A 144179-nucleotide genomic window follows, 5' to 3' on the forward strand; every position below is an offset into this window, starting at 1 on the left:
TTCAGCGCCCCAGGTGTAACAGGTGAGATTTGCCGCCCAACAGTTCTGCCTCCACTCAAATAGTTTTAGTTGGCTCCACCCACAAGCGGAGATCAGTGTCACCTACTTCGATGTAACGGGGTGAAGCAATCTACATGTCCCAGCATGCAGTGGTTCTTGCCAGGATTGTCGCCAATATGCGTGTAGGGCAGAGTCTGCATACAGCTTTCACCCGATGTCTCGCACTGCCTTTCCACAATGTTGAAGCTCCTTGCGTCCCCACCTGCACAACCGCCACAAACAGGTAAACTTCCATGGGGGAAAAAAATGCGGCAGTGCGCTTCTCCCAATGCAAAGTTGCACCACTTCTGTTCCTCCTGAATGTAGTGGTGAGCCTGGTCCTTCCGATACCTCGGACTAAAGAAAGTTCTGCCAAGACAGAACAGCGCCAGTGATGACCAGGTCAGTTTGCGTGCAGGGGCTTCTGTTGCACGTCGCTGGCTAGCCGTGCAGTTTTATGCCATGAATACCTTCTCCAAAGAAAGTCAGAAGCCACAGTAGGGGAATACAACGGAGTCTCTTTATTGAGGTTGAAACAGATGAGTATGGGCGTATGCATTTCGGCCGTGTGGCCTCTTCAGCGCCTCAGGTGTAACAGGTGAGATTTGCCGCCCAACAGTTCTGCCTCCACTCAAATAGTTTTAGTTGACTCCACCCACAATCGGAGATCAGTGTCACCTACTTCGATGTAACGGGGTGAAGCAAACTACATGTCCCAGCATGCAGTGGTTCTTGCCAGGATTGTCGCCAATATGCGTGTAGGGCAGAGTCTGCAAACAGCTTTCACCCGATGTCTCGCACTGCCTTTCCACAATGTTGAAGCTCCTTGCGTCCCCACCTGCACAACCGCCACAAACAGGTAAACTTCCATGGGGGAAAAAAATGCGGCAGTGCGCTTCTCCCAATACAAAGTTGCACCACTTCTGTTCCGCCTGAATGTAGTGGTGAGCCTGGTCCTTCCGATACCTCGGACTAAAGAAAGTTCTGCCAAGACAGAACAGCGCCAGTGATGACCAGGTCAGTTTGCGTGCAGGGGCTTCTGTTGCACGTCGCTGGCTAGCCGTGCAGTTTTATGCCACGAATACCTTCTCCACAGAAAGTCAGAAGCCACAGTAGGGGAATACAACGGAGTCTCTTTATTGAGGTTGAAACAGATGAGCATGGGCGTATGCTTTTCGGCCGTGTGGCTTCTTCAGCGCCCCAGGTGTAACAGGTGAGATTTGCCGCCCAACAGTTCTGCCTCCACTCAAATAGTTTTAGTTGGCTCCACCCACAAGCGGAGATCAGTGTCACCTACTTCGATGTAACGGGGTGAAGCAAACTACATGTCTCAGCATGCAGTGGTTCTTGCCAGGATTGTCGCCAATATGCGTGTAGGGCAGAGTCTGCAAACAGCTTTCACCCGATGTCTCGCACTGCCTTTCCACAATGTTGAAGCTCCTTGCGTCCCCACCTGCACAACCGCCACAAACAGGTAAACTTCCATGGGGGAAAAAAATGCGGCAGTGCGCTTCTCCCAATGCAAAGTTGCACCACTTCTGTTCCTCCTGAATGTAGTGGTGAGCCTGGTCCTTCCGATAACTCGGACTAAAGAAAGTTCTGCCAAGACAGAACAGCGCCAGTGATGACCAGGTCAGTTTGCGTGCAGGGGCTTCTGTTGCACGTCGCTGGCTAGCCGTGCAGTTTTATGCCACGAATACCTTCTCCACAGAAAGTCAGTAGCCACAGTAGGGGAATACAACGGAGTCTCTTTATTGAGGTTGAAACAGATGAGCATGGGCGTATGCATTTCGGCCGTGTGGCCTCTTCAGCGCCCCAGGTGTAACAGGTGAGATTTGCCGCCCAACAGTTCTGCCTCCACTCAAATAGTTTTAGTTGGCTCCACCCACAAGCGCAGATCAGTGTCACCTACTTCGATGTAACGGGGTGAAGCAAACTACATGTCCCAGCATGCAGTGGTTCTCGCCAGGATTGTCGCCAATATGCGTGTAGGGCAGAGTCTGCAAACAGCTTTCACCCGATGTCTCGCACTGCCTTTCCACAATGTTGAAGCTCCTTGCGTCCCCACCTGCACAACCTCCACAAACAGGTAAACTTCCATGGGGGAAAAAAATGCGGCAGTGCGCTTCTCCCAATGCAAAGTTGCACCACTTCTGTTCCTCCTGAATGTAGTGGTGAGCCTGGTCCTTCCAATACCTCGGACTAAAGAAAGTTCTGCCAAGACAGAACAGCGCCAGTGATGACCAGGTCAGTTTGCGTGTAGGGGCTTCTGTTGCACGTCGCTGGCTAGCCGTGCAGTTTTATGCCACGAATACCTTCTCCACAGAAAGTCAGAAGCCACAGTAGGGGAATACAACGGAGTCTCTTTATTGAGGTTGAAACAGATGAGCATGGGCGTATGCTTTTCGGCCGTGTGGCTTCTTCAGCGCCCCAGGTGTAACAGGTGAGATTTGCCGCCCAACAGTTCTGCCTCCACTCAAATAGTTTTAGTTGGCTCCACCCACAAGCGGAGATCAGTGTCACCTACTTCGATGTAACGGGGTGAAGCAAACTACATGTCCCAGCATGCAGTGGTTCTTGCCAGGATTGTCGCCAATATGCGTGTAGGGCAGAGTCTGCAAACAGCTTTCACCCGATGTCTCGCACTGCCTTTCCACAATGTTGAAGCTCCTTGCGTCCCCACCTGCACAACCGCCACAAACAGGTAAACGTCCATGGGGGAAAAAAATGCGGCAGTGCACTTCTCCCAATGCAAAGTTGCACCACTTCTGTTCCTCCTGAATGTAGTGGTGAGCCTGGTCCTTCCGATACCTCGGACTAAAGAAAGTTCTGCCAAGACAGAACAGCGCCAGTGATAACCAGGTCAGTTTGCGTGCAGGGGCTTCTGTTGCACGTCGCTGGCTAGCCGTGCAGTTTTATGCCACGAATACCTTCTCCACAGAAAGTCAGAAGCCACAGTAGGGGAATACAACGGAGTCTCTTTATTGAGGTTGAAACAGATGAGCATGGGCGTATGCATTTCGGCCGTGTGGCCTCTTCAGCGCCCCAGGTGTAACAGGTGAGATTTGCCGCCCAACAGTTCTGCCTCCACTCAAATAGTTTTAGTTGGCTCCACCCACAAGCGGAGATCAGTGTCACCTACTTCGATGTAACAGGGTGAAGCAAACTACATGTCCCAGCATGCAGTGGTTCTTGCCAGGATTGTCGCCAATATGCGTGTAGGGCAGAGTCTGCAAACAGCTTTCACCCAATGTCTCGCACTGCCTTTCCACAATGTTGAAGCTCCTTGCGTCCCCACCTGCACAAACGCCACAAACAGGTAAACTTCCATGGGGGAAAAAAATGCGGCAGTGCGCTTCTCCCAATGCAAAGTTGCACCACTTCTGTTCCTCCTGAATGTAGTGGTGAGCCTGGTCCTTCCGATACCTCGGACTAAAGAAAGTTCTGCCAAGACAGAACAGCGCCAGTGATGACCAGGTCAGTTTGCGTGTAGGGGCTTCTGTTGCACGTCACTGGCTAGCCGTGCAGTTTTATGCCACGAATACCTTCTCCACAGAAAGTCAGAAGCCACAGTAGGGGAATACAACGGAGTCTCTTTATTGAGGTTGAAACAGATGAGCATGGGCGTATGCATTTCGGCCGTGTGGCTCCTTCAGCGCCCCAGGTGTAACAGGTGAGATTTGCCGCCCAACAGTTCTGCCTCCACTCAAATAGTTTTAGTTGGCTCCACCCACAAGCGGAGATCAGTGTCACCTACTTCGATGTAACGGGGTGAAGCAAACTACATGTCCCAGCATGCAGTGGTTCTTGCCAGGATTGTCGCCAATATGCGTGTAGGGCAGAGTCTGCAAACAGCTTTCACCCGATGTCTCGCACTGCCTTTCCACAATGTTGAAGCTCCTTGCGTCCCCACCTGCACAACCGCCACAAACAGGTAAACTTCCATGGGGGAAAAAAATGCGGCAGTGCGCTTCTCCCAATGCAAAGTTGCACCACTTCTGTTCCTCCTGAATGTAGTGGTGAGCCTGGTCCTTCCGATACCTCGGACTAAAGAAAGTTCTGCCAAGACAGAACAGCGCCAGTGATGACCAGGTCAGTTTGCGTGCAGGGGCTTCTGTTGCACGTCTCTGGCTAGCCGTGCAGTTTTATGCCACGAATACCTTCTCCACAGAAAGTCAGAAGCCACAGTAGGGGAATACAACGGAGTCTCTTTATTGAGGTTGAAACAGATGAGCATGGGCGTATGCATTTCGGCCGTGTGGCCTCTTCAGCGCCCCAGGTGTAACAGGTGAGATTTGCCGCCCAACAGTTCTGCCTCCACTCAAATAGTTTTAGTTGGCTCCACCCACAAGCGCAGATCAGTGTCACCTACTTCGATGTAACGGGGTGAAGCAAACTACATGTCCCAGCATGCAGTGGTTCTCGCCAGGATTGTCGCCAATAAGCGTGTAGGGCAGAGTCTGCAAACAGCTTTCACCCGATGTCTCGCACTGCCTTTCCACAATGTTGAAGCTCCTTGCGTCCCCACCTGCACAACCTCCACAAACAGGTAAACTTCCATGGGGGAAAAAAATGCGGCAGTGCGCTTCTCCCAATGCAAAGTTGCACCACTTCTGTTCCTCCTGAATGTAGTGGTGAGCCTGGTCCTTCCAATACCTCGGACTAAAGAAAGTTCTGCCAAGACAGAACAGCGCCAGTGATGACCAGGTCAGTTTGGGTGTAGGGGCTTCTGTTGCACGTCGCTGGCTAGCCGTGCAGTTTTATGCCACGAATACCTTCTCCACAGAAAGTCAGAAGCCACAGTAGGGGAATACAACGGAGTCTCTTTATTGAGGTTGAAACAGATGAGCATGGGCGTATGCTTTTCGGCCGTGTGGCTTCTTCAGCGCCCCAGGTGTAACAGGTGAGATTTGCCGCCCAACAGTTCTGCCTCCACTCAAATAGTTTTAGTTGGCTCCACCCACAAGCGGAGATCAGTGTCACCTACTTCGATGTAACGGGGTGAAGCAAACTACATGTCTCAGCATGCAGTGGTTCTTGCCAGGATTGTCGCCAATATGCGTGTAGGGCAGAGTCTGCAAACAGCTTTCACCCGATGTCTCGCACTGCCTTTCCACAATGTTGAAGCTCCTTGCGTCCCCACCTGCACAACCGCCACAAACAGGTAAACTTCCATGGGGGAAAAAAATGCGGCAGTGCGCTTCTCCCAATGCAAAGTTGCACCACTTCTGTTCCTCCTGAATGTAGTGGTGAGCCTGGTCCTTCCGATAACTCGGACTAAAGAAAGTTCTGCCAAGACAGAACAGCGCCAGTGATGACCAGGTCAGTTTGCGTGCAGGGGCTTCTGTTGCACGTCGCTGGCTAGCCGTGCAGTTTTATGCCACGAATACCTTCTCCACAGAAAGTCAGTAGCCACAGTAGGGGAATACAACGGAGTCTCTTTATTGAGGTTGAAACAGATGAGCATGGGCGTATGCATTTCGGCCGTGTGGCCTCTTCAGCGCCCCAGGTGTAACAGGTGAGATTTGCCGCCCAACAGTTCTGCCTCCACTCAAATAGTTTTAGTTGGCTCCACCCACAAGCGCAGATCAGTGTCACCTACTTCGATGTAACGGGGTGAAGCAAACTACATGTCCCAGCATGCAGTGGTTCTCGCCAGGATTGTCGCCAATATGCGTGTAGGGCAGAGTCTGCAAACAGCTTTCACCCGATGTCTCGCACTGCCTTTCCACAATGTTGAAGCTCCTTGCGTCCCCACCTGCACAACCTCCACAAACAGGTAAACTTCCATGGGGGAAAAAAATGCGGCAGTGCGCTTCTCCCAATGCAAAGTTGCACCACTTCTGTTCCTCCTGAATGTAGTGGTGAGCCTGGTCCTTCCAATACCTCGGACTAAAGAAAGTTCTGCCAAGACAGAACAGCGCCAGTGATGACCAGGTCAGTTTGCGTGTAGGGGCTTCTGTTGCACGTCGCTGGCTAGCCGTGCAGTTTTATGCCACGAATACCTTCTCCACAGAAAGTCAGAAGCCACAGTAGGGGAATACAACGGAGTCTCTTTATTGAGGTTGAAACAGATGAGCATGGGCGTATGCTTTTCGGCCGTGTGGCTTCTTCAGCGCCCCAGGTGTAACAGGTGAGATTTGCCGCCCAACAGTTCTGCCTCCACTCAAATAGTTTTAGTTGGCTCCACCCACAAGCGGAGATCAGTGTCACCTACTTCGATGTAACGGGGTGAAGCAAACTACATGTCCCAGCATGCAGTGGTTCTTGCCAGGATTGTCGCCAATATGCGTGTAGGGCAGAGTCTGCAAACAGCTTTCACCCGATGTCTCGCACTGCCTTTCCACAATGTTGAAGCTCCTTGCGTCCCCACCTGCACAACCGCCACAAACAGGTAAACTTCCATGGGGGAAAAAAATGCGGCAGTGCGCTTCTCCCAATGCAAAGTTGCACCACTTCTGTTCCTCCTGAATGTAGTGGTGAGCCTGGTCCTTCCGATAACTCGGACTAAAGAAAGTTCTGCCAAGACAGAACAGCGCCAGTGATGACCAGGTCAGTTTGCGTGCAGGGGCTTCTGTTGCACGTCGCTGGCTAGCCGTGCAGTTTTATGCCACGAATACCTTCTCCACAGAAAGTCAGTAGCCACAGTAGGGGAATACAACGGAGTCTCTTTATTGAGGTTGAAACAGATGAGCATGGGCGTATGCATTTCGGCCGTGTGGCCTCTTCAGCGCCCCAGGTGTAACAGGTGAGATTTGCCGCCCAACAGTTCTGCCTCCACTCAAATAGTTTTAGTTGGCTCCACCCACAAGCGCAGATCAGTGTCACCTACTTCGATGTAACGGGGTGAAGCAAACTACATGTCCCAGCATGCAGTTGTTCTTGCCAGGATTGTCGCCAATATGCGTGTAGGGCAGTCTGCAAACAGCTTTCACCCGATGTCTCGCACTGCCTTTCCACAATGTTGAAGCTCCTTGCGTCCCCACCTGCACAACCGCCACAAACAGGTAAACTTCCATGGGGGAAAAAAATGCGGCAGTGTGCTTCTCCCAATGCAAAGTTGCACCACTTCTGTTCCTCCTGAATGTAGTGGTGAGCCTGGTCCTTCCGATACCTCGGACTAAAGAAAGTTCTGCCAAGACAGAACAGCGCCAGTGATGACCAGGTCAGTTTGCGTGCAGGGGCTTCTGTTGCACGTCGCTGGCTAGCCGTGCAGTTTTATGCCACGAATACCTTCTCCACAGAAAGTCAGAAGCCACAGTAGGGGAATTCAACGGAGTCTCTTTATTGAGGTTGAAACTGATGAGCATGGGCGTATGCCTTTCAGCCTTGTGGCCTCTCCAGCGCCCCAGGTGTAACAGGTGAGATTTGCCGCCCAACAGTTCTGCCTCCACTCAAATAGTTTTAGTTGGCTCCACCCACAAGGGGAGATCAGTGTCACCTACTTCGATGTAACGGGGTGAAGCAAACTACATGTCCCAGCATGCAGTGGGTCTTGCCAGGATTGTCGCTAACTATAACTTGTGTGAAACCTATGTTTTTTTCAGTGAATATATATATATATATATATGTATATATATATATATATATATATATATATATATATATATATTACCTACTGGCTATCGCCAGTAGGTATATATAGTTAGAATTTTTTCTCTATGGGACTTTTGAAAATTCTATGTCTAATAACTTTGGCGTTTGTGGACGGAATCGGCTGAAATTTTCAGGAAAATGGCACATTTCGTTTCTGAGCAGCCCCTGAAAATTTGGTGGGGTTTCGTCAAGGGGGGGCTGAGAAAAAAGGGGGGTCCCAAAACGCGTTTTTTGCATTGAGTTTTCCATAGGGCGGTTGGACTCACTTTTAGCTCGAACGGCTGAATGGATTTGCACGAAACTTGGCAAAATTGTAGGGACTGTTAGCCCGATGTGCCTTTGCTAGGTCTCAATATATGTGCTCCAGTAGTTTTTGAGAAATTAACGTTCAAACCAAGATATATATCTGTAACAGCGCTCTGGGCAGCGATCCGGTCCGCTTACTTTTCGCTTATCGGAACTTTGCGCGCAGAAAGCTGATTGGCTCTCCGGTGTCTGTCAACATTCTAAACAGTCCGGAGCGGACGCCATCTTGTCTCTCGGTAGGATCGAGAGAGAAGAAGAGGTGGAAAACGAAAGGGGAATTTAATGAAAGGGGGCAAGGTATCCCCCTCTTGACCCCCTAGGAATGTTGTTGGGGTTATTAAAGGGTCCCGTGGGGAAAATAAAAAAAAAATGATTTTTCACGGTAGAAGCGCGGCCGCGAACTGGTAGCGAAACGGGAATTCGCCATTTTGTGCTTCGTTAATTAAATTACTAGTTATAAGTGGGTGCGGGAGACGTATCCTAATCCCCTATGTTTCCTGAGGGTGGCTGAGGAGGCTGATATATGTTGATACATCTCTTCCAGCGGCTGTGCGTGAGCTTTTTTTTTTTTTTTGCTGCGTGACAGTCCGGAGCGGCCGCCATCTTGTCTCTCGGTAGGATCGAGAGAGAAGAAAAGGTGAAAAACTAAGGGGGAATTTAATGAAAGGGGGCAAGGTATCCCCCTCTTGACCCCCTAGGAATGTTGTTGGGGTTATTAAAGGGTCCCGTGGGGAAAATAAAAAAAAAATGATTTTTCACGGTAGAAGCGCTTCACGGGCCGCGAACTGGGCCGCAAACTGGTAGCGAAACGGGAATTCGCCATTTTGTGCTTCGTTAATGAAAGTACTAGGTATAAGGGGGTGCGGGAGACGTATCCTAATCCCCTATGTTTCCTGAGGGTGGCTGAGGAGGCTGATATATGTTGATACATCTCTTCCAGCGGCTGCGCCATCTTGCCTTTTTTCGAATGCCACAATTTTGTCGTGCACGGCAGCCATTTTAGATGCCAGGCTGGTCCCAGGCTATCACCTAACCCTGCGGATGTAGTTTATGGCCCCAGCTGTAGAGAATTCAGACATGCCAATCCTCCTGATTCAGGCGTGTGAGTACTGATTTCAGTGCTAGTCTCCCGCCTCCCGATTTCTGCAAGCAAAAACCCGGGGGCATATTACGAACAACTAGCGATAATTTTTGTGTCTAACTTCTTTAGAGACAAAAATTATCGCCGCACATCGGCGATTTTTATCGCAGATAAACCTTGCTATTATCGCTGAAAAGTCAGCGATATTCATGTATTATCGACCTAATGCTCTTAGCCATATTATCCACCTCCCATTGGATAACATGGCTAAGAACTGCTCAGGGCAGGTGTTAGATTTTGGAGATATTCGCGCTTAGCGCGAATATCTCCAAAAGTTGGTAATAGAAGGTAGCGATGTTAGGGACTGTTTCCAGTCGCTAACATCTTGGCACGCCACTTTGCATGTCATTAGTGATAAGTATCACTGACATGCAAAGCGGGGCCCAAGATGGTCGCTATCTCCTTTTAGCTGTCACTAACTGGTGTTAGCGACAGCTTGGTAATAGGGAAATAATTTTATCTCCGCTTTCATGGCTTTTAAAGCCAAAAAAGCGGAGATAAACCCCCTTGATAATATGCCCCACGATTCCTTGGGGTTTCAGCTGACAGGGCTTGGTATTGTGTTACATGGTAATTTTTCCATGAAACGTCAGAGGGTCGATGCAGGGGTTCTAGAAGAGGTGATAAACCATTTAAGCCTCATGAACAAGCGCATGGTCTTTTAAAGATTTGTGAAGTACTCGGGGCGGCGGTGTGTGTGTGCCCTCTTTCAGGAGCGGGCGGGGGGGCACTGCCAGCAACTTGCCAGGTCAGGTACTGTTCAACACGTGCATCACCCTTTCTCTGCCTGCTATTGCGCTCCATGCTTCGGAAAGGTAAGAAAAAGAACATGCATTTGAGTTTGAAATGTCCGATCCTGCAGCAGCACACTTCCAAAGCCCACACATGACAATAACCCGATTCAAGGCCCCATTCACCCGTTTTAAAAAAAATAGATAACACTCCAACAAAGTAAGGTTATAAAACTTTATTAACTACTAACTTTAATGAACGGAACAAAAACTAAAAACATTTAAACATTTCTCAACACAAAAAGCAACAATGGTTAGAAGCTGTCTTTTGTGCGAATAGTCCCAAGGCAGCACAACGTGCAGAGTTCTGGACGGCACCCAGGTGATGTCGCCTGGGTGCCGCACTGGTTTACGGATCCTACAATGCTGCTCCGAAAATTGGCGTGGGGCGTCCCGGGTGGGGCGGGGGGAGGCCTCGTCAGTAGCGGTCTGTTGTGCGAATAGTCCCAAGGCAGCACAACGTGCAGAGTTCTGGACGGCACCCAGGTGATGTCGCCTGGGTGCCGCACTGGTTTAGGGATCCTACAATGCAGCACAGAAAAACAGCGTGGGGCGTCCCGGGTGGTGCGGGGGGAGGCCTCGTCAGTAGCGGTCTGTGTCCAGTGTCACATGGCTGACACAACATGTACGACAGGCACCCAGGTGATGTCCAGTAAACTGCTGCACTGGTTTTGGTATCCTACAATGCTGCTCCGAAAATTGGCGTGCGGCGGCCCGGGGGGGGGGGGGGCGTGGGGGAGCCGGCGTGAACGGGCCTCCCCAGGTGGCGGCCATCTAGCTGAGTTGCGCTCGCTCTTGCGGCCACAGCGTCTCGCTCACCATGTTGTTGAGTTGCTCCCACTCTTGCAGTGCAGCGATAGGCGGCTGCCACATGGCTCTTAAAATGGCGGACAGCTCCTCGGTTTTAGGCCTGGTCCACTGAAATAGCCCTGGGACACTTTGGAACTCGGACGCTTGCCTGCTAGGGCTTGGGCTCCATTCTCGAAAAGCGTCCCCTCAGCCGTGAAGATTGTATAAAAGTCTTGGGGGCCCCCGACTCCCGCAGGCTTCCGGTGGGGAGCGGCTGCCATGATTGCTCGCGGAATGACCACGACGGAGCCACGAGATGGTGGTGCTCTCATGCTGACGCCAGCTTCAGTCTGAATGATCCAGAAACAAGGTGGGGCTTTCATCGTTTGGGAAAAAAAAATGTTCTAAACCAATGAAAAGTGTTATTTTTAGGTCATATGACCAAGCCTTCCATCTTTAGGAAACCAAAAGTAAAATGAACCAATGAAAAGTTTTATAAACAAGTCACATGACCTGTTATGCGGCATAGGGCTACAAAAAGCGTAGAAAATCCGTTGGCACGTGAGGCGGCGTCAGTAGCGGACCGATGTGCGAATAGGCCGAAGGCAGCACAACGGGCCGAGATCCGGATGGTACCGAGGTGGTGTCCAGCAAATTGCCGCACTGGTGTGGCCATCCTACAATGCTGCGCCGAAAGACGGCGTGTCCAGCTGAATTGCGGTCACTGTTGCGGTACAGTGACTCGAACGCGCCGAGATCCGGATGGCACCGAGGTGGTGTCCAGCAAATTGCCGCACTGGTGTGGCCATCCTACAATGCTGCGCCGAAAGACGGCGTGTCCAGCTGAATTGCGGTCACTGTTGCGGTACAGTGACTCGAACGCGCCGAGATCCGGATGGCGCCGAGGTGGTGTCCAGCAAATTGCCGTACTGGTGTGGCCATCCTACAATGCTGCGCCGAAAGACGGCGTGTTCAGCTGAGTTCCGGTCACTCTTCCGGCACAGTGACTCGAACGCGCCGAGATCCGGATGGCACCGAGGTGGTGTCCAGCAAGTGGCTGCACTGGTGTGGCCATCCTACAATGCTGCGCCGAAAGTCGGCGTGGGGTGCCCCGTTGGCTTATGAGGTGATGTCAGTAGTGGACTGATGTGTGAATAGGTCGGAACCAGCACAAGGCGCCAAGATCCGAATGGCAAGTCCTGGATGTTGAGTGCCTCAGTTGAGATTTCTGAGCAGTGCTTGTAGGACTGTCTGAAGCTTATTTGCACCTGCTGCAGCTTCACTATTGCCCTGGTGTGGCCAAAGGTGGCACATGACATAGGCGGCCGGCTCCCGAGGTCCGGCGGAACTTTTTTCCTTTTCCTTTCTGCTTCTTTTCCTACAATGCGTTTCATCTGAAGACACGACCAGGTCCCTGAATGTGTGCAGGGGGACGCTATTGATTGAATGAAAATGGCGGCTTGACACAAAGCTGACTCAAGCGTTACTGTTGGTGCTATATAGACAAAAATTGGTTTTCAGTTTGTACATTCTTCAGGTTTTTTTTTTCCATCCAAGTCTGATTGAGAGTTTGTAGAAAAATGGCTTCAGATTTTTCACATACTACTCTTCAACATTCTTCCTAAATGTAACAATGTGAAACTCACTAGGAGAATGGCTGTTTCTGTTTCTTTTCAAAATGCTGCCACCAATATTTTCTGAATGGAAGACACCATCTCGTAGCATAAAGGGCTGAAAGGGGTTCTGGTCTGGCCGATGGTTGGTGGAGACATTTTGACTATATCTTGGACCTGCCCGGCCTCGCCCAAAATGGCGCCGGTATAAATGGGACTCGTAACTCCTTGCCCGCAAATGTATATCTAGAAAATGTTATTGTAAGTGGCCCTGTCGTATTTTAATTACAAAATGTACGTCCACCGATTCCGCAACTGTTAGACACCTTTGTTCTTGCAACCTAATGGCCCGCTCGTTACGTTCTTCTACAGTGTAAATGTCTCCTCATCATATACGATTTCAGTTTGCTCCGTGGCCGGCCCACGTGGTTATAGGCCCGTATTTGTATACTGACATTTTCACAATAAAGGTTTTTAAAACAAAACACGGTAGTAGTATTTACATTTGTAAAGTTTTTACTTTTAGTGACTGTTTTCGAATCAGTAAAAGGCAAGTGAAATAAAGCAGTCCAATTACATGACGGATAAAAGGTATAATATGTAGGAACGCAGTAAAGATAAATGGTCAAGGGCAGTTGTGTTTTTCATGTCTGCAACATAAAGTGATCGATAAGAATCTGATAATCAGGCGTATCGGCGACTAAGACAGCAGGCCGAATCTCTTTTACTCAACGGCTCCGTCATGGAAGGAAGAAACGCCCTTTTTCTCGAAAAAGGAATATATTTTACTTGCAAGACAGTTGTAAATTTTCCGGGAAAGTACATTAGCCTGGAATATTATAACATATGTTTGAAAAAAAAATATTGTTCGAAAATAATAAAAAGCGTAATTTTTAGGTCATATGACCAAGCTTTTCATCATTAAATTAACAAAAGTAAAATGAACCAATGAAAAGTTTTATTAACAAGTCACATGACCTGTTATGCTTACGTTACGCGCTGCGCGCCGCGCCTCGGATCACTTCCGGGTGCGCTAACGCGGCGTGTCATAAAACGCATTACGCGACAACGTAGGTCAAGAATATAGTCTAAATGTCTCCACCAACCAGCGTTCAGAACACAACCCCTTTCAGCAGTCCAAAAAGTTCTGTTAAATGACAACAGAGGGGACAGGCAACAAGAACCATCAGTCAAAGAGGGGAGGGCAAGTTCTTCTCTTCCGGTTCATGTTGGGGCGCTACCGGAACTGATCGAATTGGTAGTCTATAGTGTTTCTGGATGTTTCAGACTAAAGCTGGCGTCAGCATGAGACCACTGCCATCTCTTAGCTCCGTCGTGGCCATTCCACGAGCAATCATGGCAGCCGCTCCCCACCAGAAGCCTGCGGGAGTCGGAGGCCCCCAAGACTTTTGTAGAATCTTCACGGCTGAGGGGACGCTTTTCGAGAATGGGACCCAAGCCCTAGCAGACAAGCGTCCGAGTTCCAAGGTGTCCCAGGGCCATTTTAGTGGACCAGGCCCAAAACCGAAGAGCCGGCCGCCATTTTGAGAGTCCTGTGGCAGCCGCCTATCGCTGCACCGCAAGAGCGGGAGCAACTCAACTACATGGTGAGCGAGACGCTGTAGTCGCAAGAGCGGGCGGTAAACAGCTGAATGGCGGAAGAGGCACAGTGTAGCAAAAGCGGGCGGAATGGCAACTAAAACGATAAAGGGGCGCCCCACTACAGCTTGTCTTCAGGTCAAACGGATTGTGGGACCAGGTCCCGAAATGGAGGGTCATCAAAAGGCAAAAAGTTCCGCCGGACCCCGGGAGCCGGCCGCCTATGTCGGGGGCGATCTCAGGCTACACCAGTGCTATAAGACTTGGGGAGGGTGTCGGAGCCAAGCGTCTTCTCCGAGTCCATGGCCATCACACCGCCCCTCAGGGGCCTCCGTCAAGCTGTTTAGGAAGGTAACATATCACATTGTTTTCTAATGCAGTCAGGTCCACAAACGACACTCACTTACTTTGAGAATAGTGAAGCTGCAGTAGGTGGAAATAAGCTTCAGACAGTGTTACAAGCACTGCTCAGAACTCTTAACTATGGCACCCAACATCCAGAACTTATGCTATTTGAGAATGGTAGTGACATCGAAGCATCTCAGGGACCTAAACCATTAACGTACTTTCACGTATGAAAATCTTACTTGGGGAGGGGGCAGGAGCGAAGCGCCCCCTCCCAGTCAGCGCCACCACACCGTATGTTGAAAATCTGAAGCCATCGTTCTACAAAGTCAACCAAACTTGGATTGAAAAATCTAGAAAAATGTACAAACTGAAAACCAGTTTTGGTCTGCATAGCATCAGTAGCAACGCTTGAGTCAGCTTTGTGTCAAGCCGCCATTTTGATTCAACAAAGCACAGGCATTGAAAAAGGCTGAAATTCAGAACTCTAAACTATGGCACCCAACATCCAGGAGCTTGCCATCCGGATCTTGGAGCCTTGTGCTGTTTTCGTTCTATTCACACATCGGTCCACTACTGACATCATCTTATAAACCAACGTTATGTAAATAGTTTTTTAATAAAATGTTTTACCCTGTTTCTTTGCTGGTGTGTTGTCTACATTTTTAATATTTGCATAGGGTTTGTCGTTATTTTGTGCGGGATGGGTGATGGAGCCGAGCTGTCTTGCAGCCCTCATGGTGTGGAGCTCAGTTCATCTCACTATTTTCGTATTTCTCATGAAGGGTTGTTCCTAATATTTCTATTTTAGCGAGGTCAAAAAGAGATCCAATTAGTGGCCTACTGATTTTGCTCGATTACTTTCATTTTTTTACACGATTTTTCACTATCTGCAAAGACTAAACAGAGTATTGCGCCTTTGTGCTTGTTTGTAAATAGAGAATGATCCAAAGAGAACCAATTCTAAAACAGTAAATGCTTGGACAACAATCAATCAAATGGAGAGACAAGGAGGCACGACGGATTACAACGGGGGTAAAGGCCTGCGTTAACTACCCTTCAGTATCTGCAAAGAGAGAGTACTACTAAGGCAAAAGAGGGGAGGGGGGGGGGGTGCAGCGTTCAAAGCACATCAGCGTGCATAAATACGAAAATGTTTTTATCTATCACGTACTTGACATTTTAAAGCTTTTCATATTTGCTATTAAAAAACCAATGAAATTCACAGAAAAAACCATAGGTTATAGTGGATATATAGTTAGGAATTTGCATTTACAAAACCTTGAAAATTCAATGAAAAAACCATAGGTTATAGGCCATATATAGTTAGGAATTCGCATTTACAAAACCTTATTTTACTCGCATAAAACCATTGAAATTCCATATATAGTTAGAAGCGCTAACTATATATCGCGCACCCGCAATCCACTGCTGATGATGTCACATATTACATCATTCATGACATGGTCAGTGACATCACTGATGACATCTCAAATGACATCACTGATGACAACTCAAATGACATCACTGATGACATCTCAAATGACATCACTGATGACATCACTGATGACAACTCAAATGACATCACTGATGACATCTCATTTGTCATCACTGATCACATCACTCATGTGATAATACAATGAACCTCTTCAGACTCTAATATAACCTTACATACACTCAGTATAAACAGACACTCACAGACTGTCACTCATCCATGGAGTTACTCACACACCTAGTCAGTCATGCAAAGAATCAATCACACCTCCATTTCCTCAACTATAAAGTTATACACATCTTACTTATTCAAACATATAATAACACATATTTATTCTCTTATATAATCCCTGATACAAGCTCACAGTGACCGATACAGCCACTCACACATTCACTGGCTCTTATGTTCAGTTATTTATATATCTCAACTCTCACATGTATTGTGTTTTACATACGTACTTACTTGCACATGTAGCAATGAGAAATCCATTCACTCACCAACACACCCATGCACAGTCAACCGCCCATATAGCTGTTTCCACATGCACTCTTGAACTCATACTCCTAGTGAATCAACTGCTTACACATCTATGCAAAGAGTCACGCACCTCCCAGCCACCCACACACACACTCAGCCTCCCATTCAAATACTTGGACAACTAATGAATAACCCATACAGTTACTCATATAGCTACTGATCAACACATGCAGCAGCTTACACAACAACAAACATACTGATGCACAAATTAAGACAGTTTAGTCACTAACCCATGCACTCAGTGAGACACATTTAATCACTCACTCATACAGTCAGTCATGCACCTACTAAATTCTTCATCCAGACACTTATACATCCACTCATTCTTCAATATGTGAAACATATTTAAACTTTACAGACACATACAATCACTGGATGTTGTGATCAGTGATGTCATCAGTGATGTCATTTGAGATGTCATCAGTGATGTCATAAGTGATGTCACTGACCATGTCATGAATGATGTAATATGTGACATCATCAGCAGTGGATTGCGGGTGCGCGATATATAGTTAGCGCTTCTAACTATATATGGAATTTCAATGGTTTTATGCGAGTAAAATAAGGTTTTGTAAATGCGAATTCCTAACTATATATGGCCTATAACCTATGGTTTTTTCATTGAATATATATATATATATATATCCCGCTCCTGGGTTTGCCACAAAGTGAGAGTGCACGCAGGCAGTTGCAAAGGTTTAACCCATAACCTTTAATCTTTGGTATGAACGGCGTGCAAACATGGATAAAATGCCAACAGTTCCCTCACAACGCCTTACGCGTTTCGAAATCCTTTCTTCATCAGAGGCTTTAAGGTGAAGGTTTCGCGCTAGCTCCCAAACGCTGCCTTAATAAGCCATGACACGCCCCTGGATGGGCTGTCCTTCTGGAACAGTGTCTTGCAGCATTATGGGAGTTGTGGTATCAATCCATAGATGGAAGCACTCTTAGTGGCATTCAAGGCTCTGGATGAGCCCCCCCATTTTGCCTCCGTCCTCATCCAACACAAATGCCCCACGTGAGGTAGGTGCATAACGTTCCTTGTGGCCCCCAAAGTTCGTGGGGTGGTGCTCATCTCGCGGCTTGGCTGCCGCTAAACATCCTGCTCCAGGGTTTGCCACAAAGTGAGAGAGCATGCAGGCAGTTGCGAAGGTTTAACCCATAACCTTTAATCTTTGGTATGAACGGCGTGCAAACATGGATAAAATGCCCACACCTACCTCACGTGGGGCATGATGAAGATTTAAGTGCACTGTTGCGCGCCACTCCCTGCTGAAAACAACGCCACTGATGAAGGGATTGGAAACCTGAAACGCGTCCAGCGTTTTATTTGTGATTTGTCTTCTGAGCTGGGCTCTGCTAGCAAGGTGCCTGACGTTAAATAAATAAAGCAGATGTATATACTTCCTGTGGTCTCCTTCAATGTTGGCTCCTGTTCTGTTGGATGTTAACGGCCTGCCATGGTCGTGAACGGAGACCCACTGCTGCTGCGGACCCGCTTTGAAAGCACTTTGGCTGTTCGAAATTGGGGAGGAAGTCGAGCTGGCGCTGTACAGGGAAGTGCCAGCTGGAGCTTCGTTATGGCATCTAAAAAGCGGGGCAGGTGCCCACCATGACTGCAGATCAGCCCACATGGATAAACAATTTTAAAAACTGTACGGAATGAATGCGCGCCCACTGTGGCAACATTGACTTGCACTACACATCCCAGAAGGCTACAGTTTGTGCCACGCCTTACAGGGGAGGGATGATGAAGATTTAAGTGCACTGTTGCGCGCCACTCCCTGCTGAAAACAACGCCGCTGATGAAGGGATTGGGAACCTGAAACGCGTCCGGCGTTTTATTTGTGATTTGTCTTCTGAGCTGGGCTCTGCTAGCAAGGTGCCTGACGTTAAATAAATGAAGCAGATGTATATACTTCCTGTGGTCTCCTTCAATGTTGGCTCCTGTTCTGTTGGATGGTAACGGCCTGCCATGGTCGTGAACGGAGACCCACTGCTGCTGCGGACCCACTTTGAAAGCACTTTGGCTGTTCGAAATTGGGGAGGAAGTCGAGCTGGCGCTGTACAGGGAAGTGCCAGCTGGAGCTTCGTTATGGCATCTAAAAAGCGGGGCAGGTGCCCACCATGACTGCAGATCAGCCCACATGGGTAAACAATTTTAAAAACTGCACGGAATGAATGCGCGCCCACTGTGGCAACATTGACTTGCACTACACATCCCAGAAGGCTACAGTTTGTGCCACGCCTTACAGGGGAGAAATGATGAAGATTTAAGTGCACTGTTGCGCGCCACTCCCTGCTGAAAACAACGCCGCTGATGAAGGGATTGGAAACCTGAAACGCGTCCGGCGTTTTATTTGTGATTTGTCTTCTGAGCTGGGCTCTGCTAGCAAGGTGCCTGACGTTAAACAAATGAAGCAGATGTATATACTTCCTGTGGTCTCCTTCAATGTTGGCTCCTGTTCTGTTGGATGTTAACGGCCTGCCATCGTCGTGAACGGAGACCCACTGCTGCTGCGGACCCGCTTTGAAAGCACTTTGGCTGTTCGAAATTGGGGAGGAAGTCGAGCTGGCGCTGTACAGGGAAGTGCCAGCTGGAGCTTCGTTATGGCATCTAAAAAGCAGGGCAGGTGCCCACCATGACTGCAGATCAGCCCACATGGGTAAACAATTTTAAAAACTGCACGGAATGAATGCGCGCCCACTGTGGCAACATTGACTTGCACTACACATCCCAGAAGGCTACAGTTTGTGCCATGCCTTACAGGGGAGGGATGATGAAGATTTAAGTGCAATGTTGCGCGCCACTCCCTGCTGAAAACAACGGCGCTGATGAAGGGATTGGAAACCTGAAACGTGTCCGGCGTTTTATTTGTGATTTGTCTTCTGAGCAGGGCTCTGCTAGCAAGGTGCCTGACGTTAAATAAATGAAGCAGATGTATATACTTCCTGTGGTCTCCTTCAATGTTGGCTCCTGTTCTGTTGGATGTTAACGGCCTGCCATGGTCGTGAACGAAGACCCACTGCTGCTGCGGACCCGCTTTGAAAGCACTTTGGCTGTTCGAAATTGGGGAGGAAGTCGAGCTGGCACTGTACAGGGAAGTGCCAGCTGGAGCTTCGTTATGGCATCTAAAAAGCGGGGCAGGTGCCCACCATGACTGCAGATCAGCCCACATGGGTACACAATTTTAAAAACTGCACGGAATGAATGCGCGCCCACTGTGGCAACATTGACTTGCACTACACATCCCAGAAGGCTACAGTTTGTGCCACGCCTTACAGGGGAGGGATGATGAAGATTTAAGTGCACTGTTGCGCGCCACTCCCTGCTGAAAACAACGCCGCTGATGAAGGGATTGGAAACCTGAAACGCGCCCGGCGTTTTATTTGTGATTTGTCTTCTGAGCTGGGCTCTGCTAGCAAGGTGCCTGACATTAAATAAATGAAGCAGATGTATATACTTCCTGTGGTCTCCTTCAATGTTGGCTCCTGTTCTGTTGGATGCTAACGGCCTGCCATGGTCGTGAACGGAGACCCACTGCTGCTGCGGACCCGCTTTGAAAGCACTTTGGCTGTTCGAAATTGGGGAGGAAGTCGAGCTGGCGCTGTACAGGGAAGTGCCAGCTGGAGCTTCGTTATGGCATCTAAAAAGTGGGGCAGGTGCCCACCATGACTGCAGATCAGCCCACATGGGTAAACAATTTTAAAAACTGCACGGAATGAATGCGCGCCCACTGTGGCAACATTGACTTGCACTACACATCCCAGAAGGCTACAGTTTGTGCCACGCCTTACAGGGGAGGGATGATGAAGATTTAAGTGCACTGTTGCGCGCCACTCCCTGCTGAAAACAACGCCGCTGATGAAGGGATTGGAAACCTGAAACGCGTCCGGCGTTTTATTTGTGATTTGTCTTCTGAGCTGGGCTCTGCTAGCAAGGTGCCTGACGTTAAATAAATGAAGCAGATGTATATACTTCCTTTGGTCTCCTTCAATGTTGGCTCCTGTTCTGTTGGATGTTAACGGCCTGCCATGGTCGTGAACGGAGACCCACTGCTGCTGCGGACCTGCTTTGAAAGCACTTTGGCTGTTCGAAATTGGGGAGGAAGTCGAGCTGGCGCTGTACAGGGAAGTGCCAGCTGGAGCTTCGTTATGGCATCTAAAAAGAGGGGCAGGTGCCCACCATGACTGCAGATCAGCCCACATGGGTAAACAATTTTAAAAACTGCACGGAATGAATGCGCGCCCACTGTGGCAACATTGACTTGCACTACACATCCCAGAAGGCTACAGTTTGTGCCACGCCTTACAGGGGAGGGATGATGAAGATTTAAGTGCACTGTTGCGCGCCACTCCCTGCTGAGAACAACGCCGCTGATGAAGGGTTTGGAAACCTGAAACGCATCCTGCGTTTTATTTGTGATTTATCTTCTGAGCTGGGCTCTGCTAGCAAGGTGCCTGACGTTAAATAAATGAAGCAGATGTATATACTTCCTGTGGTCTCCTTCAATGTTGGCTCCTGTTCTGTTGGATGTTAACGGCATGCCATGGTCGTGAACGGAGACCCACTGCTGCTGCGGACCCGCTTTGAAAGCACTTTGGCTGTTCGAAATTGGGGAGGAAGTCGAGCTGGAGCTGTACAGGAAAGTGCCAGCTGGAGCTTCGTTATGGCATCTAAAAAGCGGGGCAGGTGCCCACCATGACTGCAGATCAGCCCACATGGGTAAACAATTTAAAAAACTGCACGGAATGAATGCGCGCCCACTGTGGCAACATTGACTTGCACTACACATCCCAGAAGGCTACAGTTTGTGCCACGCCTTACAGGGGAGGGATGATGAAGATTTAAGTGCACTGTTGCGCGCCACTCCCTGCTGAAAACAACGCAGCTGATGAAGGGATTGGAAACCCTGAAACGTGTCCAGCGTTTTATTTGTGATTTGTCTTCTGAGCTGGGCTCTGCTAGCAAGGTGCCTGACGTTAAATAAATGAAGCAGATGTATATACTTCCTGTGGTCTCCTTCAATGTTGGCTCCTGTTCTGTTGGATGTTAACGGCCTGCCATGGTTGTGAACGGAGACCCACTGCTGCTGCGGACCCGCTTTGAAAGCACTTCGGCTGTTCGAAATTGGGGAGGAAGTCGAGCTGGCGCTGTACAGGGAAGTGCCAGCTGGAGCTTCGTTATGGCATCTAAAAAGCGGGGCAGGTGCCCACCATGACTGCAGATCAGCCCACATGGGTAAACAATTTTAAAAACTGCACGGAATGAATGCGCGCCCACTGTGGCAACATTGGCTTGCACTACACATCCCAGAAGGCTACAGTTTGTGCCACCCCTTACAGGGGAGGGATGATGAAGATTTAAATGCACTGTTGCGCGCCACTCCCTGCTGAAAACAACGCAGCTGATGAAGGGATTGGAAACCTGAAACGCGTCCGGCGTTTTATTTTTGATTTGTCTTCTGAGCTGGGCTCTGCTAGCAAGGTGCCTGACGTTAAATAAATGAAGCAGATGTATATACTTCCTGTGGTCTCCTTCAATGTTGGCTCCTGTTCTGTTGGATGTTAACGGCCTGCCATGGTCGTGAACGAAGACCCACTGCTGCTGCGGACCCGCTTTGAAAGCACTTTGGCTGTTCGAAATTGGGGAGGAAGTCGAGCTGGCACTGTACAGGGAAGTGCCAGCTGGAGCTTCGTTATGGCATCTAAAAAGCGGGGCAGGTGCCCACCATGACTGCAGATCAGCCCACATGGGTACACAATTTTAAAAACTGCACGGAATGAATGCGCGCCCACTGTGGCAACATTGACTTGCACTACACATCCCAGAAGGCTACAGTTTGTGCCACGCCTTACAGGGGAGGGATGATGAAGATTTAAGTGCACTGTTGCGCGCCACTCCCTGCTGAAAACAACGCCGCTGATGAAGGGATTGGAAACCTGAAACGCGCCCGGCGTTTTATTTGTGATTTGTCTTCTGAGCTGGGCTCTGCTAGCAAGGTGCCTGACGTTAAATAAATGAAGCAGATGTATATACTTCCTGTGGTCTCCTTCAATGTTGGCTCCTGTTCTGTTGGATGCTAACGGCCTGCCATGGTCGTGAACGGAGACCCACTGCTGCTGCGGACCCGCTTTGAAAGCACTTTGGCTGTTCGAAATTGGGGAGGAAGTCGAGCTGGCGCTGTACAGGGAAGTGCCAGCTGGAGCTTCGTTATGGCATCTAAAAAGTGGGGCAGGTGCCCACCATGACTGCAGATCAGCCCACATGGGTAAACAATTTTAAAAACTGCACGGAATGAATGCGCGCCCACTGTGGCAACATTGACTTGCACTACACATCCCAGAAGGCTACAGTTTGTGCCACGCCTTACAGGGGAGGGATGATGAAGATTTAAGTGCACTGTTGCGCGCCACTCCCTGCTGAAAACAACGCCGCTGATGAAGGGATTGGAAACCTGAAACGCGTCCGGCGTTTTATTTGTGATTTGTCTTCTGAGCTGGGCTCTGCTAGCAAGGTGCCTGACGTTAAATAAATGAAGCAGATGTATATACTTCCTTTGGTCTCCTTCAATGTTGGCTCCTGTTCTGTTGGATGTTAACGGCCTGCCATGGTCGTGAACGGAGACCCACTGCTGCTGCGGACCTGCTTTGAAAGCACTTTGGCTGTTCGAAATTGGGGAGGAAGTCGAGCTGGCGCTGTACAGGGAAGTGCCAGCTGGAGCTTCGTTATGGCATCTAAAAAGAGGGGCAGGTGCCCACCATGACTGCAGATCAGCCCACATGGGTAAACAATTTTAAAAACTGCACGGAATGAATGCGCGCCCACTGTGGCAACATTGACTTGCACTACACATCCCAGAAGGCTACAGTTTGTGCCACGCCTTACAGGGGAGGGATGATGAAGATTTAAGTGCACTGTTGCGCGCCACTCCCTGCTGAGAACAACGCCGCTGATGAAGGGTTTGGAAACCTGAAACGCATCCTGCGTTTTATTTGTGATTTATCTTCTGAGCTGGGCTCTGCTAGCAAGGTGCCTGACGTTAAATAAATGAAGCAGATGTATATACTTCCTGTGGTCTCCTTCAATGTTGGCTCCTGTTCTGTTGGATGTTAACGGCATGCCATGGTCGTGAACGGAGACCCACTGCTGCTGCGGACCCGCTTTGAAAGCACTTTGGCTGTTCGAAATTGGGGAGGAAGTCGAGCTGGAGCTGTACAGGAAAGTGCCAGCTGGAGCTTCGTTATGGCATCTAAAAAGCGGGGCAGGTGCCCACCATGACTGCAGATCAGCCCACATGGGTAAACAATTTAAAAAACTGCACGGAATGAATGCGCGCCCACTGTGGCAACATTGACTTGCACTACACATCCCAGAAGGCTACAGTTTGTGCCACGCCTTACAGGGGAGGGATGATGAAGATTTAAGTGCACTGTTGCGCGCCACTCCCTGCTGAAAACAACGCAGCTGATGAAGGGATTGGAAACCCTGAAACGTGTCCAGCGTTTTATTTGTGATTTGTCTTCTGAGCTGGGCTCTGCTAGCAAGGTGCCTGACGTTAAATAAATGAAGCAGATGTATATACTTCCTGTGGTCTCCTTCAATGTTGGCTCCTGTTCTGTTGGATGTTAACGGCCTGCCATGGTTGTGAACGGAGACCCACTGCTGCTGCGGACCCGCTTTGAAAGCACTTCGGCTGTTCGAAATTGGGGAGGAAGTCGAGCTGGCGCTGTACAGGGAAGTGCCAGCTGGAGCTTCGTTATGGCATCTAAAAAGCGGGGCAGGTGCCCACCATGACTGCAGATCAGCCCACATGGGTAAACAATTTTAAAAACTGCACGGAATGAATGCGCGCCCACTGTGGCAACATTGGCTTGCACTACACATCCCAGAAGGCTACAGTTTGTGCCACCCCTTACAGGGGAGGGATGATGAAGATTTAAATGCACTGTTGCGCGCCACTCCCTGCTGAAAACAACGCAGCTGATGAAGGGATTGGAAACCTGAAACGCGTCCGGCGTTTTATTTTTGATTTGTCTTCTGAGCTGGGCTCTGCTAGCAAGGTGCCTGACGTTAAATAAATGAAGCAGATGTATATACTTCCTGTGGTCTCCTTCAATGTTGGCTCCTGTTCTGTTGGATGTTAACGGCCTGCCATGGTCGTGAACGGAGACCCACTGCTGCTGCGGACCCGCTTTGAAAGCACTTTGGCTGTTCGAAATTGGGGAGGAAGTCGAGCTGGCGCTGTACAGGGAAGTGCCAGCTGGAGCTTCGTTATGGCATCTAAAAAGCGGGGCAGGTGCCCACCATGACTGCAGATCAGCCCACATGGGTAAACAATTTTAAAAACTGCATGTAATGAATGCGCGCCTACTGTGGCAACATTGACTTGCACTACACATCCCAGAAGGCTACAGTTTGTGCCACGCCTTACAGGGGAGGGACGATGAAGATTTAAGTGCACTGTTGCGCGCCACTCCCTGCTGAAAACAACGCCGCTGATGAAGGGATTGGAAACCTGAAACGCGTCCGGCGTTTTATTTGTGATTTGTCTTCTGAGCTGGGCTCTGCTAGCAAGGTGCCTGACGTTAAATAAATGAAGCAGATGTATATACTTCCTGTGGTCTCCTTCAATGTTGGCTCCTGTTCTGTTGGATGTTAACGGCCTGCCATGGTCGTGAACGGAGACCCACTGCTGCTGCGGACCCGCTTTGAAAGCACTTTGGCTGTTCGAAATTGGGGAGGAAGTCGAGCTGGCGCAGTACAGGGAAGTGCCAGCTGGAGCTTCGTTATGGCATCTAAAAAGCGGGGCAGGTGCCCACCATGACTGCAGATCAGCCCACATGGGTAAACAATTTTAAAAACTGCACGGAATGAATGAGCGCCCACTGTGGCAACATTGACTTGCACTACACATCCCAGAAGGCTACAGTTTTTGCCACGCAACTAACTATATATGCGAATTTCAATGGTTTTGTGCGAGTAAATTAAGGTTTTGTAAATGCTAATTCCTAACTATATATGGTCTATAACCTATGGTTTTTTCAGTGAATTTCAATGGTTTTTTAATAGCAAATATGAAAAGCTGTAAAATGTCAAGTACGTGGTAGGTAAAAACATTTTCGTATTTATGCACGCTGATGTGCTTTGAACGCTGCCCCCCGCCTCCTCTTTTCTTTTAAAAATTGGAAGAAACAAAAAGTATTCCCTTCCATAAATAACCCAAGACTTTTATTTTGTTATGGCAAGGGAACGAAATAGAGAATAAACTATAGTTGGTCACCATGGGGTTTAAAGAAGGGATGGTTCTTCACCAGATTAGATATTTATCCAGACCCTCATTCTCCAATGTGATGAACTAGGCTAAAATTCTTCTGGTGCCTGCACCCTGTCACAGAATATCACCCTAAAACATGGAATCTCCCAAACACCAGAATGAGTTGAACCCCACAGTAAGCCTTATTTCTTCAGGGCCTCGAAATTTCTTTTGCTTTGCTCATGGAAATTGTGGGATATAGGAGAGATAAGGTGTCACCGTTAAGAAAGGGTAGTATTTAAATTTGCATATCAATTATGTTAAACCTTTTAGACATATGATATGCTAGCTTGAACTTATGCTTTACATTTGAAGCCGAATTCAACAGCTTAAGTAAGTAGGTTTTTGTAGTTGTAACTTTAAAGGGTGATCTAGAAAGCTGTAAAGATTTTGTAAAACAGTGGAGCGTATTTAGTTTTTTAATGTACATGTTTATGAAACGATTACACAAATGAAACATTTGTGAGTTTTAAATTTCCGGAGAAGTATAATTCACCAATAGCTTTCTCTGTAGATGTTTTTCCATTAACAATCCCAGTTCCATCACCCGCCCAGGATATCACTACTGTTAGTTGTCATTGTTGCTTCTGTTTTAATAAAAAATGTTTTAAGGTGTTTACTGTTTTTGTTGCGATGTATATATTTATAAGTTATTAAAGTGTTATAATCCTACTAATTTTTTATCGATTATTGCTCTTTGAGATATTCCCTGTCTACAAGCAGAGAAGAATAGGAATATTCTGTCTCCCTTTGCAGATAGTGAAGGATAGGTAATGCGGACTTTTGTCCCCCGTTGGAATCCGTCATGCCTGTTTTTCTCCCCACTGATTGATTGATTGGCTGGACATTTATTGTTCAAGGAATAGTTCTTTTGAGGTATTCTCTGTTTGCAAATAACGTGGAATAGAAATATTCTGTCTAGTCTTTGCAAGTAGTGAAGGGTGGGTAATGCGGACCTTTGTCCCCCGTTGTAATCTGTCATGCCCATCTACTCCCCACTGATTGATAAACTAGTTCCACCCGGACCATTTATTAGAGGTACATCATCTGGCTCAACCGGAGGGTACCCCTAATAAAGAAGACATATGTAAAATACGAAGTAATCACTGTATCCTGTTAAACAGAAACTTTATCATGAAACACACTTGAAAAGGAATGGAAAGAAATCGAACAAAATCAGTAGGCCACTGATGAGTTTTTGACTTCGCTAGAAATAAGAAACATGAAAGTGGTGAGAGAAGCCAAGCTTGACGTTACGGCAGCCACGAGGTAGCTAGGCTCCGCCACCCCCCCACTGCTCCAAGCATGTCTGTCCCACCGCCCGCCACGCCCAATAACGGTAACATGAAATAGATACAAATCAGCGGATACCTACCCCCATTCCGGAAACTCCCGAAGTGCAACAGGTCCACGGTTACGGCCATCCGGAAGATGAGGCCTCGACACGTGCAGGGCGGGGCCCGACTAGCCGCCATCAGCCGGAGAAGTCGTGGGATGGTCGGCCCGGAATGTACTGGTCCTCCCATCCTCTTCTGGTGCCCTGCAGGCCACAGGGGGGGGATGTCTTGCACATGCCCCTGACCCCCCCCTCCCCTCGTATCTCCTGGTCTGGCCCCGGCTTGGTATGAGCTCCCCATTCGGTCTTAAAGCGGCGCCCTGCAGGCCACGGGGGGGAGGTCTTGCCTCTGCCTTCGACCCCCCCCTCTTCTTTCTTCAATAATGGCTGCGACAACGGGGGGGATGTCTTGCACATGCCACCGACCCCCCCCTCCCCTCGTATCTCCTGGTCTGGCCCCGGCTTGGTATGAGCTCCCCATTCGGCCCTGAAGCGGCGCCCTGCAGGCCACGGGGGGGATGTCTTGCCTCTGCCTCCGACCCCCCCCTCTTCTTTCTTCAATAATGGCTGCGACAACGGGGGGGATGTCTTGCACATGCCACCGAACCCCCCCCTCCCCTCGTATCTCCTGGTCTGGCCCCGGCTTGGTATGAGCTCCCCGTTCGCCCCTGAAGCGGCCCCCTGCAGGCCACGGGGGGGATATCTTGCCTCTGCCTCCGACCCCCCCCCTCTTATCGCCTGGTCCGGACATCACGGATATCAACGCCAGGTGTCGGCGTGGGGTGCGCTGGGAGGGAGAGGCGGCGCGAACGAGGTGGGGGCCCCTCAGCTGCACCCCCAACGCCCCACTCACCCAACAAAAGGTCTCGTCCACTATTGCGAGGCAATGATGCTCCGCTCACCCAGCGGGGGTCTCGTCCACTGTTGCGGTGCAACGGCGCTTCTAAGTTCAGCTAGAAAATGAGTCCTGCGTCCAAAAACGTTCTCCTCGACTTTGAAGATTCTATAAGAGCCACGGGGGCCCCCGACCCCCGCAGACACCCCCGATGGGGAATGACTGCCATGATCACCCACGGAATGACCACGACGTAGCCGCGGGACGTCGGCGCACTCATGCCGGCGCCGGCCTCAGTCTTGAAATGACCAAAATCCTGCAAGACTACCAACTTTATCAGTTCCGGTGGGACACCAGTATGACCCGGTAGGAGAGATTGTTGCCTCCCACCCCACTTTCACTGATGGTTCATGTCGCCAGTCCCCTCTGCTACCCTTCAACGAAAACTTTTGGACTGCCGAAAGAGGTCCCGGTCCAACCACGAGTTGGTGGAGACATTTTGACTATACTTGGACCTTCCTGACCTCACCCAAAATGGCGCCGGTACAAATGAAACTCTCAACTCCTTGTTGTGCCCCGATTGCTCAGCCTTGATATCATGAGATATGTATACAGTTTTTAGCACATGAATTGATATGGGATAAGACTGATTATATGTTCGGACAATGAATTGATCTGGGATGGGTATTGATTATACGTTCGAACAATGAATTGACATGGGACGGGTACTGATTACACGTTCGGAAAATGAATTAATATTAAGTTCTAATGCATCATTGATTACTGTATTTATTGAAGGTTCGAATTGTCGACACTTTTGGTACTTGCTCACAATGAATTATCGATATGATTTTGTTGCACTTGTCGCACTTTTTATTATGAAATCAACGACCACTTACTCTGTTATGTTTTCCACAAATAAATACCCCCCCCCATTTACAGTTCCAGCCTGCTCCGTGGCCGGCCCCCGGGGTTGTAGGCCCGTATTTGTGCACCAACATTTTTATTAAAGGTTTTTGAAAAAGCAAACGTAGTTGTAACGCGTAGATTGGTAAGTTTCGAATAAATGGCCACTGTTTCCGATATAAAAAAAATAAATTTATTTATTTATTTATTTATTTTTGACACTTATAAAGCGCTACTTATACCCTTGGGCGTCAAGGCGCTGAAAACCATTATTGAAGAAAGTGAGGAATGAGAGAATAGACAGAATTGACGGTTGAGAATAGGTTACTGAGAGAAAAGCCAGGTTTTCAGGAGTTTACGGAACTGGAACAGCGTAGCACTTCGTCTGATGTTAAGAGGCAAGGTGTTCCAGAGTCTGGGGGCCGCCACCAAAAAGCGACGGTCACCCCAGGACACTGTTTTGGTGCGTGGGACAGGCAGTTGGTTAAGGGTGGCTGAACGTAAAGCTCTTGTAGGTTTGTAGAGTTGAAGTTTGTCTCTTAAAAAATGTGGTCCTTGATTATTGACTGATTTGAAAACTATACAGAGGGCCTTGAAGTGGATCCTTTTTTGTACAGTCAGCCAGTGAAGGTCTTTTATGTTTTTGGCAATAGGTTCGAACTTTGTTTTGCCGGTAATGAAACGGGCTGCTGCATTTTTTATAGTTTGAAGTTTTGTAGTAACTCGAGATTGCGCATTGAGAAATAAACCATTACAATAATCCAAGGATGAGAGGACAAGAGAAATATAAAAAACAAGATAAATAAAAAAAAAAAGCAGGTGAAATGAAGCAGCTCGATTAGTTAAGGGTTAAAAAGTATAGTACGCAGAAACATTGCAAATATGAATGGTCCAGGTTTGTTGTATGTGTTTTTCATTTTTGTACAGCATAAAGCAATCGATAAAGATCCTGGTATTTAGCCTCTACTTCATATGCTACCTGTATCAGGGAAGTTGTTTTAAATGCCCCTAAGCCACCCCAAAGGAATGTCACCTGGCCCCCTAGTACGAACGAAAACGACCCCGTACCACTGTAGGTTATCTCTCTTCCTCAAAGGAGAGCACGAGCTCGCCCCACTTTACACCGACTGCCCTTTGTTTTGACCTTCCCCTGCACACGATCCGTAATGCCACACTTGGGCGACCTATGCTATCCACAGGCCTCCGATAATTATCTCTCCCACATTACCGGTCCCCCCTGGGCTTAAACGCCGAGATGGTAGGGACTACATCCCGTGGAGATAGGCCGAGTATGTAGTAAGTGAAAGCCTTTTCGGGTTTATGCGCACTGATGTGTTTTAAACGCTGCCCCCGCCCCTTCTTTTTCCCTCTTTTCTGCAGGTCACTTTCGGAACGTCGATTAAAGTACGGAAAAATGGTGACTTAACGCCCGATGGGATGGGAAAAAGGGTTTGAATATGGTGCCTATACACAACGAGCAAACAATGACTATGTCTCTCTCTGAACCCAGCGCTTGGGAGGGCAGCCTGAAGCAGAAACTTGACGGGTTATTACAGGATGACAACATATGACTTCGCTTGGCACCCCGAATAATACAACCAAGAATGACGTGCACCAATGAATAAATTCCTACGTTTAACTAAATAGGGAAAGTTTAAGGAATATTCCGAGGTGAGGTTTACCCAAGTACCCTCCGTCTGGAGGACTAGGAATGTTGCCAATGTTTAAGATTTACCACCTCCTTCTCGCACCCTCATAGACATGAAACTCAAAGCTGCCCCATTGTTCTCCGGACTGACACCTACCGTTGCCTCAGCCTGGAAACCCATTCGCTAAAAATGATTCGAAGATCCCCCCTGAGTATTAGCCCGACCAGGTTAGTTCCCGACCAATTGACAAAGGTGTAAGTATTTGCAACCAAAGCCACCAGCAAAGGCAGCCGACGATAAGAGAGAAGAAAAAGGTAAAAAGAGCTCAGCCCCCAGATGAATTAAGTAGGATGCTAAGGATGCGCAGCATGCAGGAAGAGATCTTTTTGGCCAGCAACTGTTCTATGTTTTGTCTTGGATTTTTGTATATAATACATGTACTGTCTCCCCCCGCCCGAGTTTGTGTGTACGTAATGTATGGATCTACGTCGTCCCTCTGCCTGTGTTTCCATATTACTTGACCCCTGCTGCTCTGTGTTGTGTGCGCACTAAATGGCCTATTATTGTACACGTCTCTCTCTCTCTCTCTCTCTCTCTCTCCCTCTCTCTCTCTCTCTCTCTCTCCATGTCGTACGTGTACCGAATGGTTCGTTTAGAGTGCGGACGACTCTCTCTCCGAGGGTCCCCCTCTTCCCTTGTGTGGTAACGTTGTGCCCCACCGGCACAAACCTAATTGGGTCTCTTCGAACACAAAGGTGTTCGTCAAAATTGACTGGAACTAAAACGATTGTAACTTGCCATATTACTACCTCTCCTTTCTGTTTATCAATACGAATTAATTTATAACAATTATTTTTAACAATATATTTACTCGCAGTGTCAAAATGGCGGTCAACACTTCCTGATTTCCTTCGAATCGAATGTTAACAGACGTCACGCAGCAAAAAAAAAAAACGCTCATGCGCAGCCGCTGGAAGACAAGTATCAACATATATGAGCCTCCTCAACCACCCTCAGAAAACATAGGGAGTCAGGATATGTCTCCCGTACCCCCTTATACCCATTTCTCACATTATTTTTCCTCCATCTTGTAATTTAATTAAATCGAAACACAAAATGGCGAATTCCCGTTTCGCTACCAGATCGCGACCCGGTTTGCGAACCGGGAAGCGCTTCTACCGCGAAAAATCAATTTTTTTTTATTTGCCCCACGGGACCCTTTAATTACCCCAACATCATTCCTAGGGGGTCAAGAGGGTTCTACCTTGCCCCCTTTCATTAAATTCCCCCTTCGTTTTTCTCCTCCTCTTGTCTCTCGATCCTACCGAGAGACAAGATGGCGGCTGCACCGGACTGTTTAGAATGTTGACAGACACCGGAGAGCCAATCAGCTTCGCTTCGCAAAGCTCCGTTACGCGAAAAGTACGCGATCTGGAGCGCTATCCGGGACGCTGTCACAGATATATCTGTTTTTTTAAACGTTAATTTCTCAAAATACACTGGAGCACATATATTGAGACCCAGCAAAGGCACATCGGGCTAACAGTCCCTACACTTTTGCCAAGTTTCGTGTAAATCCATTCAGCCGTTCGAGCTAAAAGTGAGGCCAAACGCCCTATGGAAAAATTAATGGGAAAAACGCGTTTTGGGACCCCCCTTTTTTCTCGGCCCCCCCTTGACGAAACCCCCCCAAATTTTCAGGGGATGATCAGAAACAAAATGTGCCATTTTCCTGAAAACTTCAGCCGATTCCGTCCACAAACGCCAAAGTTATTAGACATAGAATTTTCAAAAGTCCCATAGAGAAAAAATCCTAACTATATATACCTACTGGCGACCGCCAGTAGGTAATATATATATATATATAGATATAGCACAAGTTGCTCGAAACGCGTAACCTGTGAGGTTTTAATAAATCTCCTTCACTGCAGCCTATGGGTCCGTGTCTTCATTTCCACAGCGGGAGTGTGCTGTTTGAAGATTTTTGCTTATATATATATATATTCAATGAAAAAACCATTGGTTTTAGGCCATATATAGTTAGGGATTTGCATTTACAAAACCTTATTTTACTCGCATAAAACCATTGAAATTCCATATATAGTTATAAGCGCTAACTATATATCGCGCACCCGCAATCCACTGCTGATGATGTCACATATTACATCATTCATGACATGGTTAGTGACATCACTGATGACATCACTGATGACATCTCAAATGACATCACTGATGACGTCACTGATTACAACATCCAGTGACTGTATGTTTCTGTAAAGTTAAAATATGTTTTACATATTGAAGAATGAGTGGATATATAAGTGTCTGGTTGAAGGATTTACTAGGTGCATGACTGACTGACTGATTGAGTGAGTGATTAAATGTGTCTCACTGAGTGCATGGGTTAGTGACTAAACTGTTTTAATTTGTGCATCATTATATCTGTTGTTCTACAAACTGCTGCATATGTTGATCAGTAGCTATATGAGTAACTGTATGGGTTACTGATTGGTTGTCCAAGTATTTGTATGGGAAACTGAGTGTGTGTGTATGGGTGGCTGGAAGGTGTGTGACTCTGTACATAGATGTGTGAATAGTTGATTCACTATATGTATAGATTCAAAAGTGCATGTGCAAACAGCTGTATGGGCGGTTGACTGTGCATGAGTGTATTAGTGAGTGAATGGATATCTCAGTGCTACATGTCAAATTAAGTACATATGTAAAACACAGTACATGTGAGAGTTGACATCTATAAATAACTGTGCATAAGAGCCAGTGAATGTGTGAGTGGCTGTATGGATCATTGTGAACATGTATCAGAGATTGTATAAGAGAGTAAAGTAAATATGTGTTAGTATATGTTTGAATAAGTAAGGTGTGTATAACTGTATAGTTGAGAAAATGGAGGTGTGATTGATTTTTGGCATAACTGACTAGGTGTGTGAGTAACTCCATGGATGAGTGACAGTCTGTGACTGTCTGTTTACACTGATTGTATCTAAGATTATATTAGAGTCTGAAGAGGTTCATGGTATTATCACATGAATGATATCATCAGTGATGTTATCAGTCATGTCAAATGAGATGTTTTCAGTGATTTTATCAGTGATGTCATTTGAGATGTCATCAGTGATGTCACTAACCATGTCATGAATGATGTAATATGTGACATCATCAGCAGTGGATTGCGGGTGCGCGATATATAGTTAGCGCTTATAACTATATATGGAATTTCAATGGTTTTATGCGAGTAAAATAAGGTTTTGTAAATGCAAATCCCTAACTATATATGGCCTAAAACCAATGGTTTTTTCATTGAATTTTCAAGGTTTTGTAAATGCAAATTCCTAACTATATATGGCCTAAAACCAATGGTTTTTTCATTGAATTTTCAAGGTTTTGTAAATGCAAATTCCTAACTATATATCCACTATAACCTATGGTTTTTTCTGTGAATTTCATTGGTTTTTTAATAGCAAATATGAAAAGCTTTAAAATGTCAAGTACGTGATAGATAAAAACATTTTCGTATTTATGCACGCTGATGTGCTTTGAACGCTGCCCCCCTCCCCTCTTTTCTCTTAGTAGTACTCTCTCTTTGCAGATAGTGAAGAGTAGTTAACGCAGGCCTTTACCCCCGTTGTAATCCGTCCTGCCTGCTTGTCTCTCCATTTGATTGATTTCATGAGGGCTGCAAGACAGCTCGGCTCCGTCACCCATCCCGCCCAAAATAACGACAAACCCTATGCAAATATTAAAAATATAGACAACACACCAGCAAAGAAACAGGGTAAAACATTTTATTAAATAACTATTTACATAACGTTGGTTTATAAGATGATGTCAGTAGTGGACCGATGTGTGAATAGGTCGGAAGCAGCACAAGGCGCCAAGATCCGGATGGAAAGTCCTGGATATTGGGTGCCATAGTTCAGAGTTCTGAGTTTGAGCCTTTTTCAATGCCTGTGCTTTGTTGTTTCCCCTCCATCAAAAACAAAAAAAAAATATAAAACTGTGCAAAAATACAAAAAAAACAAAAAATGTTTACAAAAGCAGTGCTTGTAAGACTGTCTGAAGCTTATTTCCACCTACTGCAGCTTCACTATTCTCAAAGTAAGTGAGGGTCCTTTGTGGACCTGACTGCATTTGAAAACAATGTTATATGGTACCTCCCTAAACCGCTTGACGGAGGCCCCCGAGGGGCGGTGTGATGACACGGACTCGGAGAAGACGCTTGGCTCCGACCCCCTCCCCAAGTCTTATAGCACTGGTGTAGCCTGAGATCGCCCCCGACATAGGCGGCCGGCTCCCGGGGTCCGGCGGAACTTTTTGCCTTTTGATGACTCTTTTATTCTGGACTTTGTCCCACAATCCGTTTGACCTGAAGACACGCTGTAGTGGGGCGCCCCTTTACCGTTTTAGTTGCCATTCCGCCCGCTTTTGCTATTCTGTGCCTCTTCCGCCATTCAGCTGTTTACCGCCCGCTCTTGCGACTACAGCGTCTCGCTCACCATGTAGTTAAGTTGCTCCCGCTCTTGCGGTGCAGCAATAGGCGGCTGCCACAGGACTCTCAAAATGGCGGCCGGCTCTTCGGTTTTGGGCCTGGTCCACTAAAATGGCCCTGGGACACCTTGGAACTCGGACGCTTCCCTGATAGGGCTTGGGTCCCATTCTCGAAAGCGTCCCCTCAGCCGTGAAGATTCTACAAAAGTCTTGGGGGCCCCCGACTCCCGCAGGCTTCTGGTGGGGAGCGGCTGCCATGATTGCTCGTGGAATGGCCACGACGGAGCTACGAGATGGTAGTGCTCTCATGCTGACCCCAGCTTTAGTCTGAAACATCCAGAAACACTGTAGACTACCAATTCGATCAGTTCCGGTAGCGCCCCAACATGACCCGGAAGAGAAGAACTTGCCCTCCCCTCTTTGACTGATGGTTCTTGTTGCCTGTCCACTCTGTTGTCATTTAACAGAACTTTTTGGACTGCTGAAAGGGGTTGTGTTCCGAACGCTGGTTGGTGGAGACATTTTGACTATATTCTTGACCTACGTTGTCGCGTAATGCGTTATATGACACGCCGCGTTAGCGCACCCGGAAGTGATCCGGGGCGCGGCGCGCAGCGCGTAACGTAAGCATAACAGGTCATGTGACTTGTTAATAAAACTTTTCATTGGTTCATTTTACTTTTGTTATTTTAATGATGAAAAGCTTGGTCATATGACCTAAAAATTACGCTTTTTATTTTTTTCGAACATTATTTTTTTTAAAACATATATGTTATAATATTCCAGGCTAATGTACTTTCCCGGAAAATTTACAACTGTCCTGCAAGTAAAATATATTCCTTTTTCGAGAAAAAGGGCGTTTCTTCGTTCCATGACGGAGCCGTTGAGTAAAAGAGACTGGGCCTGCTGTCTTAGTCGCCGATACGCCTGATTATCAGATTCTTATCGATCACTTTATGTTGCAGGAGTGGAAAACACAACTGCCCTTGACCATTTATCTTTACTACGTTCCTACATATTATACCTTTTATCCGTCATGTAATTGGACTGCTTTATTTCACTTGCCTTTTACTGATTCGAAAACAGTGACTAAAAGTAAAAACTTTACCAATGTAAATACTACTACCGTGTTTGATTTAAAAACCTTTATTGTGAAAATGTCAGTATACAAATACGGGCCTATAACCACCTGGGCCGGCCACGGAGCAAACTGAAATCGTATATGATGAGGAGACATTTACACTGTAGAGGAACGTAACGAGCGGGCCATTAGGTTGCAAGAACTAAGGTGTCTAACAGTTGCGGAATCGGTGGACGTACATTTTGTAATTAAAATAAGACAGGGCCACTTACAATAAAATTTTCTAGATATACATTTGCGGGCAAGGAGTTACGAGTCCCATTTATACCGGCGCCATTTTGGGCGAGGCCGAGCAGGTCCAAGATATAGTCAAAATGTCTCCACCAACAATCGGCCAGACCAGAACCCCTTTCGGCCCTTTATGCTACAAGATGGTGTCTTCCATTCAGAAAATATTGTTGGCAGCATTTTGAAAGGAAAGATAAACAGCCGTTCTCCTAGTGAGTCTCACATTGTTACATTTAGGAAGAATGTTGAAGAGTAATATGTGGAAAATCTGAAGCCATTTTTCTACAAACTCTCAATCAGCCTAAGTCATGGGCGATCTTTGTCCACACCAGGGCAATAGTGAAGCTGCAGCAGGTGCAAAAGAGCTTCAGACAGTCTTACAAGCACTGCTTTTCGAAACATTTTTTTGTATTTTTGCACACTTTTATATTTTTTTTTTGTTTTTGATGGAGGGGAAACAACAAAAAACAGGCATTGAAAAAAGCTCAACAGTGCAGGGCGCCTTGTGCTGCTTCCGACCTATTCACACATCGGTCCACTACTGACATCACCTCATAAGCCAACGGGGCACCCCACACTGACTTTCGGCGCAGCATTGTAGGATGGCCACACCAGTGCGGCAACTTGCTGGACACCACCTCGGTGCCATCCGGATCTCGGAGCGTTCGAGTCACTGTACCGCAAGAGTGACCGGAACTCAGCTGGTCACGCCGTCTTTCGGCGCAGCATTATAGGATGGCCACACCAGTGCGGCAACTTGCTGGACACAACCTCGGTGCCATCCGGATCTCGGCGCGTTCGACTCACTGTACCGCAAGAGTGACCGGAACTCAGCTGGACACGCCGTCTTTCGGCGCAGCATTGTAGGATGGCCACACCACTGCAGCAATTTGCTGGACACCACCTTGGGCAACAGTGAAGCTGCAGCAGGTGCAAATAAGCTTCAGATAGTCTTACAAGCACTGCTCAGAACTCTCAACTATGGCACTCAATATCCAGGACTTGCCATTCGGATCTTGGCGCCTTGTGCTGGTTCCGACCTATTCACACATCGGTCCACTACTGACATCACCTCATAAGCCAACGGGGCACCCCACGCCGACTTTCGGCACAGCATTGTAGGCTGGCCACACCAGTGCGGCAACTTGCTGGACACAACCTCGGTGCCATCCGGATCTCGGCACGTTCGACTCACTGTACCGCAAGAGTGACCGGAACTCAGCTGGACACGCCGTCTTTCGGCGCAGCATTGTAGGATGGCCACACCAGTGCGGCAATTTGCTTGACACCACCTCGGTGCCATCCGCATCTCAGCGCGTTGTGCTGCCTTCGGCCTATTCGCACATCGGTCCGCTACTGACGCCGCCTCACGTGCCAACGGATTTTCTACGCTTTTTGTAGCCCTATGCCGCATAACAGGTCATGTGACTTGTTTATAAAACTTTTCATTGGATCATTTTACTTTTGGTTTCCTAAAGATGGAAGGCTTGGTCATATGACCTAAAAATAACACTTTTCATTGGTTTAGAACATTTTTTTTTCCCAAACGATGAAAGCCCCACCTTGTTTCTGGATCATTCAGACTGAAGCTGGCGTCAGCATGAGAGCACCACCATCTCGTGGCTCCGTCGTGGTCATTCCGCGAGCAATCATGGCAGCCGCTCCCCACCGGAAGCCTGCGGGAGTCGGGGGCCCCCAAGACTTTTGTAGAATCTTCACGGCTGAGGGGACGCTTTTCGAGAATGGAGCCCAAGCCCTAGCAGGCAAGCGTCCAAGTTCCAAGGTGTCCCAGGGCCATTTCAGTGGACCAGGCCCAAAACCGAAGAGCCGCCCGCCATTTTAAGAGTCATGTGGCAGGCGCCTATCGCTGCACTGCAAGAGTGGGAGCAACTGAACAACATGGTGAGCGAGACGCTGTAGCCGCAAGAGCGGGCGCAACTCAGCTGGATGGCCGCCACCTGGGGAGGCCCGTTCACGCCGCCTCCCCCACGCGCCCCCCCCCCCCCCGGGCCGCCACACGCAAATTTTCGGAGCAGCATTGTAGGATACCAAAACCAGTGCGGCAGTTTACTGGACATCACCTGGGTGCCATCAACATCTCAGCGCGTTCTGCTGCCTTGGGACTATTCGCACAACAGACCGCTACTGACGACGCCTCCCCCCGCACCACCCGGGACGCCCCACGCCAATTTTCGGAGCAGCATTGTAGGATACCAAAACCAGTGCGGCACCCAGGCGACATCACCTGGGTGCCGTCCAGAACTCTGCACGTTGTGCTGCCTTGGGACTATTCGCACAAAAGACAGCTTCTGACCATTGTTGCTCTTTTGGGTGAAAAATGTTTAAATGTTTTTACAGTTTTTGTTCCGTTCATTATAGTTAAATGTTAATAAAGTTTTAAAATCTAACTTTGTTGGAGTGCTATATATGTTTAAAAAATCGGGTGAAGGGGGCCTTGAATCGGATTATTGTCATGTGTGGGCTTTGCAAGTGTACTGCTACAAGATCGGACATTTCAAACTCAAATGCACGTTCTTTTTTTTACCTTTCCGAAGCATGGAGCGCAATAGCAGGCAGAGAAAGGGTGATGCACGTGTTGAACACTGCCTGGCCTGGCAAGTTGCTGGCAGTGCCCCCCCCGCCCGCTCCTGAAAGAGGGCACACACACACCGCCGCCCCGAGTACTTCATAAATCTTTAAAAGACCATGCGCTTCTTCATGAGGCTTAAATGGTTTATCACCCCTTCTAGAACCCCTGCATCGACCCTCTGACGTTTCCTGGAAGAATTAGCACGTAACACAATACCAAGCCCTGTCAGCTGAAACCCCCGAGAAATCATGGGCATATTATCAAGGGGGGTTATTTCTGCTTTTTTGGCTTTAAAAGCCAAAAAAAAAAGAGATAAAATGATCTCCCTATTACCAAGCTGTCGCTAACACCAGTTAGTGACAGCTAAAAGGAGATAGCGACCATCTTGGGCCCCGCTTTGCATATCAGTGATATTTATCACTAATGACATGCAAAATGGGCATGCCAAGATTTTAGCGACTGGAAACAGTCCCTAACCATCGCTATCTCCTATTACCAACTTTTGGAGATATTCGCGCTAAGCGCGAATATCTCCAAAACCTAACATCTGCCCTGAGCAGTTTTAGCCATGTTATCCAACGGGAAGTGGATAACATGGCTAAGAGCATTTGCTGGATAATGCATGAATATCGCTGACTTTTCAACGATATTCATGCATTGCGGCCGTTTTTTATCGCATTTGCGATAAACCTTGCTAATAGCGAGGTTTATGTGCGATAAAATTCGCCGATGTGCGGCGATAATTTTTGTCTCTAAACAAGTTAGAGACAAAAATTATCGCTAGTTGTTGGTAATATGCCCCCGGGTTTTTGCTTGCAGGAATCGGGAGGCGGGAGACTAGCACTGAAATCAGTAGTCTCACGCCTGAATCGGGAAGGTTGGCATGTCTGGATACTCTACAGCTGGGGCCATAAACTACATCCGCAGGGCTAGGTGATAGCCTAGGTCCGGCCTGGACAATCGGACACAGAGGAAGAGGAGTGTCAGAGGGTGCGATAGTGAATAGGGTGAAAGGGAGGTGTCGGGCGGGCACAGGGTGTGATTCTCAGAGAAGAGCAGCGCAGATGGGGGGAAGTATATGGCCCATGCATGAGAGAAAGAGCGGGGGTGACCAGTGCGTGGGGGAGATGCTTGCGAGGGTGGGGAGCCATGCTGAGGATCGGCGGCGTGCAGAGAGTGGCCCTGGTCAAGGCATCTAAAATGGCTGCCGTGCACGACAAAATTGTGGCATTGGACAAAAACGCAAGATGGCGCAGACAATGTTTATCAATAAGGATTCATTTATAACAAAATATTTACTCGCAGTGACAAAATGGTGGTCAACACTTCCTGATTTCCATCGAATAGAATGTTAACAAACGTCACGCAGCAAAAAAAAAAAAAAAAGCTCACGCACAGAGCAGTTTTTAGCCATGTTATCCAATGGAAGGTGGATAACATGGCTAAGAGCATTTGCTGGATAATGCATGAATATCGCTGACTTTTCAGCGATATTCATGCATTGTGGCCGATGTGCGGCGATAATTTTTGTCTCTAAACAATTAAAACGAAGCACAAAATGGCGAATTCCCGTTTCGCCACCAGTTTGCGGCCCAGTTCGCGGCCCGTGAAGCGCTTCTACCGTGAAAAATCATTTTTTTTTTATTTTCCCCACGGGACCCTTTAATAACCCCAACAACATTCCTAGGGGGTCAAGAGGGGTATACCTTGCCCCCTTTCAATAAATTCCCCCTTCGTTTTTCACCTCTTCTTCTCTCTCGATCCTACCGAGAGATAAGATGGCGGCCGCTCCGGACTGTTTAGAATGTTGACAGACACCGGAGAGCCAATCAGCTTTCTGTTATCAAATGGAAGGTGGATAACATGGCTAAGAGCATTTCCTGGATAATGCATGAATATCGCTGACTTTTCAGCGATATTCATGCATTGTGGCCAATGTGCGGCGATAATTTTTGTCTCTAAACAATTAAAACGAAGCACAAAATGGCGAATTCCCGTTTCGCTACCAGTTTGCGGCCCAGTTCGCGGCCCGTGAAGTGCTTCTACCGTGAAAAATCATTTTTTTTTTATTTTCCCCACGGGACCCTTTAATAACCCCAACAACAATCCTAGGGGGTCAAGAGGGGTATACCTTGCCCCCTTTCATTAAATTCCCCCTTCGTTTTTCACCTCTTCTTCTCTCTCGATCCTACCGAGAGATAAGATGGCGGCCACTCCAGACTGTTTAGAATGTTGACAGACACCGGAGAGCCAATCAGCTTTCTGTGCGCAAAGTTCCGTTTCGCGAAAAGTAAGCGGACCGGATCGCTGCCCGGAGCGCTGTTACAGATATATATCTTGTTTTGAACGTTAATTTCTTAAAAACTACTGGAGCACATATATTGAGACCTAGCAAAGGCACATCGGGCTAACAGTCCCTACATTTTTGCCAAGTTTCGTGAAAATCCATTCAGCCGTTCGGGCTAAAAGTGAGTCCAACCGCCCTATGGAAATTAACATGGGAAAAACGCGTTTTGGGACCCCCCTTTTTTCTCGGCCCCCCCTTGACGACCCCCCCCAAATTTCCAGGAGCTGCTCAGAAACAAAATGTGCCATTTTCCTGAAAATTTCAGCCGATTCCGTCCACAAACGCCAAAGTTATTAGACATAGAATTTTCAAAAATGCCATAGGGAAAAAATCCTAACTATATATACCTACTGGCGACCGCCAGTAGGTAATATATATATATATATATATACATATATTTATATATGTCTCCAAAGATTTTCTCCACGATTCTGGAAGAAATGCAGGACACCCAGAGCTTTTGTGAAGGTATTTTATTCCAAGCAGACGGAAAAGGTCTCACGACGCGTTTCACCACTTAAGGCTTGATCACGCTCGCCTCAAATGTGCTGTCAGCCATATTTAAACCCACAACACCACGTGTAAGGACATTCAATGCATCAAATGGACGGACATGTTATAACGGTGTGAACAAACAAAACATGATTCCAAAAATTCCATTGTAATACATTGGAACAACCGTAATTCCATTATCCATTAGTATTGTTGATTAATAACCAACTCATAGCTGTTATTAATACATTTTGAAAATTCATAAGAAAACAGGAAATTTATGTTTAAATTACCTTATTATCTCCAGGAATATATTAGTTCACATATTATTAAGAGTGACAACAAAAAACCACTATTTACATAGAAAGACGCCTGATAAGCGGCATTCCGCCGTTGAAATACACCACTTGCCGTGATTGGTCGCTTATATGAAAACAGTATTACCATTGGTTACGATGTTACCATGGCGCCTGTAAACACCAAGAAAAATCTTTATAGACGGAAATATAACGTGGCGTGTCTGTGATTATATTGCATATATATTGACAAAAACGGGCACAAGCACATTGGCTTGTGCCCGTTTTTGTCAATATATATGCAATATAATCACAGACACGCCACGTTATATTTCCGTCTATAAAGATTTTTCTTGGTGTTTACAGGCGCCATGGTAACATCGTAACCAATGGTAATACTGTTTTCATATAAGCGACCAATCACGGCAAGTGGTGTATTTCAACGGCGGAATGCCGCTTATCAGGCGTCTTTCTATGTAAATAGTGGTTTTTTGTTGTCACTCTTAATAATATGTGAACTAATATATTCCTGGAGATAATAAGGTAATTTAAACATAAATTTCCTGTTTTCTTATGAATTTTCAAAATGTATTAATAACAGCTATGAGTTGGTTATTAATCAACAATACTAATGGATAATGGAATTACGGTTGTTCCAATGTATTACAATGAAATTTTTGGAATCATGTTTTGTTTGTTCACACCGTTATAACATGTCCGTCCATTTGATGCATTGAATGTCCTTACACGTGGTGTTGTGGGTTTAAATATGGCTGACAGCACATTTGAGGCGAGCGTGATCAAGCCTTAAGTGGTGAAACGCGTCGTGAGACCTTTTCCGTCTGCTTGGAATAAAATACCTTCACAAAAGCTCTGGGTGTCCTGCATTTCTTCCAGAATCGTGGAGAAAATCTTTGGAGACACATTGCATGCCTGCCGGTGGCCTGGCGGGACCGCCCTTTGACAGCCTTACTTGTTTACCGGCATTTGGGGAGTAAAATATATTTATATATATATATATATATATATATATATATATATATATATATATATTACCTACTGGCGGTCGCCAGTAGGTAGTTATAGTTAGGATTGGCTACCATAGGAAATCCACAACATTCTATTGGGAATGACTCTGGTGCCGGTTGAGGAATTTGCTTGTAATTTTCCAACATTTTGGTCAGCACCGCTCCGCTCCTTCCCTGGAAGTTTCGGGGGGATTCATGAAGTGGGGGCTGAGAAAAAAGGGGGGTCCCAAAACGTGTTTTCCCCATGTCAATTTCCATAGGACGGTCTGAAAAGTCTACAGCCCGAACCGCTGAATGGAATTACGCCAAGCTTGGCAAAATTGTAGGGACTGGTACGCAGATGTGCCTTTGCTATATTTGGTGGAAATTGCTCCAGTGTTTTTTTTTAAAATTAACTTTAAAAACACATATATATGTATAGGCGCGCTCCGGGCGCTCACCGGTACGCGTACCGGGGAGCGAACCTGGCGCACCACGGGAGTGCGCGAGCGGAAAGCTGATTGGCTGTCGGGTGTCTGTCAACATTCTAAACAGTCTGGAGAGTCCGCCATCTTGTGTCTCGGTAAAATCGAGACACAAGAGGTGAAAAAGAAAGGGGGAAACAATTAAAAGGGGGCGGAGTAGACACCCCCTAGGTTTTCTGAGGGGGCCTAGAAGGACCATGAAGGGCAAAAAAACCCTTTTTTTTAAAAAACATTTGCGGGGTAAGCGCTGGATGCGTTCCCGGGTACGCTCTCCGGTACGCGCACCCTGAGCGCACCACGGGGAAAACCAGTGTAATAAATAGAGTAAAAAAATTATGTAGAGTGTTTAGAGGTAAGTTAGCTCTAAAAAGAGCTGTTGTGTTATGTTGGTGTTTTTTGTACCTACAAGTAGGTACCAATGCAGAGTCATATATTCAAGAGGAAAACTCTATTCCCCTTATCTGTTAAATGCACACCATCTCTCCTGTAGATGTCTTGCATGTTGTAACGCAAGTTGTTGTGGTAAATGGAACCCATAGCATAGTCTCTGAGGCAGAAAACAGATTTATTTACATGTTTCCTTGCTTTTTCAATCTGTGGACAAAATTGGTTGGACCAGTTCCATTTTTGCCTTTGGCATATATTAGAAAATACCAAGGCAGTTTGTGTAAAAAGTGACATCAATTGCCCAAAGATGTCCTTTAAAAGCATTTCCAGACCTACCCCAGTCAAAGTGCCTAAGTCATTTCCACCACAGTGCACAATTATAAGGTCAGGGTGTGGTAAATGCATAAAGGATTTTTCCAATGGTATCAATTGGTGACATCTCAATCCTCTCTGTCCAATCCATACAATGTCCACATTTGGTAAATCAAGGTTGTAAATTCTTCCGTGAGCTGCGTATTTTTTACTCCAGTGGACATAGCTATGAACCACAAACCAGACTTTTTGCATGTTGGAGGTAGATGTGCTTCTAGTCAGATGATTTGTGGAAATGGAATGGCAGTTTGATTATGAAAAAAAAGTGTTTGAGAATCAGTGCAGTTGAATAACCAGAAATGATTGGAGCTTTCCTAAAAATCTCCACTGAAAATTAGGGTGCATGCTTTTTGTTTTGTAAGAAGTCATTTCATTGGTTGAGAAAAAGTCATTTAAACAAACATTGCATTTCAGTAGCTAGTAGATTGAGAGGTCAAACAGCCTTGATGGATTTTTTTGGAACATAGTATGATGAACTTGTGAACTGTGTGCTGGTTAAGAGGGAGTTACCATAGTTACTTGGTGAATGAGCACTGGGGGGAGGGGTGAATGTTATGTGAGTTCAAAGTCTTGAAATGTACAACCAATTAAAATGTGCAGTTTGGTTTTGAATTTGTGTGGTATAATGTGGTGCAGAGGTTTACAAAGTGATGCATCTATCTAGATGCTTCACTTTGTAAATATGACTCAACAAGGTGCATTTTTTACAGCACTGCTGCGTCACAAAAAGTGATGCACCGGTGGCGTAAAAGTGACGCATGGCCTCATAAATGAGGCCTTCAGTCTTCTACTCATGCGTCATATTTAATGTATTACGCATTATGTCACAAGGAGTTACAGATACGTCAGTATTTCTGACGTATCTGTAAGCGCAAAAGTGATGCATTGCTGGAGTGTGTCACGAAAGTAACGCAACTCCAGCAATGCATCCTTTCACATGCGGCCAGCCCCATGTGAAAGGGCCTGCATCAGTCTTATGCCTGCTGTGAGGCAGGCGCAAGATTTTGACGCAACAGTGTCCTAAAAGTGACGCAGTGAAATCTCATGAATTTCACTGCGTCACTTCTACGACCCTTCCTTGCGTCAATAGGCCCCCTTTGCATTCATTACACCTGGCGCAGGTATAATGTGGTGCAGGGGTTTACAAAGTGACGCATCTACCTAGATATGTCACTTTGTAAATATGACTCAACAAGGTGCATGTTTTACAGCACTGGTGCGTCACAAAAAGTGACGCACCGGCGGCGTAAAACTGACGCATGGCCTCATAAATGAGGTCTTCAGTCTTCTACTCTTACTTTTTCTTTCACTTTCTCTGTCTCTTCACTGCCTTACTCACCTTGTCTCACACTCACTTGTCTTTATCCAGTCTGTATGTCCACTCTTTCCTAAACATCACTACTCTTTTCTTACCCTTCCACACCCTTCCTTCCTTTACTACATTTTCTTCACTTATTCTCATTTCCCATGTTCACTCTCCTTCTCCTCACTCTCCTTCCCCACACACACCTTCTTTCAGTCCCCCTGCTTCACTTCCCTTCCCCTCTCGTCCCTTTCTTTGCTTTCTCACTCATTTTCCTCTCCTCTCTCACTGCACTCCACTTCAGTTACTCTTTTTCATTTTTTTAAGAATACAGCTCTTTGATGAGAATTGGAGGTAGTTCAGAAAAGAACTTTTTTTCTTCTTCTTTTTCTTTTTTTTTTGAACAAAAACAAAAACAGGGAATAGGAAACTGCTCAACAGGAGCAAAAGAAAATAATCAAAATTAGGGCTGGGGATGGCAGCGGTGGTTCTCTATTGCTCGAACCATGAGCACTTTGTTCCCCATAACAAAGTAGCTGATCACATTGTCTGCATTTAATTTTGGCTTCATTAAAAGCAGGCTGAATATTAGGGATCAGCTGTTCTGGTCGCCCCCTCACTGATGATGCAGTTGCTCCTCCAGTTGATTTAGAAGCACCGTCCCCTGGAGCCTCTCGTGCCAGAGCCCTGACACTCTCTCGGGCATAGTCCTGAGGGTGCCTCCTCTCGACGTGCCGGATCATAGTTGAATTTCCAAAGGAATATTTTTTGGTAGGGTCACCCCGTGACAGGACAGTTTGACAAATTCGACACTCCACCTTTGGAGCATTTACTTTTTTTTGGTCTGCAGGTATGGAAAAAAGATTCCAGATAAAATGCTCCTTTACTCTAGGCTGAGGAACCTCTTCATCTATAAATCCATCTGTGTCATCACTGCTGCTGGATGGTGTGGCAGCCATGATAATCCAAAAAAGATTAAGCAGCAAAAAGACAGGTCTTGCAGTCACAAAAGTGAAAGAAGAAGTGAAGGAAATGGGTGGGGATTTCATTCTTTGTAAAACAAACTGTTAGCAACCAATGAAAAGTGTTATTTTAAGGTCACATGACTTGACATGCTGCGCGCACCGAAATGCTTCCGGGGGCGCTTACACAGCGCAAACGTAGGTACTTCTGGGGGCACTTACGCGGCGCGCCTGAGTGAGGTTTTGCTAGCTTTACGGAAATGCAAAATCATTTCCATTTCGTAAATCAAAAATACTGCTTTTTTAAGTATGGTACTGAATGTCTTGCATTATTATTTAGTTTTCATACATATTTTTTTACGAACGCAGAATTAGCGCTCTCGCTACGCTCTCGGAAGAGCTTAGCGATGCGCGCACCTGGAGCGCTACAAGACAAAATGATATGGGTAAGCTCACTGGTGCGCGCACCCAGAGCGCCCCAGAAAAATATGATTAAAAAAAATATATACATTGAACAAATAATTAAAAAAATAATAATAATTAATAGTTATAAAAAACAGCTAAAAAAAAACAAAAAAAACGTAGATTACAAAGTCGATATACAAAGGAATTAGCTTTTTAAAAAACTATGAAATTCACTGAAAAAACCATAGGTTTCACAAACGTTATAGTTAGGAATTAGCTTTTAAAAAACCTTTCAAATTCACTGAAAAAACCATAGGTTTCACACCAGTTATAGTTAGCAGAACATTTTACTCATACAAAACCATTGAAATTCCCACGTTATAGTTAGTTGGACTCACTATAACTCGCGCGCCCGCAATCCACTGCTGATGATGTCACATATTACATCATTCATGACATGGTCAGTGACATCACTGATGACATCACTGATGACATCTCAAATGACATCACTGATGACATCACTGATGACATCACTGATGACATCTCAAATGACATCACTGATGACATCACTGATGACATCATCCAGTGTCTGTGTGTTCCTGTAAAGTTAAAATGTGTTTAACATATTGAAGAATGAGTGTATGTATGAGTGTCTGGATAATGAATTTAGTAGGTGCGTGACTGACTGTATGAGTGGGAGATTAAATGTGTCATACTGAATGCATGGGTTAGTGACTAAACTGTCTGAATGTGTGCATCATTATGTCTGTTGTTGTGTAAGCTGCTGCATGTGTTGATCAGTAGCTATATGAGTGGCTATATGGGTTATTGATTGGTTGTGCAAGTATTTGTATGTGAGGCTGAGTGTGTGTGTGGGTGCATGGGAGGTGTGTGACTCTGTGCATAGATGTGTGAGCACTTGATTCACTTGGTATAAGGGTTCAAGAGTGCATGTGGAAAGAGCTGTATGGGCGGTTGACTGTGTGCATGGGTGTGTTGGTGAGTGAATGGATTTCTCAGTGCTACATGTCCAAGTAAGTACATATATAAAAAACAGTGCATGTGAGAGTTGGCATATATAAATGACTATACATGAAATCCTGTGATTGTGTAAGTGACTGTATGGATTAATGTGTAGTTCTATCAGTCATTGTAAAAGAGAGTAAGTATGTGTTAATCTATGTTTGAATAAGTAAGGTTTTGTGTGTATAACTGTATAGATGAGAAAATGGGAGTGTGATTGATTCTTTGCATGACTGACTAGGTGTGTGAGTAACTCCATGGATAAGTGACAGTGTGTGAGTGTCTGTATAGGTGTATGAGTCCATATAATAGTGTTGTATTGATGACTGACTGTATGTATGAGTGATTGTATGTGTGAATGAGTAGATATGTATGTAGACTTAGGAATCAGTGAGTGCGTATTTAGTAACTGGTATTGGTGTGTCAATGGTTTTTGAAATGGTAGTCTGTATTTAACACTGGATGTATCAAAGGTTAGATTAGAGTGTGAGGAGGTGCATCGTATTGTCACATGAATGATGTCATCAGTGATGTCATCAGTGATGTCATTTGAGATGTCATCAGTGATGTCACTGACCATGTCATGAATGATGTAATATGTGACATAATCAGCAGTGGATTGCGGGCGCACAAGTTATAGTGAGTCCAACTAACTATAAAATGGGAATTTCAATGGTTTTGTATGAGTAAAATGTTCTGCTAACTATAACTGGTATGAAACCTATGGTTTTTTCAGTGAATATATATATATAGTTAGGTCTATCTTGACATAGGAAATAGTTTTTTTAGTTTGCTAATAACTTTGGCATCGCTTGACAAATTTAACAAACTTTCCAAAAAAGGGCTCTTTTTTCCTAAGCTCCTTCCTTGAAAGTTTTGGGGTGAGCCAGCAAGTGGGGAACAAGAAAAGGGGATCTCAAAATGCAATTTGTCCATGCAATTTATATAGGGCTTTTTGGAATGTGCTACAGCCAAAATGGCTGAACAGAATTACATCAACTTTGCTAGGACCCTAGATCTTTGTCCTGAAAGCATGCTTTTTGGGATTTGGTGTAAATTAGTTCAGTAGTTTTTGAGAATTAAAGGCTCTAAAATATTTGTATTCCTGGACTGTTAGTCAAAATAAAAAAATGTAAAGCCATTTCATTGGCTGAGAAGGCTTCCTCAGCTTTGATTGGTAGGCCGCATTATGAAAAGAAATATTGAGGTGGCCATTACAGGACGCCAGGACTTAGGCCCCTGTCCTGAAATAGTTTTCAAAAAGAAAATAGGGGGCAGAGTAGGGATACCCTGCCCCCTAGCCCTTGTCAGGGGCAAAAGTAAAAATAAAAAGGTTTTGCCGCAATCCTGAATTTCTCACACTGAATCGCAGCAGACATAAAAAGGCAGCTGCCATTGTTTTTTTTTAATGACTCCCAGTGTGGGCCTTAGGCCGTGGTTCAAACCAGCATTGAGGGGGGATGCAAGGCCAATGTCAGCCACAGGGATGCCATCATCTGAGGCCAGGTGCCCCTATGGAAAGGGAGGTGCACATGAGACCCCCCGCTCTTATCCAATATCAGCCCTTGGGACCCCGTCCACTGGGGCCTGGTGCACTTATAAGAGGAGCGGGGCATGGGGCCCCCCTCTCCTAGACAATATTGTCTCCAGGGATCCTATCCCTCTGTGACTGCTACATTTTTAGAAAGGGGGAGGTGTGGGGCCCCTCCACATGCCACTTTTGGCCCTGGGGATACAATCTCCTGGAGCCCTTTTGAAGCAATGTCCTGGAGACCTCAACCCCACAAAACACTGTTAGCCCCAGTCCCCCAAAGCACAGGCAGGGAGATTGCATTGACAGTCTGTGTGACTAAGTTGAGCCCCCTGTAGTCCATATAAAACCTAAAGTCTGTGCCGGCACCCCAGGGGGCAGCCTTCTGTACCACACCACTGGGCTGGACCAGCGACTACTGGAGTGCTCAATCACTCTCAATTCCTGCATCTTAGAGACTTGCTCTTCAATGCTGGCCCTCACTTTGCCAGACATCCTGTAGACTTTGTTTTTGACAGGCAAACAGTCTCCAGTATCAATATCATGGGTACACAAACGTATAAGCCCAGGAGTGAGTGAAAGCATTGAAGCAAATGATTCCAGCAACAGGAGAAAGATTATCTACTGTTCTGGGGGCAGGGTAGGAGAGAGGTTGACACCTTCCACAGACCCATCTTTCTCTTTGGATGACAGGAGGTCAGAGAGAGGTTCACTCTCCTTTTCCTCCCCATCACTATGATGACCTCAGACCTCTCATAGTGGGGCTTGTGGCAATTGTTTTGGGGTATCCTTAAGGGGTTTCTGAGGGTCTTGAGGTCCACCAGGTGAGTGGCCTCCCTCTTCCTTTCAATCACCTCGTAGGGCCCAGTCCAAAGGCTACATCACTCACACCTTCTGGCCGGTTTGAAACTCGAACAGAGTGGCTTTCTTGCCGTACCACTGTTTCATGACTTCCATGCTTTCCTCCCTGAAAATGGACTGCAGTGGAAATGCCAAAAACAGTTCCTGCATGGCATGGGCTGAAAAGTCCATGCCATGCAGGAACTGCTGTGCATGCATACAGGGGGTCACATGTTGTGCCCCCCTGTGTGCATCCACAGGGCAAGAGGCAATGGCCCCCTTTGTTTCCTCTCTGCCACATTTTTTTGGTGGTGGAAGTGCCATGAAAATCATGGAGGAGAGAAAATGAGGAATTGTGGTGGAGAAGAAACTTGTAATATGCTTGAGGGGACATCAGCGGTCCCACCAAGCATAGTATTGCCTCCTGACCTCCTGCCTCCTGAGGGGAACAGCGTTTACAACGCGACTTTTACCACGCACTACCTTTACCACGCAACTTTTACAACGCAAGTCATTACAACGACTTGCGCTGGGGGGCGCTGTAGGATAGGGAATGGTTTAATTTACTATCCAAAACCTTCCCTACTATCCACGGGGACTGGAGTTGGAATAGTAAATTAAACTATTCACTATCCAGCGCCCCCCAATGCAAGTCGTTGTAACGACTGGCGTTGTAAAAGTTGTGTGGTAAAGGCATGCGTTGTAAAAGCATGCGTAGTAACAACATACATCCCCCTCCTGACCACTGCAACACCGTCAGGGAACACTGTTTCTATGGTGACTGCGGCAAGGTTGTGGTGGTCTCACCACCCATATCGTATTAGTGGCGGTCGGGAGACCGCCACCACCACGCCCCCAAGAGTCTGGTGGTCCGTGGACTGTCAGACTTGTAATCGGGCTCAGAGAGTATTGTTACAGATAAGGAGTGACTTGGCTGTCTTGTTTTGATCACACCAAAATATCCAGCTCAGTCTTGGTATAGTCCTCTTCTAGCAGTGATAATAGATAGTGTGTAATTTCTCCCCTCTGTCATAGTGTCACTGCAAAAACTGCAAAGGTGAAAATCACAAGATGTAATCTTCAGTTAATAGCTTGGAGCTTTTCAGTTTAATCTGGGAGGTGTGTGAGCTTTCAGAGCTGGCTTCTGAATCTGTCACAGAATTATGGGAACCAGATAAAAATAAAGAGCATAGGGCAATTTGAACGCATGGTTTCATTGGTATAGATAACAGTCATCAACCACTGGAGGTTTTTATTAAAATAACCAAATCACTTTTAGAATTAAATAGGAAAGGTGTTTCTTATAGACAATCAATACACAGTGATAGTTCATAGTACGAGGTCATGTTTTTGTGAACAAAGAATGATTTGTAAAGAGCCCCCCACTACGTAGGCTCCTGAAGAGCATTAAGTAGAAAAAAAACATCTAGACCTAAAAATGTGTGATGTTAGCAAAGTTTTCAGAGTATTTGTGGTTTGTCCTCATATAACTGCTTGACTTTAAATAAAAAACCTAAGATGGCTCTGTTGCTATATCAGAATTATTTCAGAGAGTTTCTAATGTTATGTTGTAAGAACTTTCAGACAGGTTTTATATCCCAGTAGGAGTAATATGTAATATAAGAAGCAGAATTAAAAGCTGAATTAAAATGCCATATGGTTCAGCGAAACGTAAAATAATTAATTTTTAGAAGTCTCAAAGATCATGAAGCACAACTGCAGGAATGTTGTCGTCGTGGGACGGATCAGTTGTTATGGAACAGGTGTGTTTATTTGTGGATGTGGAGCTCGCTCAGTCAGGGGAGTCCACAGTGTTTTGCTCGGGGGATGATGTGGAGACATTAAGAAAGCAGCAAAGTCCCCAAACATTTCTTGTTTGCAAAATTTCTGTTCTATTCTATTTCATACTAATTCATGTTGTAGCTTCCTTAGTGCTCAAAAGGCTTGTTCATTTTCGTAACTAGTAGTGATCCCAAAATCTGGATTTTCTTAAAGACAAAGAAGCTCAGGTTATCCCTCCCTTCCCCATTTTATCATTCTAGTTCAATGAAAGAAATAAAAGGAGACCCTTTATGAGAGAGATTATTTGTTTCATTTTAGATATATATTTTTTAGTAATGGTTGAACCTTCACATAATTAAGGTGCTGATTTATAGAATGTTGCTTATGAGATGGACGTTTTAGCACACCCTTCACCAAACTGATTTCCAGTGCACTGACTCCGCTTGGAAATGTGCAGCCGCAGATGGATTGGCCCCTTTAAGGGAAGTTAAGGTGAGAAGGAAATCCCGCTCGGCCCCATGGTTTATTTATTTATTTATTTTTTAAAATTTTTGAAAACCTTTATTTGTGCAGTCATAAAAGTACAAATACGGGCCCACAACCCTCAGGCCGGCCACGAATACTGTTTAAGCACCAGTGCATGCAATACGGCGACGCAATAGCACATCAACATCAATAAGCGAGCATTCAGCAGTTACACTGTAAATCACGTGCTACCACGTCTCAGGAGCATTGAAGGTTAATTTTAAAAGTTTTCTGTAGCAACTATTAAAGTCCAACTGTTCCATTTTAATTGAAAAGAGAAACTATAAACTAAGAAAGCAGGGTCCATGTAGGCGTGATATAACAGTAGCGACAGAGTCACACATAGCTCAGTAACCCAAATGTCGAATCCCCCCAGGCGGCATGGCGGCCCATAAAGTGTGCAACAAGGTATCAGAGTCAACATCCTAACAATTGTCTACCGCCACCCGCCCACCAGCAACATCGACACGGACCCAAGGTTGAAAAGAAGAGAAGAAATAAAATAGAGAAGAAAACAAGGCACCATAGAAACAGAAAAGAGAACTAAAAACCCATCCCCCAACCCCCACCCTACACGCATGCAGAGGCTATGGCCTACCTCCCCCCCCCAGCAGTGTGTCTGTCGCCCAATAAACCCGAAATATAGAAGAAGAAAGTGAAAGAAGAAAAAAGAAAATAATATCATAACACCTAAGATATAGGGAACAAGAAAAGAGTAGCCTAATCTAAGACTCCCATGAAACACGTTGGGAGGAGGTCAGTTCCACATACTCCCGGTCACCACCGGCCCCATAAGCATCCTCCACCCCAAGTATCATCAGCACAACAGAAATAGCCAACAGTACTGCAGATGGGGAGTGCCATTTCTAAATGTGCAAACAAATCAGACAATAAGCAGTCCCAACCTAGTCCCCACCCGTCAGTGCGTCCATTCCACTAAAGAAATCGCCTAGCCCTGGCCCGATCTTGGATGTCCCCACGTACCCACCCCCCGTGAAAAGCCACTACCTTCGGAGAGAAAGAGAAAGCCCGCCCCAATGAGAACAAAGAGGCAAAATGGCCGCACTCGGTAAAGAAGAGAAGTCCAAGGACAAGATGGACGTCGCCAGTCCCAAACAGAGCCAACACATAAAAGGAGCCGCATTTTCAAAGCAGTAACACTTTGCAATGTAGAAGGTATCAATGTCACTATTGAATAGGCACAGTCAAACAGGATAGTCAGGTGTTGCAGCGGTGGCTCCATGGACGCCGTGGGCGAGGTTATGTGCTGCACCAGGGAGAGAGACATTGTAGCAGCGCTAGGGCGGTCAGACCGCAGCCCACACTCTGTATTATTGCCAAGCAGCTGTTCCGTCACACACTCCGCGGCAACAATGTTTCACAGACAGGGATCAGCGGAGGCTGATCAACATAGCGAGGAGAGCGGACTGGCAAAGTGTAGCCCGATCCAATCGCAAATCCGTCCAGCTTCTCTCCCAACAGTCTCGATTTTACACGCCACTCGACCTTCAGTTGAGTAAGAGCAATAAGAACAGAAGCTCGGGTTAATGTCGGCTGACCATCCATTACCTCCGTGTTTCGAGGCGCAGCAGACAGGTCCACTTCCCAATCGGGTACGAGCTGGGCACACCGGGCAGGAGCCGAGGCGCCGTCCGCCATTACTGTTGAGGGGCCAGCCGTCATGTTCCTGCCGTCAGGGACAACAAAGGATTACAGGCGAGGTCAGCGCTATGGTGCGACGAGCAATCCCCTCGGGACAGGACAAGTCCGCGATCGTGGACGGCATATAGCGAGGAGTCCCTCTCCACTCGGCCCAGGCAGAGGCGAGGCAAGGAAAGAGCCCCGGCAGCCGGAGCACCTCCGAGACTGGAGGAAACAAAGCGCGGCTCACCTTCAGCGACCCGCAGATGGAAGCGGTAAATTAGACTCCCAGCTGGCCAGCATTATCCTCACAACAGTGCCCGGTGCAAACGATCACAGATCCACTCGACCAACACAGGATGTCAGCGCCGCTCCAGCACGATCGGCCCCCGCAGCTGCAACAGTCACAGGCGGCGCGCTGTATCGCAGGTCCCGGGTCCAGGGCTAGGGTAGGCGTCGGCAGGCATCTCGACGAAACCTCAGGTTAGCAGACAGGTAGGGACACCGGAGGAACCCCAACAGCATCAGAAAGCTTTCCCAAACATCCCGCTGGTACGCAACAACAGGATAGTGGACAGGATAGCTGTGCGGGAAACAAAGGCTCGGGGAGCCGGGAGACTACACGTCCGTCTCCGCGGCCATCTTGGCTCCTCCCCGGCTCCATGGTTTATTAATAAACTAATGCTGTTCATGCAGCTGTGTCACCATCAAGAGTATGCCAGGAGGAAAAATTATGGAGAGCATAAAAACGTTGAACAATAGCTCAGGTTCAGAGAATACAAATCAGCTCTAATAAAAGTCAATCTACTAGACCAATCAAATCAAAGAGCTTTTCAAAATTGTGCTGCAGCTATCTACCCACCATGCCATGTCAGCACTTGAAGGGTTCTCAGGATTTCTGCAGTCAGCTAGGTAGAGCTTCTCGGTCGCTGCAGATAGACTGTGGAATTTCCTCCTTCATCACCTGGTTAGTATTCAAATGCATTCTCGCTTCAGGAAATCCTTACAGACATGGTTATTCACTTTATAGGCTGATTTATTTGTGCTTCTCCCTGTGTATATGTGTAGTGTCCCCAGGTATTTCTGATCACCTTGATTACAGTGCCTTGATGACTACAGGCTTTTGTTGCGCTTTATACATTTTATTCAAATGAAACCACTGTTACTAGACACCCGGGAAAGGTAAATCGATGGAGGCTCAGCCCATCAGTCACCTAAGTAATCATTAGGGTACTCTTTATGCTGTACTCAGGTCGGCACAAGTAGTTGCTCAGTGTCCAGGTTGTGCTATGCACATGTAGTCAAGGGTGTGTTCAGAGGCAATCTGCTATCAACCCTCGAGGCCCCATATATTTATTGTGGCATTATAGTGATGACATTGGGCATAACTGTAATGGAGACATTAATTGGAGGGTCCCGGGGTTGGGGGTCGAACTCAGCACCTTTGGACACACTTCTCTGTGTCTTTTAAGCTTGTCCAATATATGCTCTCATGAACGGGTCAGTAGCAGGATTAAGAGAGACCCCCTGTAACATGTGTGTCACCCAATGCCTCCTTGGTGGGCCCCCAGTGGAGCACAGATGTCAGTGTTGGTCCTGGGGCCATAGCACTCTTTTCTACTCACTTTGCCAGCAGGTACATGTGTAAGGTTGCAGGCTATGCCGTCTGCCCCAATAGGCATTGCTAGGCTGTAGCTTTCCTCGCGTTGCGGCCTTCACAGACCACCTGCCTCCCGCAGTCAGCACCGCAGTGTGAAGTTTCAGATAGCAAGCAGGGGATTCATCCCAATCAGTGCTTTAAATGGAAAGAAATAAGGGCAGGTACTCATCAAAAATAAGCAGTGGGTTGGGTGGAGTTTAGGGTGGGGCAAGGGGAGGGGCAATGTTTTTTGCCTTTCTAAGCTTTGTATGCAAAAAATATGTGTGCATTATAAGAATGTCAAACCATTTAGATAGTACTGACCAATAAGTCCTAATATTAACCTTAATATTAACCAAGGTAATCCTTTATAGCAACCTTAGAATAATAAAATTCCGAGAAAAAAACTGCAAGTTTCCTGACAAAGATTTTAACTTGTGACCTGCAGGTAACACATTGACCTATGCAACAAAAACAGTAGTCAACTGAGCTCTTTACATAAAAAACAAATCTGTGATCTGCATGTTTCATGCTTTGCATTACAGCAGGCACGTTGATCCTCTATGCAATTTTAGATTGAGTTGAAACTTTGGTTGGCAGAATGCACACAGATATTTACAGCAAGTGCATTAACCACCAAAGTTATTAAACTGCCACTGTACCTGGGAATTTACTGGATACACAAAGATCTCTGTATCAGTTAATATTTCGAAATGCAGCAAGTTGTGATGAGTTAGGCAAGGCGGAATAAAGTTATTATCACATTTGTCGTGTTAAATTCTTTGGGGCAGAGTTTTAAAAAATTTATACATTCAGACTTTGCTGTTTGAGACTGCGCTCACTTTCTGCTGACAACCCTTGGCCCTTCCCCAATTAATAACACTTTTGTTGGCTTCATGAGTAACCATTTTTAAAGTACATTTGCCTAGAGGTGGTGAACCACTTACAGGGTGACACAAGCTCGAGACGGATGCGGGGCTCTGGCTCAGCTCAATAATTACTTGGGATTTTGAGCCCAAAATGACCCTAAATTTCATGTGTCTCCTGCCTACTGCAACCACTGTACCCTGATGAATAAAGTTAAAAACAAAACATTAACATTTGCCATAAAAATGAGAGACAAATACATACCCATTTAGTGGCTGATATGTACGAATCACTGACAAATTACCGATTTCACTAAAATCGTCCTACACAAATATCGAGTCTCAAACATCGATTACAATTACTTCAACACCCTATACGTATTTAAAAAAATACTAAAACATCGATCACACAATATCGATATACAAAAACATTGACTACACAAATTTCAATAGCACATTTATCGAAATACAGAATATCGCCATTTATAATTAAATATAGGACATAACAATTATATCGATTACACTAATATCGACAGCACATATTTCGACAGCACTAAATGAATAAATAAATTTTTTCTAAACACTGCACATGAAACACTATTAAAAATACACTCTTAGAAATATATTTTAACATACAAAATACATTTATATAAAAATATCTTTCAAAAACAATTATTAATAATTACAACATCAATAAATGAAATGTATACACACACATTCAATATATAGACTTTTTTAAACAAATATTAATCTTATTTTACAACCTATACAAATTATATAAAGTATTAGTAAAATACTTACTAATACACTACTCCTCTGTATAAACTTTTAACAAACAACTAACTTAATTCATTAACTTAAAAAAATTCAAACTAACCAATAAAAACACATCTCAAGGTATGTGACCAATCACAAACAAACACTAATTAAACATACCCTATATAAAGAAGTTAAAATGATACCCTAAAACCAGCAGAAAATATTCAGCTTCAAGATATACTGCCAAATTTGTGACTATCTTAAAGATTCTTCTGTGAAGGAAAATACTACAAACTACAAATAGTAAGTAATCGTATAGCTCAGAATGAAATGTTTTATCTAATGTAACCTACTACTCATAGTCAAAAGTTTATAACTAATTATTTCTTTCTATCTCTACTTTTTTCCACAACAGATTCTACTATAAAAAACATATGAACATTTTCAACAAAAGTACTACAACCTAATTATAGCGTAAGTATATGAAAAATCGTTTATTTACACTGAAAAAACCTTAATAAATAGGTAAAATGATAAACACATGTAATAAATCAGACTTGACTTTCTAATATTTATAAATCAGTAAACACAGGTTTAAAAGACAAAACAAGTGAAATTCTTTTTTTTTTAAATGTAACTTCTATTATAAATACTGAACTAATTATTACTCATACATTTTTCTTTTCCAACAGTTAACTGAAAAACGAAAATCTGCAATTTATCATCCAAAAATCTACATTCAACAACTAAGAATTAACACTTGGTAAGTATAGAATGCAAACACATATACTAATATTTAGCTTTCAAAAATCGACAATGTTAGTACTTGACTTTATTAAAATTTATAAATGTGTTTTCTGAAACTGTTATCTATTTTAAAATAAATAAACTTAACTTTTTCATTATGAAAGGTAATACCCTACCAAATGTGTAACCAAAATACACATATATACATTGCCTAAAATATTGTTTACTTTCTTTCAACAGACCAGTAAAAACTATAAAAGCATCAAGCTAAAAAGACATCTACTTTCAAAATCTACAATTTTACTGTTGGTAAGTAAGTAGCTACAAATTGTACATAAATAATTAAATACTCTTATAAATTAAAAACTTTTCCTAATATTATTTAATACACCTTTTCTAGATTTAAGAAAACAACAATGACAGAAGAATGCTATATGGGGTATACTTATACTCAGGAAAAACAAAAAGACCTTAAAGTTAACTGGAAATGTACTAAGTATTACTCTAACAAATGCTATGGGCGTGTAACAACCAGAGAAACAAGTGTCATTAATACTACTGAACATAACCATCCACCTAACATCTCAGAAATAGAGGTTAGATCTACTCTAGAAAATATTAAAGGATTAAGTAGCACATCTAACCTACCAACAAGTGTAATTCTTAAAGAATTACTACCTAGAGTACCTGGAGAAGCAAGAGGTCAGTTACCATCAATAGCTTCTATAAAAAGAACCATAGCTAGGACCCAAAAATCCAGTAGACCAACAATACCAATACCTAAAACTTTTGAAGAGATCATAATTCCACCTGAGCTTACCATAACACATAACGATGAACCTTTTATCTTCTACGATAATAAAAACAAAGATAAAAGGATAATAATGTTTGCTACAAACAACAACATTAAAAAAATAAAAGAAAGTCAAACATGGATGATGGATGGCACTTTTACCATATGCCCTAAACCATTCTATCAATTATATACCATACATGGGCAATACCATAATACCTGTATCCCATTCATCTATTGTTTGTTACCAAACAAACAAACATCTACTTACACAGAAATATTGAACAAAATAAAAGAAGAAACATCAGACTTCTTTCCGCTAAAAATTATAATAAACTTCAAACAAGCAATGATCAATTCCATTCTTAAAACATATCCACACACATCCATACAAGGATGTTACTTCCATTTTAACCAATGTCTATGGAGACATTTGCAAAAATCAACATTTAGGGGGTTATTAGGATTGCGGATTTTCCGCATCCTCTGGGCCGGCAGAAGCCACTGCCGGCCCGGAGGATGCAGAAAATCTGCAGCGGACCCACCAAAGACCCAACGGCACATTAGGATGGCTGGTGGGTCCTGGTTTCCGTCCGCAGCTTTTCCGCCGCGGTTGGCTTACAACCGCGGCGAAAAAGCTCTAATCTGGTGACGATGTCTCTCAGACACCGTCAGGCAGATTAGGATGGGATGTGAAACATGCTTTTCCACGGCGGCTTTTCCGCAGTGGAAAAGCATGTGTAACTTCACTGCGGGGGCCCGTTGCGGGCCCCCTAGGTGAAGGGGGGTGGGGGGTGCACATGGGGGGTACCTATGGTACCCCCCTGCATTTGTATGCGGAAAGCGGCAGGCACCACACGGTGCCTGCCTCTTTCTGCATACAAATGCAACACCTGCATTTTTAACATTGCCGCAGGTGCAGCTTGAAGCCGCGCCCGCCGCAATGTTAAAAATAGAGGACGTGACCGCCAGGATGGCGGTCACATCCTAATTGCACAGGAGGGAACTCCGCATGCCATGCGGAGGTTCCCTCCTGCTCTGGGGTCGCTGACGGACGCAAGTCTGTCCGCAATCCTAATGAGGCCCTAAGTGTTGAGTATGCAACCAATATTACCTTTGCATACCAAATGCGTGTTTATCTAGGTTCCTGATCGATACTGTGACCTTATGCCCCTATTCGGCTATAAATCCATTTATTCCCTATATTGGCATAACCGTTCAAGTGCGATTTTCAGAAAAGTCATCTCTGGCCTCACACGAACAGAGCCACATTCCAGCATAGTTCTCTGCCACTTCCTTTGCAACCAATTAGTGCAATGACAGAGCAGAAGTCACTATCTGATATTCCTAGATTAACACTCCAAGTTCTTCAACAAGATAAAAACTCAGCAAACCTGGAAATCCCCGCTTGCTGTGTTTTGATTAGTAATGGAACTCTAATGAGCAACTGATAACTATCACTTCCTAGTGACATCTTTAATTGACGTCTTATGTCCAGCAAACTTGCATCAAACCCGGCACCTGTCAGGTATAAATATTACCAACGTTGCCTTAAGCAATGTGAGCAAAAAGAGCTGTCGTGCTGTTGCATGCTGCCGTGCACCCTGTGTGCATCCCATTGCTGCTGCAGGCAGTACGCTGCTGCTGTCCCTTGGTGGTGAAGCTACTGATACCATTATCGCTGCTAAAGCGCTAACGATGGTGCAGTACGCTTAGGAGCTGAACAGCCGTCCCTCTACGAAGAGCCCAGCAGATTACAGCTGCCGCGGACGCTGTCCCCCGCCTCCTCCTCCCGACGCGCTGAAGAGAGACGCTGCCTTTCTCCTGCAGAGAAATCCAGCTCCAGCGTTTCCGGTCTGCCCTCGCGGGTGACTGGGATATTGAGTTCCCCCTGAAGGAAATACCAGACTTCCATCATTCTATTCAGAGGTATGGTGTTGACTAAACCCTTAGATGAGAATTCTTGAAGCAAACCTTGGCAAAACCAACTTAACTTAAAGCTACTTACTTACTCCCCTTCCACGTGTTAGGCTTAGGTCAGGCACACTGGGGTAGGCTTAGTTAGAAGCACCAGTTGAGTATGTTAACCTAATGTATATATGACTGTATATATGTTTTATTACTTTTAAACCATTGTATGGCTAAGAAACCATATCAATGCTTTTACAGTTCTATTTCGCAATACTTATCTTACTGTACGTACTTTTTATCATAACAAGTCTTGCAATTGTGGCAATACATTTCTCTTGTACGAGAAGAAAGACTGTTCAATAAATGTTAACCCTTTATTGACAAACGCCCGTCTCTCTATTCTCTACATATCGTGAAAGTAAACTGCACTAAACTGACTGAGTGAAATACATGTCTATTGTTTCACACGACCCTAGAGATTGACTCTTGATCTGAGGAGCAAAGTTGTCATGTTGCACGGTTGTTGGAAAGCTGAATCCCTTCTTGTCTGTGCCAGGGAAGCTGATCACTTCTCATGCAGAGAAGAAAGTTTCCAGTGACCTCTGAGCTAGTTGGTAACACACCCAATTAAGTTTAGCATAGTCAGTGGAGGCCTGGAATATCCGCAGTTCCACGTCGATACTACTGTTTATGTTATTCCAATGCGCAGGGCCTAGTGGGAAACTAGGAACTACACTACAAGCCCTAGCATACGTGCCAATAACCGATGTGGCTGAACACTATAACCTTTTAATAGAAAGTCCTTTCTACACACAAAACAAACAAAAACTAGCTCCACTTTTGGATTACTTTGAGGACACCTGGGTGGGGAAACTACACAGGTCAGGCCACAGACGCCAACCTAAATTCCTAATACCTTGGTGGAATGTATATCTACCAACCCTTAACCAAGAAGCCAAAACAAACAACGCAGTTGAGGGTTGGCATAATGCCTTCCTATCTTCAACTGGACAAATAGCTCCCACACTACACAAACTCCTAACAGCAATCCAAAAAGAGCAAAGTTTTCAAGAATTAAGAATGGAGCAATCTGTCTTACAACTAAAACCCAAACTATCAGGACAAACTGCCCAAATGTACCAATATTTGCAACAACAAGTACAACTTTACCCTACAACAAGAGGACTGGAATACTTAAAAATGATAGCCAAAACACTAAAAACACTAACCATATAAAAGGATCAAAATCCTAATAAAGCCTGAAATATAACACCACACATCTCCATAAAAAAGCATAACATATTTATTGTGTCTAATATATTTATTTAATTTATAATATATAGACAAAATAATTATCTAACTATAGTTTAATAAGAGCACATTTCCCAACCCACATAAATATTAATATAAAATCACTTACCTTTCACAGCAACGTAATAGGCAAATCCAATAATCCATAACAATCCATGTAGTGATAAATCCACAAAATATGAAAAAAAGACCCAATAAAATGAAAAAATACAACTGTGCTAAATCCATCCAACATCCAAATGAATCGATAGTTCCAAATCCATCAAAAACCCGAAAATAGTTAAAAAATGTATTAAACGCTCCAAGAAACCTGAAAAATAAAGGAAGTGTAAAATACATCTCAGTTAAAACAACTGAAACACACTTCCTTTTATAAAAAAAAGGTCACAGCTCGGAAACGGAAAAGGCTGTATCCAAACACCTAGAAGAAAAAAAGAAACATTCCCACCCACATAATACTTAGAACGATACATTAATAATAAACATAACATACATAATGTTAACAAAATATAAATAAACAGCCACAAACACACTAACTCCAACTTCAGGAAACAACAAAACGCCTTGAAAATGGAAATACGTACCTACTCAACTCCATAATATTTAAATCCTAATATACTAATCCACAAACCCTAAATACCAAACTACTACCTTCAAAAGTTAGTGAAAATAATTAAAATATAACGAAAAGCACTCTTACCTGCTCAGACGTGAAGTAGCTTCCAACCGCCAGCTTCAATCTTCAAAAATGACCCAAAAAGACTATGAGCAGTTACAAAATAAAAAACCAAATAATAGTATTATCAAGGAAATAGTGAAATAAATGTCAAATACATTTATTTTACTAGGAAAAAAATTGTTAAAATGTTACAAATTGTTTACCAACATGTTACCAATTTATTTATATTTGTTCCATTACTATATTATTATAATCAAATTTATTAAATCTATTAAGTCAATGTACCTTCAGCCCAAAGCAAAAATACTAGCGGCAGGACTACTCTCTGAAAATATTAATATCACAAGGGGTACCAGGCAGGGATGCCCTTGTTCACCCCTGCTTTTTGCTTTATATATTAACCCTCTCATTTTGAATCTTTTAGGAAACAATATTATTAAACCGGTCATTAGCTGTCAATTCGAAACTAAAGTATTGGCGTATGCCGATGACATCGCGGTTATTACAACAGACCCGATTGAGGCTATACGTGAAATAGAAAAGATCACTACTGAATTTGGACGCTGTTCGGGCTATTCACTTAACAAAGGAAAAACGATTATCTTGTGTACGGATAATAGTATCTGCACGGATCAACGTAGAGCCAGAAAGGCTACGTATTTGGGAGTTGTTATGTGCGCCGATACTAAATCACTATCTAAAGCTAATTTTGATCCATTACTGGCTAAGATTAAGAATGATTTTGAAAGAGTCAATAGTCTACATCTGTCAATTATAGGCAGAGCCAACTATGTTAAAATGAATACACTTCCCAGATGCTTGTATCTCTTTCGGGCTATTCCTTTAGCTATCGATCAGAAAACGTTAGAGGTGATTAACTCACTTATTTCTAAATTTATGTGGCAGAATGGTAAGATTCGGAGATCCTTGGCGCTACTATCACTGCCCTTGGATAGAGGTGGCCTGGCAATTCCTGATATTCCTTTGTATTATTGGGCAGCATTTTTAAAACAACTCACACCTATGATTAATGGCTATAATCCAGAAGGAGTTGAAAATATCCCCTCAATTTATGAACTGCTTATAGGTCAGGAGGCTAAGGGCTTACTTCTACGGAAAACTGATGCAAAAAATTATAAGGCTATCAAGGGTGAAGTTATAAATAGCGCATGGAGGGTTTGGAAGAAAGTGACTAAATTTTTGCATATTGCCAGGATCAATCGATATACGCCTCTTTGGCGTTCAAATGCGATTGGAGGTAAGGAACTCAATGTGGTCCTAAAGAAATGGGAAAAGGTCGGAATAAGAACAATTGGTGACTTTTTAGTAAATAATTTTGACTCCACCTTTTTTGATTTAAAAGTTAAATTTAAGTTAACTAATGAAGACTTTTTGAGTTTCGCCCAGATATTCGCTAAATTAAAGGCCAAAGAGTCCTTAATCTCCCTTTCTAAAGTTGAAATTTTGGATGTAATTCCCAGAACAAGCACCAGGATTGGAACCCTATACAACATTCTTTTGACTCTAAAACAGGATGATCTTGACAAAATGGAAAATAAATGGTACACAAAATTGAACAACCCTAATGTCGACATTGATAGAGTCTTGGAGATGAGCCAGAAGTTATTTATGGCCAGTAACCTCAAAGCACAACTTTATAAAACTGTATTTGACCTGTATTTTACCCCTGCCAAATTGTTTTCATGGGGGAAGCAGGAGAATGATTTATGCCCTAGATGTAATCAAGGACCTGCATTGCTAACTCATATGTTTTATAACTGTCCTGATTTGATGATAATCAAAAATATGATTGCAGCTTTTTGGGAAGAGGTTTTCAATCACAAAATACCAGAATCAGAAACTCTATTTTTACTAGGACATGATTATTCTCTAAATTTAAATAAATCTGAAGAAAGATTAATGTTTATAGGTACGGCAGTACTAAGACTTATCTTATCAACCCGCTGGAAAGAAAGAGATCCTCCTAGCTTTCAGATGTGGCTAGCGCGCTTCCTAGCAGTTTATAGGTTTGAAACAGCTATTTTTGAAACAAGAGGAGCCAAAACAAGGGCTCGTGGGGAGGCACTTTGGCGCCCAATAACCAGATGGAAGGCAGGCATTATACCTAGCGGTATTGGTTGAGTTAAAATCAATGTTTATTAATGTTTATATACTTCTTGTCTGAAATATTTATTGCTGTACTTTTGTTGACCTTGTCTAACATACTGTTTCCTTTTTTGTTGGAGTATCGGCCCAATGTGTAGTACCTGCTGTATAGATAACATTTTATTTCTCTTCGTTATGGTTTGTTTTTCATTTTTTGTTTCTGCAGTAAAATTGCTCCTGCTTTCTGTTTTCCTGGTTATAAAAAAAAAAAAAAAAAAAAAAAAAAAAAAGAAAATGGAAATACGTACCTACTCAACTCCATAATATTTAAATCCTAATATACTAATCCACAAACCCTAAATAACAAACTACTACCTTCAAAAGTTAGTGAAAATAATTAAAATATAACGAAAAGCACTCTTACCTGCTCAGACGTGAAGTAGCTTCCAACCGCGAGCTTCAATCTTCAAAAATGACCCAAAAAGACTATGAGCAGTTACAAAATAAAAAACCAAATAATAGTATTATCAAGGAAATAGTGAAATAAATGTCAAATACATTTATTTTACTAGGAAAAAAATTGTTAAAATGTTACAAATTGTTTACCAACATGTTACCAATTTATTTATATTTGTTCCATTACTATATTATTATAATCATATTTTTAATATGTATTACATTAAATATTATTACTGTTTAATATTTAATGAAATAATTATTAAAAAATCTTCTGTTAAAAATTGTCAAAATAAATGTATAATTGTTATGTATTTTTTTTTCCTCTTTCACTAATATTTTAAAATTATTATTATTAATAATATAACATTAATAATAATAAATTTTAAATATATAAATGATATAATGTAAAAATGTTATTGAAATTATGTTTATTGTATGATATTAAATATTGCTAATATCAATGTTTCAATTTAAAAATAAAAAAACATGTATAACATCATTTGTACAGCACATTCATATAATAAAAATGTAATAAATGTTAATTTATTATCAATGCATAAATAATTTACTTTGTATCTAAATGTATGTACTCTATGTATTGTATTCCTCAATCTATTTTCATTTACTACATTTTTTTATATACCTAAAATGTACTTTACTGAAAAACTATCCAAAAATGTATAATTTTCAAATTACATTTTAGTTATACTTATTTGTTAAAATATTATACATTGATTTGTAATACATTTATAATTTAATTTATTTACTATATGAACAAATTAATACATTGTTTTGAAAAACAGCTGTGTTATTTTTATCTACTACCTATTATAAAATCATGACTAAAAATATAATACATTTTTTTATAAACTTTATATAGATATATATAAAGATTACAAATAAATGAATTACAATATTGTGACCCTTTTAATATTCACACATATAACTAAATTTAATTTTGATACATACAACACACTTAACCTATTTAATGTACTATTCCTACTCAAATAACATTTATTAAGGTAAGTGCTGAACACTGAACCTATTTCATTTACTATTTCAACTCCAATATTCATTTAATTAGGGTAGGTGTTGGACACTGAACCTATGTAATTTACTATTCCAACTCCAATCTACATTTAATTAGGGTAGGTGCTGGACACTGAACCTAATTAATTTACTATTCGAACTCCAATCTACATTTAATTAGGGTAGGTGCTGGACACTGAACCTAATTAATGTTATGTTATGTTATGTTATGTTATATTGATTTATTATGCGCACAGATACCCCAGCCAAGGGGCGTCCCGGCGCAGAGACAAGGTAGAACATAACACAATAATGTAATATTCCAACTCTAATCTACATTTAACTAGGGTAGGTGCTGGACACTGAACCCTATTTAGTTTACTATTCCAACTCCAATCTACATTTAATTAGGGTAGGTGCTGGACACTGAACCTATTTAATTTACTATTCCAACTCCAATCTACATTTAATTAGGGTAGGTGCTGGAAACTGAACCTAATTAATTTACTATTCCAACTCCAATCTACATTTAATTAGGGTAGGTGCTGGACACTGAACTTAATTAATTTACTATTCCAACTCCAATCTACATTTAATTAGGGTAGGTGCTGGACACTGAACCTATTTAATTTACTATTCCAACTCCAATCTACATTTAATTAGGGTAGGTGCTGGACATTGAACCTAGTTAATTTGCTATTCCAACTCCTATCTACATTTAATTAGGGTAGGTGCTGGACACTGAACCTAATTAATTTCCTATTCCAACTCAAAACTACATTTAATTAGGGTAGGTGCTGGACACTGAACCTAATTAATTTACTATTCCAACTCCAATCTACCTTTAATTAGGGTAGGTGCTGGACACTTAAAAAAATTATTTTACTATTCCAACTCCAATCTACATTTAATTAGGGTTCGTGCTGGACACTGAACCTAATTAATTTACTATTCCAACTCCAATCTACATTTAATTAGGGTAGGTGCTGGACACTTAAAAAAATATTTTACTATTCCAACTCCAATCTACTTTTAAATAGGTTAGGTGCTGGACACTGAACCTAATTAATTTACTATCACAACTCCAATCTGCATTTAATTAGGGTAGGTGCTGGACACTGAACCTAATTAATTTACTATTCCAACTCCAATCTACATTTAGTTAAGGTAGGTGCTGGACACTGAACCTGTTTAATTTACTATTCCAACTCCAATCTACATCTAATTAGGGTAGGCGCAGGACACTGAACCTGTTTAATTTACTATTCCAACTCCAATCTACATCTAATTAGGGTAGGCGCAGGACACTGAACCTAATTAATTTACTATTCCAACTCCAATCTACATTTAATTAGGGTAGATGCTGGACACTGAACCTATTTATTTTACTATTCCAACTCCAATCTACATTTAATTAGGGTAGGTGCTGGACACTGAACCTATTTAATGTACTATTCCAACTCCAATCTACATTTAATTAGGGTAGGTGCTGGACACTGAACCTAATTAATTTACTATTCCAACTCCAATCTACGTTTAATTAGGGTAGGTGCTGGACACTGAACCTAATTAATTTACTATTCCAACTTCAATCTACATTTAATTAGGGTAGGTGCTGGACACTTAAAAAGAATTATTTTACTATTCCAACTCCAATCTACATTTGATTAGGGTAGGTGCTGGACATTGAACCTAATTAATGTACTATTCCAACTCCAATCTACATTTAATTAGGGTAGGTGCTGGACACTTAAAAAATTATTTTACTATTCCAACTCCAATCTACTTTTAATTAGGCTAGGTGCTGGACACTGAACCCAATTAATTTACTATTCCAACTCCAATCTGCATTTAATTAGGGTAGGTGCTGGACACTGAACCTAATTAATTTACTATTCAAACTCCAATCTACATTTAATTAGGGTAGGTGCTGGACACTGAACCTGATTAATTTACTATTCCAACTCCAATCTACATTTAGTTAAGGTAGGTGCTGGACACTGAACCTGTTTAATTCACTATTCCAACTCCAATCTACATCTAATTAGGGTAGGCGCAGGACACTGAACCTAATTAATTTACTATTCCAACTCCAATCTACATTTAATTAGGGTAGATGCTGGACACTGAACCTATTTAATTTACTATTCTAACTCCAATCTACATTTAATTAGGGTAGGTGCTGGACACTGAACCTAACTAATCTACTATTCCAACTCCAATCTACATTTAATTAGGGTAGGTGCTGGACACTGAACTTAATTAATTTACTATTCCAATTCCAATCTACATTTAATTAGGGTAGGTGCTGGACACTGAACCTAATTAATTTACTATTCCAACTCCAATCTACATTTAATTAGGGTAGGTGCTGGACACTGAACCTATTTAATGTACTATTCCAACTCCAATCTACATTTAATTAGGGTAGGTGTTGGACACTGAACCTAATTAATTTACTATTCCAACTCCAATCTACGTTTAATTAGGGTAGGTGCTGGACACTGAACCTAATTAATTTACTATTCCAACTTCAATCTACATTTAATTAGGGTAGGTGCTGGACACTTAAAAAGAATTATTTTACTATTCCATCTCCAATCTACATTTGATATGGGTAGGTGCTGCACATTGAACCTAATTAATTTACTATTCCAACTCCAATCTACATTTAATTAGGGTAGGTGCTGGACACTGAACCTAATTATTTTATTTCTCCAACTCAAATCTACATTTAATTAGGGTAGGTGCTGGACACTGAACATAATTAATTTACTATTCCAACTCCAATCTACATTTAATTAGGGTAGGTGCTGGACACTTAAAAAATTATTTTACTATTCCAACTCCAATCTACATTTAATTAGGGTAGGTGCTGGACACTGAACCTAATTGATTTACTATTCCAACTCCAATCTACATTTTATTAGGGTAGGTGCTGGACACTGAACCTAATTAATTTACTATTCCAACTCCAATCTACATTTAATTAGGGTAGGTGCTGGACACTGAACCTAATTAATTTACTATTCCAACTCCAATCTACATTTAATTAAGGTAGGTGCTGGACACTGAACCTGTTTAATTTACTATTCCAACTCCAATCTACATCTAATTAGGGTAGGCACAGGACACTGAGCCTAATTAATTTACTATTCCAACTCCAATCTACATTTAATTAGGGTAGATGCTGGACACTGAACCTATTTAATTTACTATTCCAACTCCAATCTACATTTAATTAGGGTAGGTGCTGGACACTGAACCTAATTAATCTACTATTCCAACTCCAATCTACATTCAATTAGGGTAGGTGCTGGACACTGAACTTAATTAATTTACTATTCCAACTCCAATCTACATTTAATTAGGGTAGGTGCTGGACACTGAACCTAATTAATTTACTATTCCAACTCCAATCTACATTTATTTAGGGTAGGTGCTGGACACTGAACCTAATTAATTTACTATTCCAACTCCAATCTACATTTAATTAGGGTAGGTGCTGGACACTGAACCTAATTAATTTACTATTCCAACTCCAATCTACATTTAATTAGGGTAGGTGCTGGACACTTAAAAAAATATTTTACTATTCCAACTCCAATCTACTTTTAATTAGGTTAGGTGCTGGACACTGAACCTAATTAATTTACTATCACAACTCCAATCTGCATTTAATTAGGGTAGGTGCTGGGCACTGAACCTAATTAATTTACTATTCAAACTCCAATCTACATTTAATTAGGGTAGGTGCTGGACACTTAAAAAGAATTATTTTACTATTCCAACTCCAATCTACATTTGATTAGGGTAGGTGCTGGACACTTAAAAAGAATTATTTTACTATTCCAACTCCAATCTACATTTGATTAGGGTAGGTGCTGGACATTGAACCTAATTAATTTACTATTCCAACTCCAATCTACATTTAATTAGGGTAGGTGCTGGACACTTAAAAAATTATTTTACTATTCTAACTCCAATCTACTTTTAATTAGGCTAGGTGCTGGACACTGAACCCAATTAATTTACTATTCCAACTCCAATCTGCATTTAATTAGGGTAGGTGCTGGACACTGAACCTAATTAATTTACTATTCAAACTCCAATCTACATTTAATTAGGGTAGGTGCTGGACACTGAACCTAATTAATTTACTATTCCAACTCCAATCTACATTTAGTTAAGGTAGGTGCTGGACACTGAACCTGTTTAATTCACTATTCCAACTCCAATCTACATCTAATTAGGGTAGGCGCAGGACACTGAACCTATTTAATTTACTATTCCAACTCCAATCTACATTTAATTAGGGTAGGTTCTGGACACTGAACCTAATTAATTTACTATTCCAACTCAAATCTACATTTAATTAGGGTAGGTGTTGGACACTGAACCTATTTAAATTACTATTCAACCTCTATTTTCGATACAAATGATACGCTCCCCATACTTATACCATATAAACCCTACATCCTACTTGTAAAAATTTTAATTATAAAATAAAATCATCAATAATTTTTGTCGAAAAAAGGTAAAATTTCGATTTAATTTTTTTTTTATAATTTCAAATTAGCATTTTACATTTCTAATTTGTTTTTTTCCAAACATATAATATACTCAATATATATATTAAAAACACTCCCCACCCTTATCCCCTATAAACCCTATATCCCACTACTAACAATAAAATAAAATTTCTAATTTATAATATTTTCAAATTTCAAATTTTTAAATAAATTCTAATTTCAAATTTTCAAATCAAATTTCTGTTAAATATTTTTAAAAATCTTTAAAAAACTCCTTATATATTTTTATAACCCTCCCCACCCTAATCCCCTATAAACCCTACATCCCGCTACTAAAAATTAAATTCATTTTGTAATTTAAATTTTTAATCTAATTTCAATTTTTTAAATAATTTTGAATTTCTAATTTTCAATTTAAATTTGTATTTAAAAATTTAAAAAAATTCTAAAAAATTCTGTATATATTTTTAAAACACTCCCCACCCATATCCCCTATAAACCCTACATCCCGCTGCTAAAAATTTAATTACATTTGTAATTTACATTTTAATTCTTATTTCGAATTTCAAAATATTTTCAAATTACTAATTTTAAATTCTAATTTCTATTAAATTATTTTATAACAATTTAAAAAACTCAGTATATATTTTTAAAACACTCCCCACCCTTATCCCCTATAAACACTACATCCCGCTACTAAAAATTTAATTCAATTTGTATTTTACATTTTTAATCTAATTTCTATTTTTTAAATAATTTCGAATTTCTAATTTTCAAATCAAATTTGTATTTTAAATTTTTTTTTAATTCTAAATAATTCAGTAAATATTTTTAAAACACTCCCCACCCATATCCCCTATAAACCCTACATCCCTCTACTAAAAATTAAATTACATTTTAAATTACATTTTAAATCTAATTTCGAATTTCAAAATATTTTCAAATTTCAAATTTTTAATTCTAATTTCTATTTAATTATTTTATAACAATTTAAAAAACTCAGTATACATTTTTAAAACATTCCCCACCCTTATCCCCTATTAACACTACATCCCGCTACTAAACATTAAATTCAATTTGTATTTAAATTTTTTTATCTAATTTCGAGTTTTTTAAATCATTTCCAATTTCTAATTTTCAAATCAAATTTGCATTTTAAATTTTTTTTCAATTCTAAAAAATTCAGTATATATTTTCAAAACACTCCCCACCCTCATCCTCTATAAACCCTACATCCCGCTACTAAAAATTAAATTACATTTTTAAATTAAATTTTAAATCTAATTTCGAATTTCAAAATATTTTCAAATTTCTAATTTTAATTCTAATTTCTATTCAATTATTTTATAATAATTTAAAAACTCAGTATATATTTTTAAAACACTACCCACCCTTATCACCTATAAACACTACATCCCACCGAGGAAATTTAGAATAGACCTGGCATGGTCAAGGCTCCCGGTAGAGGCCTGGAATGCCCGGTTGGAGGACTCCCAGCCTGAGAAAGGTCGGGATCCGGTGACTGTAGATGCTATGGTGAGGAACTGGCTGACCAACGCAGTGGACCATGTGCTTCCACGCAAGAAGATGCTTATTAGGGATAAGAGGGTGGTGTCCGCCCCATGGTATACCCTAGAGCTCAGAACCCTGAGAAGGAACTGTAAACATGCGGAGAGATTATAGAGGAGGAACCCGGAGACAGAGAGCAGGGAAAAATATCGTATGGAATTAAGGACATACAAACTTGCAATACGCGCTGCAAAGGCCTTCTTTTTTGGGGAGAGAGTGAATCATGCTGCGTCCTCATCCAGGGAAGCCTTTCTAGTGATGAAGGAGCTTCTTAAACCGCCTGATCCCATTCTTGTCCACGACAGACCACAGGAAAAATATGTGGAATTAGCCACTTACTTTAAGAATAAAATTGACACCATTATTAGCTCTCTCCCCCCGGTGATGGGAACCTCGACCTCTTTCGAGGATGCGAGCATGTCGGAAAATCTATTGACGTCATTTGGCCCCGTAACCTCAGGCGAAGTACTGAAGGTCCTCGGGAGCTTGAAAAGTGGCTCGCCTCGAGACCCAGTCCCAATGCGGTATTTAAAGCAGGCTGCTTCATCGATAGGAGAGCCCTTGACCGATTTGGTCAATCTCTCCTTCGCTCATGGCACTGTGCCGCCGGACTGGAAAAATGCGGTCGTTAAAGCGCTTCTGAAGAAACCTGGCTTGGACCCACAGAACCCATCTCCTTGCTACCAAGGGTTAGTAAGGTTGCCGAGAGGTTGGTTAACCGTCAACTATCCAACTTTCTTGAGGAGAATGGCCGGTTGAGGGACTCCCAGACGGGATTCGGACCGGGTCATGGAACTGACACGGCTCTGCTAGCAGTGGTAGAGGAGGCCAGAAGCACTTTGGACGCAGAGGGGTCAGTGGCAGTGATCCTCCTGGACCTTAGTGCGGCCTTCGATACCGTCAATCATGGAGTGCTGATACAACGCCTAGCAGAGTCGGGTGTCACAGGAGCGGCCCTGGAATGGTTGGCCTCTTTTTTGGAGGGGCGCACCTTCGAGGTTTGGAAATGTAACGCGAAATCTCTTCCCCTCCCACTTCATTGCGGGGTGCCCCAGGGCTCATCCCTGAGCCCCACGTTATTTAACGTGTATATGGCACCCCTGGAGGGGGTGGTGTCTCCGTTTGGCTTTAAGACCATAAGCTATGCGGATGACACTCAGCTAGTGGTGGGTCTGACACAGCTGGAGAAACAGCCTGAGACGCTCCATTCATGCTTAAGAGAGGTGTTTGATTGGATGTCCAGGTCATCGCTCAAATTGAACGGCTCAAAAACTGAGCTGATGATATTGGGCCAGTCAAGTTTTGTCCTCTCGCCGAGCAGCTGGCCCAACTGCATGGGCACCCTGCCTGACCCAAAGAAGGAGATTAAGAGCCTGGGGTCTGGCTGGAGCCTGATTTGTCCTTTAGGACACACGCCAAGAAGACCGCTGGCGTGTGTTATGGATTGCTCCGATCGGCCCGTAAGGTTCTCCCCCTCTTGCCAGAACTCTCCTGGAAGCTGTTAGTCCAAGGTCTAATCATCTCACGCCTGGACTACAGTAATGCACTCTTTCTCGGAGCACCGGAGTCAACGTTCAAGATCCTGCAACAAGTGCAGAACGCAGCAGCTAGGCTGCTGCGGAACATTCCGGCCAGGCTGTCAGCCAGGCCTGCTTTAAAAGCACTCCACTGGCTCCCTGTCAGAGAGAGAGTGACCTTCAAGGCCCTTTGCATTGCTCACAAGAGCATACAGGGGAAAGGACCAGCTATTCTGAAGGACATGATTCGGCCTTATAAGCCCACAAGAGCTCTACGCTCTGACAACAAACACCTCCTGCAGACAAAGAGAATCAGGAGAGCCCGTTCAGGTGGCAGGAGTTTTTCTATCCATACAGCGTGCGCCTGGAACTCCCTCTCACTCTCACTACGCTCTGAACTAAATTTCTCAGGTTCCGGAAACATCTGAAAACGTATCTATTTCCAGAATAATCTTTAGCTCTTTTCCGTCCTGTATAGGCAGCCTGCTCTAGGTCTCTATAAGCGCTGGGATGCCCCTGGGTAAACGTGCGCGGTACAAAATTCGTTAATAATAATAATAATAATCCCGCTCCTATAAATTTACATTTTTTTAAAATTTCTATTTTCTAAATCTTATTTCTATTTCATTATTTCAATATTTTTTACATTATAAATACAACATTTTAAAACACTCCCCTCCCATATCCCCTATAAACCCAACATCCCGCTCCTAAAAATTTATAATACTTTATAACACTATTTATTACTACTATAAAGTATTATAGCTAAAATTTTACACATTAAGTATTTTACAAACATTTAAAAACCACTTTTTGACATGTCGATATTTTGACTTTTTGATATTTTTAACATCGATATTTGTTATCTGGACATTACTGAACTCGATATTATTTATAAACACAAAAAATGATATTTAGTACTACGTACAAACATCGACATTTCTTACCTTCAATTTTTTATACTCGATATTAGTGCCAGTCGACATTAAAAACTCAATATTTTGACTGTGTACCGATATGTACAAAGTGAAAAAAGAAAACCTGTGATTTATCCCGGCTTCCCCACTTAATTCAATTCTTTATTTTGATCGTTCAGATAATAAAAAACACATAAAAATATTCAATAACACAATCAAAAATCTTAGATGAGGACGTAATCACTGAGATCATAGAACATAGTGCGTCAGAATAAATAGCAGCACATGAGTATAATAGCATGGTAAAAACAATCAATTAAAAGAACACATAATTCATTATAAAAGTCAAATCTTCTTAAAATATTATACCAACACCAGGAATAGTTTTTCATGCAATTCATTTGTGTATCATACTCAAAAATGGCCCACAACAATAGCAGCAACAGTAAATTAAAACTGGTCTATAGCAACAGTTGCTTTTAAAAAATTAGACCGTATTCTCCACATCCAGCTCAAGAATTTTACTAGGGCTATCACAATGGACTCTTGTGCACTAGTCTTCAGTAATCGTAAAGCAATTGCACATGACCTAGTGCCCCTGTCAAGGCAAATTGTTTTTAACCACTTACTTTGTGGCGAATTATAGTCTGGGCATGCAAATAGTATGTGTGGTATCGCTTCATCCTGGACCTGACAAAAAACACATTTACTATCTAGAATTGTTTTACAATTAGCAGTAAAAGATTTAATTGGTAAAATGCCTACTTGAAATTGATGAAAAAAGTTTCCTATAGCCAGGCCTACTGATAAAATCCCCAAAATGTTGGAACATGGGCTCCAGCTTATGTTAAAAAAAGGTGCTGGTCAGTATTTGGTTACTAGTGGATTGCATGTTGTTTTCTATAACTATAGTCCAATAGACCTCTTTAAAAAAGTTATTAGAGGGAAACATATTGCCACCCGGATCTTTCCATAAATTGTTCACGAGTGAACATTTTATCTTTTGCAGTCCAATGTTCTTATGTGATGTACCTGCATCTCTGACGTTTTTGAGCATATTTGCGTAGTGTATCAGTTACGGGGTGTCCATATTCTTTGCCAAAAAGCAAACAGTCTAAATCTTACCAACTCTATTAGCGGGTTACATCCAAGATCGTAATATAGCAGTTAAGGGGTGTATTCTGGGAGAGACCCGTTAGACTCCTCACAAATTTATTCTGAGCTAAAGTGAGTGGTGAGACATTCTTAAGGCCCCAGAGTTCTGCACCATAAAGGGTGAAGGCCAAGACCTTTGTATTATAAATCTTTAAAACAGGGCCTACCGGCTTGGTGTAGGAATGCCTATGCTCACTTAATAGTGCTCCTGTCATTTGTGAGTGCTCAAGTGCCAGTAAGTCTATCTGGGGCTTCCAATCTAGCTTTCTGCCCAATGTGATCTCCAGGTAGGTGAATACATCTGTTTGTGCCAATGGGATCTCATTTATAAAAACCCTACCCTTAACCGCCTAGTGCTTATGCAGAACCATGTACTTGGTTTGTACACATTCACCTTTAACTCGTGGTCTCTGCAGAAGTCCTCAAAGAGACAAAGCACTTGCTGCAACCCCATTTGAGTTTTTGATATTATTAGGGTATCGTCAGCAGACATAAGTATTGGGACTTTTGAGCCAGCTAATGACGGAGCATCTGTAGGATGTGGTGAGAAATAATTAACCACCCCATTAATAAACAAAGAAAAGAAAGTAGGGGACAAAACACACCCTTGACTTTCCCCTTTTTAAAATCTAAAACTGGGAGTGGTATTGCCCTGGGCACCCCATCGTACCTGTGCAAAGTTAGCTTTGTGCAATTTAGCTGTCAGTGATAAAAGTTCCAGGGGCCTGCCTAAGTCTTTCAAAAATGACCAGAGCTTATTGCGTTGGACCATGTTGAATGCTGATTTTCAATCAAAAAAGCCGGTATAAATAGTGCCGCCAGCTAAGATTACAAAACGGCAATAAATTAAAATGAAATAAAAGACCTGATCAATGGTACTTATGTGTGCCCTGAATCCTGCCTGTAACGAAGATAATATGTTGTTTTCATCGATCCATGACTGGATTCTATTTAACAGTAGCCTGGCAATGATTTTTTTGTGTAGAATTGATTAAGCTGAATGGGCTTATAATTACCTGGGCTATAGCAATCCCCCTTTTTATAAATTGGTAAAATTTCGGCTCCTCAACAAGAATCAAGTATGTTTGCTCCACTATCAATCGCATTCACAAGCAGCTGGATATACTGTAACCAGTTATCTTTGCATGGGTAAACAAGTCCACCGGGATGCCATCAGGGAGCGGGGCCCTACCCCTTGATGCTGCAATATCCACCTCGCTCTTCATAAGAAACAATACCAAGTCTTACTGTGATATTTGGATCAAGTCATCACCAGCGTCACTAACCCCAACAGCAAATTGTTCCTCAAAGGAGAAGACCTACTTTCTTGGGGCCACATGGTTTTGGAGTGATGACCCATTCCCCCACTGCCCCACTTAACTAACTGCCAGCATTTTTGCATATTTTTCTCTTTACTGGCTTCCAAAAGTTCTATCAATCTTAGCCCATCTCAGGACCTTTTTGCCACCACTTGAGTGTGTTTATACAACTTCCGTTTAATTTTGATGTTTCCCTGATCTTTGGATCAAATAGCTTGGTTCTGTTGCTTATACACATCTCTACATGACTTATTATACCAGTGATCATGGTTTGGGGGGGCCTGTTACTAGTTTTATAGGGTTTAATAAAAAAGCTATTGATCTTACCAAACATGTCTTTAATGGCTTGGGTGATGCTAGCATTCAATTCAGCCTACGTAGAGAACCTTTGAAGTTCGACTAATCTGCTCCACACTACATCCTTCACCTGGGCAAGTGAATTTCCATTTCCAACAACCCTTGTCCAATTGACCCTGCTCATATCGTTACACATGATAACATCAGCAGTCGTTGTTTCAGGACTTTGAGGTTGTGCAGTTGCATAACCGGGAACTGTCATTGTTAGCAGGAGCGTATTGTGGTCACTTTCATTTCTAATATATACCTCCATATCAATTAGAGAGGACCAGTTCTCAAGATTTATAAAAATATAGTCTATACGACTGCTTTTCGGGACATTACAGTATGTTTGTGAGACCTGGGGATCTGAGGATGTTTTCCCATTTATAGCCCCTAAGCCCCTCTCCACGCTCAATGCTTTAAGCTGAAGAGCAGCCTCTGTCCATTTCCTAATTGGAGGCAACTCCAGTGGAGGACTACTCCACTGCTCATCTTCTTCAATACTGAGGTTACTGTCCTCATATTCAAGGGGCTCAAACATGGTATTAAAGTCACCTACTATGACCAAATGTCTGTTTTTTTTCTATTGAAACTATCAAGTGTGGAAATTGTTGTGGACGGATGTATGACGTTACAACGCATACTTTTACAACACCTACCTTTACAATGCATTTTTTACAACGCAACATCCATTACAACGCATTCCATTACAACGCATGCATTTAAAACGAATTTTTTAAAACTACCTTTACAACGCATTCCATTACATCGCATACTACCTTTACAATGCATACCATTACAACGCATAACATTACATTGCATATAAGGTAAGTATTGGATAGTGTAGGGGTAAAAATTACTATTCTAACTCCAGGGGGTGCAACAGTAGGGTAAGTGTTGGATAGTGTAGGGGTAAAAATTACTATTCTAACTCCAGGGGGTGCAACAGTAGGGTAAGTGTTGGATAGAGGGTAGGGGTACTATGTGTTGTAATGGTATGCGTTGTAATGATATGCGTTGTAATGACATGCGTTGTAGTGGTGTGCGTTGGTGTGTCATGCGTTGTAATGCTTGCGTTGTAAATGCATGCGTTGTAATGGATGTTGTGTTGTAAAAGTTTTGTTGTAATGGTAGTGCGTTGTAAAAGTTGCGTTGTAAAGGTTGTTTCCCGTTGTGGACATTCTACCTCCCACATTGCCTATCAGGTACGCATTGATCATCATTGGGTGGGGGATGTTTAGATTTTAGGAGGACCACCAGATTATCAGGATGATCAATCGAGATCTACTCGATTTTAGAAGAAATGCATTATCTAGTCCAGATGGTAAGCCCACCTGAGGATCTACCTTTGCGCCCACCAGATGCCGGTTTTGAAAAGTTAAGATAACCCTGAAGGTAAACTGGGTTGAGCGCCCAGGTTTCCTGGAAAGCCAGTATATCCTGGGCCTCTATGAAAGCTAACCAATCCTGTGATGAAATCTTGGAGGGCAGGCAGCTAACATCAATCTATGCTTTGTAAGGTGGAAGCCTCAATAGAGGTTGTGATTGAATTGCTAGTAATTTGGGTGACGGGGCTAATAGGGGGATTGAGTTTCAACCTAATGTTTGTTGAGATCATATGTGATGTCCTCAAGTCAAACGCCACTAGGTTCTCTACCATGTCCGCGGATGCGAGTGTGAGGCAAACATAGTCAGTTTTGTGACCAAGGGTGTGAACCTTCTGTCAGAAGATATATCTTCTCTAACTATAGCTGGGCACTTCTTGTTAATTCGAGATAGTTTGTCTTCTCTGATTGAACTGGAGGTGATTTTAGGGACATTAGTCAAAAATAATTCTGTTTTACCAGACCAGTCAGGGGTCACTCATAGCTAGCAAATCTATTGGTTGCAAGAGCTCCAGAAGATTGGCCAGATCGAGCAATAATGCGTTGTTCCCTTCTAGGTGCCATATTATGGCGGCAGTGACCTCAGTGTGCAACAGGTGTATTAATGGTGGAAGTCTGTAGGTTTATCGGGCCAACATGTGTTCTCCTCTCACGAAGGGTATGTTGCCCTATGGTGTCACTATCACTACTTGTTTCACCTGTGTCAACCTTAGTCTGATCGCTGGTTTTCGGGTAAGAGTCTTAGACTGTATATTACCATGTGTAGATGTATGACTTCGTTGTAAATGCATGAATGGTAAAAGCATGTTATTATTTATGTTTGGATAAGGTAAGTATGGGTATAGGGGTATATGTTTTGGGGTACTGAGGTATATGTTTTGGGGTGTTTGGGTATTTTAAGGATTCAGATATAGTTTTGGGTTATGGGGTACAGGGGTATTTTTAGGGTTTATGGATAGGTTTGGGTTTTGGGGTACAGGGGTATTTTAAGGGTTCAGGGCTAGGTTTGGGTTTTGGGGTACAGGGGTATTTTTAGAGTTCAGGGCTAGGTTTGGGTTTTGGGGTACAGTGGTATTTTAGGGTTCAGGGGTAGGTTTGGGTTTTGGGGTACAGGGTTATTTTTAGGGTTCAGGGCTAGGTTTGGGGTTTGGGGTACAGGGGTATTTTTAGGGTTCAGGGGTAGGTTTGGGTTTTGGGGTACAGGGGTATTTTAAGGGTTCAGGGCTAGGTTTGGGTTTTGGGGTACAGGGGTATTTTAGGGTTCAGGGGTAGGTTTGGGTTTTGGGGTACAGTGGTATTTTTAGGGTTCAGGGATAGGTTTAGGTTTTGGGGTACAGGGGTATTTTTAGGGTTCAGGGGTAGGTTTGGGTTTTGAGGCACAGAGGTATTTATAGGGTTCAGGGCTAGGTTTGGGTTTTGTGGTACAGGGGTATGTTTAGGGTTTAGGGATAGGTTTGGGTTTTGGGGTACAGGGTATATTTATAGGGTTAAGATGGGTTAGTGTTTAAGGGTGTTGGGGTATTTTAAGGAGTAAGGGTGGGTTATGATTATGGGGTGCAGGGGTATTTAAAGGGAGCAGGGTGGGATTAGCACACAATATGAGACATGGCATGAAGGGCAGAACGTATCACACTCCCCCAGCGTTTGTCACGTCCCCAGCACACGCCCACAGCACAATGCAGACACGCCCACAAGGGACTACTTTGCTGGCACGGTTCTTTTACCTTTTATATGTATATTGCGGGCGTCTGCATAGCCTATGTCCTTCTGCTGCAACTGCCCTTTACAATGCTGTATTAGGTGTTGTGATTGGTGCTGTGGTTCCTGAGATTACCCACCGCAGAGGTTTGGGCTCTCTCTTTATTATATTAGTATGGATGCCAGAGATAGAAGGATTTACTGACAGCCTAGATGAATGCATAGAGGCTACACCAGAAGCAATGCACTGAAATAATTCCATATTTAACATAAAAGAACCAAAAAGTGATTTTTGTTAATATTTGCTTTATGGATGTGTGTGGACTCTGACAAAATATCTGAGTAGGGACTTGGTAGTTCCCAAGTGACACCCTCTTATGTGACATGGTCAATGTGTTCCTGATTTTTGGAATACCTACTTTGCATGCTGGGATTTTTAGAATCCCTTACTGAGAAATAGAAAAAGAAACTACAGATCCCAAAATGCAAAGATTTGCCAGCTATAATATAGAATTGTAGGAAAGTGTCATACCTATAATCAAGCCGCCTATCGCAATTTGTTCGGGTCTGGTTTTACATCTGAAGCAAGAAGCTGCCACTTGCAAAATGTTGTTTTTCGTTTAGGTTAATTAGTAAAATTGGGGGAGAGGGCAAAGATGTTCTTTCATGCAAAATACTTTAATTTGAATTGCTGATGGGCAAAGATTTGCAGGCATTTTAAAAATGGGCATGCTACAAAGCTCCATTGCCCTGAATAATGTGTCCCACGCCCCATGCCCATTAGGTTTTATGCTCACCTTTTGATCCCCTCTAAAAGATAAGGAAAACACACTGCAGCAATACTGCTCCTCTCATAACTTCCAGAGAGGCACACACAGCTCTTGGTGTTCTACGGGAGACAAGCTGCTGTCCTGGGGCTTTTGTACCAGCTCAGCCCAGGCTTCAGCTCGGTTTCAAAGGCACTTTAACCCGTGTAGGATGTGCAGAAGGTGTTGCCAAGGATACAGCTCAGGAGTGCAGCACCAACTGTGTGAAAACCGAGCCGTTATGAGTACCAGTACTCTATTTGTCCGAGGAGAAATCCCCATACTCAAGAGGAGAAAATATACTGGTACGCAGTACCGGTGAGTACCAGCCCATTTAAAGCACTGATCCCAATTTACTGCTTAGAAGGATGCAGGTAGAGGGTACCGGCTGGACTCCCCAAGCCGATGTCACTGGATATATTGGGACGGTGTTGGAGCCCTTTCAGAATGCGTGTGCTGTGCTTGGTGGTTAGCCACACCCCTGGTATCCATCTTGTTTTGTCAACTGAAAGCGCATTGGGTGTTGAAATTTGTTTCACCATTATTTTTTTAACATGTAAAGAACTCCTTGTGCAAGATGAGATTGGCAAGTAGTATTTTTTAATTACATCTGTATCTCAGATTTTCTTTTCAAAACTGAAAGCAAGAAATAGTTTATCTATGTCAAAGGAATAAGGGTTGTAATCCATAGGCGAGTAAGGCCTCTTTCTATGTGTGAGCTGTGACTGAGTTTCCACAAATCCCATAGTATCTGACTTCCCTAGGTAAGGTGGTTTCTGTGAGGAATCCCTTGCTCAGCTACGTAGTTTGCCATGATCTTCCCCAAAATGTAACCCAACCATAATAACATCAGGAAAGAACTTAAAGGTCTGAACCAAGTTATTCAGAAAGAAAAAGAATGAGCAACAATTTCACAAAATGAAATAAAAAATTTAAAATAGGATTAGAAAATTGTATTTAAAACAAGCATTGGCAAAGCTGATCAGTTTTATGCTTACACTCGAGTACTGACAAAAGCTAAATAAAAATGCTTAGTGAAACATATATATTGTAAAAAAGATAGTTTTGTGTATGCAATTCATGGATAACTAAATGAATGAAAGTTTATGTATACTAATCTTTGCATGGTCGCTTGTGCAGTACAAAGCAATTTTGTGCTGCAGCTTCGGGGATTTATAATGTATACTAATTAGGTGCTAAATTTGCTACAAATTGCATCATGATAAGCCTCATGCAAACCATTAGTAATTATACCCCCAAATATGGTGAAAATCCCCTCATGCACCCCGATTGAAGTGGTAGGATACACACAGAGCAGTTGCGGTCGGTGGTGGAGTGCTGCCGGGCGGTGACGTGGGGCAGGGGAGGGGCAGGGTGGGGGGTAGTAAACTACAAAATACGGCCAAATACAGGTAAGTAAACATAAAAATAAATAAAACGAATTTCGTTGGGTGCACTGCATCGCCACAATGACACAAAGGTACATTGAAGCAGTCAATAGAAAGAAGGAGAGACTGAAATATTGCTGTCAGCTGATCCAAGATGTGATTGCCAAAGTCTCAAGCCAATGACTGAGGGTTCCTGAGCAAAAGAAGTCAGTCGCTGAAGGAGACTGAACCAAGCCCCTCAACGTATGCATAGAATACAATGTATTCTCCATAAATGGTACAAGCACCATTACAAATAATTGCCTATCTGGAAAGCAATAAGGGTAGGCTTTCAATGTTATCCTATGTCTAGCAGAGTAATAGTGAAAGGATCTTTCATGCAGGTGCCTGGGATCTTGTCACCACGCCCCACCCCTGAAACAGAACAATGAAACGAAACACCTGCCCCCACAAGCCCTAAAAACTTCCCTGTCGCCAGTCCTAAAAACTTTCCCACCCTCCCCTAAGACCTAAAAACTACCCTGCTCCAATAAGCCATAAAACAATGTCTGCCCCCACCCTGATCCCTAAAATGGCCCCCAAGCCCCTACCCTGACACCTAAAACTACCCCTCCCTGCGAAAAAAACAACCCTCTCACCCCTAGCCCTGAAAACTACCCCAATCCCCCTAGCCCTGAAAACTAACACAAACCCCCGCCCTGAAAACGACCCCAAACCCTGCCGTGAAAACTACCCTGAATCCCCCAGCCCTGAAAACTATCCCAACCCCCACCCCACCCAGAACTACCATGACCCCCAGCCATAAAACCCACCCTGACCCACCAAACCTTGAAAACTGCCCCAACCCCCCAAAGCCATACAAACTACACCCTCAAAACCAAGCCGCAGCCCCACTTACCTCACCGCGTCACATCCTCTTCTGATCCTTTCAGCTTTCCATCTTCTGTCAGCCAGCAGCTAGATCGTACACCGCCTTAACCACGCATATGCATGGTTAAGGCTTGGTAGCGCTTGCGTAGTTGGAACTCGCGTGGCTCTGCCCTCATTGTTCTAACTGTTTCCCTGCTCACACATGTTGGTTAAGCCATACCATTGATGCCATAAACATCCTACCATAAATCCCAAAGTAGAAAAAAATGCTAAGGTGAAGCTACTGAGATTGCATAGTTTTTGGGCAGGCTTGACCTTTCATTAGCAAACTTTTTAACATATTTGGATAACCCTGCTTCCTTTAGGAAATTCTTTTGATTTACTGTCTTTGATTCAGTTTTTCTAGGTACAGCAGTATTCGCAGAACTTTAAACGCAGGTTTCAACAAATTTTCCAGTTACAAATAGTCCACTGGAATTTTATCCAGACAACATCTTCCTCTATCCTAGGACCTTTTCCACCCTTCAGAGTAAGGAGCAAAGTGCTTCAGGGGCTAATTAGAGAACTTCCAATTGGACCTCTGTTGTTACTGGAATCTGTTAAGGTTGGTAGGCAACCACACAATTTCAAAGATCATATAGTACATGTATGTACGGAAAATATCAATGGGTAGCATGAGGGAATTCTGGGGTTTACCACTTGATGTGGGACACCATAAACGTGGTAAATGTAAAATGTGTTATACCCAAAATACCAAAGCTAGTCAATATAATAGCTTTATTTCAGTCCAAAAGGACACACAAATAACAGCCGATCAGCGATCTACACTGTTTGGTGCCCTTGTGGCATTATTTTTACAGTGTAAACAACATAAACTGTAAAATTAAGAATACTCCAAAACAAAAGCAAGATCAAACCAAACAGCCTTACAGTTCCTCAGGTTTTACACTTAGTAGAGGAGTGTTATAGTGCAGATCTGATAAGGTGATAAGTAATTGAATCCATAAAAGCCTGCCATGGAGTGCAAACAAGCAATCAATCAATCAGGTTTCTTACAAAGCGCGACTACTCACATGTAAGGGTCTCAAGGCGTTAAGCGCAGGGGGTGGATCTGCGGTTGAATCGAAGAGCTAGGTCTTGAGGTCCTTCCTGAATTGCTGCAGTGATGGGTATTGCCTGAGGTGCAGAGGTAGGGAGTTCCAGGTCTTTGCAGTGAGGTAGGAGAAGGATCTTCCTCGAGCCGTTGCCTTGCAGATCCATGGGATTGTGGCCAGGGCAAGTTGGGTGCAGTGGAGATGTCTGTTGGGAGTGCAGAAGGAGAGGCAGTGGTTGAGGTATGCAGGTCCGGCATTGTGGAGGGCTTTATAGTGGTGCAGCGCGGCCCTAAAAATTCTTCATAAACCACCATTATAAACCCACAAAACTACTTACAAATTCTTTGAACTGGGCCCATCCTTTTAACATAACATTCATTCACACTTTTATTCTGTTCCGAGGATTCAGTATTGGAAAGGGAGTCGCGGTGCTATAGTGGAGTACCTGAACTAAACTTTATACATTACTTACAACTGCAGTTTTATTTCTAAATACCATGGTTTTCATTAAAGCAAGAGAAATAATATCACCCCACTATTCATAATTAATTTGGAACTGCTAGTAAAAGTTGACTAAAGGAAATATCAAGTCGAGCTTAATACTCCATTTATTTAATTTTCATTCTCAAAATTTCAATCTCCTAGCATGATCTCTACGTTTAATGAAGCTAGAAAATAATTCAGTTTTGCAATAAAATCCTGAAAGAAAAGGTTAAAATGTTCAATAACATTCATTTATTAGCAATGACAGCAAAAGGAAATAAGACTGGGAAATATTAACCAAATGAATAAGGGAAGACATCAGTACAGAATGTAATGATCCCAAACGAAAACCTCTCTGCCTCTCTCTGGTCTTCGCACCCATTCAAAAAGAGAAAAATGTCAAACAGCCTGATTCATGAACGGGCCGTTTTGCGAGTCTACAATAGCGATTCATAAGGAATCGCTATTACAAACTCTCAAAACAGGATTCATGTAGGAATTGCAATATTAATTGCGATTCCCACTGATTCCTTATTTGCGATTAGCTAATTGCTAATCGCAAATAAGGAATAACTCCCCATGCATTCCTATGGGCCAAAAGGCCCATAGGAATGCATGTGGAGTCATTCCTTATTTGCGATTAGCAATTAGCCAATCGCAAATGAGATTGCGATTACAAGGGTGCCAGGGTGTCCAAAGGACACCCTGTTGCACCCCTGCAATGAAAATTTGCACAGGTGTTGCACACACACATGTCCAACGGACATGTGTGTGTGTTACATGCAACTCATAAAAATGCATTTAAATGCATTTTTCTGAGTTTTCGCAATTTACTACGAGGTTTGACCTCGCGGTAAATTGCGGCCCGAAATTGCGATTTCGCAATTGAAAATTGGATGATGAATTACATTTCAGGAATCTCTAATGGAGATTCCTTAAATGTAATTTCTCGCAAATATGCGATGTAGCAAATAGCGATTTTTGCATTTAGGATGCTGAATCCCAAATGCAAAAATCGCACTCGCAAAGGGCCAGATTCTCAGAATCTGGCCCTTTGCGAGCCGATTCCGGCTTCATGAATAAGGCTGAAAGTCCCTGCGCCTCAATGAAAAATTGCATCTCGGGGTGCAAAAATCAAATCGAAAAGCAAGCTTTTTTTAATGTCCCAAACGTCTAAATTCGTAACTCTTACGTTCTGAAATGTCTGTGAATGGTCAATTTGGAGTCGGGTGAGCATCATCTCATCATTCTTTATTCTAATTTCTGCACAGTCATCATCACGGTACTGCAACTGGGGTGTCATTGTCTAAAAGTTTGACTTCCTTCGAAGTGTCCTTTGAATTGATATTAGTCTCTTTATTCCCACGGGTAGAATATTTGCTTCGCTGTCATCTTGGCTTGGGCCCCATAAAATGGCCACACTGTCCTTGACCCACACTGTCCAGTCACAGGCAGCTTGCATCTCCAATTCTGGCACCTGCGCACTTCTGTCGCCATCTTGGAATTTCAATCAGACTTCATCTTTTCTTTTTCATGTGCTCTCTTAGGCCTCAATTTAGGAACTATCACGGAAACAAACACAAATAGATGTAATTTTATGAAATGAAGCCGTTTCTGTTTACCTCCCACTTCTAATGATAACCCAGTTAGTATTTACCTAGCCTTAAGCGATATTTATGCATAATTTGACTTACCAGTCTTCATGATTTATGCCACAGGTAAACAGACAGAAGCACATTCATGCATTTTCTTTTAGATTATAGTATATGCGTACATTTTATGACAAAAATTCGAAAAATTAGTAAATTATTGCTTCTCCAAAAACATGCAAATTAGTATCCCACGTGTATTTTTGTATGCAATTTACTCTAGGTTGGTTAATTTAAAAAAACACACATTTAGTACTTGTCACCGTTATGGACAGTTAACTTTACAAGGGGTATACAACATTTTTGTTTTCCAACTTGCTCCATCAACTTCCCCCTTTGGTGATTTTATCACCAAATTACCTCCCAAAATTTTGATTTTTTTTATAACTCAACATGTTTCAAATTCTTCTAAAAAGTACTTGTTATAATTCTGTTTCTTCTAGTTTCTTTGTGTCTTTATAAATCCTTTCTTTATATTGCTCCATCTCAATATCACCTTTTTCTCTTTCCCTGTTTTGTTTTTCTTCAATCTTTTTCTTCAAAATTCTTTTTACATTTCTTCTCTGCATACATTGGCAACTAAGTCTTAAAATTAAAATCACTACTAAATTATAGTCACTGGTATTAGTATTTTACCAATTTTTGACTGCTGACAAACTTCTTCCAAGTTTTTCAAGCACACTATCTACTTCTAATGGCACTATTTCTTTATGCAATTGGGTAATATTCGTAATGCATTTCTCAATGTTCTGACTTTGGTCAGGGATGTAAGTACAACAGTGTTGGACCTTCGAAATTCCGCAAACTCCTCCCTCTTTTGTCAATATTATATCTAAAGCAAGTCGATTTTGCATCATCATACTTCTCATAGCAAACATTTCTATATTAACCATTAGAAATCCTCCAGCTGTGTCAGTTGACAATTTATCTACAATTGTTGACAATTTTCTTATTCGGTTTTCATTAAATGATATGCCCACTGCATGAATTCCATTCGTACATCTGTCAACATGAAAATTTTTGGGAAAAATCAACCCAACATAACATGAACCACACCAATGGTATGGTAACCTATAATAAGCTTTGTTTCCACATAAGAAGTATATACCCAGGAAAACTGGATCATTTCCACCTTTAAATCCCCATCCCCCTTTGATAATATATGTGTCTTCACATTGACTTGCTCCCACAAAATAAATGTCATACACAGTATTGTCTCTTTGAATACATAATTTCCCTAACATTGGTGTATCAATACTTATAGCAACAGTTACATTGTGTCCTTCAATATTATCATCTGAAAATACCGATTTATTTGATTTAGTTTGTTTCACTTTTTCTCGTCTTTTATACTGTTGTCTCCTTTCTTCAACCATATTCAAATAAGATTTTTCCTCATTTCTCATTTTACAAGTCAAATTATGGGTTTCCCAAAAATATTCACAAAAACTTTTGTAGGCTAATTTTGTTTAGTTCTGCGACAATTTAAAATTTTGCAAATACTTCATCCGAATCAGAATAATAATATTCTAATTTACCAGATCTGTAGAATAGACTTATTATAACACTACAGGTCACACCATGGGGCCGATTCCGATTCGGGAAACAAATCCGCACAACGATTCGTATTCGTAGCTGTTTCCGTACGAATCGTAGTAATCTGTACGAATCGCGTAGTACGATCTGTAGGTCAAAACTCCGTCCGAATCCTTGCAAACCGTACGAAAGACAAGGGAAAATCCGTACAACATACACCCGTGCAGTGAACCGTACGATTCGTAAACATGCCATACGACAGGCCAAGTATGATCTGGACCGGGGACTGTGTACGCAATTCGTAGGTAAATGTCGCGTATAGGCAATTCGTACGGAGAGCCACACAATAACATACACACCGGACCCCTTAATTCAAGGGGTGTATGCACGGGGTGTACGCACATACACCTACGTCCTTGGGGGGTACGGACCGTACCCGTAGGTGCGTACACCGACATTCATGGGTTGTATGCACGGGGATATACCCACCGTACCCCTGAAATCCAGGGGTGTACGCACCGTACACCGAAGCACCGTACCACTGCAATCATGGGGTGTACCCACCATACCCAGGGGGTCCGTTCCGTACACATTACGAGGTGAAATCAGCTTTTCCGGACGTTTTTCAGCTCCCGTAAAAAAAGAGTCGTACAGAGTGGTGTCCACACTAATTGTACTTGCTGGGTCATAAAAGGCTGCTGCGATCCATACGAACATCGCGTACAGTGTGTTCCGAGTGCCATCCGCACGGTTTCTTGAATCGTACGGTCTTTTGTACGATTCGTACGAAGAACTGCATTGAGTGCACATCGTACTACATCGTACATACGGGTACGGTTCTGCGTACGAATCGTACGTAAAAAAAGCTCCATATGGCGATTCGGAATGGATATTACCGAATTGGAATCAAGCGGATATGTCAATGGCAAATGGTGATAGGTTATTTATTTATTTATTTATTTATTTTAGAGACTTGTAGAGCGCACGGCTACCTCCGGCGGAGGTGTCCCGGCGCTAGGATTACATGAGAGTCCCCAAAGAAAGTAACCAAGAACAAATCCCACTAATGGAGAAGGAAATACTGAGAACCTGAGAATACTGGAGACCTAATGATTAGTAAACAGCCAGGTCTTAAGTTTGCGTCGAAAAGCTGGCTCGGAATCGGTAAACCTGAGGTCAAGAGGAAGGCTATTCCAGAGCTTGGCAGCAGTGACGGTGAAAGATCTGCCGCCAGTTCGAGAAAGCCTAAATCTTGGCACCATCAGGAGACGCAGACTGTTAGATCTCAGGTGTCTAACTGAAGAAGAGATCTTGAGACGTTTTCTCAGGTAGAGCGGGCCAATTCCATGGATAGCTCGGTGGGTCAGAGTCAGTATTTTAAAATCAATGCGACGGGCTATAGGGAGCCAGTGAAGCTCAGCCCGGTAGGCCCTGACCGAGGTACGAGCAGGGATATTACCAATAAGCCGGGCAGCCGCGTTCTGGACGATCTGTAGACGGTCAATAAGGTATAGGGGGGCACCTGCATATAGACTGTTGGCATAGTCTAGGTGAGTGGTAATAAGTGCCTGAACAACAGTTTTGCGAGATGATTGAGGGAGATATGGAAAAAATTTCCTAATCATGCGCAATTTGGAAAAACAGGCCCCTACAACTTTGTTGACTTGGACATTTCCAGACAAAGAGTTGTCAAAGGTAAAGCCCAGGTTGCGGGCTGCTTGTACAGGGGAAGGAGGAGGATTCAGAACGGTAGGCCAACAGAGAAAAGCAGGAGGAGGGGATTTCTTACTGAAAAAGAGAACCTCCGTTTTGTCAGTGTTAAGGGCAAGATGATTGACAGACATCCAAGTGCATATGTTGCCAAGGCAGTTTCTAAAATTGGCAAAAAGGGAGTCAGAGTGGTCTCTAAAGGAAAATATAAGCTGAGTATCATCAGCATATGAGACCACCCTGACACCCCAAGACTCCACTACCCTGGCAAGAGGGGCCACATAGGCATTGAACAATAGAGGGCTCAGGGCCGAGCCCTGGGGCACTCCACACAGGAGGGGTTTATCCTCAGATTCAAAAGGGTGCATCGAGACCCTCTGAGATCGGCTGGACAGAAAAGATTTGGTCCAGGCCAGTACCGTGCCACCTACCCCTAGCTGTTGTAAACGGGTGGCAAGTATATTATGGGATACAGTATCAAATGCAGCGGATAGGTCGAGGAGGACTAACATGGCCTCCTCGCCCCTATCCACTGATTCCCTAATGATCTCAGACACTTCTAATAAAGCCGTCTCCGTACTGTAGCCGGTTCTGAAGCCGGACTGGGAGTCGTGAAAAAGCTGGTTTGATTCTAGGTATTGTGCCAACTGTTGTTGTACCACTTTCTCCAGAATCTTAGCAGGTTTTGGCAAAAGCGATATGGGTCGGTAATTGTTGAATTGCAAGGGGTCAGCACCAGGTTTCTTCAGTATGGGGATTAGCCTGGCCTGTTTCCACACTGAGGGGAACTGGCCGCATGACAGGGAGGCATTCCAGATGGAGAGAAACGGATTTACAAGAATAGGGGCAAGGATGCCCATGACTTTGGCCGGGACTGGGTCCAAAGGGGAGCCAGACTTTACGTTGTGTAACAGAGACAGCGCTAGGTCTGGGGTCAGCTCATTGAAGGAATTGAAGGAACAAGGAATGGAACCTGAAATGTCTTCAGGAGGGTTAGAAGGAGCCGCAGCAAAGGAGGAGGAGAGTTTGACTATTTTCTCCTGAAAGTAATCCGAGAGTCCATTACACAGATCTTGGGTGGGGGTATATTGGGATTTCGAGGCCAGGGGATTTACAAAATCTTTCACGATGGAGAAAAGAGTTTTGGAAGAGTTCTGTGCCTGTTGAATGAGAGTGGAAAAGTAAGCTCTCATAGAGGAACGTTTTAATTTGTGAAAATGGTTGCGGGCCGATTTATAGGCCAGTTTGGCATGTGGATCATAATCCTGTCTCCATTTACGTTCCAACTGCTTGCACTTGCTTTTTTCCTTGCGAAGCAGAGGGGAAAACCAGGGGGCAGAAGGACGTGATCTGGAGGAAGTAAGTGGAACAATAGGGGCCACAGAGTCAAGAGCGGTGGAGAGGGTCAAATTGAATCTAGTGGTCTCAGTGTCAAGGTCTTCTAGCTGATTGAATTGAAAATGAAGATGGGATTCCAAGGAATCACAGGTAACTTTGGACCATTTACGACCACTAACTCTGTTAAGGGGAATGGGGGGAGGAGGAGAGGGAGCCGTAATGGTAAATGGAATAAGAAAATGATCAGTCCAGGTCATGGGGGTCGGGGGAAAGGTGGAGATGCCAGGATGATTGGAGAAAATAAGGTCAAGTGTATGGCCTGCTATATGGGTTGGGCCTATAACTAATTGAGGCAGGGTGAGTCCAAGTAGAGTTTCTAGCAGGGAAGAGGCTTGAGAACAGGAAGGATTATCAATGTGAAGGTTAAAGTCTCCCAATACAGTGAAGTGGGGGTGTTTGAGAGAAAAATCTGCAATAGAGTGCAGCAGAGCATTCAGAGAGGAGGAGGACGCAGCGGGAGGGTTATAGACCAGAATGCCTGCACAGATGGTACTAGCGGTGTCCATGACTGTAAAATAGGCAGCTTCAATGAGACCAAGATGTGGAATTTTTGTGAGATTAAGTTTGAAATGGGATTTTGCAATTACCGCAAGACCCCCTCCGGGCTTGGAATTGTCTCGGTTGATACCAACGAAACAGTAACCGGGGGGAGTAGCAAGGGTGATGTCTGGTTTGGATGAATCTTTTATCCAAGTTTCTGTAAGAAACAGTATGTCCCATTTGTGGGTATCAAGTGATAGCCAGACGTCGGAGGCGTGAGCCGGAAGGGATCTACAATTGATTAACGCAGCTTTTATAATAGTCGAGGGCTGGTTATTAACAATCAAGGGCAGTAGAGGTGTTTTAGACATCATGGGAAGAGTGAAGTTGCAGTGAGAGCAGGAGTAAGATGAGGATTCCAAGCCATGAGGATTACAGCAAGTTATGGGGATGCAAGTGCCAGGATGAAGGAGCAGTAATTGATCCGATGTCCAAGAGGTTATAGGGATGTGAGGGGCAGGGGTTCTGGCGCTAGACGCGGGTCCGGCGCGGACGGGCGCAGACGGGCTTGCCTTCGGCGCGCCATCGGCGCGCCCGCTGCGCCCGCCCGCTGCGCGGACGGGATAGTCCCTTCTTTATATTCTTGTCCATCTAGCGGTGGGAGGAGGGTGGGAGGCGTCCAGGAGCTGGAGCGCTACCCTGCCTCCCCCCAAGATGGCGGTTCCGCGTTCTCCCAGCCAGCGAGAGCGCTGTGCTCGGCTGCGCCGGGGGAGAGAGAACAAGGTCGGGCCCCTGGTACGAAGGAATCTCGTCCGGACCAAGTGAGAGGTCTGACTTTCAATTAAAAATGCTCCGGTTAAAATAAATTACAGTTTTAAAACAGCCAGATCGGCGAAGCGTCTCAGCACACAAAATGTAAATTCACCACAGTAAAATAACACACACGCATACTCTCAAAAGGTAATTAAAGTAATTTCAAGCTCAAAGAAAGATGCCCCCAGCTTACGCCTCAGGGGATAGTCAAGTAATCTATGGTAGAGAGGGGCGGAGGGTCTTAAGTAGTGAGGGAGGGCGGGAGGCGTCCAGGAGCTGGAGCGCTACCCTGCCTCCCCCCAAGATGGCGGTTCCGCGTTCTCCCAGCCGGCGAGAGCGCTGTGCTCGGCTGCGCCGGGGGAGAGAGAACAAGGTCGGGCCCCTGGTACGAAGGAATCTCGTCCGGACCAAGTGAGAGGTCTGACTTTCAATTAAAAATGCTCCGGTTAAAATAAATTACAGTTTTAAAACAGCCAGATCGGCGAAGCGTCTCAGCACACAAAATGTAAATTCACCACAGTAAAATAACACACACGCATACTCTCAAAAGGTAATGAAAGTAATTTCAAGCTCAAAGAAAGATGCCCCCGGCTTCCGCCTCAGGGGATAGTCAAGTTACACCTTCTGACACAGATGCAGGCAATTTTACACAGATGTAACAATCGCTGACATCCATTGTCCTCACATAGTCAGACAACAATTTTGAAAAAGTATTCCTAGAGAAGTCACTCAGAGAATTATCTTGATGAATTTCAGGCCTATATACATGTAACTTCTCATCTTTTAATTCATTATTTTTATCTTTCAGACTTTCATTTGCTTTCAATGTCAGGGGCAAAAGGGATAAAATAGCAAGAATTAACCGTATCATCATTAATATTCCAGTACAAATTAACCACATTCTACACCATTTTCTAAAAATTGAACAATTTAATTTAGTAGTTTCATTAGTAGCCATGTTTTTCTTTTTCTTTTTCACACAGATGATAATACAATCTTTTTACCTTCAATTGTCTCTTTACAACCTTGTTTCACTTACAATGTTCCTTCAAATCAATTACAACTTCACTTGGACATATATATATATATCCCCTTCTTTTCACTGTGGCATTTAGAAAAAAATCTTTTCACTTTCTTTATGTTACAACCTACTCACTTTCTTTTTCAACACCTTGGTTATACAAGCTTTCTTGGCTGCTGTTTGCATCCCTTATTGGAAGTAATACCATGTAAGTCCATTCAGGTGATTTGTATTTCTGGTTTGGTCTTCTCACCCTTTTTCGCCTTTGTACAACTTCTATTTTCTTTCCCAACAGTTCCTTTTGACTGGTTATTTCATTCACTTGTTCCTCTTGGACCTTTCTTCTGTTAAACAGTTTAATCTTTAGTCCATCATTTTCTTTAGGCCAATTATCTCCTTTTCTTACTCTCTTTATTTCAGGTTCAGTAGTATTTCGTTTTCTTAAACTTCTCCTTAGTTCGGTGTCATCATCACTGTCATCAGTTTCTGTCTCAGACCTTTCTATAGTTTCATTTATAATGATTTTCACAGGATCTGATTCATTTCCAGAATTCAAATTGTCTTTGGTCAGTACTCTCACTCTGTTAGGAACTTCTCCATAGCTGGTACCTGGAAGTTCATCCTCATCCTGAGTTATTTCCTTTTCACCAGTTTCGAGATTTCTGTTCCTGCTTTCAGGCTGTCCTTCAGTATTTTCCAAATAACCAGCTTTCTTTTCACTTAGCTTAGTGTTCCTGCTGGCATTTGTTTCTACCAAATCTCGACTTACAGGTCCATCTTCAATATTTGATACTTCAACAATTTATTTTTCTCCTTCTGATGCAGAGCTAGTATCTGATATTTCGAGATGTCCACGAACAGGTCGAGCTTCAGTATCTGGATCTTTTTCTGGTTCACCTTCAGTATCTGAATCAGTGGTGCTTTCACTTTCCTCCAGCAGAGTTTTGGGCTCTGGCACACGAATAGTGTGACTAGCATGCACCCATCTTTTAAGTTCAGCACACTTTACTGCAGTGGTACTTCTTATCGTGGCTTCTGCCATCGAGGCACCAAACAATGTATTCTCCTGTGAACTTTTATCCGCACCCAATCTCCAGGTATTAGATCATTAGCTGGATGTTTTACTTTTGTTTGTGACTCAGTCCCACCTGATGGAACACAGAAGCTACTGCGTCAGACACATTTTTTCAGTAATCCAGTATGATATCATCATTAATGCTCAATAGTTTATCAACTGGTACATATGCTTGTCTCATTACTCTTCCCATCAAAATATCATGTGGGCTTAATCCTGTTCTCTTGTCAGGAGTGCTCCTTAGGGTCATCATAACAAGTGGCAAGGCATCAGGCCATTTTAATCCTGTGGCCAGACACAATTTAGTAATTCTGTTTTTTTATTGTTCCATTTACTTGTTCAACTACCCCTGAGGCTTCTGGTCTACAAGCACAGTGCAGTTTTTGATGAATGACCAGTGCTTCTCAAATCATTTGCATTAGTTCATTGTGGAAGTGTCTTTCATGATCTGTTTCAATTGTTACTAGAAAACCGTAGCGTGGTATTATCTCTCGTAACAGGAGTTTGGCAACAGTTACTCCATTGTTTCTGCTTGTGGGGAATGCTTCAACCCATCGTGAGAATAAACAAATAATTACAAGAACGGATCTAAGTCTTTTACATGGTGGAAGCTCAATGAAATCTAATTGCATTCTAGTGAATGGACCTCCCTCCCGTCCTATGGTTCCCAGACTTACAACAGTTTTCCTCCTTGGATTCAGTTGTTGACAGACAAGGCACCTCTGGCAAAGGCTCTCAGCAATCATCCTATACTTTGGATTATACCACGTCAATCTAAACAGCCTAATCATTTCATCTCTTCCTATATGCGCTTGACCATGATGCATTCGTGCCATGTTCGAAATCATGTTATCTGGCATTACTGGTCTTTCATCTTGGTAAACCCAGATTTCATCCTCTTTTTGTCTACATCCTTCCTTTAACCAATTATCTTTTTCTTCTTCACTAGCCTCTTCCTGCATTTTTTTACTTCCTGCCATGTCTCTACTACAGTTGTTAGCATCAAAGGACTTGAAACATGTTCAGTTTGTCAACCCCGATTAATAGATGCTTGATTTTTAGCACAGTATTTTGCAATTGAGTCAACATATTTGTTGTCTTTTGTGATATAATCATCTTCCCTCTTGTGAGCAGCACAATTGACTACTGCTAATTTATCTGGTAATTGTATGGCATCAATCAACATTTTCACAAATTCAGCTTTTCTGATGGGGGATCCTGCCGAAGTCATATGACCTCTTTGGGACCACAGTTGACCATAATCATGGACAACCCCGAATCCATACTGACTATCTGTCACTATGGTAATCCTGATTTCTTCCCCAACTCACATGCTCGAATCAAAGCAGTCAACTCAGCAATTTGAGCCGCCCGGATTCCTTTCAAACAAGATGCTTCTAAAACATCTGCTACTGTACAAACAGCATAGGCAGCACTCAATACACCCTCATCTGTTCTCAGACATGATCCATCCACGAACATCACATAGTCAGATTCAGGTAAAGGTACACCTTTGATATCAGACCTTGGTTTGGTGCAATACTCTAGTAAATCCAAACATTTATGATCCACTTCATCTCTTACTTCCACATTCATGGCATCCAGTAATAATGTAGATGGATTTACATTTACATATCTTGAAATTGTAACATTGTCTGTACCTAGAATTGTCTTCTCATATTTTGTCATCCTGTTATTGGTAAGATACTGCGTCTTACTCCTAGTGAGGAGAATCTCCACCGAGCGAGGTACATATACTCTCAATGGAAATCCCATCACTATACCTTCACTTTGCTCGATACTCATGCTTGTAGCAGCTACTGCTTTTAAACATCCCGGCAATGCCCTTGTAATGGGATCCAAAACAGCAGAAAAGTATGCAATTGGTTTGCTAAGTTTTCCATGTCTCTGTATTAAAACTGACAATGCACATCCTTCCCTTTCAATGCAATATAGCTCAAACTCTTTTTCATAATCCGGCATTCCCAGAGCCGGTGCTTCATATAGACTCGTTTTTAACTGCTCAAAAGCTTCCAGTTCTGCTTTGTTCCGAGTTATTGGGTCTTTTATATCTGCTTTGTCAATCTTTGTAAAGGTTTTGCTATTGGTGAGACTCCACTAATCCATTGTCGACAGTATCCGACCATTCCAAAGAACATTCTCACCTGTCTCTGTGTTTTTAGAGGTTTCTTTCCCTGTATCATTTTGATCCTTTCTAGATTATCCTGTCGGATTCCCTTTGCAATCTTGTGTCCCAAATATTGCACTTCCTTTTGACAAACCTGTAATTTTGATGGTGACACTTTATGTCCTTCATCTGCCAAATGATTTAACAAGGTAACAGTATATGTAACACATGCTTCTTTTGTTTTTGATGCCAATAACAGGTCATCAATATATTGGACTAGAAATGATTCTCCAGGTAGACTTAGATCTTCTAATGACTTCTTTAATAGTTGATTAAAGATTGAGGGACTTTCAGTATACCCCTGAGGAATTCAACACCATGCTAAAATACGATTTTCTGAATTGGAATGCAAATATTGGCTGGCTTTAAGGGTGTAATGGAACAGTGAAGAACGCATTACATAAATCAATGACTGTATACCATTCTGCATGATGTGGAATGTGGTATAGAATTACTGCTGGGTTTGACACAATCGGACAACATGGAATGACTATTTTGTTTACCTTTCTCAGGTCCTGTACTATTCTGAACGTTCCATTTGGCTTTTTCAATCCCATTATCGGTGAATTACAAGGACTGCTTTTTATTTCTCTCAAAATTCCTTGCTCATTCATTTTCTCTATCAATGGCGTTATTCCCTCAATTATCTCAGCTGTTATTTTGTATCGAGGAATATTTGGGTAACTCACTCCTTCTTTCACAGAAACTTTTATGGGATCTACATTTTTCATCAACCCAATATCTTCTCCTGTAAAATTCCACACATGATCTTTAACTACCTCTTTCAGCTCCTCTGGTATTCTTTCTCGTCGAAACACAGGAAATATTTTATTCTTTTCTGCCTCAATTGGTGTCATTGTCATTTTATACAGACTATCCTCATCCAGAGTCTGGAGCTCTAAGCCATCTGGCGAACAATAAATGGCATAGTTCAATTTGGACAATATGTCCCTTCCGAGGAGATTTACAGGACTGCTGTCACGCACTACAAATCGATGCATGTCTTTGAAATTTCCAATTTCAATCTCAATCGGTTTTGTCAAAGATGTTTTGATCTGCTGATTTGCTACACCTACCACTTGTATATGTTCACCAGAGAGAGGAATATTTTGAATTTCCACTGATCTAACAGTAGAACGGGTAGCACCTGTGTCCACTAGGAAAGTTATATCTACATCATTCACTTTTCCATACACTTAGGGACCTGACTGATCTACCTCCAGAGGAGCGCCAAGCAGGCACTCTTCTCCCTCTCTCAGGCACCGCCAGAAACTATCATCCGACTCTCTTCCATCCTCTTTCAGCCAATACTGCGGACTCACATGCACTCTATTATTTCTTGTTACCTGGTCTCCTGCGCAGAATCCTGTCTCTGTACTGTATCTCTGTAGGTTTACATTGTGAGGAAGTGGAGGTTGTGGCACCTGACACTGTGGATTAACTGCCTGCTGCTGTGGCGATAGTTGCTGAATTATCTCACTCCGCACCTGTGGATTCAATGATGTATTATCCAGATTAACTTTTGGTGGATACCTACACTCTTTCTTCCAATGCTCCAACCTGCCACAATTATGACATGGATATTTCTTTTTCAGTTCCTCAATATTTCCCGTTAACTTTGGTTTGCTAGGATTCCCTCTCACTTTATTTTGGTGTCTGTAGTAATCCAGGAGTCAGGTGGATTAGTCAAAAGAGGTTTATTTGATAAAATCTACACAGCTCATCATCTGCCAGCATCTTCAGTGTTTGCAGTTTCCCAAGTGTTGAATCATAACATTCTACCATGTACAAGATGCAGATGACATCATAAACTAAGGGACAGCTGAGCAAGACCATCCACTTAAAGTGACAGTGTACAACTTAGCAAGTTATGGAATATAACATACCTCCTTTCCTTCCAGAGAAAGGAGCTAAAGAAAAAAAAACAAATAAAAAGGTATAAAGCACATATCAAATGACACGTAAAGAATTCATCTCAAAAGAAGAAATAAAGAAAATAAAATACAACAAAAGTCAATAAAGGAAAATAATGCTACTCGCGAAACCTACAAGGCAAAATAATAGGTCTAGTACTTTTCTCACGAGAGGAATTCATATTGTTGACATGCATATCACATTTTTGAGAAACTTCAAGATTTGCTTTAACTTTTACAACTTTTGAGATATTCCACCAATGCCCTCCCTCAACTTGAACAGCATTTCCACCAATTCTCACAATCTTGATAGGTTCACTGTATTTACTACTTCCTTTCTTTGTGTGAGTAGGATTCTTTATCCTAACAAAATCCCCCACACACAATGTAACCATCCTGGCATTTTTCTTTTGATCAAACCAAATTTTTTCCTTATTTTGTGCCAAAGTAGAATTAGATTTGACTGTTTCTAAAACATACTCAACATCAACTAAGGGACAAGACCATTTAGACACCCAACTGGGTCTAAGACTGGTGTTGGCTTTCCTTCCTCTTAGTACTTCAAAAGGGGAAACTTTCGTGGAAGAGTGCGGTGTCGTTCTATAAGACCAAAGAATACTTTCAAGAGATGCAAAGACATCATGCCTCCTCTCAACTGCCCACTTGATGCAAACACCCACAACACGGTTCATCCTCCCAACCAGACCATTTGTTTGTGGATAATAGAGTGAACTCCTAAGGTGTTTGTACAGATGAGGCGGAGACTGATGATGGTAGTTGTAGGTTTATTGCGGAGAAGAGAGCCGTCCAGCTTGTAGGGGAGACACAGCAGCTGCAACTGCCACACAAGGAACACTAGAGTGGAATCCCCAGCGACCCCATAGGTGACATCACAGTATTCTGTGATGGCATGACCACAGGCAGTATACGGTACAGATTACAGATCACCACACACCTCCCCCCTTTTTCAAAAAACAACAACAACAAAAAAAACAACATTCCCCCCAAAAAAACCACTAAAAATACAGAGTTTAACAACTAGGATAAGCAAATTAGATATAATCACGAAATATGTTAGCCCTAACAGTTACTCTAGAGCTTTTCCTGAAACCATTCCCAACATTAACAATTTTAGGGGAAAGTGCAGTTGCACGGGAAGAAGGATCTTTAGCAACACGAGATGTGCTCCACCAGTTGCCGTTTGACAATTTAACAGCATTTTTGCGAACTTCCACAACTTGCTGAGATTCAAGAAATTTTGAAAAACCCTTCTTAACAGTGACAGGATTCTTAATTCTAACCCAATCACCCGCACGAATATTGTGTAGAGACTTCTTTCCTAATTTCACATTACTAGGCAATGAATTGGAAGACTTCTTATTAGCACATTCCCATACTTCTTTTAAATCACACCCCCGGTGGAAACTTTTAACCATCCAAAAAGGGAAAGCTCGGGAGCAAGCTTTTCTTCCTCTCATAAGTTCGAAGGGAGAGAAACCCGTGGCAACATGAGGGGAAATCCGATAAGACCATGTAAGATCTTTTACAGCTTGAAAAATGCAGGTGTTAGACCTAAAAGCAGCTTGCACACATTCAACAACAACCCTATTGAACCTCTCGGTTTTGCCATTGCTCTGGGGATGGTATAAAGGAGTTCTAGTATGTTTAATGCAGCAGTTATTCAAAAAAACACTCATTTCTTTAGAAACAAACTGTACTCCGTTGTCAGTGAGAATTTTTTCCGGACAACCTTCCCTCAAGAAAATTTTACTTAAGCAATCAATGACACTTTTAGAGTTGGGAACATTAATAGGTTCAACCTCAACCCATCTAGAGAGGTGATCAACAAGAACCAGGAAGTATTTGGAAGTATTGGGAAGAACATGAAATGGACCCAGAAAGTCCAAACCAATTTTCTGCCAAGCTCTGACAGGTGGGGGAACAATGGAATCACAAACACCTTCTAAGACAAGGACAAGAACCTTGTCACTAGTGTTGCAACGTGTACAATGTTTAATAGCCTCCACAATTTGATTGTCCATTTTTGGCCACCAAAAATTCGCTCTAACATTTCTCTTGGTAATAGTAGCTCCTAGATGTCCAGAATGGGCATCTGCAACTATTTGTTCTCGATAAACAGAAGGAGGAATGAATTTGTCACCAACAATTTTACCATTTTCCAAAAAAAGTTCTGAGTTAATTTTCCAATAGATCTGAAGTTCGGGAGAAAGAGAATTTTCCTTTGGCCACCCTTTTTGTATGAAAGAAATTACTTCTTTAAGGACATCGTCATTTTCAACTGCTTTAATCTAATCATTTTCAGCAAAGGACATAAAATCTTGAGAAATATTAGCCACAAAGCATTCTTCAATTTCAGTTTCCCACTCATTTTCATCAGGATCTTGTATGAGTAGCCTGGACAAACAGTCTGCCCGTTTGTTTTTACCACCAGGAATATAAATGACTTTGAAGTTAAACTCCAATAATTTAGTGGAAAGTCTAGCCAACCGTGCGGTTGTACGTTTGATATTTCTGCCTGACAAAATGTCAACCAGTGGACGATGGTCGGTTTGAAGGATAAACGGTCTACCCCACAAGTAAGATTTGAATTTCTCAACGCTCCAAGCACAAGCTAAGAGCTCTTTTTCTATGACGGAATATTTTCTTTCAACAGGACGAAGAGTCCTGGAGGCAAACCCCACTGTTAATTCCTTGCCATAGGCCAATTGTGAAAGGACAGCTCCTAAGCCATATTCGCAAGCGTCAACAGTGATCACAGTTTCTCTATTACCATTAAAAGGCTGAAGAGCAGGAGCTTTAGTGATATGCTCTTTAATGAGCTGAAAGCCCTTTTCACACTCATCAGACCAGCTGAAGGTGGCACCCTTTTTTAGTAAAAGTCTGAAACATTCAGTTGTCTTAGCATAATCTTTCATATATTTTGAGTAAAACTCACAAAGACCAAGAAAGGACAAAAGCTGTTCTTTGTTTGAGGGTGCAGGAGTTTCAATAATGCTTTTAACTAAACCTGGTCTAGGTTTGATGCCACTCTCAGAAATGATGTGACCAAGATACTCTACCTCTCTGGTTTTGAATACACATTTGCTCTTCTGTAAAGTTATACCTCTTTGTTCCAAAATGTTAAAGACATGGTCAATAGCTTTCTCATGTTCAGCCTCAGTTTGAGTAAAAATAAGAATATCATCTTGAAAGACGACTACATTTGAAAGTTCCTCAAACATTTCAGACATGATTCGCTGAAAGACAGCAGCGGCAGAAGCCAGGCCAAAAGGAAGGCGACAAAATTGGAATACGCCATCAGGTGTAACAAAAGCAGTGAGATGTCGCGAAAGAGGATGCAATTCAATCTGGTGATAAGCTGTCTTGAGATCAAGTTTCGAAAACCAAGTGGAAGAACCTACTTTTGCTATCAAATCTTCAATACGAGGAAGAGGAAAGCCATCGACCCAGATGGCCTCGTTAAGACTGCGCAAATCCACACACATCCTAAGGTCACCAGACCTCTTCCTGGCAAGCACAATGGGGGAAAGCCATAATGTGGATTCTACTTTTTCAATAATTCCTTGTTCACATAGTGATTTTAGGTGTTTCGACAAATCCTCTCTAATACTGAGTGGGACATTTCTCAGTTTGTGTTTGACAGGAATAATGTTATTCTCACACTTTACCATCCAAAATGTTGCATACAGGAACAGAAATCGAAGAAGTAGAACAAGAGAGATTGCACCCTTCAATAAATACAGGATTGGGTAAATTAGGTTTGATGGTAATGCCAAATTCAGCTTGATGCAGGAGACCAAGAACATTGATACCTCGCTTGGCAACATAAACCTTCCCCTTAATAGATTTTCCAAAAATACCAATTTCAGCCCAAAAATAACCTAAAAGATTAATTCTGCTCCCTTCAAAAGCCACAGTGAGAACATCCGGAGGAAGTAAACACTTATCTTGCCAAAAACGAGTGTATTTTTCATGGGAAACAATGGTGATACGAGCCCCAGTATCTACAAGTAATTGAACATGATGTTTTTCAATAATAGTGTCAACTTCGGGATCAGGGACATGAAATGTTTGATTGGCATTGTTACTGTCTTTCACAACGACTACATACTCTTGACTAGTTACATCACATTCTGAATACTCAGTTGAGTTTTCTGGAGAATTTAAATCAGGCGAAGAATCGTTCTCATTCATAACACACCGCACACTGCCTCTTCTGCCTCTCATACAAACTCCAGAGAAATGACCATTTTTGCCACACTGGCTGCATTGTTGTTTGGCAGCAGGACAATTTTTGAAGTTGGATACATGGTAAGAAGAGCCACATCTGAAACAAAAAGTACTTTGACTGAATTGTCTGTTAGGCATAAAAGGTCTTCTAGTACCAGTAGTTCCCATCCTTCTAAAATAGCCACGTGTGTCACGAGGAATAAAATTAGGTGTTTTAGTGGAAACAGGTGTTTTAGTAGAAACTGCACTTGAAATGGAGGTATTGGAGAGAGAAACTTCCAATTGTTTAGAATCCTCCAAAGATGTCTCTATACTCTTAGCTATATCAATAGCCTTATCCAGAGTAGGATCTTTGCAAGTTAGTAATTTCCCTTGAATTTGCTTACACGAACAACGTGCAACAAGTTGATCCCTAATAAGTTGTGAGGTGAAATTATCAAATTCGCATTTGGAAGCGAGTATTTTTAAAGCTGTGACAAAAGTATCAATGCTTTCTTCAGGTTTTTGAGCCCTGGTGAAGAATTTGTAACGATGGACAACCATGTTTTTAGTTTTAACGAAATACTTGTCCAATTTTGCTATAGCTATGTCGAATTCATCTGGGTCTTCACAAGGAGGCGGAACAAAAGGGGGTAAATGGGTACACAGTCAAAATATCGAGTTGTAAATATCGACCTACCATAATATCGAGTCTGAAATATCGAAGGTGCATAATATCGAAGGCAAGAATATCGTAGGACAGAATATCGACCCAAGGTAAGTAATATCGAAATACTTAATATCGATGTAAGTAATATCGAAGTAAGTAATATCGATAGCATATATATCGATGTTACTAATTTCGATGACACTAATATCGATATTTGTATTATTGTATAGTTTTTTATTATGTATGTGTTATATGTTTAATTTAAGTATTTAAAAAAATTACTATTATATGTGTATAAATTTTATATAATAATAAATAATTTTATAAGTAAATTTTATGTTTTTGTACCGGAGCGGGTTGTGGGTTTATAGGGGAATAGGGTGGGAAGTAATTTAATTATGGTAAATTGTTTAGTAATTAGTAGGATTAATTAATTAATTATAATTAATTGGTAATTATGTGAAAATAATAGGAAAATAATTTTAATTAATTTAATAATTGATATATATATGTTCTGTAGCGGGTTGTGGGTTTATAGGGGAATAGGGTGGGAAGTAATTTAATTATGGTAAGTTGATTAATAATTAGTAGGATTAATTAATTAATTATAATTAATTGCTAATTAATATTGATTATTTGGGAAAATAATTAATTGATTAATTGATATATATTTTGTGTAGCAGGATGTGGGTTTATAGGGGAATGGGGTGGGGAGTAAGTTAATAATAATTAATTAATTAATATATGTTTTTATAAATTTATATTTAATTTATTGGGAAATAATTAATATTAATTAGTTAATTAATTATTATTATTTTGTACATATTTAACATTATTAATTAATTGGTAATTTAATAATATTAATTAGTTACATTAATTAGAGTAATTTATTGATATATAATTTTTAATTACTGTTAATTAATTAATTGGGAAAAAAATATTAATTATTAAATTATAATAATTACAGCAAATTTGCTAATATATTTACTTTTTTTGTTATTGTTTATTAATAATTAATTGCTAATGAAATAATATTAATTAATTTTGGGTAAAGGAGTATTTTTAGTGTTTAGGGTCAGTTTTGAGTTTTTGGGTAAAGGGTTTATTTTAGGGTTTAGGGTCAGTTTTCAGTTTATGGGTAAAGGGGTATTTTTAGGGTTCAGGGTCAGTTTTCAGTTTTTGGGTAAGGGGGTATTTTTTGGTTTCAGGGTCAGTTTTCAGTTTATGGGTAAAGGGGTATTTTTAGGGTTCAGGGTCAGTTTTCAGTTTTTGGGTAAGGGGGTATTTTTTGGTTTCAGGTCAGTTTTCAGTTTATGGGTAAAGGGGTATTTTTAGGGTTCAGGGTCAGTTTTCAGTTTTTGGGTAAAGGGGTATTTTTAGGGTTCAGGGTCAGTTTTCAGTTCTTGGGTAAAGGGGTATTTTTTTGGGTTCAGGGTCAGTTTTCAGTTTTTGGGTAAAGGGGTATTTTTTGGGTTCTGGGTCAGTTTTCAGTTCTTGGGTAAAGGGGTATTTTTAGGGTTCTGGGTCAGTTTTCAGTTCTTGGGTAAAGGGGTATTTTTAGGGTTCAGGGTCAGTTTTCAGTTTTTGGGTAAGGGGGTATTTTTTGAGTTCAGGGTCAGTTTTCAGTTCTTGGGTAAAGGGGTATTTTTTGGGTTCAGGGTCAGTTTTCAGTTCTTGGGTAAAGCGGTATTTTTAGGGTTCAGGGTCAGTTTTCAGTTTTTGGGTAAGGGGGTATTTTTTGGGTTCAGGGTCAGTTTTCAGTTCTTGGGTAAAGGGGTATTTTTAGGGTTCAGGGTCAGTTTTCAGTTTTTGGGTAAAGGGGTATTTTTAGGGTTCAGGGTCAGGTTCAGTTCTTGGGTAAAGGGGTGTTTTTTGAGTTCAGGGTCAGTTTTCCCTACTGTTGTACTCTCTGGAGTAGGAATAGAAATTTTTAGCCTTACGCTATCCAACGTTTTATTTAATTAATTGTTAAAATATCAAATATTTATTTTATTTTTTATATTACTTACATTTTATTTATGTTACTCTTTTATGTTTGTAAATGTGTTAGTAAATTAGAATATATTTCATTAATTTATAAATTCGTAAAATAATTATTAATACTTATTGTTCAGTGTATATATATTACATATTTACTGTATATATTTAATTAATGTATTCTTAATATATGTATTATTTATTACTTTTAAATATTATTAGATAGTTTTAAATATGTTTCTTTTATTTATTAGTCTTATAGACTTAATTTTACATTTCTATATAAAAAAAAACGATATTTTTAACATCGATATTTTTTACATCGATATTTTTTTTCGATATTTTTGTACTTACCATGTTGTAGATAGGATGTCGATATTTTTGCCCTCGATATTGTTGACTCGATATTCTTGTAGGTCGATATTTTTGTAGTCGAAATTCTGTCATAGATCCGGGTAAATGGTCAAACACATTTTGACCTTCAACACCAAGGTGATAATACAAAAGACTTTTTTTTCTTTCAGCACGATATCTCAAACCATCAATTGCACCCAAGTAAGCCATGAAAGATCTTAACCAGAGTTTCCATTCAAGAGGAGGATCACCAGGTGTCTGAAGAAAAGGAGCTGGAGGAGTGACACTTTGCATTGTGGATCCCCCTTTTTAGAGTTGAAAAGTGTACAACTAAAACCTAAAGAGGAAATAAAAATCAATAATGTAGATAAATTTGAAAATAAGAGCTGCATCTATTAAGATACAAAGTAATTAAAGTTGTGCACATTAGCGTGTAAATGCTCTTTTTTGTGTGCCAAGGCTGTGCACATCAGCGTGAAAATGCTGTTTTCTGTGTGCCAAAGCTGTGCACATCAGCGTGAAAATGCCGTTTTCTGCGTGCCAAAGCTGTGCACATCAGCGTGAAAATGCCGTTTTCTGCGTGCCAAAGCTGTGTACATCAGCGTGAAAATGCTCTTTTCTGTAGCGTGAAGATGCTGTTCTATGTGTACCAAAGCTGTGCACATCAGCGTGTAAACAAAGAGTGCTGAGAATTAATAGCTGTGTGCATCAGCGAAGACAAGTGCTTTTGGATTGATCAGCTGTGCACGTCAGGAATAATGAGCACTTGGTTGCGAACAGCAGGAATGTGAAGTCTTTGTGACGAGCAACTCTTTGTGACGTACAAGCTGCAAGCGTGAACGTAGTGAGGATTCTAAAAAGCTATGACAGCTGGCATACAGCGTGAACGTCGTGACAATTGCAAATTGCCATGACAACCAGCATGCGTAGAGATGTCAGGGCGCTTGAGTGAAGTACGCTGAAAATTCTACGACGTCATCACAATGGAGAGCAAGTCGAGACGAGAGGTATAAGCGGCAGAGAAAACACGTAGCGCTGGAAGAGCAGAACGGGAGGTGAGAAAGGCTTCAAAAGCGGAGAGAAAGTCTCGGTTAGATCAGCTGGCCCAGATAATGTTTAGTTAAAATCCTCTAGCTGTCAAATGAAAAAGTCATGAAGAGCGCTGCTTAAGCATATTAGAAATGTAACAATAAAACTGCGGGAAAAATTTATGAAAGTCCGGTGGCTGTGACGGCTCTCTACATGTACAGCAGGCAATAAGTTATAAATTTACTCACATGAGTGTTGAGTTTTGTAGATAAAAACGAGATAAAAGGGTCCTGAGCTTCGAAACGATTCAAACGAGGATGTCCTTTTGAAGATTGAAAACAGCTGAAGAACAGCTGACCATCCTCGTCGCCAGTCTAAAGATGAGGCAGAGACTGATGATGGTAGTTGTAGGTTTATTGCAGAGAAGAGAGCCGTCCAGCTTTTAGGGGAGAAACAGCAGCTGCAACTGCCACACAAGGAACACTAGAGTGGAATCCCCAGCGACCCCATAGGTGACATCACAGTATTCTGTGATGGCATGACAACAGGCAGTATAAAGTACAGATTACAGATCACCACAGTGTTTGATTCCACAAGACTTAAGAAAAGATTGGAACTCAAGACTAACAAACTGAGTCCCATTGTCTGAAACAATAAATTCAGGAAACCCTTCTCTCAAAAATGCTTCTTTGAGAAATTTGACCACAGTAGAAGCACTGACCTCCTTAACAACCTTAACCTCAGGCCACTTCGATGTATAGTCCATCAAGACAATAATGAATCCCATGCCTAAAGGTAAAACTTCAAAAGGACCCATAATGTCAATCCCTACCTTAACCCAGGGACTGGTGGGACACTCAATAGGAGACAAAGGAGGAACAACAACTTTGAGTGATTTTTCAGACAAAGAACACACTGGACAGTTTTCAACAAAAGTACGAATCTCATTGTCCATGCTTGGCCACCAAAAATCTTGTCACACTCGACGTATAGTTAGAGAAATGCCCAAATGTCCCTCATGAGCCTCCTTCATGATAATAGGTCTGAGACTATGAGGTGGAATAAGTTTGTCACATCTCACCAATAAACCGTCTTCAATTGAAATTTCAGATTCAATCTTCCAATACGGTTGCAACACAGAGGATAAAGACCTCTCCTTGGGCCACCCATTTTTGACAAAATCGAACACTTCTTGCAAAACCTTGTCTTTTGTCAAAAACTCTCTCCAATCTTCCTCAGACCCCACAGCTAGGACAGGAACATCTATTGATGCCACAAAACAGTCTTCCTAATCTTCATCATTTAAATCATGAAAACTCGTACCTTCGCTCACACCGTCATTCTGAGGAAAGCGTGACAAAAAATCTGCACGTGTGTTTTTGCCACCCGAAATGTGTGTGATATCAAACTGATATTGAAGTAATTTAGTCACCATTCTTGTGATCCTGGGTGTACAACATTTACTAGGACCAGCAGACAAAATAGACACCAAATCCTCGTCGCCAAAAATATGTAGTAATCCAGGAGTCAGGTGGATTAGTCAAAAGAAGTTTATTTGATAAAATCTACACAGCTCATCATCTGCCAGCATCTTCAGTGTTTGCAGTTTCCCAAGTGGTGAATCATAACATTCTACCATGTACAAGATGCAGATGGCATCATAAACTAAGGGACAGCTGAGCAAGACCATCCACTTAAAGTGACAGTGTACAACTTAGCAAGTTATGGAATATAACATAGTCCTTCTGCAGTTTTATTTTCTAACTGAGCTGCTTGATGTTCGGCAAATTTTACCTGCGCCCACATCGCTTTCTCTTTGAGTTTCCTTTGTTTAACTTCAATTTCATCACTACAATATTTTGCATGTCTCAGGACCTCGTCCACTGAACACGACTGCCATCCCAGTAAATTAGGCTTAATCATGTCCCCGATTTCTGGTCTTAGTCCAAACACAAAAGGATATACAAAATGACTCATATCCTTTTCATTTAATTCCTCCTAACCACTGTACTGTTTAAATACCAATAGAAGTATTTCATAGACTGCTTGAACTGACTCTTTAGCCTCTTGTATTGTCCTGTCTATTTTTACCCAATCTGTCTCTTTTGGTGGAATTTTATTTTTCAAAAACACGATTGCCTGATCGTATTACCGCATCACTTCAGGTCTAGGAGCACCTGTCACTTTATCTCGTGGATATACTTCTTTTGGCCAATCCACTGTAATCTTACATTCTGACCATAAATCTGCCGGTACTACAATGTCAAACAACCCATCTAAATCTTCCTGTAAGACTTTTGAAACTTTCACAAATAGATCTACTTGTCTATACCACTCCACTGGTTTCTCTCTCAACCGGGGAAAATCATTTATAAATGATAAAATATCTTGTCTGCTCCTAGGTACATGTACATATCCTCCGCCAGGTATTTCTCTCATAGGAAATTCTTTTACCACTTCTTTCCCTTCAATTACTGGAAATGCTAATGTAGATTTATCACTGCTTTCCTCTCTTTTCTTTGACCAAATCATTTTCCATTTATCCATGTTTCCCATTTTCTTAGTAGCACAAATAACTCCTTTATTTGAGTAATTCTTCCTTGCGTATTCATATTTTCTATATCTTTGTCACAGAAAATCCACTCTATGCGGTTTACTGCAAAATGTTGTACTTTGTAAAATCCACATCCATTTCATTTCCTAAACTTTCGAACCTTTCATGCATACGTTTTGTTTTCCGTGTAATACTTTTACACATAAATGTGATCTCATCATCCTGGTAATTTTTCAATCTATCTGTACCAATTGTTCCAATTATTAGTTCTTCCATATCAACCTTTAGTCTGGCTACATTTAGCAATATTGACACAGTCTCTTTTAATTTTAATGTCTTTATCCAGTCACTTAATTCCTGCTCAGTTGGTCCTACTGGAGTTTGTGTTAAATCAATCTTCAATACACTTTTTTCAGGAGTTACAGAATCTGCTTCTGCTTCTGATGGAAATGTATACAGAAGACTCTGATTAAAAGTCAAATCTGGCGGTTGGTTAGTACATCTAATTCCTGACAAATCTGGATAAAACTTTTCTTTTACTTTTTGTAAACTCTGATTCAAAGGAATAGTTAAAGATGGCTCTTTTATTTTCTGATTTTCGTACACTGGAATTACTGGGCCTATCATTACAGGGACAGTTACAGACTCTATATTTTTAGTAAGCTACTGTATCTTTTCAGCTAATTCATTTGTTGAACGTATATATTCAGCAGTACTCTGTTGTGCTTCAGTTTGTTGCTCTACTCTATCTCCCATACTTTCCATTTCACTTCCCTGTTTAGGTGTTCCCGTATATCTTGGTCCACTTGATAGAACATTCGGTTCATATCTCATTTCTACTCTCTCGTGGAGATCTCTAAAGTTTGAGAATCGTTTTGGAGTTTCTGATAATCTATCCTCTACTGTGGTGCACTTGGAGTTGTATCCATGGAGTTTGCTTGGTGGGGTGGTGGTCTCCTATTTAGGATTTCTTCCAATACTGCATCCTCAGATCAACAATCCTAATAACTACTTTTTTCCCATTTCTATATTATTTCTCTTTTCTGTACATTTTCGCCCTCTCTCCTCATCTATCAACCTAACGGGATACATTCCATCACACATGTTTGCATCTCTCCATCTTCACATTCTCCAAACCTTTCTTGCTCTAGATCTTGCATTTCATCTTCCCACTCAGCCAAGGCTTTGTTGTAAACATATCTAGAACCCTAATTAAATATCCCCCATTTATGCCCTTATGTGGTTATAACAAGTCAAATCCTTATAAAGGCATAAGAAACATATCCATATTTAGTCATAGCCAATGCAGTCCAAATACGGCAAGGCTACTTCCTTAGACTCCTAGAAAATACAACGTGTTATTTAAACAAACCAAACCTCCTGCAACCTGGGAATTCCCCCTGCTTTTGTTTAGATTTTTCCTAGAACTCCTGCGAGTCCTGAAAGAACTGCCAGTTCTTAGTGACAGTTCTTATTGACGTCTTATGTAAAAGCTTACGTCAAACACAGCACCTTCCAGGTATAAATATGCCAGCATTTGCCTTAAGCAACACACAGTGGTTTGGAGCAGAGCGGCTATCTACTTACCCAAAGCCCAGCTGATGCGAGCGCCGAAGGAAGCCGTCCCTCCCATTTGACGCACTGAGAAAGACGCTGTCTTTTCTCCTGCCGAGAAAATCCAGCTCCAGTGTTTCCAGTCACCCTTGCGGGTTCTGGGAGATCGAGTCCTGAGAACAAGATACAAGACCTCCTTCATTCTAAAACCAAGGTACAGAGCTGATTAAATCCTTAGAGAATTCTTGATTCAGATTCTTGGCAAAACTAACTTAACTAAAACTGCAACTCCCTTACTCCTTCCCACGTACTAGGCTTAGGTTAGGTTCACTGGGGTAGGCGTATTTTAGAAGCACCAGTTGAGTACGTTTAGTCAACTTTTATCATTGTATATAATTGTATATATTTTATCCGTTTTAAGTACCATATGGCTCAGAAACCATATCAATGCTTTTACAGTATTATTTCATAATACTCCTTTTACTGTACGCACTTTACTTTATGACAAGTATTGCAATTGTGGCAATTCACTTCTCTTGCATCAGAAAGAAGACTGCTCAATATATAACACCTTTTATTGAAAACGCCCATCTCTCTATTTCTCTGCACTCTGGTGAAACTAAGTATGCACGAATGACTGAGTGAAATAGCTATCTATTGTTTTCACACGACTCTGGAGATATACTCCTTATTCTGGAGGGAGCAAAGTTGTCATGTTTATGCGGTTAAGCTAACAGCAGAGTACAAAGTTCCCCAGGGGGCGTTAAACCGTGTGGAGCAAGGAGTTGGTATTATGAATACCGTGGCTGCGAAGAAAGGGTTCCCTAGTCGGAACTTAGAGAGCCTCACACACCCAAAGTAATAAGCGTGAAACACACCCTTACTAGAGGGTGTCCGGTGTCATCATCGGCTCACTGCCCCTCGTCAGACCGGCGCTGCAATATCTGACGGAGTCCCCAAAGGTACTCTTTTGACGGGGTTCTTTTAGTTCCTTGCCGATGGTGGATGTGGGTGAGGATGAAAAGAAGGTGTAGTCAGTGCAGTGGTGAGTGAAGGCGATAAAAAAGGTAATCAGTCCACTTGCAACTTTAATAACGTGGCTGATTCCTTAGTTAAAAGGGGTGGGAGGGGAGTTTAGAGACCGTAAAGGTGTACAGAACAATAACTCTACCCCCTAGTGTGGTCAACATGTTTCTCGCCGAAAGGCGATTCGTCAGGACCTAAAATAAAGTACTACACAAAAAAAAAAAAAAAAAGTGAACTCAATGCTCAATCTATATAAAGCAAGCAAATACAACCTCGCTGGGTCGGAGGACAAGAGGGCCAAGGGGTCCTGCTCTATTTAGGCGACCCTAAGGGGATTAAGAATGGGCCCCGCAGCAAGCTCCCGTGAGGCCAGCGTAATAAGGATTGGATACACCTTTGAGTAGACACTGGAACGGCGGAAAAAAAAAAAAATGTTTATGCGGTTGTCAGAAACTAATCCCTTCTTGTCTAATCAGGAAAGTTAACTCCTCCCTGTTCATTCGAGAAAGTTTCTAGAGACCTCTGAGCTATCTGGAATACCTAATTAAGTCTAACATATTCAGTAGAGACCTAGTCAACCTCAGTCCTACGTCTAAACTGCTGTTTATGTTATTCCAATGGGCAGAGCCTATTGGGAATATAGGAACTACACTACATGGCGCCCAACGTTTGGTAAGGCGATAAATCTAACGCAAGATTCTAGAGTAACTCAGTCATGCTTTTCACACAGACCCCTTTTTACCGTAAAAACTCCAATAGACGTCTGGAGTGGGTGAAAGGTTAATATCCGCCAAAACTTAGTAGGAAGAGATTCCTATGTATTAGTTTTTGGTTTAGTCAACGTTGAAGGATACAGTGTTCCAAAACATTGTGCACCTAATCTTTGTTTCCTCAAAACTTGCTCTGCAAAACTTTCCTTAAACAATGTCAAATCACGGCTACAACAACGAAACCGGTGGAGCCGCAGTAGATGCGAATCAACCGGGTGCAGACGTTACAGGGTTTAATGAAGGTAACGAACCGGATGCAATAATTATCCCGGTCAATATAAGAAAAACCATAAGTAAAAAACTTATAGAGAATGGAGTATCATCAAGAGGCGGTACAGTCGTTTTTGTGGTAGAGGCACATGAATTTCGGCAGACAGAGGTATTCTATTCCTGGATAAATTTTCCAGCGGCACATGCTGTAACACATGAGTTCCACTACTACAAAATAGCGGAATCTCCAGAGAAATACTCTCCATTCGAGGAAGTTGAAATTCCACTAACATACCAAGAGCACCTGCTCTGGTTTAATGGCGCCCTAAAACATCAAAATCACATTACCAGGCTCGGTCCACTAGGTAGACCAGGAGCCACATGGCCGGTTCTAGCCAGCTACACACCACATCCGGACATTGAAACAATGTCAGACAGAGAACTGTTAGTTCAGTTAAAACAACTAATTAAAATACATAGACAATTGGTCCAATATGTCATGCGGACTTCAACAGTCCAACCTACAATTAAAATTCCACTAAACACCCCGCAGCAGGGGAACACAAATAAAATTACACCACAGAATATACAGTCATGTCTTGGTAAAACACCCACAAAACAGGAACAAATTCCATTCTGGTTAGCTCAAAAAATCACTCAAATAGAGGCAGTATTTCCAGATACTACCCCTCACGAAAAAAAACACAGAATTCTGACTATCTGTCTCCCAATGAAGATCGCACCACATGTGGAGGACTGTGACACTTGGGGCAAAGTCTTTGCTTCTATCTACACAAAACACATGGTGTTCCGTCCATGGCGGTTATACCAGATGTACTAAGACAGATTTTAAATGAATACGGTCCAGAACCTGCTTTAACTCTGGGTATGAAATTACTGAAAGACTTTAAGCAGGTCTTGGCTATATTATTAGCCAACATAAAAGGAGAAGCAGCATCTGTGGCGATCCGCCAAAAATTGAAAGAAACAGACATAGCAGAACAACCTTTTGAACTTGCCAGAATAATTGAAAAATCCTATAAAGAATTACAGTTAGTTTGGGGGTAAACCAGTAAAACCCAAACTAATTGAAAATCCTGAAAAGACTTTCATTAAAAATAATCTCAATTCTCAAAAGAAGAAGTGGGAGGGTAATAAACAAACCTCTCCCAGAGAAAAACTATTTCAGTCCAGAGAAAGGTCTCCCCAACAAAGAAATAGATCTCCGGGGGGGGGGGGGGGCAAGTCTCCACAAGGGGAGCCCTCTGAAAAAAGATACAATCTTAGAAATAGGGACACTTTGAGAAAACCTGACAGATATCAAGATATTGATACACGTCCCTCTCGATCTTTTCAGCCCAGGATTATATTTCAGCCAGGGTAACAGAGTTACTACAAATTTATGATGATGAGGCCTTATCCTATGTCGATGACATCTATCTTACAGACGATGACTTGGAGACTCACTTGAAAAGAGTGAACACCATAATACTTGGTTTCGCATCTGAAGGGTACAAATTCAACTTTAAAAAATCACAAATTGCCATCTAACTGTACTATTTTTAGGATATGAATTATCGAGTGAAGGCAAAAGCCTAGCAGAAAACTTCTTAGAAAAGTGTGCAGTACTCCAAGCTCCAAAAACGCTGAAAAACTTACAATCAATACTAGGTTTCCTGAATTTCGGAAGAACATACAATCTAAATTATGCAGAGAGAGTTAAACCTCTCTACGAACTAATGAAACCTGATTTTAAACCAATTATTTGGACTCAAAAACACACAGAAATTTTGAGATCATTACAGACAGACATGTTAACTAATTCAAAACTGCAAACACGCGCAAACGACTGCAGACCTTATAATCCGAGTCATCCCAGGAAGATGCGGATACACATACCTGACCTCTAATGAGGGAGAAACAGTACCAATAGCTTACAAATCACACTTGTACAGACAAGCTGAAATGAAATTCAGTTCTTCTAAAAAAATTCTAACTGCGGTTCAAACTGCTGTAGCAAAAGAAAGAGCCCTAGCCCAAGGGAGGAGGATATCTGTTTTAACAGCAGTATCAGCCCTTGAGACAGTAACAAGACCAGGCATTCCAAATGCTATAGCTCTAGATCCAAAATGGATACAATGGGAAAATTCTCTTGCTACAGAAGACGTGAAACACGCATTTGAACCGAAAATGAAAAAAACTAGAGAATCTGGAATACGAACATGAATGCCCTCTGTCAATTGAAATTCTGCCTCTCGAACATTACACCAGTGTAATCTACACGGACAGATTTGCACAACACTATGTTGTGGAAAAACAAATTTACAATGCTGTGTGCGCGATTGTTAAAGGTCGCTGGCGCTTAGGTAAATTCAGACCGATGGTCACTAAAACGGAATCACTCAGAAACTGTACAGCTCAGTGAGCTGAAATAAGATCTCTAAAGATGGCGCTTGACAATGCCGATCGCGAATTCCCGACACTAATAGTGTGCGGTTCGCATTACTGCGTCCGGTCTTACAATAATTCCATGCAGACCTGGATAAAAAACGGTTACAAAGAGGAGACAGGTGCCACAATAAAGCATAAAAAACTATGGGAACAAGTAGTTCTTTTGCAGAAAGAACTACGAAAGACTCACGTGATACATATGCAGAGGTCTTCAATGTGATGACGTGCGCGTTGCAGGGAATTCATTGGCTGACAGAGCCACAGCAGCAGCTGATCACTCGGCTTCCGTAACCACAAAAAAGCGTAGGAAAAAACAAATAGATGGCGAAATGCTGCTTGCAGTAAAAGCCTCAATTGGAGGCAATTATGCGGCGTTACCTCTAAATTATCCACTTGGAAATACATACATAATTGATGCGAACTCAGTTCCATTTGCTCAAATCCCTGGAGTGGGGAATAGAGTAATTCCAAACACGAACCGGAGAGTATTCTTGATTGAAGAAGCACACATGGGATTGGGTCTGAGGCACCAAGAGATCCTGAAATCTCTAATAGAATTACAATCAAAATACAGGTGGCCAGGGATGAGCGTGCAAATTTATAACTTTGCAATGAATTGTCAGGACTGCAACAGAGATTGCAGTTGTGAACCGGACCAGACACCTGCCCAGACACTTCTATTAGACAGCATCAGGCTATCTATGTGCAGACATCCAGACGGAAAAATGCGATCCCATAATTATCAAGACGATATTCATTTGGATGTGGCCCCAGCGCTCGGCTGACGCCAGAACTGTTATAAAAGATTTGCAAGTCTTTATCGGCACATACGCAATTGGCGTGCTACATTCTGACCAGGGTCCAGCGTTTATCTCTCGGGCTTACAAGGAGGCCATGGCCAGCATGGGCATTGCATTGCGGTATTCTAGTCCATTCCAACCCGAGGGAAATGTGGTAGTGGAGAGAAAAAACCATGACATAAAGCAATCTATAACAGGGAGGGTATTAGGTTCGGGTGACGGGTGGGTCAAACATCTAACAAGTGTCCAACGTAGTCTTAATAACATGCCAAGAAATTCTCTAGGAGTATTAGTCCATAGGAACTTTTCTTTGGTACCAGAATGATCATCCAGGATTTGGATGATCAGACTTCAGTGGTGAAACAAAAAACCTTTGATATCAAAGATTGTTTGGCCATTTTACAGGACTTAAATGAAACAAGAAAAAGTCTAAGTAACGAAAAGCTAAAGCCAACGACCACTGAAGAAAAACCACCTGTCCCAGCAAGACCTGTCTGGATTCCAAAGATTGGGGATCTGGTCAGAGAAAAGATCGTGGTAAAGAAGGAATTTGGGCCTTCTTACAGAAAAGCAGTACCTGTCTTAGCTGTCAGCGGAACAAGATCAGTAGTACTACCGCCCCTTGCTGGTAAAAAGGAGAACCGAGTTGTATCAATTGCCCTGGTGAAACCACAACCATAATAAGTAGTAGGCCCAGTGGACTCCAGCAGAAGACCAAATCTTGCTACAATCCAAGAGGTTCAAACTGAGAGACTAATCACATTTGATAAACCTTCAGTGAATAATAAAGGACTATGCAACAAAGCCATGGAACTTGTGCCTCTTGATACCCAAATCGCAGCAGTTCATCATGAAACACCTGTCTACAACGATGTAGCCTCGGACTATAGAAATGTAACAAAAGAAAATCCAAAGATTAATGGAAATCCGGAAGCAATTCCAACAATTGACAGAACTGCATCTGGCTACTTTATCAACTTTGATGACTTTTCCAATGATCCAAGTGAACATGGAGACAAGCCAGCAACAAAAAATTTCAAAGATAAAATTACAGAGCTCTTTAATCAACTCGGAGAAACATATCTAACTTCACCATGGATTAAATTATGGATTGTGTTAGGTGTACTTTTCCTCCTTCTATGGCTCATCTTGGTTTTACGTTTGGGTAGATTTATTGACGGAAAATATAGTACAATGGACACAGCAAGTCAGAACATCAACTTGGTCCTGAAACCACACAGATCTTCTCACATCGAAAAAAGAGAACTATCATCAGTGAACATCACAGCCACCCCTATACCTGTTGGTATAGCATGAGACAAAACTGTTTATGAAATTTATGGCCCGGTTGAGCTCTTGAAATATCCACAACAATTTAAGATCTCCTTAAGTGACTTTGTATCACCTAGTACTTTCTCCGATGATTCGGACTTTGAAAATATTAATAATGTGATGTCAGATTTTGGAATGTCAGCGAAATTTACAGAACATGATTATTTACAGGGTTCATCAAATTATGAGGAAATATTTTGTTTCAATCACTTTGGGCATCATTAGCTGCATTAATATGCTAATCCTAGAAATGTTTTAAGTTATAATCAGTGGGAACATTGTCCAACTCCACCAAAAGGCAGTTCAAAAACATTTTATGAGAAATTTCCATACTTCTCAGGGTTTATTTACACTAATCCAGAAACGTTTTATTACAAAATGTTAAATAAGACCGGAGTGAAAAACGTGTTGAAAAATACTGAACTGATTTATTCTGAAAAATTTTATGAAAAAATGTCTACATTTGGTTTTAAATTTTGGAAAAATAACATTGAGACAAAAACCATCTGGGGTACAAAAGAGTGGCTCTTGAAATATACACACCAATTTAAGATCTCAAGTGACTTTGTATCACCTAGTACTTTCTCTAATGATTGGTACTTTGAAAATATTAATAATATGATGTCAGATTTAGGAATGTCAGTGAAATTTACAGAACATGATTATTTACAGGGTTCATCGAATTATGAGGAAATGTATTGTTTCAATCACTTTGGGCATCATTATCTGCATACATCTGCTAATCCTAAAAGTGTTTTAAGTTAGAATCAGTGGGAACATTGTCCAACTCCGCCAAAAGGCAGTTCAAAAACATTTTATGAGAAATTTCCATACTTCTCAGGGTTTAATTACACTAATCTAGAAACGTTTTATTACAAAATGTTAAATAAGTCAGGAGTGAAAAACATGTTGACAAATACTAAACTGATTTATTCTGAAAAATGTTATGAAAAAATGTCTACATTTGGTTTTGAATTTTGAAATATTAACATTGAGAAAAAAACCCTCTGGGGTAAAAAAGAGTGGCAGGTACAAGGTCTAGAATCATTGTTTAGAGCCTGCATGATCTCAGAACAAATAATATTCTTGAATGACACCATTCAACAAACATTTTTGACAAACAAGGGAGACCCAGCGGGTAGCCAAGAACCATGGGTATGACTAAGTTATAGAAACAAAGGTTCAAAGCTTCTTCAAATTTTCAACAATACAGTATAGTGCACAATGGACTACTATACGATTTAATGTTCCAGCCCAGCCGGACCGGAAGTTTATTTTTTCAAACAAATGTACATTTTGACACAATATTTTCAAACAAGTAGTATGACACAAGCCTGTGCCGTACTTAGAAGAGGAGAAAAATAGAGAGAAGGTGAAAGGGGTGTCTTCAGGCAAGGAAAAAGAGCAAAAACAGGGCACTCTATAATTGAAAAAGAATTAATAACAGTGTCGCCTGGAGTGAAACAAACATTCTCAAATAATGAATTTCTACATGTATGTACACTCATAGGTGTCGACGTTTCGATCCCTTCGCTCAATTAATTAATTGGGATCATCATCAGGACTTAATAAATGAGGTTGCCTGAATATAACAAAGCCTCTATGTTTAGAAGAGGTTTTCAATGAGGCGTCAACCTTGCTAGGGGCGCCTAGGGGCAATAGCATTCAGGGGTTCAATAGCTAGTCCTGTTCGAGGGCTTTAGTTATTTCCCCTCGTGGTTATGCGCCGGGCCACTGTGGGCTCGTTTGGAGACGTGATGATTTCCATCCGACTCTGAGGGCAAGATGGCTCTACAATGGAGGATGCCGATTTATGCGTGCTTGTTATTCGTTCCTGGGACGTGCCATTATGGGCTCGACCGCCTCAGGCGAAGGATCAATAAATGTGCACTGCACATACGAACGAGGTCGTCAATGCGGTTACGGATGAACCTCGTGCTTGGTCGGGGTGCCCGGTGTCAATGCCCATTCAACAAACAACATGTCTTGGCCTAGCCAAGATAAAAGATTTAAACAACCGTCTATACCAAAGCCTATGCCTGATAGAAATACCACTACAGATGAGGGGTTAGACGTGTCCTATATTTTAAAACAAAACAGAACAATTCTTGATTGGAACAAATGGTTGATCTGGCCCACAGACACAAATACCTGTCAAGATCGATTCCTGAACAAAATAAAGGGGTTCAAACAGAATAGGCCAGACCCAAGATATTCTCAGAGACAACATCCAGGGATAGTTACAACATACAGTGTAGGAAAACTATGCCTCGATTGGCTACAGAGATCCACACTTTCCGAAATTAAGCAACACTTAACTTTACTTAAAGAAGGTGCTGACTTGCGAGATTTCATAATGGGATCTCGCAAACAGCATCAAAAACGTTTCATATACGCCGGTATATACGCAGTTTACAATGAAGCTTGGAAAGTAACACAAATTGAAACTGCAGAAAAAATACGAGAAATTGATTGTATTAATTTGGAAAAATCACTTTCTGTAGTGGACAATGAGTTAACGACTCTGTCCTCCAGAATTTATTCACTGGACAGCATTGTATCATCTGCTATTGATATAATAGAACAGGATATGCTAATGTTACAACATGGTCAATCCCAATTACATTCTATTGTACAACTAGGCTGGGCGTTACAAAACCTCAATTCAGGCTATGTGCCATGGCGTCTAATCAACACAACGTCATTATTTTCTATCTTTAACCTTACTGATAGACAAATCTCGTTGGCACAAAAAGGAGCAGACTATACAGTGTTGAGCATTGCAAAGTTAGAAAGATTACCATTGACAATGTCAGAAAGACCTGTTATTGAATGGATAATACATGGCACCATTACAATCCCAATAACAACTTTTCAGTTTCAATACTGTCAAAAGTATATACCAGCAGGCCTGTATGAAAGGTTGGGTAAAGGATACATCAACTCAACCTGGAATTTACCTTACACACATAGATGTTATAGTGAAGGGAAAAAAGAGGTATTTCTTAGTGGTAACAATAGTAAAAAATCACTAAGCGGTACACTTCTGTGTCAAGGTATTAACTTGCATGGAGCCTGCGAAGGTCCATTAAACAACCTTTCATGTCATCTGCAGGGCACCCCTGCTACACAGATAGAGGCCCTTTTCAGACAACTTTCCAACTGTAGCTACGTTATATTAAGTGACCACAGCTGTTGTGGCATGATGCCAGGAAAAGCCTATCTCGTGAGCGTTACTTTCAGGGTCATTTGTTATATGCAAGTATTGTATCCAAACAGCAATCCAGACATGGAGGCAGCAATATGGCCTTCTGTGAATATCTCTTCTATTCGAATTGATACTTTAAGCGGAATGAAGTCTATTCTTTTACAAACAACTGTGCCTTTAACCTCGTCCAAAGAGACGTATGAACTGCAAGTTGCAAGGTCAGCGGCAGAGATACATACCCTATTATCGACAAATTGCCCTGTGCATTTCGTAGAAATGTTAAGCCAAATCTTAAACATGTCAGATACCAGTGGCATCGCACATGTATTTAAGACAATTTTTTCGGGACTGTTAGCACCCTTTGAAACAGTTCTGGGCATCTTCCCGAATTTTGTGCATTCTCTTTTCGGTGGCCTGCCTTTTATTTTGGGACTCGTAGCAGAAATTTTATTTTTGTTCCTTCTGCTCCGATATGGCAAGATGAGTCACAGACAAAACTCAGGCTATGATGGAAGAAACAATCCTAGCAATACGATACCGAGACCGTATCACTAAGGTCCTCGGATTGGCCCGGCTAAGAGATCTGAATACTACCGGTTTCTTTCATTCAGACCAATCTGGCAAAATTGCATCTTACCAGTGCTTCGATGTCTGCTATGCGGAGAAGAATGCGTGTTGGACGTCTGTCTTACACTACCATCAGCAGTACCAATGGATATCGATGCTTTGCTTTGTCCGGTAACGACTCATGAAACGTGTTGTCCCCAGCGGCTACCGATTCTGAGGACGGCATTCGTTGAGACTTCACCATTACGATTAGGTGGCGGTGAAGTATGAGATGAAAGCGGCACCACACAGGTACAACCTTATGTGAACATTGCTGATCTGAACACCGATGATGGCAATGCATCGCATATATGCACTATTTCTGATTTTTCAGCGTTTGCTCAACTTTCACCTACTGTTGTAGACACATTTTTTGCTGGTCTAGCTGAGGTAATGTTCTCTCCTAACAACGAGAATAATATTTGAAAAATTGAGCACACAGCGTTCCCTGAACTCTGAATTCGGCCTTCAGCTTTTATAAACACACTGCTGAAAACATTTGGAACTACTTTTTCCCATGAAAGCGAAATTATTTTTTTCCCATTTCCAAAATATTTACTTTTTTTGGCAAATGATACTCTGCTTAAAGTAGAACTATTCTTAGAGAACAGAACTTCCATTTTTAGAGACTATAGAGACAATATTTTGAAATCAGCCTCTAGCACATGTACAATCTTGTATGAATATGTGATGAAATGGTCTCGACTTTTTTTCTATATTAAGAGCCATTTCACGAATATAATTTTCGTGATTCATTCAGTCAACATTCTAAATGAACCTGTGCAACCCTGTGACAATATGAGATATCTCGGCATAAAGATCATAAAGGATATAAAGTTGATCACCTCTACAAATTTTACTTTAGTGGCTAAAGAATGTAGGAAACTAATGAGCTCCTGGGCACATCTTCCTTTATCGCTCCTGGGTCGGTCAAACTTAGTTAAGATGTCTATCCTACCTAGGTTGACTTTTATTTTAAACAGTTTGCCACTTTACTTTGAGAAAACATTGATAGCAAAGATGCAGAGTGACATTACTTCATTCGTCTGGAGGAACAAGAGTGCCAGAATTGCTTGGACCAAACTGAGGCGACGTAGGGAGAAGGGTGGTTTGGCCGGTCCTGACCTCCAGATTTATGCATGGGCCTTTCAGTTGACACATGCCCGTATGTTACTCAAAACTCCAGTAGATCAAGGCATCGGGCTCATGTTCACAGCATTATTGCAGTGTGAGGGTCTAAACCAGTCAGGTTTTTTATTTAAGTTTGGAGACCCCAAATTCTTTAAGAACATCAAACTGAAGGTATTGCAGGACCTTACAAGAACTTGGTATAACCTTCGACTTGCTACCAAAATAGGCTACTATTCTAATAGATCTCCTATATGGGATCTCCCTGCTCCCCCAGGCTGGACCAAAGACACATTGATAAGCCCATTGAAAGACGCTGGTATATCATCATGGGGAGATCTCTTCTTTGAAGGGGATATGTTCTCCTGGGAACACCTAGTCAGCATGGTAGGCCCCAATCTCTCTAGATTAAAATTCTTACAAATTTCAAGTTGTGCACAAGCACAAAAAATAGGGCCACCTTTTCGCCAACAACCACCTCTAGGAGGAAGTAGCCAATTGGAATCTTCTCTACTCGATAGGCCACCAGCACCCAAGGAGGTCTCCTTTTTTTATAATTTAATCTTAGAAGAGATCGACGGAGAATTCCATCTTCTAGACCAGCTCTGGGGCTCCCTATTGCCTACAATAAACTTGCACGAACTTTGGTTAACCTCCTGTAATGTTCTCTGGGATATCGTTAAACCTGCCTGGCTTCGTAGAAACCACCTTTTTACCCTTCACAGGGCTTATTATTCGCCTCAGAGGTTGTCTAAATTTCCACCAGGCATACCAGTGGCTTGTCCCCGTTGTGGCCAAGTGGCAGCCTCGGATGCGCATATGTTTTACGATTGCCCACGTCTAACATCTTACTGGCAATCAATAGGCACCAGATTAACATCTTCAACAGGTTCCATCGTGAGCATAGATCTCCGTATTTTATGGAGTAGTGGACACGAAACGTAATGCTAACAACAATCTTTTGTTCTACTCAATGTTGGCGGCGCGACGAGAGATTTGCAGGCGCTGGAAAGAGGCTTCTCCCCCGACCTTTTACGACTGGTGTTCCTCCATGCTACAAATATCTAAAATGGATCTTTCCAGGGCTGGAAAACCGGATAAAAGAGCTTTTTGGTCGAAACTTGAGTGGTCCCAATAACTCGAGCTGTTTTTTTTTTTTTTTACCCCAGTTCCATTCCACACTCTCTTCGCTATATCACTGTTGTCCTGGTTTTAAGGCGAATCAGTGGTAACAGCAATAGTGGAATCTGGTTAATGGCATTCACCTGTTGATGGGTGCACAGGGGCCAGAGATTGGGTGAGAAAACGACATAGCTATAGGGTCTTGTCGGTTCCGCAGTACGATCGCACCCCAACCAGTCCTGCACTGAGACAGCATGTCTACTTTACACATCTCTTTTTTCCCTGTCCACTGTACTGACGGGCCAGCCATGGTTGAGATGAGGAACAAAAAAAAAGATTAAAAAAAAAAAAACATTCTAAATGAACAAAATTTTATCTGAATTATACCATTGCTTGAAAGCGTACAGTATAATACTCATTTTCGTGTATCTATACCATTCCAAATGCATTTGATGTATTTGGGGTGGGCTGGAAAACACATGAATACCTATATGTTTATATATTGCTTAGTATTTAGTAATGATGGACATTATACGTGGAGTGGGTGTTGTAAACGTATCTAGGACCCTAATTAAATATCCCCGATTTATGCCCTTATGTGGTTATAACAAATCATATCCTTATGAAGGCATAGGAATCATATCCCTATTTAGTCATAGCCAATGCAGTCCAAATACGGCAAGGCTACTTCCTTAGACTCCTAGAAAATACAACGCGTTCTTTAAACGAACCAAACCTCCAGCAACCCGGGAATTCCCCCTGCTTTTGTTTTGATTTGTCCTAGAACTCCTGCGAGTCCTGAAAGAACTGCCAGTTCTTAGTGACAGTTCTTATTGACGTCTTATGTCCAACCTTACGTCAAACACGGCACCTTCCAGATATAAATATACCAGCATTTGCCTTAAGCAATACATGGTAGTTTGGAGCAGAGCGGCTATCTACTTACCAAAAGCCCAGCTGATGCGAGTGCCAAAGGAAGCCGTCCCTCCCATTTGACGCACTGAGAAAGACGCTGTCTTTTCTCCTGCCGAGAAAATCCAGCTCCAGTGTTTCCAGTCACCCTTGCGGGTAACTGGGAGATCGAGTCCTGAGAACGAGATACAAGACCTCCTTCATTCTAAAACCAAGGTACAGAGCTGATTAGACCCTTGGAGAATTCTTGATTCAGATTCTTGGCAAAACTAACTTAACTTAAACTGCAACTCCCTTACTCCTTCCCACGTACTAGGCTTAGGTTAGGTACACTAGGGTAGGCTTATTTTAGAAGAACCAGTTGAGTACGTTTAGTCAACTTTTATCATTGTATATAATTGTATATATTTTATCCGTTTTAAGTATCATATGGCTCAGAAACCATATCAATGCTTTTACAGTATTATTTCATAATACTTCTTTTACTGTACGCACTTTACTTTATGACAAGTATTGCAATCGTGGCAATTCACTTCTCTTGCATGAGAAAGAAGACTGCTCAATAAATAGCACCTTTTATTGAAAACGCCTGTCTCTTTATTTCTCCTCACTCTGGTGAAGCTAAGTCTGCACGAATGACTGAGTGAAATGGCTATCTATTGTTTTCACATGACTCTGGAAATATACTCCTTATTCTGGAGGGAGCAAAGTTGTCATGTTTATGTGGTTGTCAGAAACGAATCCCTTCTTGTTTAATCAGGGAAGTTAACTCCTCCCTGTTCATTCGAGAAAGTTTCTAGTGACCTCTGAACTAGCTGGCATACGTAATTAAGTCTAACATATTCAGTAGAGACCTAGTCGACCTCAGTCCTAAGTCTAAACTGCCGTTTATGTTAATTCAATGCACAGAGCCTATTCGGCATATAGGAACTACACTACAGCTTCAAACTATGTCGGTCTAGGTCTCGGTTCAAGCTTCGTCATTCTGTCTCTCAGATTTCTTAGTATCGCAAGACTAAAAGAACCTTCTTCAGAAAAAGCTAGCGCACCATAATTTTTAGTGTATCTTGCCCAATTCTCTAACCATATACATGTATGATAGCCATATTTTGTCATGATATACGATGCTGGCGTTCTCGGCGGAGGAATTACTCTTCCCTCTCTAGTTTCAATTGCTTTGTCCTTTTTGAGATCATTTTTAAATTTTTGGAACCATGAAGGTTTCTCTTTCTCCATTCCATAATAGAATTCCATTTTTGTTATTAATCTCCTGATTTTCCAAAGTCTGCGTACCATTCGCAACACCAGCCTATCACAGCTCAGTTCACACTAACGCACCAATTAGAACAAGATACGTTTCGGTAGTGCTCAACCAATTACTTCGCTGCTTTTACTGATGCACCAATCAACCCTTATTCTGTCTTGGTCACGCAGACCAATCCCTGCGCGACACTTTTGAAGTCAGCCCGCTCCGGCTGCTGCAGCTTCGACTGACCCCTCGTTTACAAAATTTATTGGCAAACTGTATTTACGCTTTTATACAGCAAAATCCATTAGTAACTCCATAAAACAACTCCATTAATCTGTTTCGCTAAAAACCAAAAGGATAGTTTCCTCAATCATACAAGAATTCTGTATTTCCAGTAGACAGCACTTACCGCTTCTCTGCCACAGAATTTTTACTTTCGCCGATAAAGTAGAACTTCCCTCTACCTTACTCTTCTCTCAAGCTTAGGTTAAACTTTATTACTTTCTCCAGGTAGAGTTTTATGCAGGATTTGTAATAATCCCTGTGCTCAGACCCAAGATTTCACAGGTTGCCCTCGCTATACATTCACCAATTTTCACACGTAAAATTCCCTAACTTGTAACATACGAGGATGTCACCACTTTGAAACAGACTATGCGATGTGCGACTTCACTTGCCACACTTACTCTGCCTGCTGACAGAGTGACCAGCTTCCCACACTATCCCGAAGCCTCTTTTAGACTATGTATAACATAATACGAACTTAACAGATTGTTAGTCAAAACATTCTGTACATCACAATTCTATATATTCCACTCTACACATCATATATCCTAGTCAACCTATAGCAACCAATGCTCTGCTACCAAGTATTACTGGCCCAGCGCGGCTCCACACATTCTTCATAAACCACCACTTATAAACCCACAGAACTACTTACAAATTCTATCAACTGGGCCCATCCTTTTAACCTAACATTCATTCACACATTTATTCTGTTCCGAGGATTCAGTATTGGTCTGAAAGGGAGTCGCGGTGCTATAGTGGAGTACCTGAGCTAAAATTTATACATTATTTACAACTGCAGTTTTATTTCTATATACCATGGTTTTTCATTAAAGCAAGAGAAATAATATCACCCCACTATTCATAATTAATTTGGATCTGAAAGTAAAAGTTGACTAAAGGAAATATCAAGTCCAGCTTAAATCTCCATTTAATTTATTTTTATTCTCAAAATTTCAATCTCCAAACATGATCCCTACGTTTAATGAAGCTAGAAAATAATTCAGTTTTGCAATAAAAGCCTGAAAGAAGGGTTAACATTTTCAATAACATTCATTTATTAGCAATGACAGCAAAAGGAAATAAGACTAGGAAATATTACCCAAATGAAGAAGCGAAGACATCAGTACAGAATGTAATAATCCCAAACGAAAACCTCTCTGCCTCTCTCCCCCTCTCTGGTCTTCCCACCCATTCAAAAAGTTAAAGTCGAGAAAAATATCAAAGTCCCTGCGCCTCACTGAAAAATTGCGCAGATCGAAAGAATCTCGGGGTGCAAAAATGAAAATCAAAAAGTGAGCTTTTTTCAATGTCCCAAACGTCCTTTTTCATACCCTTTTTCATTAACTTATCTATCTAAATTTGTAACTCTTAAGTTCTGAAATGTCTGTGATTGGTCAATTTGGAGTCGGATGAGCATCATCTCATCATTCTTTATTCTAATTTCTGCAAAGTCATCATCACGTTGCTGCAAGTGGGATGTCATTGTCTAAAAGTTTGACTTCCTTCGAAGTGTCCTTTAAATTGATATTAGTCTCTTTATTCCCAGGGGTAGAATATTTGCTTTGCTGTCATCTTGGCTTGGGCCCCATAAAATGGCCACGCTGTCCTTGACCCACACTGGTCAGTCACAGGCAGCTTGCATCTCCGATTCTGGTGCCTGCGCACTTTTGTCGCCATCTCGGAATTTCAATCAGACTCCATTTTTTCTTTTTCATGTGCTCGCTTAGGCCTCCATTTAGGAACTATCACGGAAACAAACACAAATAGATGTAAGTTTACAAAATGAAGCCCTTTCTGTTTACCTCCCCCCTTCTAATGATAACCCCGTTAGTATTTACCTAGCCTTGAGCTATTTGTATGCGTAATTTGACTTACCAGTCTTCATGATTTATGCCACAAGTAAACAGACAGAAGCACATTCATTCATTTTCTTTTTAGATTATAGTATATGCGTACATTTTATGACACAATATTCGACACGTTAGTAGATTATTGCTTCTGCAAAAACATGCAAATTAGTATCCCACGTGTATTTGTGTATGCAATTTACTCTAGGTTGGTTAATTTAAAAAAACACACATTTAGTACTTGTCACTGTTATGGAGAGTTAACTTTACAAGGGGTATACAACATTTTTGTTTTCCACCTTGCTCCATCAGTAGGCGTGGGTGAAGAGCTTGAACGTAATTCTTCTGTTTATAGGTAGCCAGTGAAGGTCAGGCAGGTGTCCGTTGATGTGGCTTTGGCATGGGATGTTCAGGATGGGCCTGGGGGAGGCGTTCTAGATGTTCTGCAGTTTATTTAAGAGTTTCTGGGTGGTGTCAGTGCAGAGTGCATTGTCGTAGTCGAGTCTGCAGCTGACAAGCTTGTGAGTGGCCATTTTTCTAGACTCAGTGGGCTATCCACTTAAAGATCTTATAAAGCAGGTGGAGTGTGAGGAAGCAGGAGGACAAAACAGCTTTGTTTTGATGACTCATTTTGGGTTAGGTGTCCAGGATGATGCAGAGGTTTTGTGCATGGTCCATGGGTGTGGGGTATTTCGAGCACTGCAGGCAACCAGGAGTCACCCCAGGCAGAGGGGGAGGAGCCCAGAATGAGGACTTTGGTCTTGTCTGAGTTAAGCTTAAGGCAGCTCTCCTTCATCCAGGTGGAGACTGCCTTCATAACATTGTGGAAGTTGCTCTTGGCAGCTGTAGGTTTGTCTGTGAGGGAAAGGATCAGCTGGGTTTTGTCAGCGTAGGATACAATGTTGAGTCCGTGACTTCTGATGATGGCCGCAAGTGGGGCCATGTAGATGTGGAAATAGATGAGGTTCACGGAAGGTCCCTGAGGCACTTTGCAGCTGTTCTCTGTGGGTTCTAAGTTGAACGGTGGACAGATGTGAAAGAATATTCTTGCATTTCACGAATGTTTGTATGGTGATTGGCTAAATTTGAGCATAAAAACACTCAATGGTCTTGTGCATAGGAAGACACTCAATTCAATATATCATTCAACCTATTTGCATATATGACCCCCCTTTATCACACCACAGTTTGTACAATTCTTTCTGTCATTTAAACAAATCTTTGTCATTGACATTGTTTAAATATGGTGCCATATTGTTTGCTATTAGTAACTATGCATCCTGCCTCCAGCATGATGGCAGCATGGTCCATTCATTTTGGAACAGTTCATTATCAGCATCTTTTTAGAGGGTTTAGCTCTTTTTTCTAAAATTCAAACAACCTTCCTAAATGACAGTTATTTGCATATGTTCCTGTAGGCTTGAATATGAAGCAAAGAACCAGTGACCTTACCATCTATATTGTAAAATGTTTTGCAAATGGTTGTATTGTTTGAGTTAACCACATCTCAGATATTGATTGGTAATGTGAATTAAGGTTAACATTTTGAATTTCACCACTATTGTTAATGACTGGAGTAAATGTTTCTTTAGTCTCAACAAGAGGATTTATACAAAATACATTATTTTTCTTTTTTGGTTCATTTACATTTATTTTGAACCTACTATTCTACTATTCAAAAGATCTAACTCTTCCTAGCAATTGCTGCAATTCTATAAACCATGTACATTCTGTCGCTCTAGTTGGCTGCCATTTTTTCCACAGCATTATGGCTAAACGCCATGAATGAACATGGGCCTTATTCTGGCCCAGGCGTTTAGTGGCTTACCCAGCAGGCAAGTATGGGCTTGAACCCTGCTAAGGTACTTTGAGTATGAATGTATGCATGCCTTAAATTCAGTGGGATACAAATTGACTGCATCTCTTTATATTTTTTTGTTTTCAAGTCACTGATTCCTTAGAGCCTGTCGATGGTAATTCTTAATTGTGCACTTGTCTATAAACTCAATTATTCTTGTAATCTTTATTAAATGGGCTACATGGTCCATATGCCTTGCTATTTAGAGTATTAATTTCTTTACAAACAGGTGTTTTATAGACTATGTTATTGATTTTTATATAAGTTTATATATAATTTATTTTTATCTGGGTTTAGACTTACCAAGACACCCTCTCGCACTATTAAATTGTCCATATCTACAAAACTCACAAGTTGAACTATTCATTTCCATGACATCTTCATAAGGTTCTATGCTTAAGGTTGCATTCAATGACTCCTTTTCATGTTTCTTTGAGATTTCGTCTCTACAAATGGCAGATGCAAGAATCCTTTACATATGTTTTCTTTAACCCTATAGATTAATAACAAACAGATTCCAATGTCTCTCAATTTTTGCTCTTGACAGATGTTATAATGATGATGATCTTTGGATGATTACACTATTTTGGGTTGAAACGTTGACTATTCAGGGTAGATTAATGAGCTAATCAATTATTCAAATGTCTATCTAGCAAAAATCATTGACTCTTTTTCTTTTGTTTTTGGCACTCATATATTATTGTCACACCACCACCCTCTATGTCTTTCTTTTACAAAAGTACATGTAGCATGTTAGACTTGATGTGCACTACACTATTTGTAGCACTGTGGCACCTCTACCATATGTTTGTATTCTCCATGAATTATATGTCACAGTTTTTCAGCCTGACAATTTATTCAAATACATTTTGTCTCAACTGATTATGAACCATTGTTTGTCATAATACTGTTATTATTTGTGCAGTTATAAAACATCACAAATTTAAAATTGCTAAAATAATGTCATGCCACAGCTTTAAATACAAGGGAACTTTCACTAACAAGTGAACAGTTTAACAACATCGTCCATAAACCTCACAAAACACCCTGTCAGCTAGGAATCCTCTATTTGAATACTTACGGTAACAGCCTCATCATATTTTATAATGCTATATGATTAAAGGTGTTTTTAAAGTCGATGTCACACAGTGGCCAATGCTAAAAAAGGCAAATAGTATGAGTGTTTTCGACTTATAACCTCACAGTCTACAACATAAAATACAGTAATTGGCTTTCAAACTAGGCTAAACTCATGAAACTGGGAGAAGCAGATTCTCAGGAGTGCAAAGCTGCATTTTCGTTGGCAATGAATAGATGACATAAGATATGGTTGTTTAAGAAATTGGGTTGTTGGTTGAATGGGATGAGAGCCCTGGTCAAGCAGCAACAACAATGCTTGATAGGATGAGCCACAATCCAACTCAAAATCAACCTGCGCTCAACTCTCTGGTAGCTTGGACCAGAGCAGTCAGGCTTAACTCAGAGGTAATATGTGAAGTAATTGTGCAATACTTCAAATAGTAATAAAGAGAAAACACCACACAAAAAGGATCACACAACAGATTAGAAAAATAGACTGATATTTAATAATTAACACAAGACCAAAATGACAAAATCCAATCATTATAACCAGAGATAAGCAAGTTTAAAGATTTTGGTGAAATATCACAAAGTGCCAACTGTGGATATCTGGGACAAAGTCACAATATGAAGTTGACGGCAATGAGGTGCAGGCCGGCTACAGGGACCCATCTAGGTCCACTGAACCAATTACCTTAAATCCTGTATTGCGGAGTGTTGTGAGGGTCCACATTGAAGATGTGTCACACAGCCAAAGCAATGTGTTAGTTCTCAGATGCAGCAAGACTGCAATGTGAGTTATGGTGTCGTCATTGAGGATCCCATCGATGAGGGCTTGCACTGTGAAGTCCGACATCAAGGACGCATTGTGCAATCAAGGTGATGCATCGGTTCTGAGGAACTATGGGGCTGCGATGTGGAGTTCAGAGTCATCTTAGAGGCTGCCTTCAATAAGGGATGTGAGGGCCTCTGCTGAGGATGTATCGCGCAGCGGGGTGATTCCTCTGATCAGCAGAGGAGATGCGTTTATTCTGCAGGATCCAAAGAGGCTGGCAAAGCACCTTACACCCACTTCCAAGGGTCCAGTACTGGGGTGGCACCACTTAGCGGGGTAGACTCACAAATGGCAGAGTCCAGGTGCTGGGATCAAGGTTCTGGGAGCCCCAAGTCAGGAGGCCAGCCAACTAGCTCTTAGAGTCACTCTGGGGTCCTGTGTTCAACAGATGCAGGTCTACTCCTTCCCACCCAGGCAAGAGGGCAGCAGGCAGCAGGTCAGCCCAGAAGGTTGGCAGTCTTTAAGGGCATCAAGACAGGAGAGTTGCAGTTATTTCCGCAGCACAGTAGTCCTTCTTTCTGGCAGAGCATCTACATATCCAGAAGTGTACTAGAGAGCTGGAGTATGAGTCCCAATCTCCCCTATCATGGCATTTGGATGGCTTGTTAGTTAGGCCTGCAGAATGCACAGCATGTAAAACCTTCCCCAAGTGATCCTGCCAGGAGAAGATAAAAACAGCAATGCCATCTAGATATGCTGCACTAAAGGTCTCCAGCAAGGAGTTGATTCATCAAGCTTTAGAAGGTGGCAGGGGCATTCTTTAATCCAAAGGACATACAGTGAACTGATAAGACCCATCTGGTGTAGAGAATTGTAATGATCTAGCTAGAATCTTCAGAGCATGACAGAATGACCTGCATGTCATTCAGCTCTGAAAGTTCTGTATTCTAAAAAAAGGTCAGTTGCTGTTTCCTGCTCGCAGTGGGTAGACGTTATCTGTAACCTACTTTATCTTTACGTTAAATAAATATTATTTCGGCTACACTCCGTGATCCAGTACTTCATTTCACTGGTGACGATCTTGGAACGGATCCTCTACCCTGATAATGCTGTCCTAATACTCGAGCGAGCCAGAATCTTCGGAAGCAGTTTTGGGTGAACATTGAAAATCTAAGGCAAGAGACTTCTTCTCGTACGATTAAGGTACTGTCCAGCGCTACGCTCTTGTCAAGTTTGCTTTGCCCTCCTCAAAACTTTAAATAATTTTATTTAACTTACCCGGGCTGAGCGTTACTCGAGCTGTGCGCGAGGCAGAGCGACTAAGCTTTCATCACAAGGACTCAGTACGTGACGGTGCGGCGAAGGTTTAAGTACGTAGCAGAGGAGTGACGTTTGTGAAGTTGTTCCTTGTCGTTGCTTTGCAACCCCCCTACCGGAAACATTGCTTCTTGCCCGTTACGAATATATTTCTTCTCCTCGCACCTCACATGCATCATAAAGGCATTCCTGAACAGCCTGTTGCTCATTAACCCCGTGGCTCTTTAAACACATTTATGTCTGTGCTGCCCGACTTCAAGGCATTCACCCAGTGACTCTTCCCACATTTCTGTTTACGCTGCCTGACTTCAGGACAAGCTAGACGAACTAGTGTTTCACCATACGCTTGCAGCTTAAAAATAAACTGGATTTAATTAATGGGAGTACACAACAAATCCAATCCAGTTAATTAAACCTACAGTTGGGTTATTTATTATTCAACAAATTGATTGTCACTCAGTCATGCTCTGAAGATTCTAGCTAGATCATTACAAGAATGCTGTTGTTTCTTTTGCTCCAGAGGCCATGGCAAACTGCCAGTACCCTGCAGTTAAGACAAAAACAATTGAGAAATGTGGCTGCAGCCAATTTTTCTATCAGCTCATCAGCCCTGGGTATAGGGTGAGCATCTGCCTTGGTGACAACATTGAGACCTCTGTTCCACCCAAAACCTAAATTCTCTATTTCCACCCTGTGGGTGAGACTTGGGGACTATGACCATTGGACTGAGCATGGTTTAATAATCCCTAACTCCAGCATCTTGCTTACTTCCGCTTTGATGCTCTCCTTAATGTGTCAGACTTTTGATAGATCTTTGTTTTGACAGGCAATCTATCTCCAGTGTCCACATCATGGTTACTTAAAAAAGAGAGACGACCCCACACGTTCCAGGGAACAGGGTACAAGAGACTTCAAGTCAAAAAGAATCCCTGGAATAGAGAATTCAATCACTCACTCTGGACATTCTAATCCTCATTCATATTCACTGGTCAAAAACTAGTTAATAACGTTCACAGACTTTTTTTATAAAAACAAATTTGCATTTATTATTAAAACACAATTCATTACATAATAAATTGAGAAACTCATTGTAGAAACAGTATGATAAAAACAATAAAAAAATATTCAATTTAACAGAATGTAAACTTATATTTATCAAACGAAGCACAGATACAACACACCCTATATATTTTAAAATTTCAAATCAAGCACATAACATTTAGACTTCAGAACAAACCCCAACACAAAAGCACATATACAGTTGTTGCTGATTTTAAGATTCACCAACTAGTACATAACGGAGGGAAGTGAAATGTAGAAGGATTAAGTGACACTCACATTTGAGGTCGAATAATAGAGACAGTATGTACAGAGAAATAAAGGCATGTAGTTAATAGACTTGGATAGAATAACAGATAGAATAACAGATAGTTGACACACACTAAGGGGAGAGTAGATTCATTTAACAGGTTGTAAAATGCAATAGAAAATGTTTTCTTCCAATGTACTGAATCGTTCCTTTTATAACATGCAGGAAAGGACACATGAGGTTAACTCCAACCACTTCAAACTGTCCTGAGGAAGGTGTGCCATTATCTAAAGGCAGAGACACCGAAACGCGTCGACGCTTTTTCTTATGCATTAGAATTCAAGCCCAGGAAAATCTCTGACTTTAGTCCAATGAGTGGAGTAGAGATGTGGTAAAGCATACAATAAGGGCATTTTGAATCTTAAAATCAGCAACAACTGTATATGTGCTTTTGTGTTGGGGTTTGTTCTGAAGTCTAAATGTTATGTGCTTGATTTGAAATTTTAAAATATATAGGGTGTGTTGTATCTGTGCTTCGTTTGATAAATATAAGTTTACATTCTGTTAAATTGAATATTTTTTTATTGTTTTTATCATACTGTTTCTACAATGAGTTTCTCAATTTATTATGTAATGAATTGTGTTTTAATAATAAATGCAAATTTGTTTTTATAAAAAAAGTCTGTGAACGTTATTAACTAGTTTTTGACCAGTGAATATGAATGAGGATTAGAATGTCCAGAGTGAGTGATTGAATTCTCTATTCCAGGGATTCTTTTTGACTTGAAGTCTCTTGTACCCTGTTCCCTGGAACGTGTGGGGTCGTCTCTCTTTTTTAAGTCTATACTGAACAGCCTAGGGCTGGAGAGATTCTTTGCCTCTCAGGGAGTATCCTTCCCAGTGATCTCACTAGCTGGTCACCCAAAATTTAAACAATGGACTCCATGAAAACCTTTGGCTTCAGTGAGGACCAGCTAAACAAAATTTTAGGAGCAAATAGAAGCGGCAATTCAATAACGGTAATCCCAAATGGGGGAGAGAAGTGGAACGAGTTAGTCAATCTCAAAAAGAAAATTATTCGCACAGAATTACACGCTGAATTTATGGCACAATATGTCAGAGCCGGAACAATACCGATAGGGCTCCAGGTTCGGAATGAACCGGGCCTATTCGTCAATAACCCTAAATTCCTCGAGACATGGACATTCATCTCGAACAGATGTAGTCGGGATTGGATGATCCTAATTATCGAAACAGCCCAAAGTACAATCTTAATAGAAAAAAGGGAGATAGAAGAATTGGAAAAAACCCTATCAGAAACTAACATACTAGAGGAGGCCAAAAAAAAGATAGAAGAGATAAACCAAGACATGAACGGCTACTGCGAATATTTAACAAATAAGAAAACATCCAAACTTAGAAAAGATGTAACAAAATTCACTCAAGAAGTAATTTATCCATTCCTCAAAAAGGATTACTTTACAGAAAAACCCGAACAAAATTGGGATAGGGGTGGAAGAGCAAGATTCCAATATAGACGCCCGAGACACATGAATTTCTCTGGATCCTCAGAGAGTAGTGGGGGAGAGGAAGAAACACCCCGCAGAGAGGATGAAGGCTATAATCATCAAAACAGAAACTTTGATGATTTTTTAGATCAGCGCCCACAAAGACCACAGAGGGGCTTCTCAAACCGTGGGAGGGGAGGATTCACAAGGAAACCCCCACCACGAGACTCCGAGCAGGAATATCAGAACAACCCAGCACCTCAGGAGTACAAAAGGACAAGAAACAAAGTTTATTGGAGGTAGAAACCAACCCTATCATAAACCTCTCCAGCCGAACTTTGACAGACATAGAAGAAGCCGTCCTTAAGATGGGCTTTAGCTTTGTCCCTACTGTAGATATAAATAAGTTCCAATTAGAAAAAGACTTGAGGTCATTTTTTAGGAAGATTAGACTTCACAAATTCTTTGAAGGCAAACCAGAGAGGGAACCTCCAACTGATTCAGGCCTTAGAGCTAAATCCACCTTCACACCTAGCTTAGGCATGATAGAAAAAAATGTAGAAATTTTTGAGAGTATGGTGAAAATGGAAATAGGGAGAGTCTTAGACAAAAAACACCATACCCAACATAACATCACCAAAAGAGAAAGAGAAGCCCTTAACTCCCTAGCCCAAGATACTACCATAACTATTAAACCAGCAGATAAAGGGGGGGGGGGTGGTAGTCTTCAATACCACTGACTACGAAAGTAGAGCCCTTGCCCTCCTATCCAATACCGAGCATTACTCTAAGGTCTCTTATTTTAGATTGGAATCCTTAAAACGAGAAGTATCGACCCTGCTAACAGAGGCGAGAGACAACGGTGCAATTACTGAGGAAGAATTCAAATTCCTGAAAAATGAAAACCCTAAAATACCTGCCTTTTATGGACTCCCTAAGATCCATAAGAATATGGAGGATCCACCTTTAAGACCTATAGTGGCCTCCATTGACTCCCTCTTGGAACCTCTTAGCATTTATGCAGATAAATTTTTAAAACCACTGGTTCAGGTCCAAAAATCCTATATCAAAGACACAAAAGATATGATAACCAGAGTAGAGGGGCTGAATTTCAACGCAGACACAGAGTACATGGTAACATTGGATGTAGAGTCCCTCTACACCAATATACCACAACATGACACCATAAGTGTCATTAGATCACTTCTGGAAGGAAATGAGATATTGGGTGGTGATAAAAACTTCATAACTCAATGTGTGTCAATGGTACTACTAAACAACATCTTCCTATTTAAGAAAGATCTTTATATCCAGCGTAAGGGCACCAGCATGGGCGCGACCTGTGCTCCAAGCTTGGCTTGCATTTACGTAAGTATGTTTGAGGAGAAACATATCTATAATGAATTGAGCCCTTTCTACGAAAATATAAAGAATTGGGTACGTTTCATAGACGATATCTTTTTTATCTGGTCTGGACCTGAAGAAGTTTTAATTGAGTTCCTAAGTTGGATCAATTTAGGAGACACCAACTTAAAATTCACAGCAGCATATAGTAACAGAAAGGTGGATTTTCTAGATATTAGCATCAAAGCTGAGAACAACCAACTGTTGGTGGAACTATATAAGAAGAAAACAGACCGTAACACGGTCTTACATTACGACAGCTACCACCCTAAGAGCCAGAAGGAAAACATCCCCTTCGGTGAATTTCTCCGCCTTAGGAGAAATTGCACCTCTATAGATGACTTTTACAAGCACGCAGAAGCCACCAAGCAAAAATTCACTGAGAGGGGCTACCCGAAAAAATTAGTTAACCACTCCCTAAAAAGAGCTAGGTACTATAACAGAGACAGCCTTCTTGATAAAACAGAAAAAAATAAGAATACAGACAAAATAGTCATGGTAAGCCAATTTTCGAGAATCGCAAATCAAGTCAAAAACATAATCAACCACAATTGGAAGATTTTAAATGAAGGCACCGAAGCGAAACTTCCAAAGCCCCTGTATGCCTATAGAAAAAATAAAAATTTACGTTCCACCCTGGTACATACATACAGAGATGACATAACAGACGGTCAAAAGACGCTGTCAGGAACCAAAGCCATAGGCAATCATAAATGTGGCTCATGTAGCGTATGTGAAAGTTGTCTTGTTACAAAGGAAATCTGTTTAAATGGAGTCACCCATAAAATAACCACCCTAAACAACTGTAGAAGTAAGAACCTAATATATTTAATCCTATGCCCATGTGGCCAAGGCTACATAGGAGAAACAGGCAGAGAACTGCGAACAAGAATAGGGGAACACAAATCAGCAATCAGGCTAAACAAAGAAAATGCCCCTCTGGTCAACCACTGGAGGGAAAAAGGCCATAAAGACACTGAAATCAAATGGGTGATACTCGAAAAAATTAGAGAACAGATGAGATTAGGAAACAGTACTAAAAAACGTAAATTACAAGAGCAGTGGTTCATTGTAAAATTTGACACTATTAAAAAGGGTCTAAATACCAGAGAGGACTGGGATAGCCTAATATAGTGTCAGAAACTGAACAGGGAGACTGGTTCTATACATGTGGAGTACAGACAGACATTTTATTATGTCGAAATCCCATGCGATAGACGGAACACTACACACTCCGTTTTCTAAGATCCGTAAGAGCTAATAACTCAACAGCTTAAAAAATAAACATTTGGAGAGACAATACAATTAAATACTTGAACTGTATCGAATAAAGCCTAAAAAAAACCTTGTTTACCAAACTTAAGGAGGATTCTATAGTATAACCCAATAAGAAACACCTCTTAAAGATGGCGCCCAGCCAATACGATAGCCGAAGCGTCATGTCCTAGGCACTGATAGATCAGTGCATAGCATCTGTCACTTACTCCAACCACATATAGAAGCTACGAACACCCTCCATCGGGAATAAGACCGTAGTGAAGGGGGAATGGAACAATAAATTACAATTAAACCATTAAAATAACTAAATTAGAAAATCGAACGGAAAGAAAGGCAGAAAAAGTGTGCACACCATATAACAGAAACGATACCCAAATCTAGAGAGAATGGAACGACTGAATTTACAAAAATACAATTTCATCGAACTTGGCACCCACAACGGGATGAGGGTGGAGGCGACCAAGTGTATGTTAGGAAGCCCACTCCACTCCAATATGGCGCCCGCAGTGGTAGGTAAAAGCAGGGTTTTAGGAGCATGCGCAACGCAGCTCGTGACCGCCACAGCTGAAATCAATAATGAGTGATTCCCGGCATATATAAACCCGGGGAATCACACACTCGAAAATAGAAGCAATCGAGTGTAGCTGATATCGGAAGCAGACGTACCCGTGGGAGAAGTATCGAATTTCTCAGCCAAAGGTAAGGGGGAGGGAAATGCGAGTCTCTAGAAGGGATAAGGGGTATCTATAGCCATGGTATTAGGCGCCTTCTGGCTAGTAGCAATAAGGGCTCTCCCCCAGAGAAAATAAGTGCAAAATACTATTCAGGAAGTAGGGTAGCGCTTCCCTTACAGAGGGGGACACAAAATTAATAAATAAGTAATATAGAACTTTAGCGGGAATAGGTAAACTATATTACACACCCTACAGTAGTTGCAATCAGGACTTTCCCACCAGAGGAAAATGGGGTGTAAGATACCATTCAGTTAGAAGGGGAGCACTTCGCCTACAAAGTGAGGATCATAATCAAGAAATAAATAAGAAAAGTCCAAAGAGGGAGAGGTGATTTAGACTCCATATCTAACAGTAGTGAATACTAGCTCCCAGAAGTAAAGTACACCTCTAGTAGAGCAGTACGAATGAATAACCTAATAAAATCTGAGTTATTTTTTTAAAAAAACGCTGCCAGTTATGCTTTTAGAATAAAGATTGGAAAACCCTGAACTTTGAAAGTGCAAAAATATTTGCATGCTTTACATTTGAAACAGACTGGACATATCCACGTCCCAGTATCCTACTGTTATCCAGAAGTGGGAAAAGCAGATAAAGGAAAGAAAAAAAGAAAATATCACCACGGGTAAACAACATCCACTCACGGTGACAGGTATGTACAGAAGGGGTTAATATTGTGCTATCTAGAGACATCCCCCCGCCTTTATTAAAATTCGCGGTTCTACCACTCTTACAGGAGTTCACCGCTCCCGTATCGTCTCTTCAGAACGGCTCTACATATCCCTATGAAAAACGGCCGCAGAAGAAAACTCAGGGTATGTCAAACATAGGGCTATCCTGTTGTCTTAAATGATACCCGTATAAAGGATGGTTTGTTCCACCCAAAAACTAATAAAATTAATAGGATAATCTAAAATCCAATATTCTTTGATACAGGGTCCTACCATTTTAAACAGACCATAAGGATCATCCATCCACAATACAAGGCACCAAAATCCAGTAAGAGAATCACGAACAAAGGTAATCTTACAAAACAAAAGTAATGTGCATAGATTAGTGAAAACTATGGGAAAACTTTGATAAAAATATGCAACAAAGAATATAGCTAAAATAATACGCTTTTTTCAGACCGCAGATACCACATCGGTCAAGTCCAAACATCCAGGAACCCATAAGGTCTCCACGCCATCTTCTATATAAGAAAACCTCATTGTGGAAGGTTAGTTTAATTTGAGAGAATGAACGATATGTATGCCTGGCTAAAATGGGATACTGACTGGTCACCAACTAGTACATAACGGAGGGAAGTGAAATGTAGAAGGATTAAGTGACACTCACATTTGAGGTCGAATAATAGAGACAGTATGTACAGAGAAATAAAGGCATGTAGTTAATAGACTTGGATAGAATAACAGATAGTTGACACACACTAAGGGGAGAGTAGATTCATTTAACAGGTTGTAAAATGCAATAGAAAATGTTTTCTTCCAATGTACTGAATCGTTCCTTTTATAACATGCAGGAAAGGACACATGAGGTTAACTCCAACCACTTCAAACTGTCCTGAGGAAGGTGTGCCATTATCTAAAGGCAGAGACACCGAAACGCGTCGACGCTTTTTCTTATGCATTAGAATTCAAGCCCAGGAAAATCTCTGACTTTAGGCCAATGAGTGGAGTAGAGATGTGGTAAAGCATACAATAAGGGCATTTTGAATCTTAAAATCAGCAACAACTGTATATGTGCTTTTGTGTTGGGGTTTGTTCTGAAGTCTAAATGTTATGTGCTTGATTTGAAATTTTAAAATATATAGGGTGTGTTGTATCTGTGCTTCGTTTGATAAATATAAGTTTACATTCTGTTAAATTGAATATTTTTTTATTGTTTTTATCATACTGTTTCTACAATGAGTTTCTCAATTTATTATGTAATGAATTGTGTTTTAATAATAAATGCAAATTTGTTTTTATAAAAAAAGTCTGTGAACGTTATTAACTAGTTTTTGACCAGTGAATATGAATGAGGATTAGAATGTCCAGAGTGAGTGATTGAATTCTCTATTCCAGGGATTCTTTTTGACTTGAAGTCACATCATGGTTACACCAGTGTGTCTGTCCAGAGGTTAAGGAGAAGAGCCCAGCATACTGTTGCAAGACTTGCCTGCAGTCAGCCTGCTGTTGGGTGTCTGAGTGGACAATTTCATCAACTGACCCATGTTTTGGACTGTGTGAGAGGAGGAGTGTGAGAGGTTCACTCTCTGCTTCCTGGGCCTCATCAGTAACCATCAGCATGGTAACATCAGCCCTGTCATCGAAATGTTTGAGGTGTTTCACATGGATCACCCTTTTGGTGGCCCTGCTAATGCCCATGTCTACCAAGTAGGTGACCTCACTTTTCTTCTCAAGGATAGTGTAAAGACCACTCTATTTTTCTTGGAAGGCCCTTGGCTTCACAGGCTCCAAACCCCACACCTTCAGCCCTGGTTGGAACTCCGCCAGTGCAGCCTTTTGTTCCTTATTAGAGCTTCTGGAGCTCTTGACTGGCCTCAAGGTTTTTGAAATATTTTTCCATTTACTCTGCCATCCTGGAATGCAGGCCTAGTACATAGTCCACAATATGTACATAGTCCACAATATCCTGTTTAGGTTCTTGGAGAGGCTTCTCCCATCCTTCATTTACAAGGCAAAGTAGTCCCCTAACAGGGTGGAAAAACAGAAGTTCAATGGTGGGAAAACCTACTCCCTTCTGAGGCATGTCTCAGTAGGCAAAAAACAGGCATGGCAAAAGGACATCCCATCTCCTTTTGAGTTTTTCATGGAGTCCCAAATTCATACCTTTCAATGTCTTGTTGAACCTTTCAACAAGGCCATTGGTTTGTGGGTGATAAGGTGAAGTGAACATATAGGTCACCCCATACTCATTACTCATGTGTTTTATGTATGCAGACATGAAGTTAGTACCTCTGTCTGACACCACCTCCTCAAGAAACCCTACCCTGGTAAAGAACCAATGAGGGCTTTGGCTAGTGCAGTGGCTGTAGTAGTCCTGAGGGAAATTGCTTCAGGATACCTGGTAGCATGATCCACTACTACCACTATATATTTGTTTCCTAATGCTTTGAGTTGCTCAAGTGGACCCACTATATCAACACCTAACCTTTCAAAGGGAAACCCAACCACTGGTAGTAAAATTAAGGGGGCCTTTGGGTGACACCTGTCTTGTCACTGGCTTGACAGATGACACAGGAGCTACAAAACTCGTTTACTTTCTGGTACATGTTTGACAAGTAGGACTTGGCTGACTAGCCTCTTCCACATTTTAGTCTGGCCAAGATGCCCTGCTAGGTGGATGTCATGGGCCAATGTGAGGAGGAATTCTCTAAAATGCTAAGGCACTACCACTCTCCCAGTGGTACTGGGTTTGAGGTCTTTGGCCTCAGTGTAAAGGAGTCCCTCCTCCTAATAAGCCCTGTAGGAGCCACTGACATTTCCCTTTTCTTGTGCAGTAGCTTGCTGTCTCATGCTTTCAAGAGTTGGAGAGCTCCTCTGTCCAAGGCACAGCTGTTCACTAGAGGGTCCCCCTGGGCCCAGGAGCTCAATCTGATAATGTTCAAGTTCCATAGGCTCAGTTCACTAAATGAGTGACAAGTCCTCTCCCTGAAGAGAGGGGTCCTGAGCTTTTTGCTGTACAGAAGCTGGTTCCCTAGTTATCTTACCTTTCCTTCTGGGAGGTTGGGCCATTATTCCAGATCCAATATTTATTTGTCACCCTGTGCGCGGCTTTGTGCTCGGGTTTCACACACACCAACTCAGGGATATCCAGCATGGCTGCATAGGTTTTCAGTTCAACGTCAGTGCATGCCAAGGTCTCCAGATCATTCCCTAGCAGACATTGAAATAAGATCTTGGAAGAGACTGCTACTTTTTTCAGGCCATTAACCCCTTCCCATTCTTATGACACCACAGCCATGGGGTGCACGGTACTTACATTTTCAGTGTTGGTGACTGGATAGGTTTTTCCAGCTAAATATTGCACTGGGAAAACTAGTTTTCCTGTCACCATGGTGACACTGGCATCTGTATCCCTAAGGGTTTCTACTCTAGTCCCATTAATCAAGGGCTGCTCCTGGTATTTCTTCTTATTAGGAGGCCTGACAGCAAAAGTGACCAAATCTACTCCACCCTCAGAGACTAAATTAGCCTCAGTGTGAACCCTGATTTTCTCTGGGTATACTATTGATCCCACCTGGAGATTTGCCATACCAGTGCTAACTGGAGGAATATTAGGGGAA

The sequence above is a fragment of the Lissotriton vulgaris genome, chromosome 3_1 (genome assembly GCF_964263255.1).
Source record: "Lissotriton vulgaris chromosome 3_1, aLisVul1.2, whole genome shotgun sequence".
Taxonomy (NCBI): Eukaryota; Metazoa; Chordata; class Amphibia; order Caudata; family Salamandridae; genus Lissotriton; species Lissotriton vulgaris.